Raw genomic sequence first — 122,162 nt, forward strand, 5'->3', positions numbered from 1 at the left:
TTCTTGCTAACAATCAAAAAACTGATTATGCCAAGCTGGCCTAGAAGAAGCTAGCTTCTTTTCTGTATTTTAACAGTTGTGCACAATACATATGGTCATCATGGATAACAGTTGAAAGATCTGCTCTTATATGGAAACTAACTGATGCTGGAGGATGATCCTGACCCACAATGAGGAGTGGGAACACCAGAGCCCTGTACGGATGCCTGGCAACCTAACACGTTGAGCACGCACGGCTCAGTAAGTTCCCTGTGAACACACATCTCCTGAGATCTCTCTATTTAATTGGAGGTGATCCTGTCCACCTAATACAGGACCTCATGTGGAATAACAGAAGCCACCTGCAGGAGCTGTGGTGATGACTCACAGGGTAGAGCATCTGCTGCTCTCTCAGAAGAACCACATGGACCCTAACAATTGGGTAAAGCATGTCAGTGATTACATCATAAAGTGTGTGCCGAGAAAAAGCCACATTATCCACACAAAAGACACTGTCACACTGAGTACCCCTTGGTGACTCTGAATTCACTTATTAGTCCAGGCTCCATGGAACATGCAGAGATCCATCTCTAGCTGTCAGTTCTAAGCCCTCAGGAGGGGACAGAACCCTTGAATAAGAATGATGGTCTTAAGAGTCAAGAGATAGAAATCAATATTTATTCATAATGAATACATTTTTACAACAAAACAGGATTAAAATGAATGAATAAAAATATTTAAAAATATTGGAAAGTGAAAAACAGTAACAAGAACATATTAATATGAAACAACAAAAAGAAAACTTCAATTAAAATCATAACAAAAATATTTCTAAACAGCATATTCTTAACGAACATTTAGAAGCACAGATGTATTGCTGTTTCTCCTCTAGCACACATAATGAAAGGTGGTCCCCCAAGTTGTCTCTCAAGTGGTGTTTTCTGAAGAAGAAAGTGAGTAAGACCTCAATCAGTCAGGCTGGCTTAGTGTTATATAAATTTAGGGTCTCTAAGAAGTGACAAATTAACTCTGAGGAAGAATACTCATCCAAAAAATGTTGTTACCGTTCAGGATGTTTGTCATCAGGGACTCCTGAGAAAGCAACTTATTCTTCAGGAAGCTCTCTTACTGCTGTGTGTCCAATTCCAGCTCTCTTGCACTTTCTGAGACCTGGGAGAGGAAGGCAGTTTTTCAGACACTGATTTGGTGGTGAAACACAAGCCAGCTGTCAGAATGCTGCCTTCTGCCACCTCAGTTCTATTGGACAGTCGACATGGACCTTTTAAGTGATATTACTGTTGCTAACTCTGTGGGCAGGGCAAAATCTCCAGCAAGCCTCACAGTAATGTGGGCTGCCAACATGGGACCCAGACTTATACCAGTGCAAACCAAGTACAGGGCAATGGAAGGGACCTCATTGGGTTGCAGGAAGAAAGGAGATGTCCATATGTCACCAAGGTTAAAGCCAATGAGAAGTACTAATTTGACATTTGCACTTGGTTCTTATCCCGGAAAGGTGCTTCCTACACAAGAAGTCACATGACCACTTGTCATTTGTCAAGAACCAAGAACTTGTTCAAAACTCTACATAGCATCCAATCTATCACGTGCATGTGCAATAATGTGATATGTTATTGATCTGTCACCATTTCTATAATGCAGCTTCAAAAAGAGCAGCAAAATATACTTGCAAAATAATTCAGTTTCTGAAAAGTGGTTGACTTCCCAGAATACTTGTGCATAGACAGAGCAATGAACAATTCCATTACATGAGGTGGTTGGCTGGTTGTGAGTGTAAATTAGAAAGGTGGTAGGAGAGAGCAAAGATGTATCAAATTGGCAAACTTTATCAGATATTGTTAAGCTAACACAGCTGCTTGTCCCTACCAGATGATGCTGGGTCTGGACGTTGCTGGTCTTTATCTTTCTTGTTGAAGTCAACCAAATATTTCTGGTTCAGTGCACACTCAAGATGTCCCTCCTTGCTCCCCTGCTTCCGTGGGACCAACTTCTTCCTGCATGTGTTCTCCATCAGGAGCTGGCTGAGCAGGTTTCTGGAAATACAGTCTGCATAGTAAGATCATGCTGCCCTTTTCTCCCATTCCTACTCCCAAGTACCACTAACTCTACCAGGTCCCAGATACCCATGAAGACTTAATAAAATGCATCTTGATACATATAATGCTGCTGCACAAACCACAAAGAGTTAATTCAGGGAAGAATAAATTGTTTGCTTGACTCAAGCACCAATTATTGTCCACATCTCTCAAAAAGAACACTTGAGTGATTGGAGACACTCAGATGTCCTACCCTGATACTCTAGGCCAACAACTTTGGATTTAAAACACATTTCCAGGAAGGACATGTTCAACAGACTTATCAATTCCCCTATTTGAAACACCAAATGCCCCAGAAGTTCCAATAGGTTACAGGCTGAATCTTGGTCCACATGTTCCAAACATTTTTGGTATTTTAGAAAAATGTGTGTAACACACAACCTCTAATATATAAAGCTAATGATGACCCTGCCAGTTAGAAGAAATCAGAGGAGGTCTAAGAACATAAGGTTATTGCCTGGAGCACAATTTTCTCCCTGTTCCTACTGTCAGATATCCACTGTATTTAAAGAAGCAATGAGAGTGAAATACATTGCTGCCCTGTCTAAACTCAGAAAAGGTGGACCCTCCATGACTCCTGATCGTGTTATTATATCAATGTAACCTAACAAATTCACTGTAAAAGTAAAGGCCAGAAATTCACAGGATAATAGCATTGGCCTTACCATATACTCCCTGTGGGGTTGGGGAAACTAAAGTTCTGAAATCCTGACTTTCAGGAATTGTGATATTCATGAAAATTCAATTCCTTTTCAGATGCTCCAGTTGTTGTGGCCCATTGCTAGAAAGGTCAGCTTAAGACTGCAGCCCCCCTGACAGGGAGCTCAAAATATACTGCCCAGAACTTACTAAATATTCCCCAGAAGTGCTGTCTCTGTCCATCATTACTTTGAGACGAAAGGCCAGATTCCTTCACTCTAGTCTGTCCACAATCGACGTTCCCCCTCCCAAAACGCTTGCGAAGACGGGAAAACATGTCTTAGCTTATAACTGCCAGACTCAGACTGAGAGAAACTAGGGCACTGGTTGTCACTGATGTCTGGTGACATCACAGAGGATGCCAGAACTCTCTAGGAGACAATAGAATGTCCAAGAAGGGACAGCAGATGTCATGGGGAGCAGACTTTGCCTCCCTGCTAATGTTCTCCCTGTACTGAGCATAAGCTGAGGTGCCCTTTCCAGGAGACTTTCCTGGGGCAGAGTCACTGAGCATCTCCTGCTTCCAAAGCCAAATTTTCTTCAAGGCTTGATTATAAAAAAACCTTAGTAATTCCTATGCATCTAAATGAATGTTTCCTTCCATATCTTGCCCCAAAATGTCTCATCCTAACTCAAATTGTCCTCATTCACCAATGTTAGCCATTAAAACTTCCTGAGATTTCATACTAGCTTGAATATGCAGTCAAAATTTCTCCTGTCTCATTATGTACAGGTGCTTTAAATCACATCAAGAAGTAGTCTGCATGGTAGGTTACAACATGGGTGTGTGTTAGGGGAACACTCATGAAGTCATGTGCTTAGCAATCGACACTTGCCAGAATATTCCTTAGGAGAAGAGTTGAAATCTTTACGGTGCTAGGAAAAGTGTGGAGACCAGTTGGCAGAGGAAAGTGCAATATTGGAGCCACCAGTGAAGGGAACCTCATGCTCGTGGTGGGGTTCTCCTCTGTGCACCAATGTCGCCAAAGGAGCACTGCTCACAGGCCTGAGTAAGATATACCATGAGCTTCTATCAGAAAAATAAAATAGTCAAGAGATATAGGGGGTGCACAGAAAGGTCTAAAATGAGGCTATAAACATCATTAAGTGGATAGAGCAAGGTCCCAGCACCTGTACACTGGGAAATGGCCACCAAACCAAACACAAAAGCATCTATCATAGTGAAAAATGAATACTTTATAGAATGCACACACTAACATTGATTGATCACATCCATAATTCAAATTTTGGGGGCAAATTCATTGCCCTAACTATCTTTCTCTCAACTTATATAGCAAAAAATAAGAAAGACAGAGAAAAGGAAAAGTGAAAACAAAATCCCAAGCTTCTCATATGAGGACTGCAGGAAGTGTTATCTGGTGGTCAGTTCTGATTAGACATTTTAGATAGAACAGTGCACAGTGACCCTTGATCTGATGGGCCCTATATAAAGCTTTTTGCAATATTGGAATTTTAACAAACCTCATCCAGAACGTACAGAAGAGGTAAGGATGTGATCACCATGTCCTTGCTCTCTATCAGGTTATTTTTCTGTGTCCTTGATTGTCAGGTATAGAACAGCAACAATCTGAAATAGCTGGTAGACATGGGAAAACGTGGCTAAAACTATAGTTGTGGTTACACACCTCAACTGTCAAAGGCTAATGCTGTCCTCACAGTTCTTGGAAGCCACTCTTGTAAGCCTATCTATTGGAAAGTGGAAGGAGTTTTATCTGAGCTCAAAGTGAACCTGGCCAGCCAGGGAGAGGGCAACATGGGATATTTGTGACCCTGTCTAAAACCAGTGCAGAAACCCACACTTCATTCAAAGCATCATCCACCAATTCTCGATTATCTACCATTCTCTCCCTACCAGTCGTTCAGTTTGGAATGGTAGAAAAAAATGGAACTGATCTTTCTATTGTGAGGACCTTGATCTCTCTTTCCTTAGGTCCACATTAAGAGTATATATAAATGGATATCACCATCTGAACATCTTAGTATTATCTACTCTGTATATGTAGCATAATACTGTGCCTATGACAATCTCAAGCTTCCTTGTGTGTTGTTGCCCCATCAAGAAGTGTGATGTACTGAGGCCAGTATCCAGGGATCCTTTCAAGGGGTTTGAAGTAAATCATCAGAGATACTGCACTTCTTTGTCCTTAGATTAAATTGAGTGACACAATGTGAACCTGGTGGGCTATTTAACCTTGCATCTTTCTCCCAACCCCACCTTTCTGAGTTCAGTCCATGGCAGAATTCATTCCCCACTATCGTAGATATTTCTTTGTATATTTCCACAAGAGCCAGGTTTCTTTTTTTTGAATAGAATTAGTTGTAGTCAATCAACTGCTGCCCTATGTAAGAAATGATTAGTATCTATTGTAATTTACCACACTGTATTTGTGTATAGGAGTACATTGTTGGAAATCCAGCATTACTGAGTAATTGGAAACCAGCGCTGTGGCCTTGCCTTTCTGTGCCTCTTCCTGGCTCACAGGCAGCAGGGGGCAGACCTTGAGTTCCTCTTCAGGGACAGAGTGGTGTTGAATGGGCACTGAGCAGGCAGAGAAACACAGCTGAGGCAGCTCCTTTCAGTTATCAAACACATCATCTCCTTCCCATCTTAAGGGCTACTGCTGAGGTCTTGCCCCCCTACATACCTTAATAGCAGCGAATTTGTTACACAGCAGCCAGCTCTTTCCTATTGTTCTGTAATACACCTCCACATCATGGATGCCAAGAAACAAACTAAGAAAAACAAAAAAACCTGATATTGAACTGTGAGGTGCTGGTCACATACCGTGTTATGTTCTGTATGTTATGAGGTTTCTTAATCTTAACAAGTTCCCCAACTATAAACTTCATGAACTTGATAAATGCACTAATTTCTGTTGATCCATTACCATCTGCTGTTGCTGTGTTTAGATGGCTCTAAGACCAAGATGGCTTATTGGAACAAAGATATATTTTGGGTACAAGAATCTTCTTTTGGGTCAGTACAACAAAATGAATTATTAGCGGTAATTAATGTATTCCAGGATTTTACTCATGATGTAAAAGTATTATAGCTGAGTCAGCTTATGTTGTAGGAGTAGTACAGAATATTGCGACTGCTGTTGTTTCTACATCTAAGCCGATATTAAATGTTATGCTCACATATTAAAGGACTATTGTTATTATGAAACTCTAGAATATTCATTGCACATATTAGATTACATTCAAAATTGCCACTTGGCAATTTAACACTTGGCAATCATATGGTAGATCAATTAGTGGAATTTGCTACCCCAGAAGAAAACAGGCATAATTATGCCAATATTGGATATTTCCATATTAAATGTAAGATTCCCTATTCTGAAGCCAAACAAATTATTGCTAATTGTGGTATTTGTGAGCCTTCACTTATAAAATGTATTGCATCTGAAATTAATCCCAGAAGAATGCAACCTAATACATCGTGGCAGATGGATGGAACCCATATTTCTGAGTTTGGTCGCCTTTCATATATACATGTAAGCATAGATAATGTTTCAAAATTTGTATTGGCTCCACCATTAATAGGAGTATACACTGCTCATGTTATACAGCATCTATTGGAAACTTCTGCTGTTATGGGACTGTCCTCTAAAATTAAAACTGATAATGGACCACCATATATTTCTTATCAATTTAAACAATTTTGTCAACGATATCATATTGTACATATTACTCATATAGAACACAATTCACCAGGACAAGCTTTTGTTGAAAGGGTTCACCATACCCTGAAATGACAAATTATAAAATCAAAAAGGAGGAAAAGAGATGACCTTATGCAGCCTGAATGGAGTTTGCAGACCAGTCCCAGAGTAATATTGGCACAAGCATTATATGTTATTAATTTTCTTAATTTACCACAAGGTGAAGTTATATCAAGAGCCGATAGACACTTTGTTGAACTTCCCCCAGAAGGCATGGAACAGACAGTATGGATAAAATTGTCGGAGATGCTGAATGGCAGGAAGGGACATCATTGTATATAGGGGAGAGGGTTTTGTCTCATTACAGGATGGGAGACAATTCTGGTTACCCGGGAGATGGATCCAAGCCCAGAATGATAAGAACCGCACCCTACCCTCAAAGGAATCCAGTTAAACCAGCTACATTTTCTCCTGATGGATATTCTCCCGAGACGAAGGAGGTGTCCTCCATTACTGAGGCCCTGGCTTCTCTTAATGTCAAGAAATGACAATGGATAAGGATCCTTGGAGTGACAACTCCATTACCTGTGTGGGGTCAGGTGAAGCGATTAAGCACTGAAAGGAAAAAATGTTGTCTCCTTCAGGAAAGCCCTTTACTGCTGAGCATTTATTCTTAGCAGTGTGTGCTTTACTCACGGTTTCTTCTGCTGCAGCCAATGCGAGTTATCAGGCTTATATTGATTATCCACCTTTATTTGAACCTGCTACTTGGCGGGGAAACAGATGTGGTTTTATACACCACCCCAAGTATTTTATCATCTCTTTGGAATAATTTGACTTTTTGAATAGATATGATGGAGCTCTGTATAATTTTCCTTATGCTGGTTTAAAGATGCCTTTGTGTTTAGGAAAGAGACCAGGCCTACAAATGGGTTATTAAAATTGGCGATTACCAGGAATAATTGTTACAAGCTCCAGGATTGACAGCTTTGTCTATAACCAAAATTGGAATAACATTACATTTGTTAGCCAGCCAGTATATCCTATTTGTGCTCGGTTTACTTATGTAGGCTTAAAATATCTCCCATGGATTTGGAAATATTGCCCTGGCATGTTTGGAAAAATTATTGAAGATAAATGAATAAATTGGGGTCCTTATGGCCAATCATTAATACATGTTCAGAATGGAATGTTACCACTTGTGATTTGTCAAATGTTACCAGGATGAACTGAGAGGAGAATGAAAGCCTTAATGGATGCTTGCTGATGGAATGTGGAGATGGAGGCATTGCTGATAACCGACTGGCCTCTGTGGAAGATCCTACTGAGTTCCAAGCTCATTTGTGGAAGACTGTCACTGCATTAAAAGAAGGTGTGCTTGCTAATGGAAGCTTTTCTTGGCCTGCTCAATCTGCCTCTCAGTATAATTTTACGATGTTTAAGAAAGAAAAGCTTAACACTATGCCATATTTATTTTTAATATGTATATTTAATTTTAATAATGGATTTGCTTATATTAGCTGTCATTTGTATTCATGTATTAATTCATCTGTTCAGTTTAGTATGAATCAAGATTCTATTATTATATGCAGCAAAAATATTTGTCTTGATACCTGTTAATTTGGGATGTCATTGGTCTCAAGATCCCCTTAATCATGTCATTATTGTTTTTTTTTAATACTCTGCTGAAGAGAAGTAAAAGAATTCTTGGAGTCATTGTTGCAACTATAGTTAGCCTTATTTCTGTTTCTACTTTTACAGCGGTTTCCAGCATAGCATTAAAAACACCTATTGAGATAAAGCATTTTGTTGAAGACTGGCATAAAGATTCGCATGAGTTATGGATAGTGCAAACTAAAATTGATATTAGACTTCAACATCAAGTAGGTATTTCAAAACAAACAGTAGAATGGTTGGGTCGAAAGATGTTATCTTTGGAAAAATATGAGGATTTAAGATATGATTGAAATCCTACTACTTTTGTGTTAATAAATATATGGATAATGATACAGAACATGATTGGAAGTTAATTCAAGCCTATTTAGAAGGTGATGAAAGTGCTACAAAAGTAATTAATGCCTTGAAATATGATGCTCGATGAAATAAGATACGATGCTGTCTTTTGGTAAACAGCTAGAAGATACTACCCCTATGGAAATATCTAAATTATTGGCTGATCAATTGACAGGATTAGATCCCAAGGCTTGGCTTCAAACGATTTTCCATAGCTTGGGAGGAGCTAGTTTTGGTATAATCTTATGTACATTGTATATTATGTTGCTTTATTTTTACATGACTAAACCCCTACCAGGACATGTAGCTATGTCATGGATAGTGTTTCTTTTAAAACAAAAGAAAAAAGAAGGAATTGTTAAGACATAGAGATGCAGCTCCCAGGCAGGGTCAAGAAAGGCCTGGTGACAGATTCAAGTAGGAGCTGGAATGCCAACCTGGAGAATAAAATGTTTCTGTCACTTGGCCTTAAACTATGTTCTGCTGTGTCCCGTTTCTGTGGAAGTGGTTCTAACGCTCTCTTGGTAATGGTGAGTATATTTTGATTATAATAAGAGAGATGATTTGTTATATGAATATTTTGAGAAGAAGCTTTTGTTTATTCATATTTCTTTGTTTAGTCTTCCCTTAGTTGTTCCTGGTATCCTGGGAATAATGATCTTATGGTATCTTGACAAAATGAAAATTGTATTACTGCATATTCCTAGCATTATAAGGACTAATAAAGCTTACAACTGCGTGCAGTTTCTTCTGCCTTTGCTCTGTGCCCCCTGTGTCCTGGTGATATGCGACCATACCCAGGGCCCTCAATTCACTAGACATTGACAGTGGGTCACCCCAGAAAACACAGAAGCATCTACCTTAGTCAAAAATGGACATTTTATTGAATGCATACACTAACACTGATTGATCACATCCATAGCTAAGATATTAGGGGCAGAACGGTTGCCCAAAATACATTCCTCTAAACTTATAAAGCGAAAGAAAGAAAGAAAGAAAGAAAGAAAGAAAGAAAGAAAGAAAGAAAGAAAGAAAAGAAAAGAAAAAGAGAAAAACACAAAAAACTTAAGCTTCTCATAGGAAGTTCGCAGGAAGTGTTGTCTGGTAGTCAGTTCTGATTAGGCCATTTTAGATAGAACAGTGCATAGTGACCCTTAATATGTTGGGTCCTATATAAAGCTTTCTGCAATATTGGAATTTTAACGAAACTCATCTAGAACATAGAAAACAGGAAAGGATGTGATCACCATGTCCTTGCTCTCTATCAGGTTATTTTTCTGTGTTCTTGATTGTCAGGCATAGAACAGCAACAATCTGAAATAGGTGGTGGACATGGAAAAACGTGGCGAAAACTATAGTTGTGGGTTACACACCTCAACTGTCAAAGGCTAATGCTGTCCTCAGAGATCTCAGAGGCCCCTCTTGTAAGACTATCTATTGGGATGTGGAAGCAGGTTTATCTGAGTTCAAAGTGAACCGGGCCAGCCAGGGAGAGGGCAACATGTGATACTTGAGACCCTCTCAAAAACCAGCACAAAAACCAACCCTTCATTCAAAGCATCATCTATTAATTCTTTATAATTTACCACTTTCTCCCTACCAGCCTTTCAGTCTGGCATGGTAGAAAAGGACTGGGAATGATTTTCAATTCTAATGACCTTGATCTCTCTTTCCTTAGGTCCACATTAAGAACACATGCAAACGGGTATCACCATCTGAACAACTTAGTATCATCTACTCAGTATATCTAGCCTAATACTGTGCTATGACAATCTCAAGCTTCCTTGAGTTTCGCCGACCTAGCAAGAATTATGAAGTACTGAGGCCACACCCAAGTGATCCTTACAAGGGATTAGAAGAAAGCCCTGAGAGATGCTCCACTTCTTTGTCCTTAGATTAAATCACATTGACACAATGTGAACCTGGTGGACTATTTAACCAGACATGTTTCTCCCAACCCCACCTTTCTGAGTTCATTCCATGGCAGAATTCATGCCCCACCATCCTAGATACAGAGTTTAGTGATATGTAATTATTATCTAAACCTGTGTATTAAATTTTGTCATTTTGTTAATTTTTCTGGTTTTCACAACCTTCTTTGATTAACTGTCCTACTTTTGTTAATTTATCTCCTGTGTTCTCTGGTATTTTATCCTTCCCTCAAACTAAAGTATTCCTTTTAGGATCCTCTAGAGAGCTGTCTTACTGGTTATATTTTGTTAAATTTATTTTTAGTGTGCATTAGTCAGTACAGTAGCTGGGCAGCTGCTGCCCTCCATGGTATCAGATCTACTTTCCAAACAATAACGCTCAACTCTTACTGACTGTGTCGCATCTTGGCTGCTCTTTGTTCCCCTTGGACAGCCCTCAGGACCAGGCTCTCCTCTCCCTTAACCATGGCTGCTGTCCTCTTCCTCTCCCCTCTCCATCACACAAGTTCTTCCTTTATTCTCTGGCAGCTTCTTCTTCCTTCTTCCCTCCTCATGATCCTCTCTAGCAAAGCCCTCAAAGCTCCCCTCCCCCATCTCTCTGCTGTGCAGCTGTTGGCTGGTGGCTTCTTTATAATCACAGTTAACTGGGAGCAGGGTCAGTTTTGGGGGGTTAGCCAGTCTTGAGTTCTCCAAATTAGAATTAAAATACAAGCAGAATTAGGCCAATACACTACAGGGGATTCTTTTGTTTTGTTATGGTTTAATTTTTGTTTTACCTTTTTACTATTTATTTTATTTTTGGCTATTTTATTAATTTGTTATTTTATTTGCTTATATTTTAACTGTGGCCCTCTTTCCAGTATCCCCTCATCAAGCCTCACTTCCCATTTCTGCTCAGCTTTGCCTAAATGACAGTGCTCCCTGGCCACACATACCCATTCCCACCTGACAACTCTAGGATCCCTATTTGGTGGGCAACAGGTCTCACCAGAGCCAAGGGCCTACCACTGCATTAATGCCAGGGAAGTCAATCAATCCTCTTCTACACAGTGACCTAGAACCATAGACCCATTCTTGTATACACTTTGGCTGGCAAAAGTGGTCCCTAGGAGCTGGGGGATTGGTGAGAGAGGGTCTGATTAAATATTAAAGACCAATGATTGCTGCTTTCTCTTCTTTTTCTGATTGTGGGTGAAATTATGTTTGTGTGCTTGTCTTTTTTTCTTTTTGAAATTATTTCGAGGTGATTAATTTCTTGCTTTTTGGGGGTATAGTTTAGCTCATTGTCTTTGAGTTTCCTCCTATTATCATCTGTTAGGGTGTCTTAGAGAAAAATATTGTTTAAATTTGGATTTCTCATGAAATATCTTGGTTTCTCCATTCATGATGATTGAGAATTATGCTGCGTATAGGATCCTGGGTCTGCATTACATCTGTCCAGGATTTCCTGGCTTTTGGAGTCTCTGTTGAGAAGTCTGGTGTAATTCAGATAGGTCTGAATTCATTTGTTACTGCATATTTATACCTTACCCCTTTTAATATTCTTTCTTTGATCTGTGCATTTAGGGTTTTAATTGTTATGTGAATGGAGGAATATTTTCTGGTCTGCTCCCATGTGTCAGCTTCTATGGCAGTGGTTCTCAACACTCCTAGTGCTGCACACCTGTAATACAGCGCTTCATGCTGTGATGACTCCCACCATGAAATTATTTCATTACTACTTCATAACTAATATTGCTACTCTTATAAGTCATAATATGCAAGGTATCTGATATACAATCTTTGTGAGTGGTCATGGCCCAGAGTTTGAGAAACATTGCATTATATACACTTTTATTTTTTTTTTTAAAGAGAGGCCTTCATCTAAGAAGATCCTGATGCAGGTGTGAGAGCAGAGACACCCTGACGTAGTGACAAGTTAGGAGGCCCAAGGCCACTTGCCTTAATGGCAACAGAGATTCCTGGCTAAAGGCACAATCTGAAATCACTGTCCCCAGGACATTTCTTACCTCAGTTTTCCCCTATTACACGGTGTGTCTGCTTGGCCATGTCTGTCCAGGAAGTCAGTCCCTGTCGTCTCTGATACAGACAGAATGCTAAAGGTGAGAATGTTTTCCTCTGTTGGCTCCCAGTCACTTCTATAGAAGTGAGTTCAAATCCCCCGTGGGTAAATGTGTGTCTCACATAGTGTGTGAGACTTGAAATGTCATCCTTTTTGTTGACAAAAACCAACTCTCATTCAGATTTACAGCTGACCAACACTTAGTTTCAGGAGAATGAAGAAGCTGGCCAGGCCTGCAGAGTCAGATCCCCTCCCTGCCTGGGACAATCCCACCCACTGCAGACTTCAGCTTCACCTAGCAGCTGTTATCAGAAAATCTGACCTTAAGGTTCTGAAGTCCACACATGCACAAAACCTAAGGTTGTTAGATGGTGGATATGGGGTTTTTCTCCAATTTAAAATCATTCAGGCCTCTTTTCTCCCCTGGGATGCACTTTGTTCTCTCAGGTCTGTTCTTCTCAGAAGTCAACTCTCAGAAGGGGCACTTTGCTCTAACTCCTCCATGGGACCCACCCAGCATTGTGACTGGAGGATCCTATGGAGTTGTAGCTCTGAGCTGGGAGGGGCTGACTCACCCTGACTTGAAGAAGCCTGTTTTCACAGCTGAGCTAGATCTGAGGAACAGGTGCTTTTAAAGAAGCATGTGAAAGTATCTCCTGCAGGAGAGCTCACTATGCAGGGAAAGTCACACAGGACAGGGAAAAGTGGCTTCCCAACTTCCCGAGGGCGCTCAAATCAGGGAAGGTACCTGATTTCAGAGAGTTTGAGAAAGGCCTCCATCTCCCTGAAAGACTTCCCTCAATCATAAGTCCCACCACTATCCCAGGCTCAGCAAAGCCCTGCACCTGCCAGTTTCCTGCAAAGAAACCCAGTGTGGAGAATTGAGGATAACACTTCTAGGAAAAGGAAGACACAAGTCTCTGGGGGTCCTGGCCTGGAGTCTGTCCCTTAGGCTCTCCTCACTTCCCCTAGGTGCCTAGGGCAGAGGCAGGGTCAGGAGTAAGGGGAGGGGCAAGTTCATGGTCAGGGGCAGGGGCAGGGGCAAGCAGTGACCTCCAGCCACAAGATAGGCTTTGGGTGCATGGAACACGCAGCAGCAGAGCTCGCCCTGCCCTCCTCCTCTCTGGAGTGGGAAAGCATGGAGACCTGAGAGGTTGGGAAGAGTTGGGGAATTCACAGCTGCTTTCCTCTGACTGCAACTGCAAGTGCAGAGCCAGAGAGGCTCAGGGGATTCCCCGATTTCCTGATGTCATTGTCCTTGTGGATGTCCAGGTTAAAGGCTGTGCTTGGCTGGGCCAGAAGACCCGCAGACAGGTAGAAGATGCACAACTGGCCTGTGACCTCCCTGGGCACCCACTGGGACGCAGCTCAAGTGGACACAGACACTCACCACGCACCCTGCCCCAGCCCTAAGCCTGTGCACACCAAGGCCACAGCACCTCTGCTAGTCTCTCCCACCATGAGCACTCACCCTGGCCCCCTGGCTGGCTTACACTCTCTGTAGGGAGCTCCTTGTGTGGTTTAGACACCAGGTTGATTATGGCCTCAGAGAAGGAGTTTCACATTGTTCCTTCTCTTTCAATATAGTGGAATAATTGAAGCACTATTGTTATTAGGTCTTCATTAAAAGTCTGATAGGATTCTGCGTTAAAGCCATATGGCCTGAGATTTCACTTTTTAATTTTTGGAGGGGCAAACTATACTGACTGTATCTATTTTCTTCTGAGAATTATCCATGTACCTTCCCAGATCTGTGTTTATGTTGGTAATTGTTATCTGTCTAGAAAATACCAATATCAAATAGATTTTCAGTTTTCTTGAGTAAAGGCCTCTGAGATAAGACCTAATGTTTGTTGAATTTGTTCATTGTCTATTGTTAGATCCCTCTTTCCATTTCTAATTGTGTCAACTTAAGTATTGTCTATGGTGTGCAGTTTGTTTGTGGAGGAGTTGACTATGTGGTGGATCTTCTCAACAAAAATACAAAAAAAGAAACAAACAACAAAACAAACAAAAACAAAAAAAACAAAAAAAACCCAAACCACAGGTCTTGGTTGCCTTGACTCTTTGTGTTTTTCACTTTGTTTGTAATTGCCAGATTTGATTTGAGCCCTAAATTAATTTCCTGCCATAAAATCCTACCTGACAGTCTATGGGATCTGGTTTGGCCTCATCTTGGTAAGAGCAACATATATCTACTGAAGCTTTTCCTGCTCTCTGTAGTGGTGATGACGTGAAACCCTTACTGAAAACAATGCATAGCATGTTTTAGGCTGTATTAAAGCAGGCCACCATTTCAGTGTTCCCTGCAAGGTGCCATGGGACAGTATTAGCATATGTCTGCATGTACCTTGACAGTTTTCGTTAGGGACTACACACACACACACACACACACACACACACACACACACACACACACACTTTACTGACTGGTGCACATTCTTTGCACACAAAGAAGAAAGTGAGTAGTAATGAAAACACACCAATAATGGAATTGATGGAGGGAGTTGTGGGGAAGCTGGGGCTTAGAGTTACTTAAAGGCCCTATGCAGGCTCTCCTTTTGTTGGAGGAGAAACTTCAAGTGCAATGTGGTTCTTTATTTTCTTTCTCTAAAGCACAGAGGGCTAGGGTGGAACACAGGGCTTTGAGCATGTTCGGCAAGTGCAGTCACACTGAATCAAATCCTAGGGCTGGAACCTATTAATCTTCTACAGAATTACAGAGCAGCCAGGATGAAGACTCTCAGCTGAAAAGGTGGACATCTCAAGACAGGCACTGGACAATGGCTGACAGACTTGACTGAAAACTGGAACTGTTTTGCTATCTAATAGGAGAAGAAGGCACCTCATAAAACACTGTACTCTTAGGACAGTTTATGCAGGTTAGGATGACATGAACTATTGTCTCAGGTCACAGATGTCAGCACAAAGTATCCAAATTGTATGCCAATGGTAGCATTAACAGAACAAAGCACACAGTGTCATGAAGACATAAATTATGAGTTTGTGTAGCAAGACCCAGGCCTCTTCCAGGTTCTTAGATAGTAACTGAGAACCTCAAATACGGTAGTGATGTGATAGTGTGGGGTGAATCTAGTTAGAACTAGTTTCTATTGTGACACAGATGACTCTTTTTTGTGTCATGTTCAGCTTATGATGAATGACTAGTCCTAAGCATGAGAATAACCAAATACTACATTGCTTCTCTAGCTGCTGAGCTTTTAAAAGCCCTGGTATGACAGCAAGCTTTTGTGGACATTCTGGATTATTCCTTCTGTACTTTAACTCTCTGACTCACCTCCACTCTCAGTAAGTTAGATCAATTCCATAAATTGGAATCAGTCACCTGGAAAAAATACATTCTCAATATGATCCCAGATTGGCCATGGAAAAAGGGTAGCTTGAACTGTCCCACCTAGGTTCTGGGCTTCACAGGCCTGCTCTCCAAAAGAAACCTGTGTTCACAGCTGTAGGCTGCATTCACTATGGATGCCCTTGAGGTTCCTCCCTAAACTGCTTAGATTAAAATAATTTTCAAAAAACTGATTATGCCAATCTGGCCTACAGGAAGCTAGTTTCTATTCTGTATTTTATCAGATGTGCATAATACATATGGTCATCACTGATAATAGGTGAAAGATCTGCTCTAATATGGACACTAAGTGATGCTGGAGGATGATCCTGACCCACAATGAGGAGTGGGAACACCAGAGCCCTGTAGGGATGCCTGGCAACCTAACACGTTGAGCACGCAGAGCTCAGTAAGTTTCCTGTGATCACACATCTCCTGAGATCTCTCTATTTAATTGGAGGTGATCCTATCCACCTAATACAGCACCTCCTGTGGAATAACAAAAGCCACCTGCAGGAGCTGTGGTGATAACTCACAGGGTAGAGCATCTGCTGCTCTCTCAGAAGAACCACATGGACCCTAACAATTGGGTAAAGCATGTCAGTGATTACATCATAAAGTGTGTGTCAGAGAAACAGCCACATTATCCACACAAAAGACACTGTCACACTGGGTACCCCTTGGTGAATTTGAATTCACTTATAAGCCCAGGATCCATGGAACATGCAGAGATCCATCTCTATCTGTCAGTTCTAAGTACACAGGAGGGGACAGAACCCTTGAGTAAGAATGATGGTCTTAAGAGTCAAGAGATAGACTTCAATTTTTATTCATAACAAATACATTTTATAACACAAAAGGATTAAAATGAATAAAAATATTTAAAAATATTTGAAAGTGAAAAATAGTAACAGGAACATATAAATATGAAACAACAAAAAGAAAATTTCAATTAAAATCATAACAAAAATATTTCTAAAAGCAGATTCTTAACGAACATGTAGAAGCACAGATGTATTGCTGTTTCTCCTCTAGCACAGAAATGAAAGGCGGTCCCCCAAGGTGTCTCTTAAGTGGTGATTTCTGAAGAAGAAAGTGAGTAAGATCTCAATCAGTCAGGCTGGCTTAGTGTTATATAAATTTAGGGTCTCTAAGAAATGACAAATTAACTCTGAGGAAGAATTCTCATCCAAAAAATGTTGTTACCATTCAGGATGTTTGTCATCAGGGACTCCTGAGAAAGCAACTTATTCTTCAGGAAGCTCTCTTACTGGTGTGTGTCCAATTCCAGCTCTCTTGCACTTTCTTAGACCTGGGAGAAGAAGGAAGTTTTTGAGATAGTGATTTGGTGAGGAAATGCAAGCCAGCTGTCAGAATGCTGCCTTCTACCACCTCAGTTCTATTGGACAGTCGACATGGACCTTTTAACTGAATCATTGTTGCTAACTGCAGGAAGGGCAAAATCTCCAGCAAGCCTCACAGTAATGTGGGCTGACAATATGGGACCCAGACTTATACCAGTGCAAACCAAGAACAGGGCAATGGGAAGAGACCTCATTGGGTTGTAGGAAGAAGGAGACGTCCATATGTCACCAAGGTTAAAACCAATGACAAGAACTAATTTGACATTTGCACTTGGTTCTTATCCCAGAAAGGTGCTTCCTACACAAGAAGTCACATGACCAGAGAGTGTCATTTGGCAAGGAAACAAGAACTTGTTCAAAACTCTGCATAGGATCCAATCTATCACATGGATATGCAATAATGAGGTATGTTATTCATCTGTCACCATTTCTATACTGCAGCTTCAAAAAGAGCAGCAATATATACTTGCAAAATAATTCAGTTTCTGAAAAGTGGTTGGCTTCCCAGAATACTTGTGCATAGGCAGAGCAATGAACAATGCCATTACATGAGGTGGTTGGCTGGTTGTGAGTGTAAATTAGAAAGGTGGTAAGAGAAGCAAAGATGTATCAAATTGGCAAATTTTATCAGATATTGTTAAGCTAACACAGCTGCTCGTCCCTACCAGATGATGCTGGGTCTGGAGGTTGCTGGTCTTTATCTTTCTTGTTGAAGTCAACCAAATATTTCTGGTTCAGTGCACACTCAAGATGTCCCTCCCTGCTCCCCTGCTTCCGTGGGACCAACTTCTTCCTACATGTGTTCTCCATCAGGAGCTGGCTGAGCAGGTTTCTGGAAATACAGTCTGCATAGTAAGATCATGCTGCCCCTTTCTCCCATTCCCACTCCCGAGTGCCACTAACTCTACCAGGTCCCAGATACCCATGCAGACTTAATAAAATACATCTTGATACATATAAGGCTGCTGCACAAACCACAAAGAGTTAATTCTGGGAAGAATAAATTGTTTGTTTGGCCCGAGCACCAATTAGTGTCCACATCTCTCAAAAAGAACACGGATCTACATCTATCCATGAAAGCCCAATGCATGGGGGCAACATCAATTAGTAGTGGGCCAACACCCTCAAAGGAGGTCAGTAGAACCAAGAGAAGGTCATGCTAACCATTTGGTCCACCCACTGAGTGTTGTAAAACCTGGTATGACCCCAGAGGTCCAGGTCAGCCTAATAACCTTCTGCTGACTTCAATCAGTACTGTTCTATCTGGAGCCTTCTGAATATTCGTAGACAATCCTGGGAGGAGTAACAGTCTTTTGTGGAACTGAAAACTGAGTCCTATTGACCCTGGCACACTGATGTGTAAACAGCACAAGAGATAGAACCAGAGCTGAAGACCGTCCAATCCAGAACAAAGAAATCAGAAATGGCCATTCCACAAGTGATAGCCTTTCTGACCAGGACTTACCTAGAGAAGGTCATCTCCTTCTTCAGCTTATGGTTGGTCTCATGGATCTCAGTGTTCTCCATCTCTAAGTTGTGCAGAATTGACATGACCTCCTCCTCTATTCTCTCCAGGTCTTCATAATATGGATTTGGCCTGAAGTGTGGCCTGGCCCCAAATGATAGAATACAACGAACATCAGAATTTAGGAATATATGAGCTCATTGTGTGTCCTGTATTACCCCAGTCCTGGAAGGACACCTTCTGAATTCTACATATTGGGATGTTCTTCAGCTTCAGAAACGTGTTTTTGTTTGTCCAGATGGAGGGTTCCCTGGCTCCCTTTGTTCAATCAAGAGGAAATCTGCAGTCAAGCCAGTTAAGCTATCAAGAGCCTAGGCCACACGTCTCCATGCTCCCCCACCCCAACACACCCAGAAACCTGTGATTTCTTTTATCCTGTTTTAATAAAAGACCATATATCAACGCAAAATTATAATCTGCACAACGAATACAAATAAACAGACAAACGTGGCCACATAGGCAAAGAACTGTGCCGTTGACAGTGGGGCTCCCAGCATTCACATCACCATGAAAGTGTTACAGGTAAATACTCAGGCCAAGACATAGACCACTAGATTCCAAGTTTGGAGGGAAATATAAACATATAAAAGTTGTCCATATGCATTTGGATGTTACAGACACAGAGTCACAAACTGAGACATACCCACAATATAGAGAATTTTAAACAGAGTCAGAGATAGAGAAAGAGAAAGAGAAATATGGAAACAGAGAGCACTGTGAGAACCAGGAGAAATGCATGCACCATTGCTGTCCAGAGTGCAAGACGCACAGACAATAACAAACAGGCCTGAGCCTGAGAACTTCTAGTCAAGCATTGAGATGAACAGTTTGGGACCAGGCCCCTCAGGCTGCTGCCTGGATCTTCCAGCACTCAGTCCCCTGCCTAGCAAGTACATAGACTCACCATAAACTCACTGCAAATACAATCTTGCACAGCCACCAGCTGTCAAGTGCTTTCCAAATGCACACTGGGCACTCACTCTCCCTGACTTTATCCCTGAATTCTTCATTCAGACCACAAGTTCTGCTTTTCAATAAATGGAAGCAGATGAGTCCATTGTCCATCTTGCTCCCCAGGAAGGGTCAAGTTCTGAATCTCCTCTATATGGGAGGTGAGGTTTAGCACAGGGTGGTTAGGGAGGCACAGCTTTCTAGAACCCAAAACCTTAATAGTAGAGGATGAAGGTGACCTTGCAGACCCAGGAATGAAACAAGAGCATTTGGAGCGGTTCATACCTATTTTTAGTGGATCTCTCTGTCAGAAACCTCAGGCGATCTCTCAGGTCATTTCTCTCCTCGGTAATGAGCTGCAGCTCTTTAATCAGCCTCTCCTTTTCCTTCTTCGCCTGATTCTTGCTTAGGGAAGTTCCAGGGAATGATGATTCTCTCCCAGCATCTGTAGGTAGAAGAACACAAGTGAACCTGCATGGGGAGAATGCATAGAGGGTACATAGACCACCGTGGGGCCAAACAGGAGAACAAGCCTGGAACCCAGTGTCACTGCTAGGCGATTGGTCTATGCTTAAGAGGCCTCCTCAGTGGTCTCAGTTCTCCCACTACTCTATAGAGACCAAGAGACATAAGCAGCCAGGTGTTCCCTATGCTGGATATCACGTGCTTACATGTACCACGGAGATGGTTTCTCCAGGATTATTATCAGCTGAACAGGGTCCAGCTTGGTTTCACGACCTTCACCCCTGTGGTTTCAGAACTCAGATGATAAATTCACCATCCACAAAACTTGAGTGATTGGAGACACTCAGATGTCCTACCCTGATACTCTAGGCCAACAACTTTGGATGTAAAATGCATTTCTGGGGAGGATATAGTCAACAGACTTATCTGTTCCCCTATTTGAAATAGCAAATGCCCCAGAAGTACCAATAGGTTAGAGGCTGAATCTTGGTCTACATGTTCCAAATAGTTTTGGTATTTTAGAAAAAAGTTTGTAACACACAACCTCTAATATACAAAGCTAACGATGACCCTGCCAGTTAGAAGAAATCAGAGGAGGTCTAAGGACATAAGGTTATTGCCTGCAGCACAATTCTCTCCCTGTTCCTACTGACAGATATCCACTGTATTTAAAGAAGCAGTGATAGTTAAATACATTACTGCCCTGTCTAAACTCAGAAAAGGTGGACCCTCCATGACTCCTGATGGTATTATCATATCAATGTAACATAACAAATGAACTCTAAAAGTAAAGGCCAGAAATTCACACTATACTAGCATTTGCCTTACCATATCCTCCCTGTGGGGATGGGGAAACTAAAGTTCTGAAATCCTTGACTTTAAGGAATTGTGATATTCATGAAAATTCAATTCCTTTTCAGATGCTCCAGTTGTCATGGCCCATTGCTAGAAAGGTCAGCTTAAGCCTGCAGCCACCCTGGCAGGAAGCTCAAAATACACTGCCCAGAACTTACTCCACATTCCCCAGAAGTGCTGTCTTTGTCCATCATTACTTTGAGACGAAAGGCTAGACTCCTTCACTCTTGTCTCTCCACAATCGACGTTCCCCCTCCCAAAACGCTTGCGAAGATGGGAAAACATGTCTTAGCTTGTAACTGCCAGACTCAGACTGAGAGAAACTAGGGCACTGGTTGTCACTACAACACTGGTGACATCACAGAGGATGCCAAGAACTCTCTAGGAGACAATAGAGTGTCATAGAAGGGACAGCTGATGTCATGGGGAGCAGACTTTGCCTCCCAGCTAATGTTCTCCCTGTACTGAGCATAAGCAGAGGTGCCCTTTCCAGGAGACTTTCCTGGGGCAGAGTCACTGAGCATCTCCTGCTTCCAAAGCCAAATTTTCCTCAAGGCTTGATTATAAAAACCTTAGTAATTCCTATGCATCTAAATGAATGTTTCCTTCCATATCTTGCCCCAAAATGTCTCATCCTAACTCAAATTGTCCACATTCACCAATGTTAGCCATTAAAACTTCCTGAGATTTCATACCAGCTTGAATATGCAGTCAAAAGTTCTCCTGTCTCATTATGTACAGGTGCTTTAAATCACATCAATAAATAGTCTGCATGGTAGGTTACAACATGGGTGTGTGTTAGGGGAACACTCATGAAGTCATGTGCTTAGCAATCGACAATTGCCAAGAAATTCCTTAGGAGAAAGAGTTGACGTCTTTAAGGTGCTAGGAACAGTGTGGAGACCAGTTGGCAGAGGAAAGTGCAATATTGGAGCCATCAGTGAAGGGAACCTCATGCTGCTTGTGGGGTTCTCCTCTCTGCACCAATGTCGCCAAAGGAGCACTGCTCACAGGCCTGAGTAAGATATACCATGAGCTTCTGTCAGAAAAATAAAATAGTCAAGAGATATAGGGGGTGCACATAAACGTCTAAAATGAAGCTATAAACATCATTAAGTGGATAGAGCAATGTCCCAGCACCTGTACACTGGGAAATGGCCACCCTACCAAACACAAAAGCATCTATCTTATTAAAAAATGAATACTGTATAGAATTCATACATTAACACTGATTGATCACATCCATAGTTCAAATTTTGGGTGCAAATTCATGGCCCTAACTATCTTTCTCTCAACTTCTATAGCAAAAAATAAGAAAGAAAAAGAAAAAGTCAAAACAAAAAGCTCAAGCTTCTCATATGAGGATTACAGGAAGTGTTATATGGTAGTCAGTTCTGATTAGGCCATTTTAGATAGAACAGTGCATAGTGACCCTTAATGTGATGGGCCCTATATAAAGCTTTTTGCAATATTGGAATTTTAACAAACCTCAACAGAACATACAGAAGAGGAAAGGATGTGATCACCATGTCCTTGCTCTCTATCAGGGTATTTTTCTGTGTCCTTGATTGTCAGGCATAGAACAGCAACAATCTGAAATAGCTGGTAGACATGGAAAAAGGTGGCTAAAACTATAGTTGTGGGTTACACACCTCAACTGTCAAAGGCTAATGCTGTCCTCACAGTCCTTGGAGGCTACTCTTGTAAGCCTATTTATTGGAAAGTGGAAGGAGGTTCATCTGAGCTCAAAGTGAACCTGGCCAGCCAGGGAGAGGGCAACCTGTGATAATTGAGACCCTCTCTAAAACCAGCATAGAAACCCACACTTCATTCAAAGCATCATCTGTGAATTCTTGATTATTTACCATTCTCTCCCTACCAGTCTTTCAGTCTGGAATGATAGAAAAGAACTGGAAATGATCTTCCTATTCTCAGGACATTAATCTCTCTTTCCTTAGGTGCACATTAAGAACCCATGCAAACAGGTTTGACCATATGAACAACTTAGTATCATCTACTCAGTATATCTAGCCTAATACTGTGCCTATGGAAATCTCAAGCTTCCCTGAGTGTTGCTGAACCAGCAAGAAGTATGAAGTACTGAGGTCAAACCCCAGTGATCCTTTCAAGGGTTTAGAAGTAAGCCATCAGAGAAACTCCACTTCTTTGTCCTTAGATTAAATCACATTGACACAATGTGAATCTGGTGGACTATTTAACCAGACATCTTTCTCCTAAACCCAGCTTTCTGAGTTCAGTCCATGGGAACCTGCATGGGGAGAATGCATTGAGTGTACATAGACCACAGTGAGGCCTAAACAGGAGAACAAGCCTGGAACCCAGTGTAACTGCAAGGAGTTTGGTCTTTGCTTAAGAGACCTCCTCAGGGGTTTGGGGATTTAGCACTTGCCTAGGAAGTGCAAGGCCCTGGGCAAGGCCCTGGGTTCGGTCCCCACCCCCAGAAAAAAAAAGAACCAAAAGAGAGAGAGAGAGAGAGAGAGAGAGAGAGAGAGAGACCTCCTCAGTGGGTCTCAGTTCTCCCACTACTCTATAGAGACCAAGAGATGTAAGCAGCCAGATGTTCCCTATGCCTGCCAACACAGGCAATAAATGCAGTAAATTTTAATTTCTGTTCAATTGTTCAGTAACTTACTTACACTTGCATATTGCTTTGGAAGTGGTGGGGTTTCATGATCAGCATTGCATTTAATAAAACATAACCAATCATCCCTCCTAGAATGACTCTGTATATAGAGAAAGAAAATTTATTAGAATGGCTTATAGGCTGTGGTACAGCTAATTCAACAAGGAATGGAAGGTCTAAAACGCAGTAGTTATCCCTGTTGAAGCCAATCCCCCTAGCATAGGTGTAGCCATTTTGTTCCATGCCTGCCAGATAGTTCATATTCTTGCTGTAATATGTCGCCTATCATTGTTGTCTGAAAATAATTTAACTCACAGCAGGGTCAGGCATGATCACATAACTTGTGTATGTTTTTCTTATTGGTTATTTTGTTTATTTATATTTCAAATGTTAACCCCCTTTCCAGTTTCCCCTCCAAAAACCCTGCATTCCACCCCTTTCCCCAGACCCCTCGAGGGTGCTCCCCCACCCACCCGTTCCCAAACCACTGGAAGGAAGTTCTTTATGTTGTGAGGTTTCTTAATCTTAAATTCCATAAGCATAAGCTTCATGTAGGACCAATAAAATTAAAGGTCAATATGAGGCCTGCAGAGATGGCTCCATGGTTAAGAGCACTGACTGCTCTTCCAGAGGTCCTGAGTTCAAATCCCAGCAACCACATGGTGGCTCACAACCATCTGTAATGAGACCTGATGCCCTCTTCTGGTGTGTCTGAAGACAGCTACAGTATACTTATATGTAAATAAATAAATCTTTAAACAGATAAAAAGTCAGTATGAACCTTTGTTGTCTAAAATGGCTTGAGTCAGGGCTGACAACCAGACAGCCCTTCCAGCACCTGCCTATGAGCTCACAGTTTAGTCTTTATAAACTGACATAGAAAAATGTCCAGGGTCCTAGCCTGACAAATTCTCAGCTAGGTCTCTGATGATCAGTCTTAGGGTGGGCATTCAAAAAACCATCCCTCTCTAAGTGAGGTCAGAGTTTGTGTGGTTTATGGGGCAACTCCTGAACCCCAACGGTTTTGTCCATAAGGCTGGATATTTCAGCTGCTCTTCAGTACATGCAGTAATCCTGAAGAAGTAGGCAAATTAATAAAGCAAACTTCCTTCTTCCATGTCCTTGATGTAAGCTGCCAGCAGAAGGTGTGGTCCAAACAACAACCAACAGATTGGGTAAAGATCTTTACCAATCCTACAACAGATAGAGGGCTTATATCCAAAATATACAAAGAAATCAAGAAGTTAGACCGCAGGGAGACAAATAACCCTATTAAAAAATGGGGTTCAGAGCTAAACAAAGAATTCACAGCTGAGGAATGCCGAATGGCTGAGAAACACCTAAAGAAACGTTCAACATCTTTAGTCATAAGGGAAATGCAAATCAAAACAACCTTTAGATTTCACCTCACACCAGTCAGAATGGCTAAGATCAAAAACTCAGGTGACAGCAAATGCTGGCGAGGATGTAGAGAAAGAGGAACACTCCTCCATTGTTGGTGGGATTGCAGACTGGTACAACCATTCTGGAAATCAGTCTAGAGATTCCTCAGAAAATTGGACATTGAACTGTCTGAGGACCCAGCTATACCTCTCTTGGGCATATACCCAAAAGATGCCCCAAAATATAACAAAGACACATGCTCCACTATGTTCATAGCAGCCTTATTTATAATAGCCAGAATCTGGAAAGAACCCAGATGCCCTTCAAAAGAGGAATGGACACAGAAAATGTGGTACATCTACACAATGGAATATTAGTTATCAAAAACAATGACTTTATGAAATTCATAGGCAAATGGATGGAACTGGAAAATATCATCCTGAGTGAGGTAACCCAATCACAGAAAAACACACATGGTATGCACTCACTGATAAGTGGATATTAGCCCAAATGCTCGATTTACCCTAGATGCACAGAACACATGAATCTCAAGAAAGATGACCAAAATGCGAATGCTTCACTCCTTCTTTAAAAGGGGAACAAGAATACCTTTGGCAGGGACTAGGGAGGCAAAGTTTAGAACAGAGGCAGAAGGAACACCCATTCGGAGCCTGCCCCACATGTGGCCCATACATATACAGCCACCAAACTAGATAAGATGGATGAAGCAAAGAAGTGCAGGCTGACAGGAACCAGATGTAGATCTCTCCTGAGAGACACAGCCAGAATACAGCAAATACAGAGGCGAATGTCATCATTAAACCACTGAACTGAGAACGGTACCCCTGTTGAAGGAATCTTAGAAAGGACTGAAAGAGCTCAAGGGGGTTAAGACCCCATATGAACAACAATTCCAACCAAGCAGAGCTTCCAGGGACTAAGCCACTACCCAAAGACTGACCCTGGGCTCCAACTGCATTCATAGCAATGAATAGCCTAGTAAGAACACCAGTGAAAGGGGAAGCCCTTGGTCCTGCCAAGACTGAACCCCTAGTGAATGTGATTGTTGTGGGGGAGGGTGGTAATGGCGGGAGGATGGGGAGGGGAACACCCATACAGAAGGAGAGGGAAAGGGGTTGGGGTATGTTGGCCTGGAAATCGGGAAGGGGAATAACAATCGAAATTTAAATAAGAAATACTCAAATTAATAAAGATGAAAAAAATAAAAAAAGGTGTGGCCCAGATTAGATGTGGGCCTTTCCATCTCAAAAGATCTGAATTAAAGATTTATCTCCTCACTCAAATATTTGGATTAGAAGTAGGTCTTCTTGCTTCAAATAATTTAATTAAGAAAAAAAATCCAATGGTGCTCATGCCTTTAGCCTCAGCATCCAGGAGGCAGAGGCAGGTGGATCTGTGAGTTCAAGGCCAGCCTGGACTACAAAATGAATTCCAGGACAGCCAGAGCTACACAGAGAAACCCTGTCTCAAAAAAAACAAAGAAGAGGAGGAGGACCAAGAGGAGGGGGTTGAAGAGAGGAAAACAGAAAGAAGGAAGGAGAGAGAGAGAGAGAGAGAGAGAGAGAGAGAGAGAGAGAGAGAGAGAGAGAGAGATCCCCCTCACAGGGCGTCAAGCCATTTGGCATTAGTTAATTCCAGGTACACTCAAGTTAACAACCAAGAACAGCAATCCCATTACCCGTGGTTGTGATCTCACCCTGGTAGGCTCCTGATTGGAGGCTGAAGCAGGAGAATTGCCATAAGTCTGATGCCAGCATGAACTACACACGTGTTCCAAGCCATGCCAATCTCAGCTACAGTTTGAGATTCTGTCTGAAAAATATGAAAGAGAAAGAAAACATAATTTCCTAGAGCAGTGTTTCTCAACCTTCCTATGGCCTCAACCCTTTAGAACAGTTCCTCATGCTGTGGGGATCCCAACTACAAAATTATTTTTTCGCTACTTCACAACTGTAAATTTGCTACTGTAATGAATCTTTATTGTAGTGTAAACTGTCTGATAGGAGACCCTGTGTGGGTCACGACCCACAGGCTGAGGGCCTTTGCCCTAGAGGCGGTCTTGGCCTAGATTATATAGTTCATATTATAATGGGCTCTCTCAGCGTTTGAAGGTTGAGTATATTCACTTGTAACATCACAACTTAGAAATTCAGCTGAGCAGGTGACTGGTACCGTGTGACATCCCCCAGAATAGCTTTGCCATTTTGTTCCATGCCTGCCAGCCATTTCATATTGTTGCTGTAACACGCCTGCCGTCACTGATGAGGAGAAGGGACTTGGCTCAAGGACATGCTGACCACACACCTTGTTTTGTTCTGAATGTTCTGTATGCGGTTTGCTAATCTAGAGAAATTCTACACCTGAAGGAGTGGTTCCCTGAAGTGGACACAGGTGAAAGGCTAAGGCAGATGTGTGAAGGAACGTTTCACTGAAGCAGACACAGGTAAAAGGATGTTCTGCTAAAGCACGCATGTGAAAGGACACGTGATGAAGGGTTCTGCACTAAGGACAAACATGCATTGGTCTGCCTTGCATTCTGTAGTTGAGCTGCATTTGTTGGGACTTCATAGAACCACAGCAAAAAACCTTCTGGTGGGCTGTGTGTTTCCTTGGGCTTGGGCTGATGGGCAGAGTGATGTCCGCTGAGACAGACACATGTGCTGACGCAGGACACACGCTGAGGCCAGGCCCATGAAGGACACGGGATATTGAGAGGGAGTTTGGGTGGAGGCTGAGCTTGGCTTGCGTAGCTTGTTGGTCTGGGGTCTCTGCTGATCTCTGCTCACCTGAGAGCTGCTCTTACTGACTGTGTAGCATCTTGGCTGCTCTTTGTTGCACTTGGACAGCCCTCAGGACCAGGCTCTCCTCTCTCTTAACCATGGCTGCTGTCCTCTTCCTCTCTCCTCTCTGTCACACACGTTCTTCCTTTATTCTCTGGCAGCTTCTTCCTCCTTCTCCCCTCCTCATGATCCTCTCTAGCAAAGCCCTCAAAGCTCACCTCCCCCATCTCTCTGCTGTGCAGCTGTTGGCTGTTGGCTTCTTTATAATCACAGTTAACTGGGAGCAGGGTCAGGTTTTTTTGGATTAACCAGTTTTGAGTTCTCCAAATTAGCAGTAAATACAAGCAGAAGTAGGCCAATCCACCACAGGGATTTCTTTTGCTTTGTTTTGTTTTAATTTTTCTTTTACCCTTTACTTTATTTTATTTTTGGCTATTTTTAATCATTTGTTATTTTATTTATGTATATTTCAAACGTTGTCCCACTTTCCACACTCACCTCATCATATCTTACATCCCATTTCTGCTCAGCTTTGCCTATGTGACAGTGCTCCCCCACCCACACATATCCATTCCCACCTCACACCTCTATGACCTCCTTTTGGTGGGCAACAGGCCTCAGGGTAGTCAATGGCCTCCCACCACATGATGCCACTTAAGTCAGTCCTCTTCTACACAGTTACCTAGAACCATAGAGCCATCCTTGCATATACTTTGGCTGGCAGTTTGATCCCTAGGAGCTGCGGGTCTGGTGACAGAGGATCTGGTTAGATATTAAAGACAAATGGTTGCTGCTTTCTCCTCTTTTTCTGGTTATAGGTGAAATCATGTTTGTTTGCTTCCCTTTTTTGAAATTATTGAGTTGATTAATTTCTTGGTTTTTCTTGTGTATAGTTTAGCTCATTTTCTTGGGGTTTTCCTCGTATTTTCCTCTGTTGTGCTCTCTTAAAGAAAAATGTTGTTTAAATTTGGTTTTGTTGTGAAATATCTTGGTTTCTCCATTTATGGTGACTGAGAATTATGCTGGGTATAGGACCCTGGGTCTGCATTCCATCTGCCCAAATTTATCTGGCTTTTGGAGTCTCTGTTGAGAAGTCTGGTGTATTTCAGATAGGTCTGAATTATTTATTACTGGTTATTTATACCTTACCCCTTTTAAAGTTCTTTCTTTGATCTGTGTTTTTAGTGTTTTAATTATTATGTGAATGGCAGAGTTTTTTCTGGTACAATTCATTTAGCCTTCTGTAGGCCTCTTGTACAGTTATGGCATTTTCTTCCTTACCTTATGGAAGTTTTCTGCTATAATTTGTTGAAGATGTTTACTGGACCTATGAACTGGAAATCTTAATTCTGTTCTATATCTATTATCCTTAGATTTGGACTTTTAATTGTGTCCTGAAATTCATGGATGTTTTGGATTCAATAAACCATACATGTTTATCTGAGATGGGTGTTTTGTGTTTTGTGGGGTGACCTCCTTGATGCCAACTCTTCCATTTAGTAGCAGGTTGGTTAATGAGACATGGTTAGGAATGGTGACTTATTGACATAAACTATATGAAAATAGGTAGGTTAATTTATGTGTGTTAAGTATCAGTAGTCTCCTGGGTGGTTTTGGTTCCCAGTTGGCCATGTGCAACCGTTTCAAAAGCCCCGGTTTGATGTTCCTTGGGTTTCCTATGATGATGCACTCAGATATGACAAATATCAACAGAATCCTCGTCAAAGAACTTAATTTATATAATAGACCGAAAATTACTAATTATGTTACAAAATATTTGATCACACTGTGATCTCCAAGAATGTATTATTTACTGATAAACTATTGTGTGGTATAGCATCGCCATGGCACAGGCATTTAACACAAGGGTTGTTTGTTTGATGTAAACATGGACTTTACTTTGGTAAGGCTAACCTACCACACACCTTTATTGCAAAGATAAAACTGCATTTAGGTTCAGAGATGGTCAAGGCACAACTTGAAAGGAAATGAAGATGACTAAACCAATGGAAAGTCTTTGAGTTGAAGGATTTTTAGAAAGTGTGCAGAGGGAAGAAGAATGCTCTTCTGGGAGGTCAGTGAATTAGGAAGGACAGTTGGGAGTTGACTTCTGTATCTGGCTCCTGAAACTTCATTGGTAAAAATTAATGTCTGGAATTTTGTGTTGTAAAACAACACATTGGCTCTGCAGCTTTTGGCAAGGGCCATGGACAGAGAGATCACACCAGCTGGGGACAATCTGAAAGGAAATCAGGTTTTCTTAAGTCACCTGAGAAGTCCTCAAGGAGAGAGGAATGAATGGGTAGCACCATAATAGAAGGCTTTAGGATCTCGTACTGAGCTACTCTAGATGCCTTGAAAATAGAAGCAGAGAATGAAAAACTAAATGACTTCACAGGAATTAGCTCAATTCTCACTATGATCATTTCATGTTGGTAATTTATACTTGATTCTTTTTTTAAAAAAAATTAAAAAAGAGTCTTCTGTTTTAATGTGAGGCTGTCTTAGAATCACAAAATGCTTACACCTGTATGGCGCCTGGCATCTAACACTATCGGGCTAGAGATTCTACTTTTAAATGCATCACCATCGACAGCTTCCATTTAACCTGCAGGTGTCCATGCCAGGCAGACACTGAGCAGGTTGTATGTTCTGTTAATCTCCACAACAACCCAATTCAGCAGAAACACGTCCATTTTACAGGTGAAGAAACCACAGCTCAAAGCAAATGAGTATCAGGGTCCCCTCAGTCTCACTGTCTGTCACTCAGACCCACATCCTTCTCTGTACAGGGAAGCCATGGGCCTGATGTGGCTGTGCAAGCTGATTCTGCTGAGATGATCAATGCTATTCTTGACCCTGGGAGAATTTAAGACAAGGTGACCCACAGACTCCTGGGATAGATTCTATCTCTGGGTTCTAGGGTGGGACACAGTATCACTTGCATGGGTCTCTACTCATCTGAGGAGTCTGCTCCCATGTGTCAACTTCTATGGCAGTGGTTCAAATCCCTCCTAATGATGTAACCCTTTAATACAGATCTTCATGCTGTGGTGACCCCCATCACAAAATTATTTCATTGCTACTTCATAACTAATATTGCTACTCTTTTATGTCATAGCATGCTAAGTATCTGATATGCAATGTATCTGACATACACTCTCCTAGAAGGGGTCACAACACACAGGTTGAGCAACATTACTCAATAAACTTTTTCTTTTTCTTTTTTAAAGAGAGGCCTTCGTCTCAGAAGGACCTGGAGCAGTTATAAGAGCAGAGATGCCCTGTGGTAGTGACAAGTTTTAGCAGGCTCAAGGCTGCTTGCCTTAATGACAACAGATATTCCTGGCTAAAGGCACCACCACAAATCACTCTCCCCAGGATATTTCTTACCTCAGTTTTCCTCCATTACAATGTCTATCTCCTTGGACGTGTCTGTCCAGGCAGCCAGTCCCTGTAGTGTCTGATACAGACAGAATGCTAAGGGCAAGAATGCTTTCCCTCTGTTGGCACAGTCACTTCTACAGTAGTAAGTTCAAATCCTGGAGTGTATATATGTGTCTCACATAGTGTGTGAGACTTGAAATGTCATCCGTTTGAGTTGACAAAAACCAACTCTCACTTCAGATTTACATCTGACCAACAATTATTTTCACGAGAACACAGAAGCTCGCCAGACCTACAGAGTCAGATCCCCTCCCTGCCTGGGATGATCCCACCCAGGTTAGACTTCAGCTTCACTTATCAGCTGTTATCAGAAAAGTGTTATCTTAAGATTCTGCAGTCCACGGTCTGGACAAAAGTTGTTAAATGGCTAGTATGGGAGTTTTCTCCAGTTTAAAATCATTCTGGTCTCTTCTCTCCCCTGGACTGCCCTCTGTTCTCTCAGGTCTGTTGGTCCTGGAAAGACCTGGGTTCACCTCAAGGCCTGGGTTGTGGAGGAAGACCTTTTGTTGTGGAAATGAGCATGGATCAAGGACGTAGCCCCACTCTGGACAATTAAGCTCCAGAAAATCTTCCCCAATCACAGAACTAGGTCATGTGGGAGCCTACACTGTTTCAAAGGGAGAGCTGGTTGCTTTCTCCTGGAAGAAGCACTTGGGGGTTGACTGTCACTTCTGAACCTTCTGTTCTAAGTCACTTCTCAGAAGGGGCACTTTGCTCTAACTCCTCCATGGGACTCACACAGCACTGGGGCCAGAGGATCCTCTGGTGTTGCAGCTCTGAGCTGGGAGGGGTAGCTCTCACCCTGACTTGAAGAAGCCTGTTTTCACAGCTGATCTAGATCTGAGGAACAGGTGCTTTTAAAGAAGCATGTGAAAGTATCTCCTGCAGGAGAGCTCACTATGCAGGGAAAGTCACACAGGACAGGGAAAAGTGGCTTCCCAACTTCCACGGGGCGAGCGAACCAGGGAGGGCACAGGATGGTTGTGGAGTTTATGAAAGGCCTGCATCTCCCTGAAAGTCTTCCAGCAACCCTACATCCCACCACTATCCCAGGCTCACAGGTGAGGATCAGCCAAGCCTGCCACCTACGGGGGTCCCTGCAAAGTAAACCTGGAGTGGTGAACTGGGGAAAACACTTCAGGGGAGGGGGAGACACCAGTCCCCAGGGCCAAGCCTGGCATCTGTTCATTTGGCTCTGGCTTCTAGGTGTTGCCTAGTGCAGGGCTTGGTGAGCCCAGATCTCAAAAGTCTTTGGCTAAAGAAGTGAGAGCCCACAGGGCAATGCAAACCACGGCAGGGCAGGGCAGAGCAAAGCCGCACTCCAGCAGACAGTGTATAAGCTATGGGCTCGAGGGACTGGCAGGAGCAGGGCTAACCCTTGCTCTTTGGGCAGGGCAGGGCGGGGCGGGGCAGGGCAGGGCAGGGCAGGGCAGGGCAGGGCAGGGCAGGGTGTTCCGCACTCCAGCAGACAGTGTATAAGCTATGGGCATGCGGGACTGGCTCATTATAAGGCAGGGGAGTAACACACTCCTTCTAAACAAAGAATGACTGTACTAATAATCTAACCTTAATATTTTGAATTTCTTGTCCCATATAAAGAACTGCCTCTTCTAGAGCATTCGCCCTGTCTTCAAACCCTCCATGTATCTTTCCTTGAATCAATAAAGCAATACTAACATTCTTAGATAACTTAGATGAGCAGTGTGGACCTCTCTAACCAAAGAAGTAGTAGATAAGGCAAAAGGAGACATTACACCAATCAGAGCAGTAAGACCCAGAATTAAGGCAACCACAAAACGCCTACCTCTACGAAGTACAGAGGAGGCATGATGAATGGCCTCTATGCCAGGATCAAAAAACCATGTCCCATTAACATAGACAGGCAAAAGTACATAAGGAGGTTGTCGTACTATGACAAAAACATTTTTCCTTGTAACAGTAAGACAATTAGATAATTGACAATTTATGCAAGTAACATGATAAACACCATGACCATCCTGACAAGGGAAAAATCGCCATGCTCTTCAGAGGAAAGAAAGGAGAAAGGAGCAGCCACACAGGCTAAAACTGAAGCAGAAACTCTCTTAACCTCAGAACGAGGTCTAATAAGGGTTACTTTATGAGGAGCAGCCAAAAGACGCTATAGATCAGGCTGAACAGGAAGCAAGTGGGAATTAAAAATTGGGGGAAAGGTAGGGGAAGCCCATCCAGGGGCAAACCAGGCATTAGCAGGGGAGGTCGGTAAGGAAGCATCTCCTTTGGTAAACCTATACTGTTTCAATTGCATAGATAATCATGTTCTGGACTACTAACAGACCAATCTAAAAGTTTAAAAGTTTGAGCTGTAGGGCTAAAGGGAGTAAAGTACGCAGCTTTGGAGAGAAAACCGCAAGACCACCATTGAGGGTAGCCATTAATAGCAATATTCTCCCAAACAGAGATCAGTTCCTCGCCATTCTGACAAGCAAACAAAAGGGAAGGCAAAGGACCTGAAGAAGATGGAGGAGAATAATGAAAGCCTCCTTTAAAAGGTAAAAATAATTTTAGAAACTGAATGTGTCGCTGACTGGTGGAATCGTCACTACAAGCATATTTTCGAGGAGTTGGAGACTCTGAAATTAACTCTCTCTCCTCTAAAGAGAAACACCCTTTAATGTCATTTTTAACAGTAAAGCATGTGGGAAGGGAGTCAGCGATTCCAGAATAGTTGTAGCAAGTCAAAGTTCGTTCTTTGAAATAAGAACTACTTTCTCCTCACCTTGACAAGGCCAAATTCCCAAGGGGCCACATGAAACAAGGGAGGATCAGGTAAATAAGCCCAGTAGGAGTCTTGGGCAGCAGCATAGAGAAAAATAATTACCTGGGTGAAGAGCAGTGAAAGCATAGCAGGAGAAGATTGGAGGGAGTAACTGGGAGTCGGAGAGGAAGCACGCTATCTCTTGCAGCAGAGACCAATTCTTGAAGCTGATCCCAAGTTGGCAACAGCGTGGTAGATGAGCGACCATGCAGCTGAAGCCTGGTGAAAGCAGAAGTGAGGCGCTGCTCAGAGCTGTCTGGCGTCATCAGGAATGAGGCAGGCTCCGCTCTCATCTTTCGCTGTCGGTTGTTGAGGGGAGACTTTCTGCTTTTCTGCCCTGGGATTGTATGATGTGATGAGGCGGTCCGGAATCCAGACTGGTGACTCGGCATCCTGTGGAAAGACACATGCATGCCCCCTTGCGGAGGAGAGAAGAACATCTGGTCCCTTCCACGTAGATGAAACAGCTTTCTGCAAATCTAAGGGACAGTGATGTTCCCTAGGATCGCAATGGCGCTGTTGCAGATCTACCTTGAGAATCTTTTTTTCCCTTTTCTTCTTTTTCTTCCATCTAAATTAAATTGGGTATTTCTCATTTACATTTCAAAGGTTATTCCCATTCTCATTTCCAGGCCAACATTCCCCTAACCCCTGCCCCTCCCCTTCTATATGGGTGTTCCCCTCCCCACCCTCCCCCCATTACCGCCCTCCCCCGAGGAATCCAGTTCACTGGCGCTCCAACCTTGACAGGACCAAGGGCTTCCCTTCCACTGGTGCTCTTACTAGGCTATTCATTGCTACCTATGCGGTTGGAGCCCAGGGTCAGTCCATGTATAGTCTTTGGGTAGTGGCTTAGTCCCTGGAAGCTCTGGTTGGTTGACACTGTTGTTCATATGGGGTCCCAAGCCCCTCCAGCTCTTTCGGTCCTTTCTCTGATTCCTTCAAACGGGGTCCCATTCTCAGGTCAGTGGTTTGCTGCTGGCATTCGCCTGTGTATTTGCTGTATTCTGGCTGTGTCTCTCAGGAGAGATGTACATCTGGTTATTCAAATAATTACTTACAAAAAGAGCATGATAATAAGTGAGTGGGGGAGACATATTTTAATTCTCCTCCCTGTACCTTAGCCATCTGTGTCTTTAATATTTGGTTAGATCTCTCAATAATTGCCTGCCCTTGAGGATCATATGGAATGCCTGTAGTGTGTCTAATAACAAATTTAATACAAAAGTTTGCAAAGGCTTTAGATTGATAAGCAGGACCATTATCAGTTTTCAGATGCAGCAGGATGGCAAGAAATGCAAAAGAAGTAAACAAATGCTGCTGTACATCCTTGAATGCTTCTCCCGTCCTGGCTGTGGCCAAAATAACTCCCGAAAGGTATCAACAGTAACTTGAACAAAGGAAAAATTTCCAAAACATGAAACATGAATTACATCCATCTGCCTTAGGATTCCAGGCTTGAGTCCTTGAGGGTTAACTCCAGGCAGAGAAGCTGGAAGTGTTGTAGGACAAGCAGAACAATGTTTTACAATGTGACGAGCTGCCTCTCTAGTCAAAGAAAATTGATATCTCAGTGCCTGAGCATTTTGGTGGTGAATACCATGGGAGGCGATTGCTCTACTAACATCATCTAAAAGCGAACCCTGAGTCAATAAATTTGCATATGAGTTTCCTGTGACTAAAGGTCCAGGAAGACTATTGTGAGCCCGAGTATGTCCCACAAAATAAGGAATCAAGCGTTGACGCACCAATTGTTATAATTTTTGTAATAAGGTATTAATTGTTGTTTTGTCTGTGTTGATCACAGCTATCTCAATAACAGGGAAGAGTCTATCACATTTTGAGAGTCAGGATAGAGGTTAAAATGAATCGAGGAATAATGAGAAAAAACTTCAATAACTGCATATAACTCTGTCTTTTGAGCTGAGGTAAAGGAGGTCCTGGTGTCAGTTTCAGAAACAATAACGAATGGCTTTTCCATTTGAAGAACCATTGGTAAAGAATATTTTTCCTTGATCTAACGGCTCCATAGAGAAGGCAGAAGGAAATATAACTTGTTGTCAATTCAGAAAATGTAACAGAGGATTTTTTGGAAGATGATATAACACTTGCCCCTTAAAGGAGACAAAAGCTAATGCAAAGGAACCAGAAAAATTTAGCAACCACTCAACCTGAGTGTTGGTGCAGGGTATTCTAATCAATTCAAAATCTTTACCCAATATCCCCTAATCCTTCTCTACCCTCCATAATGAGCTGAGCTACTAAATCATAATAAGGAATCAAAACGTGGGGAGGGAGCAGGCAAATGGATCCATTCTAAAGGTCCTTGTTCTTGCCAGATAACCCTGGTGGGTGTTAGGGAAGTATGCAGGATAACACATTCACAGGCCTCATATAAATCAATTCTGACAGTGAGTTGTGCCTGGATGGCCTCCTCAAACACCTGCAGAGCCTTTTGTCCCTCTTGAGTTAACACTCAGAGAGATTTGGGACAATGATCTCTCTTTAAAATATCAAAAAGTGGCTTTAATTGGCCAATGGAAAATTTTACATAAGGTCTAATCCAGTTGATTTCTCCTAGCAGTTTTTGGAAATCATTTAAGGTTTTCAACTTATCCATCCTAAATCTTAAGACTGCATGTGAAATAGGATCAGAATAAAGAATTCTCCCCAAATAACTGTATGGGGGATCCTTTTGAAATTTTCCAGGAGCCACTATTAAGCCATACTTACGCACACTTTGTATAAGGTTATCCAAAGCTTGATTCAGCAAAGTCAGGGAAGAATGAGCAATCAAAATATCATCCATAGAATGAAAAATCAACAACTCAGGAAACTGTTGACGAGTGGGAGACAAAGCCATATCCACAAATGTTTGACACAAAGTGGGACTGTTTTTCATTCCCTGTGGGAGCACTTTCCATTGAAACCTCTGGTAAGGCCTTTGTAAATTTGTTGAGGGTAAACTAAAGGCAAAGGCTTCCTGTCATCTGGATGCAAAGGGATAGTAAAGAAACATCTTGCAATCTATAACACACGCAGAGCATCCTTCGGGAATCTCTGTGGGAGAGGGCAGTCCTGGTTGCAGAGCCCCTTAGCCTCCATGGCTGCATTCCCCTTCCTTACATCCTGTAACAATCTCCATTTGCCAGATTTTTTCTTAATCACAAAGGTAGGTGTATTCCAAGGCCTGGTGGAGGGTTAAATATGACCGTTATCCAATTGTTCTTGTACAAGCTGAGTAGCTGCCTGAATCTTTTCTTGACAAAGGGACCACAGATCCACCTAGACACTTTGATCAGTGGCCCAGACTGTCTTATCCCCAGTTAAGTCAATTACCCCAGAGATACTTTTCCACCTAAAAGAAGTCTAACCTCATCCTCATAATTAGCTTTAAATAAGAGAAATTGTCCCTCTGTGAGACAGGACCTGGCCAGGATAAATCAGTCTGCAGGAGTGAGCCAAATAAATGCCTACCAGATTTTCCACAAGGGAGAGGACATAAGGTGAAGTAGGGCCATATTTAGAAGTATTTTCTTTTCATTCCTTAACAAGTTTAAAGGAGATGAGTTCCCATTTCTGGATCTCCATGCTTACTGTTAGAAATAGCATCAAATGTTCCCCTTGTTCCCTGGCCTTCTACACTGCTTGCAGAATACGGGACTGAGGGGGGCTTCTTTTCTTACTCCTTTTCTTAGGCGTAAGAGGGCCCAGTCAGGATTATGATATTTAGCTGCCTCATCCTCTCTCAGATTCATCTCCAGGATCTAAAGGCTCTCCCTCCTCGTCCTCCTCAGGGTCTGAGGAAGTCTCTACTAAATCTACAATACACTGTGAAGGCGGTGGTTTTGATGACTTAGCAGTTTGTTTCTTATCGGTTTGTTTGGACAGTAGAGGCACTCCTTCCTTCACAGCACTGTTTGTACTACAAACAGACCCTGCTGATGAGCTGGGCAGGTCTGTTATCTCAGCCTGGGAAAGTGCCTGTTTCACCACAAACCAGAACATAAGCGCTTTCTCTGGAACCTGTCCTTCGTCTTCCTCATCCTTATGTTCCAGAATCCAGGTTTTTATATCCTTTCCTATGCTTTCCCATGCTACCTCATCCAAGGTCCCTTTATCAGGTAACCAAAAGCTCACAGAACAAATGAAGAGGAGACAATCAGAGAGCTACTGTTTTTCAAAGTGAATTCTCTTTTTAAGCAATACCTTATGAAGAATCTTTTCATACATAGATCTCTCACTGGATTCAGTTTGCCCATAATAAAACTATAAAACTATCACAATATCACTTCATACCTATTCTTTCTCAGCACTCCTCTTTGTCTGAGGGGACCGTGGCTCTCACATATGGTCCTTTCCAGATCGAAAACATCAGGAAAGGGGTTTGGGGCTTACACAATTCTTCCAATTCTGAGTCCCACGAGTTGGGTGCAACTTACTGCCGGGGTCTAGCCTTGACACAGGATCCGGGTTCTCAACTGAAGGCAGGGATATCTGGAAGGTGCTTAATAAATATACAGACTACTCTTTGGGTACAAACTGACAGGCAATTTCAAGGCTTGAACTCTCTCTCTCTCTCTCTCTCTCTCTCTCTCTCTCTCTGTCTCTCTCTTTCTCTCTCTATCTCAGCTTGGGGCTGCACAGACTGCATTCTCTTGTGCACTCTGCTTTTTCTATTGTGGTTTTCTTTTCTCGAACTCCCACACTCATGTACACCTTTGTTTTATTACCCTTTCATTCTCACACACACTCTTCATACACACCTCACACATATCTCACACACACCACATGCACTCTCCTTTCACTCACACACACAATCTTCATACACTCCTCACATTCTCTCTTCTCATGCTCTCCAGCCTTTCTCTTGCTTCAGTCTTTTATTAATAATCCAAAAGTAGGTAGAAAAAAGACATTGTATAATCATTGCCAAATCAAATTCAAAAGAATAACCACATCCCACAAAGAACTAAGAATTACAATTGTTGCCCAAAGTTTCAAGCTTCCCCTATTCCCAGGCCTGTGGCCAAAATAATAATAATTGTAAACTTATTATTATTATTTAAACTTTAACTTTTAACTTATTATACTTCAGAGCTCAAAGCTCCGAAGTCAGCTACTTGCCTTTTCCTGGGAAGCTCTAATGATAAATGACATAAGCAAAGATGCCAGGCGGTGACCAGAAAGTATCAAGTTAACCCTTAACTCAGTGGTTCCGCTAGCTTTCTCTTCCTTGCACACAAAGACTCTTGTACGAGTCCCCGTATTTTGACTAGTATATAATTTTATATATTCTATACCTTTTTATGCAGGAACCACTCTCAAATGTTATATAAAACTTAATTCCTAATGCAATAACTTTTTCCTTTCTTAGGGTCCCAATGCTGACTCTAATTCATTTTTTAATAATTACTTTAAAGTTTCTTTGCAAGTCAAGCATTAATCTGGAATCTATTGTGCAGTTATTACATTGTTTCCAAAACAAGAACACATAGCATGCACCTGGGCCATCGGGGTGTGCTATGCTGTGCTCCTATGTCTCAATTTCCAATTGTTTAAGAATCATAACATCAAGCAACACCTATTTTCACAGAATTCACCAGAGCAGAAGGAGAAGGAAGTAGGAAAGTCAGATATAATAGAATAATTGTGCACACCAAGGCCATCTGAAAGGCAGCCACACAGAAATGAAATCTATACAGCCGTTGTCCAGGGCTAAGGTTAGGAGAAATGGGAACAACCAGTCTTTACAAAGAGCTGCTGTGGGCTACTGAGATGTCTCCATCCTGGCCTACTGCTGGGAGTCCCTGTCATCTATGTTGTCCCCAGCAATTATTGACCCTATGCACCACATATTGAGTAATATACAGAAAAATTGCCGCAGAAAATTGACAACATTCACAATGGAATACAGAAGTCATCCTAATGGAGAACCATGTGCTTCAGCTTTTCTTGCAATACAGCATCAATATTAACCCCAGAGATACTGACCTTCAAAGTCTTGTTGGGAAATAGGTTTTGACAGATGCTCTTGTCCTTGACCAGAAGTATGCTGTGTTTTTATTGATGTAGATTAGACTTAGTTTTATCATTTATGTCAGTGGGTCTTTTTTTCTACAGTCTGTCTGTGGCCTGTCCTGGGTGAATTTCCCTCATAGTCCAAAAGAAGGAATCCCATTCCCCGTTGTACATTATTGTTAGGGACCACGTGGTTCTTCTGAGAGAGCAGCAGATGCTGTAACCTGTGAGTCATCACCACAGCTCCTGCAGGTGGCTTTTGTTATTCCACATGAGGTGCTGTGTTAGGTGGACAGGATCACATACAATTAAATAGAGAGATCTCAGGAGATGTGTGTTCACAGGGAACTTACTGAGCCGTGCGTGCTCAATGTGTTAGGTTGTCAGGCATCCCTACAGGGCTCTGGTATCTCCACTGCTCATTGTGGGTCAGGATCATCCTCCGGCATCTTACTTATTTTTATAAGTCTTTCTAGTTTTCTTCTAAGGCTTTCATCTTATCAATACACTTTCCCAATGAGACTTCATAACTAGCCATTATGGTTAACAAGAATAAAGAGGGTCATTAAGTGGCTGCTAGCTGTGTTTGTGGGAAAGCTCCTGACAGAGAGTGCAAGCCTGCCAGGTGGTGTCGCTCATGGCAGGAGGGACTAGCAGAACTGCTGTGGCCTGGGTGCCCATGAGCTAGGGGCTGGAGCCAGGCTGCCTGGTGCCCCTCTGTGGCCACTTGACCTGGGTCCCAACATGTGTCCATGGAGGTCTTAGGCCAGTTGTGCTTGCTCTACTTGTCCAGTGGCCTTGTGGCAAGGCTGAGCACAGCCTTCAACCTGAATACCCGTGAGGAAAATGATATCCGGGAAATCAGGAGATCCCTGGAGTCTCTTTGGCTTCTTGCTAGCCAAGCACTGGCAGTTGCAGCTGGAGGACAAGCAGCTGTGAGTTCCCCAACTTTTCCCATCCCACCTTGGTTACTTGCCCCACCAGAGAGAACAAGGGCACTCTCTACCACAGCACTTCTTCATGCCCATAAGCCTATCAGCCTGCTGGCAGGGGCTTGAATTTGTTCTGCCTGACTCTGCCTGACTCTGCCTGACCCTGACCCTGACCTGTCCCCAGCCCTGGCCCCGGCCCCTGACCCTGACCCTGACCCTGACATCTCCTACTTCTTCAGCCCAAGACATTTGAGATCTGGAGTAGCCATTCCCTGTACCTGCCCTGCCATTGGAGTCTAAAGGCAGTGAGGACAGGCCCAGCTGACACTTGTGTCTCCCCATCCCCAGATGTGTTTTGCACAGTTCTACACTCACTGCTTAGTTTGAGGGACCCCAGCAGGTGGCAGGCTTTGCTGACCCTCAGGTGTGCACCTGGGGCAGTGGGGGGACTTATGATTGAGGGAGGACATTCAGAGAGATGCAGGCCTTTCTCAAACTCTCTGATCATCCATCCAATACCCTCCCTGGTTCTTGCCCAGTAGAAGTTAGGAAGCCACTTTTCACTGTCCTGTGTGATTTTCCCTGCATAGTGAGCCCTCCTGCAGGAGATGCTTTCACATCCTTCTTTAAAAGCACCTGTTCCTCAGATCTAGATCAGCTGTGAAAACAGGCTTCTCCATGTCAGTGTGCTAGCTCCTCCTCCCAGCTCAGAGCTGCAACACCAGAGGATCCTCTGGCCCCAGTGCTGTGTGAGTCCCATGGAGAAGTCAGAGCAAAGTGCCCCTTCTGCGAAGTGACTCAGAACAGAAGGCTCAGAAGTGACAGTCAACCCCCAAGTGCTTCTTCCAGGAGAAAGCAACCAGCTCTCCCTTTGAAACAGTGAAGGCTCCCACATGACCCAGGTCTGTGATTGGGGAAGATTTTCTGGAGCTTAATTGTCCAGAGTGGGGCTACATCCTTGATCCATGCTCATTTCCACAACAAAAGGTCCTCCTCCACAACCCAGGCCTTGAGTTGAACCCAGGTCTTTCCAGGACCAACAGACCTGAGAGAACCGAGGGCAGTCCAGGGGAGAGAAGAGACCAGAATGATTTTAAACTGGAGAAAACTCCCATACTAGCCATTTAACAACTTTTGTCCAGACCATGGACTGCAGAATCTTAAGGTAACACTTTTCTGATAACAGCTGATAAGTGAAGCTGAAGTCTAACCTGGGTGGGATCATCCCAGGCAGGGAGGGGATCTGACTCTGTAGGTCTGGCGAGCTTCTGTGTTCTCGTGAAAATAATTGTTGGTCAGATGTAAATCTGAAGTGAGAGTTGGTTTTTGTCAACTCAAACGGATGACATTTCAAGTCTCACACACTATGTGAGACACATATTTACACTCCAGGATTTGAACTTACTACTGTAGAAGTGACTGTGCCAACAGAGGGAAAGCATTCTTGCCCTTAGCATTCTGTCTGTATCAGACACTACAGGGACTGGCTGCCTGGACAGACACGTCCAAGGAGATAGACATTGTAATGGAGGAAAACTGAGGTAAGAAATATCCTGGGGGGCTGGAGAGATGGCTCAGCCGTTAAAGGCTAGGCTCACAACCAAAAATATAAGAAATATCCTGGGGCTAGTGATTTGTGGTGGTGCCTTTAGCCAGGAATATCTGTTGTCATTAAGGCAAGCAGCCTTGAGCCTGCTAAAACTTGTCACTACAACAGGGCATCTCTGCTCTTATAACTGCTCCAGGTCCTTCTGAGACGAAGGCCTCTCTTTAAAAAAGAAAAAGAAAAAGTTTAATGAGTAATGTTGCTCAACCTGTGTGTTGTGCCCCCTTCTAGGAGAGTGTATGTCAGATACATTGCATATCAGATACTTAGCATGCTATGACATAAAAGAGTAGCAATATTAGTTATGAAGTACCAATGAAATAATTTTGTGATGGGGGTCACCACAGCATGAAGATCTGTATTAAAGGGTTACATCATTAGGAGGGATTTGAACCACTGCCATAGAAGCTGACAGATGGGAACAGACTCCTCAGCTGAGTAGAGACCCATGCAAGTGATACTGTGTCCCACCCTAGAACCCAGAGATAGAATCTACCCCAGGAGTCTGTGGGTCACCTTGTCTTAAATTCTCCCAGGGTCAAGAATAGCATTGATCATCTCAGCAGAGTCAGCTTGCACAGCCACATCAGGCCCATGGCTTCCCTTTACAGAGAAGGATGTGGGTCTGAGTGACAGTCAGTGAGACTGAGGGGACCCTGATACTCATTTGCTTTGAGCTGTGGATTCTTCACCTGTAAAATGGGGGTGTTTCTGCTGAATTGGGTTGTTGTGGAGATTAACAGAACATACAACCTGCTCAGTGTCTGCCTGGCATGGACCCTGCTGGTTAAATGGAAGCTGTCGATGGTGACGCATTTAAAAGTAGAATCTCTAGCCCGATAGTGTTAGATTCCGGGCGCCATACAGGTGTAAGCATTTTGTGATTCTAAGACAGCCTCACATTGAAACAGAAGACTCTTTTTTAATTTTTTTAAAAAAGAATCAAGTATAAATCACAACATGAAATGATCACAGTGAGGATTGAGCTACTTCCTGTGACGTCATTTAGTTTTTCATTCTCGGCTTCTATTTTCAAGGCATCTAGAGTAGCTCAGTACGCGATCCTAAGGCCTTCTATTATGGTGCTGCCCATTCATTCCTCTCTCCGTGAGGACTTCTCAGGTGACTTAAGAAAACCTGATTTCCTTTCAGATTGTCCCCAGCTGGTGTGATCTCTCTGTCAATGGCCCTTGCCAAAAGCTGCAGAGCCAATGTGTTGTTTTACAACACAAAATTCCAGACATTAATTTTTACCAATGAAGTTTCAGGAGCCAGATACAGAAGTCAACTCCCAACTGTCCTTCCTAATTCACTGACCTCCCAGAAGAGCATTCTTCTTCCCTCTGCACACTTTCTAAAAATCCTTCAACTCAAAGACTTTCCATTGGTTTAGTCATCTTCATTTCCTTTCAAGTTGTGCCTTGACCATCTCTGAACCTAAATGCAGTTTTATCTTTGCAATAAAGGTGTGTGGTAGGTTAGCCTTACCAAAGTAAAGTCCATGTTTACATCAAACAAACAACCCTTGTGTTAAATGCCTGTGCCATGGCGATGCTATACCACACAATAGTTTATCAGTAAATAATACATTCTTGGAGATCACAGTGTGATCAAATATTTTGTAACATAATTAGTAATTTTCGGTCTATTATATAAATTAAGTTCTTTGATGAGGATTCTGTTGATATTTGTCATATCTGAGTGCATCATCATAGGAAACCCAAGGAACATCAAACCTGGGCTTTTGAAACGGTTGCACATGGCCAACTGGGAACCAAAACCACCCAGGAGACTACTGATACTTAACACACATAAAATTTTAACCTACCTATTTTCATATAGTTTATGTCAATAAGTCACCATTCCTGACCATGTCTCATTATCCAACGTTCTACTAAATGGAAGAATTGGCATCAAGGAGGTCACCAACAAAGCACAAAACACCCATCTCAGATAAACATGTATGGTTTATTGAATCCAAAACATCCATGAATTTCAGGACACCATTAAAAGTCCAAATCTAAGGATAATAGATATAGAACAGAATTAAGATTTCCAGTTCATAGGTCCAGTAAACATCTTCAACAAATCATAGCAGAAAACTTCCATAAGGTAAGGAAGAAAATGCCATAACTGTACAAGAGGCCTACAGAAGGCTAAATGAATTGTACCAGAAAAAACTCTGCCATTCACATAATAATTAAAACACTAAATACGCAGATCAAAGAAAGAACTTTAAAAGGGGTAAGGTATAAATAACCAGTAATAAATAATTCAGACCTATCTGAATTACACCAGACTTCTCAACAGAGACTCCAAAAGCCAGAAAAATTTGGGCAGATGGAATGCAGACCCAGGCTCCTATACCCAGCATAATTCTCAATCACCATAAATGGAGAAACCAAGATATTTCACAACAAAACCAAATTTAAACAATATTTTTCTTTAAGAGAGCACAACAGAGGAAAATACGAGGAAAACCCCAAGAAAATGAGCTAAACTATACACAAGAAAAACCAAGAAATTAATCAACTCAATAATTTCAAAAAAGGGAAGCAAACAAACATGATTTCACCTATAACCAGAAAAAGAGGAGAAAGCAGAAACCATTTGTCTTTAATATCTAACCAGATCCTCTGTCACCAGTCCCGCAGCTCCTAGGGACCAAACTGCCAGCCAAAGTATATGCAAGGATGGCTCTATGGTTCTAGGTAACTGTGTAGAAGAGGACTGACTTAAGTGGCATCATGTGGTGGGAGGCCATTGACTACCCTGAGGCCTGTTGCCCACCGAAGGGAGGTCCTAGAGGTGTGAGGTGGGAATGGATATGTGTGGGTGGGGGAGCACTGTCACATAGGCAAAGCTGAGCAGAAATGGGATGTAAGATATGATGAGGGGAGTGTGGAAAGTGGGACAACGTTTGAAATATACATAAATAAAATAACAAATGATTAAAAAATAGCCGAAAATAAAATAAAGTAAAGGGTAAAAGAAAAATTAAAACAAAACAAAGCAAAAGAAATCGATGTGGTGGATTGGCCTAATTCTGCTTGTATTTTAATGCTAATTTGTAGAACTCAAGACCGGTTAACCCCAAAAAACTGACCCTGCTCCCAGTTAACTGTGATTATAAAGAAGCCAACAGCCAACAGCTGCACCCCAGAGAGATGGGGGAGGTGAGCTTTGAGGGCTTTGCTAGAGAGGATCATGAGGAAGGAAGAAGGAGGAAGAAGCTGCCAGAGAATAAAGGAAGAACATGTGTGATGGAGAGGAGAGAGGAAGAGGACAGCAGCCATGGTTAAGGGAGAGGAGAGCCTGGTCCTGAGGGCTGTACAAGTGGAACAAAGAGAAGCCAAGATGCTACACAGTCAGTAAGAGCAGCTCTCAGGCGAGCAGAGATCAGCAGAGACCCCAGACCAACAAGCTACGCAAGCATAACTCCATCCAAACTCCCTCTCAATATCCCTTGTCCTCCATGGGTCTGGCCTCAGCCTGTGTCGTGCTTCAGCACATGTGTCTGTCTCAGCTGACATCACTCTGCCCATCAGCCCGAGGCCAAGGAAACAGCGAGAAACCACAGCAGCCCACCAGAAGGGTTTTTGCTGTGGTTCTATGAAGTCCCAACAAATGCAGCTCAACTACAGAATGCAAGGCAGACCAATGCATGTGTGTCCTTAGTGCAGAACCCTTCATCACGTGTCTTTTCACATGTGTGCTTTAGCAGAACATCCTTGTACCTGCGTCTGCCTCAGTGAAACATTCCTTCACACATCTGCCTTAGCCTATCACCTGTGTCCACTTCAGGGAACCACTCCTTAAGGTGCAAATTTCTCAAGATTAGCAAACGGCATACAGAACATTCAGAACAAAACAAGGTGTGTGGTCAGCATGTCCTTGAGCCATCTCCCTTCTCCTCCTCAGTGACGGCAGGCGTGTTACAGCAACAATATGAAATGGCTGGCAGACATGGAACAAAATGGCAAAGCTATTCTGGGGGATGTCAGACCGTACCAGCCAGCAGCTCAACTGAATTTTAAAGTTTTGATGTTACAAGTGAATATACTTGACCTTCAAACGCTGAGAGAGCCCATTATAATATGAACTATATAAACTAGGCCAAGACCGCCTCTAGGGCAAAGGCCCTCAGCCTGTGGGTCGTGACCCACACAGGGTCTCCTATCGGATAGTTTACACTACAATAAAGATTCATTACAGTAGCAAATTTACAGTTGTGAAGTAGCGACAAAATAATTTTGTAGTTGGGATCCGCACAGCATGAGGAACTGTTCTAAAGGGTTGAGGCCATAGGAAGGTTGAGAAACACTGCTCTAGGAAATTATGTTTTCTTTCTCTTTCATATTTTTCAGACAGAATCTCAAACTGTAGCTGAGATTGGCTTGGCTTGGAACATGTGTGTAGTTCATGCTGGCATCAGACTTATGGCAATTCTCCTGCTTCAGCCTCCTACTCAGGAGCCTACCAGGGTGAGATCACAACCACGGGTAATGTGATTGGTGTTCTTGGTTGTCAACTTGAGTGTACCTGGAATTAACTAATGCCAAATGGCTTGACGCCCTGTGAGGGGGAGATCTCTCTCTCTCTCTCTCTCTCTCTCTCTCTCCCTCCCTCTCTCTCTCTCTCTCTCTCTCTCTCTCTCTCTCTCTCTCCTTCCTTCTTTCTGTTTTCCTCTCTTCAACCCCCTCCTCTTGGTCCTCCTCCTCTTCTTTGGTTTTTTTGAGACAGGGTTTCCCTGTGTAGCTCTGGCTGTCCTGAATTCATTTTGTAGACCAGGCTGGCCTTGAACTCAGAGATCCACCTGCCTCTACCTCCTGGATGCTGAGGCTAAAGGCATAAGCACCATTGGATTTTTTTTCTTCATTAAATTTTCTGAAGCAAGAAGACCTACTTGTAATCCAAATCTTGGAGATCAGAAGATAAATCTTTATTTTTTTTTCTTTTTTAAAGCATTTTTATTGGATATTTTTTATTTACATTTCAAATGTTAACCCCTTTCCCAGTTTCCCATTCAAATACCCCTTATCCCATCCCCCTCCCACTTCTTGCACAAGGATGTTCCCCACACCAACTACACACTCCTTCCCACCTCCCCATCCTGACATTCCCCTACACTGGGGCGTTCAGCCTTGGCAGGACCAAGAGATTCTCTTCCCATTGGTGCCCAAAAAGGCCATCTTCTGCTACATATGCAGCTGGAGTCTTGGGTCTATCCATATGTACTCTTTGGGTAGTGGTTTAGTCTACCGAAAGCTCTGGTTGGTTGGCATTGTTGTTCTTTTTTTTTTTTTTTTATTAACTTGAGTATTTCTTATATACATTTCGAGTGTTATTCCCTTTCCAGGTTTCCGGGCAAACATCCCCCTCCCCCCTCCCCTTCCTTATGGGTGTTCCCCTCCCAACCCTCCCCCCATTGCCGCCCTCCCCCCCATAGACTAGTTCACTGGGGGTTCAGTCTAAGCAGGACCCAGGGCTTCCCCTTCCACTGGTGCTCTTACTAGGATATTCATTGCTACTTATGGGGTCAGAGTCCAGGGTCAGTCCATGTATAGTCTTTAGGTAGTGGCTTAGTCCCTGGAAGCTCTGGTTGCTTGGCATTGTTATACTTTTGGGGTCTCGAGCCCCTTCAAGCTCTTCCAGTTCTTTCTCTGATTCCTTCAATAGGGGACCTATTCTCAGTTCAGTGGTTTGCTGCTGGCATTCGCCTCTGTATTTGCTGTATTCTGGCTGTGTCTCTCAGGAGCAATCTACATCCGGCTCCTGTCGGTCTGCACTTCTTTGCTTCATCCATCTTGTCTAATTGGGTGGCTGTATATGTATGGGCCACATGTGGGGCAGGCTCTGAATGGGTGTTCCTTAAGTCTCTGTTTTAATCTTTGCCTCTCCCTTCCCTGCCAAGGGTATTCTTTTTCCTCATTTAAAGAAGGAGTGAAGCATTCACATTTTGATCATCTGTCTTGAGTTTCATTTGTTCTAGGGATCTAGGGTAATTCAAGCATTTGGGCTAATAGCCACTTATCAATGAGTGCATACCATGTATGTCTTTCTGTGATTGGGTTAGCTCACTCAGGATGATATTTTCCAGTTCCAACCATTTGCCTACGAATTTCATAAACTCGTTGTTTTTGATAGCTGAGTAATATTCCATTGTGTAGATGTACCACATTTTCTGTATCCATTCCTCTGTTGAAGGGCATCTGGGTTCTTTCCAGCTTCTGGCTATTATAAATAAGGCTGCAATGAACATAGTGGAGCATGTGTCTTTGTTATATGTTGGGGCATCTTTTGGGTATATGCCCAAGAGAGGTATAGCTGGATCCTCAGGCAGTTCAATGTCCAATTTTCTGAGGAACCTCCAGACTGATTTCCAGAATGGTTGTACCAGTCTGCAATCCCACCAACAATGGAGGAGTGTTCCTCTTTCTCCACATCCTCGCCAGCATCTGCTGTCACCTGAGTTTTTGATCTTAGCCAATCGCACTGGTGTGAGGTGAAGTCTCAGGGTTGTTTTGATTTGCATTTCCCTTATGACTAAAGATGTTGAACATTTCTTTAGGTGTTTCTCAGCCATTCAGCATTCCTCAGCTGTGAATTCTTTGTTTAGCTCTGAACCCCATTTTTTAATAGGGTTATTTGTTTCCCTGCGGTCTAACTTCTTGAGTTCTTTGTATATTTTGGATATAAGGCCTCTATCTGTTGTAGGATTGGTAAAGATCTTTTCCCAATCTGTTGGTTGCCGTTTTGTCCTAACCACAGTGTCCTTTGCCTTACAGAAGCTTTGCAGTTTTATGAGATCCCATTTGTCCATTCTTGATCTTAGAGCATAAGCCATTGGTGTTTTGTTCAGGAAATTTTTTCCAGTGCCCATGTGTTCCAGATGTTTCCCTAGTTTTTCTTCTATTAGTTTGAGTGTGTCTGGTTTGATGTGGAGGTCCTTGATCCACTTGGACTTAAGCTTTGTACAGGGTGATAAGCATGGATCGATCTGCATTCTTCTACATGTTGCCCTCCAGTTGAACCAGCACCATTTGCTGAAAATGCTATCTTTTTTCCATTGGATGGTTTTGGCTCCTTTGTCAAAAATCAAGTGACCATAGGTGTGTGGGTTCATTCAGAAGATAAATCTTTAATTCAGATCTTTTGAGATGGAAAGGCCCATCTCTAATCTGGACCACACCTTCTTTTTTCTTTTTATTTTTTTCATCTTTATTAACTTGAGTATTTCTTATTTACATTTTGATTGTTATTCCCCTTCCCGATTTCCAGGCCAACATCCCTCAACCCTCTCCCTCCCCTTCAATTTGGGTGTTCCCCTCCCCATCCTTCCCCCATTAGCGCCCTCCCCCCAACAATCATGTTCACTGGGGGTCCAGTCTTGGCAGGACCAAGGGTTTCCCCTTCCACTGGTGCTCTTACTAGGCTATTCATTGCTACGTATGCAGTTGGAGTCCAGCGTCAGTCCATGTATTGTCTTTGGGTAGTGGCTTAGTCCCTGGAAGCTCTGGTTGGTTGGAATTGTTGTTCATATGCGGTCTTAACCCCCTTCAAGCTCTTCCAGTCCTTTCTCTGATTACTTCAACGGAGGCCCCGTTCTCAGTTCAGTGGTTTAATGATGGCATTCGGCTACGTATTTGCCGTATTCTGGCTGTGTCTCTCAGGAGAGATCTACATCCAGTTCCTGTCGGCTTGCACTTCTTTGCTTCATCCATCTTATCTAATATCTGTATAGGTGTGGGCCACATGTGGGGCAGGCTCTGAATGGGTGTTCCTTCTGCCTCTGTTCTAAACTTTGCCTCCCTATTCCCTGCCAAGGGTATTCTTGTTCCCCTTTTAAAGAAGGAGTGAAGCATCTGCATTTTGGTCATTCTTCTTGATTTTCAGGTGTTCTGTGCATCTAGGGCAATTCGTGCATTTGGGCTAATATCCACTTATCAATGAGTGCATACCATGTGTGTTTTTCTGTGATTGGGTTATCTCACTCAGGATGATATTTTCCAGTTCCATCCATTTGCCTATGAATTTCATAAAGTCATTCGTTTTGATAGCTGAGTAATATTCCATTGTGTAGATGTACCACATTTTCTGTATCCATTCCTCTGTTGAAGGGCATCTGGGTTCTTTCCAGCTTCTGGCTATTATAAATAAGGCTGCTATGAACATAGTGGAGCATGTGTCTTTGTTATATGTTGGGGCATCTTTTGGGTATATGCCCAAGAGAGGTATAGCTGGATCCTCAGGTAGTTCAATGTCCAATTTTCTGAGGAACCTCCAGACTGATTTCCAGAATGGTTGTACCAGTCTGCAATCCCACCAACAATGGAGGAGTGTTCCTCTTTCTCTACATCCTCGCCAGCATTTGCTGTCACCTGAGTTTTTGATCTTAGCCATTCTCACTGGTGTGAGGTGAAATCTCAGGGTTGTTTTGATTTGCATTTCTCTTATGACTAAGGATGTTGAGCATTTCTTTCGGTGTTTCTCAGCCATTCGGCATTCCTCAGCTGTGAATTCTTTGTTTAGCTCTGATCCCCATTTTATAAATAGTGTTATTTGTCTCCCTGAGGTCTAACTTCTTGATTTCTTTGTATATTTTGGATATAAGCCCTCTATCTGTTGTAGGATTGGCAAAGATCTTTACCCAATCTGAAGGTTGTTGTTTGGACCACACCTTCTGCCGGCTCATATCAAGGACATGGAAGAAGGAAGTTTGCTTTATTAATTCGCCTACTTCTTCAGGAGTACTGCATATACTGAAGACCAGCTGAAATATCCAGCCTTATGGACAAAACTGTTGGGGTCCAGATGTTTCCCTATAAACCACACAAACTCTGACCTCACTTAGACAGGGATGGTTTATTGAATGCCCACCCTAAGACTGATCATCAGAGACGTAGCTGAGAATTTGTCAGGCTAGGACTCTGGACATTTTTCTATGTCAGTTTATAAAGAGTAAAATGTGAGCTCATAGGCAGGTGCTGGAAGGGCTGTCTGGTTGTCAGCCCGGACTCAAGCCATTTTAGACAACAAAGGTTCATACTGACTTTTTATCTGTTTAAAGATTTATTTATTTACATATAAGTACACTGTAGCTGTCTACAGACACACCAGAAGAGGGCATCAGGTCTCATTACAGATGGCTGTGAGCCACCACGTGGTTGCTGGGATTTGAACTCAGGACCTCTGGAAGAGCAGTCAGTGCTCTTAACCATGGATCCATCTCTGCAGCCCTCATATTGACCTTTAATTTTATTGGTCCTACATGAAGCTTATACTTATGAAATTTAAGATTAAGAAACCTCACAACATAAAGAACTTGCTCCCAGTGGTTCGGGAATGGGTGGGTGGGGGAGCACCCTCGAGGAGGCTGGGGAAGGGGGTGGAATGCAGGGTTATTGTAAGGGAAACTGGAAAGGGGTTAACATTTCAAATCCAAATAAACAAAATAACCAATTAAAAAAAACATACACAAGTTATGTGATCATTCCTGACCCTGCTCTGAGTTAAATTATTTTCAGACAACCATGACAGGCAGACATATTACAGCAAGAATATGAACTATCTGGCAGGCATGGAACAAAATGGCTACAGCTATGCTAGGGGGATTGGCTTCAACAGGGGCAACTACTGCATTTTGGACCTTCCATTCCTTGTTGAATTAGCTGTACCACAGCCTATACACCATTCTAATAAATTTTCTTTCTCTATATACAGTCATTGTAGGAGGGATGATTGGTTATGCATTGTTAAATGCAATGCTGATCACGAAATCCCATCACTTCCACAGCAATATGCAAGTGAAGTAAGTTACTGAACAATTGAACAGAAATTAAAATTTACTGCATTTATTGCGTGTGTCAGCAGGCATAGGGAACACCTGGCTGCTTACATCTCTTGGTCTCTATAGAGTAGTGGGAGAACTGAGACCCACTGAGGAGGTCTCTTAAGCGAAGACCAAACTCCTTGCAGTGACACTGGATTCCAGGCTTATTGTCCTGTTTAGGCCTCACTGTGGTCTATGTACACTCTATACATTCTCCCCATGCAGGTTCACATGGACTGAACTCAGAAAGCTGGGGTTGGCAGAAAGATGCATGGTTAAATAGCCCACCAGGTTCACATTGTATCAGCTTGATTTAATCTAAAGACAAAGAAGTGGAGTTTCTCTGATGGCTTTCTTCTAAACCCTTGAAAGGATCACTGGGGTGTGGCCTCAGTACTTCATACTTCTTGCTGTGTCAGCGAAACTCAAGGAAGCTTGAGATTGCCATAGGCACAGTATTATGCTAGATATACTGAGTAGATGATACTAAGATGTTCAGATGGTCATACCCATTTGCATGAGTTCTTAATGTGCACATAAGGAAAGAGAGATCAAGGTCTTCAGAATAGGAAGATCATTTCCAGTTCTTTTCTACAATTCCAGTCTGAAAGACTGGTAGGGAGAGAATGGTAGATAATCAAGAATTCATAGATGATGCTTTGAAGGAAGTGTGGGTTGCTGTGCTGGTTTAGACAGGGTCTCAAGTATCCCATGTTGCCCTCTTCCTAGCTGGCCAGGGTCACTTTGAGCTCAGATAAACCTGCTTCTACTTTCCAGTAGACAGTCTTACAAGAGTGGCCTCCAGGGACTGTGAGGACAGCATTAACCTTTGACAGTTGAGGTGTGTAACCCACAACTATAGTTTTAGCCACTTTGTTCCATGTCTACCAGCTATTTCAGATTGTTGCTGTCTATGCCTGACAATCACGGACACAGAAAAATAACCAGATAGAGAGCAAGGACATGGTGATCACATCCTTTCCTGTTCTGTATGTTCTGGATGAGGCTTGTTAAAATTCCAATATTGCAGAAAGCTTTATATAGGACCCATCACATTAAGCATCACTGTGCACTGTTCTATCTAAAATGGCCTAATCAGAACTGACCACCAGATCACACTTCCTGCAATCCTCATATGAGAAGCTTGAGCTTTTTGTTTTGACTTTTTTCTTTCTTTCTTATTTTTTGCTGTATAAGTTGAGAGGAAGATATTTGGGGCCATGGATCTGCCCCCAAAATCTGGGGTATGGATCTGATCAATCAGTGTTAGTGTGTGCACTCAATACAGTATCCATTTTTTACTGTGACAGATGCTTTTGTGTTTGTGGGGAAGCCCATGACCCAGAGCACAAGTGCTGGGTCCTTGCTCTATCCACGTAGTGATGTGTATAGCCTCGTCCTACACCTTTATCTGCACCCCCTATATCTCTTGACTATTTTATTTTTCTGATAGAAGCTCAGCTTCTGATAGAAGGCCTGTCAGCAGTGCTCCTTTGGCGACATTGGCGCAGAGATGAGAACCCCACAAGCAGCATGAGGTTCCCTTCATTGGTGGGTCCAATATTGCACTTTTGTCTGCCAACTGGTCTCCACACTGTTCCTAGCACCATAAAGACTTCAACTCTTTCAACTAAGGAATTTTCTGGCAATTGTCGATTGCTAAGCACATGACTTCATGAGTGTTCCCCTAACACACACCCATGTTGTAACCTACCATGCAGACTATTTCTTGATGTGATATAAAGGACCTGTACAGAATGAGACAAGAGAACTTTTGACTACATATTCAATCTGGTGTGAAATCTCAGGAAGGTTTAATGGCTAACATTGGTGAATGAGGACAATTTGAGTTAGGATGAGACATTTTGGGGCAAGATATGGAAGGAAACATTCATTTAGATGCATAGGAATTACTAAGGTTTTTATAATCAAGCCTTGAAGAAAGTTTGGCTTTGGAAGCAGGAGATGCTCAGTGGCTCTGCCCCAGGAAAGTCTCCTGGAAAGGGCACCTCTGCTTATGCTCAGTACAGGGAGAACATTAGCAGGGAGGCAAAGTCTGCTCCCCAGGACATCAGCTGTCCCTTCTTGGACATTCTATTGTCTCCTAGAGAGTTCTGGCATCCTCTGTGATGTCACCAGTGTTGTAGTGACAACCACTGCCCTAGTTTCTCTCAGTCTGAGTCTGGCGGTTACAAGCTAAGACATGTTTTCCCGTCTTCGCAAGCATTTTCGGAGGGGAAATGTCAATTCTGGAGAGACTAAAGTGAAGGAGTCTAGCCTTTCGCCTCAAAGTAATGATGGACAAAGACAGCACTTCTGGGGAATGATGAGTAAGTTCTGGGCAGTGTATTTTGAGCTTCCTGCCAAGGGGGCTGCAGGCTTACATTGACCTTTCTAGCAATGGGCCACAACAACTGGAGCATCTGAAAAGGAATTGAATTTCCATGAATATCACAATTCCTGAAAGTCAGGATTTCAGAACTTTAGTTTCCCCATCTCCACTGGGAGGATATGGTAAGGCCAATGCTATTATTCTGTGAACTTCTGGTCTTTAATTTTACAGTGCATTTGTTATGTTACATTGATATAATAACACCATCAGGAGTCATGGAGGGTCCACCTTTTCTGAGTTTAGACAGGGCAGCAATGTACTTCACTATCATTGCTTCTTTAAATACAGTGGATATCTGACAGTAGGAACAGGGGGAGAATTGTGCTCCAGGCAATAACCTTATGTTCTTAGACCTCCTCTGATTTCTTCTAACTGGCAGGGTCATCGTTAGCTTTGTATATTAGAGGTTGTGTGTTACAAACATGTTTCTAAAATACCAAAAGTATTTGGAACATGTGGACCAAGATTCAGCCTGTAACCTATTGGAACTTCTTGGGCATTTGGTATTTCAAATAGGGGAACTGATAAGTCTGTTGACAATGTCCTCCATGGAAATGTGTTTTTAATCCAAAGTTGTTGGCCTAGAGTATCAGGGTAGGACATCTGAGTGTCTCCAATCACTCAAGTCTTGTGGATGGTGAATTTATCATCTGAGTTCTGAACCCACAGGGGTGAGGGTCCTGAAACCAAGCTGTACCCCGTTCAGCTGATGATAATCCTGGAGAAGCCATCTCCGTGGTACATGTAGGCACTTGATGTCCGGAATAGGGAACACCTGGCTGCTTACATCTCTTGGTCTCTATAGAGTAGTGGGAGAACTGAGATCCACTGAGGAGGCCTCTTAAGCATAGACCAATCGCCTAGCAGTGACACTGGGTTCCAGGTTTGTTCTCCTGTTTAGGCCTCACTGTGGTGTATGTACACTCTATGCATTCTCCCCATGCAGGTTCCCTTGTGTTCTTCTACCTACAGACGCTGGGAGAGAAACATCTTCCCCTGAAATTGCCTTAAGCGAGAAGCAGGCCAAGAAGGAAAAGGAGAGGCTGATTAAAGAGCTGCAGCTCATTACCGAGGAGAGAAATGACCTGAGAGATCGCCTGAGGTTTCTGACAGAGAGATCCATGAAGAACAGGTATGAATCGCTCCAAATGCTCTGGTTTCATTCCTGGGACTGCAAGGTCACCTTCATCTTATCCTATTAAGGTTTTGGGTTCTAGAAAGCTGTGCCTCCCTAACCACCCTGTGCTAAACCTCACCTCCCATATAGAGGAGATTCAGAACCTTGACCCTTCCTGAGGAGCGAGATGGAAAATGGACTCATCTGCTTCAATTTATTGAAAAGCAGAACTTGTGGTCTGAATGAAGAATTCGGGGATAAAGTCAGGGAGAGTGAGTTCCCAGTGTGCATTTGCAAAGCCCTTGACAGCTGGTGGCTTTGCAAGATTGTAATTGCAGTGAGTTTATGGTGAGTCTCTGTACTTGCTAGGCAGGGGACTGAGTGCTGGAAGATCCAGGCAGCAGCCTGAGGGGCCTGGTCCCAAACTGTTCATCTCAATGCTTGACTAGAAGGTCTCAGGCTCAGGCATGTTTGTTATTGTCTGTGTGTCTTGCCCTCTGAGACAGCAATGGTGGATGCATTTCTCCTGGTTTTCACAGTACTCTCTGTTTCCATATTTCTCTTTCTCTTTCTCTGACTCTGTTTTTACATTTCTCTTTTTTGTGGGTATTTCTCAGTCTGTGAGTCTGTATGTGCATACATCCAAATGCATATGGACAACTTTTATATGTTTATATTTCCCTCCACATTGGAATCTAGGGGTCTATGTCTTGGCCTGAGTATTTACCTGTAACACATTCATGGTGATGTGAATGCTTTGTTAAGGGAGCCCCACTGTCAACAGCACAGTTCTTTGCCTATGTGGCCACGATTGTCTGTTTATTTGTATTCCTTGTGCAGATTATAATTTTGTGTTGATATAAGGTCCGTTATCAAAACAGGAGAAAAGTAATCACAGGTTTCTGGCTGTGTTGGGGGTGGGGGAGCATGGAGAGGTGTGGCCTAGGCTCTTGATAGCTTAACTGGCTTGACTGCAGATTTCCTCTTGATTGAACAAAGGGAGCCAGGGAGCCCTCCATCTGGATGCTGAGATTCTGGTGTCCTGGACGCAGAAAAACACGTTACTGAAGCTGAAGAAGATCCAATATGTAGAATTCAGAAGGTGTCCTTCCAGGACTGGGGTAGTACAGGACCCACCCTGAGTTCATATATTCCTAAATGCCGATGTTCATTGTATTCTATCATTTGGGGCCAGGCCACACTTCAGGCCAAATCCATATTATGGAGACCTGGAGAGAATGGAGGAGGCGGTCATGTCAATTCTGCACAACTTAGAGATGGAGAACACTGAAATCCATGAGAACAGCCATAAGCTGAAGAAGGAGATTACCTTCTCTAGGTAAGTCCTGGTCAGAAAGTCTATCACTTGTGGAATGGCCATTTCTGACTTTCTTTGTTCTGGATTGGACAGTCTTCAGCTCTGGTTCTATCTCTTGTGCTGTTTACACATCAGTGTGCCAGGGTCATTAGGACTCAGTTTTCAGTTCCATAAAAGACTGTTACTCATCCCAGGATTGTCTAGGCATCTTCAGAAGGCTCTAGATAGAACAGCACTGATTGAAGTCAGCAGAAGGTTATTAGGCTGACCTGGACCTATGGTGTCATACCAGGTTTCACAAAACTCAGTGTGTGGACCACATGGTTAGCATGAGCTTCTCTTAGTTCTACTGACCTCCTTTGAGGGTGTTGGCCCACTACTAATTGATGTTGCCCCCATGCATTGGGCTTTCATGGATAGTTGTAGATCCGTGTTCTTTTTGAGAGATGCGGACACTAATTGGTGCTCGGGCCAAACAAACAATTTATTCTTCCCGGAATTTACTCTTTGTGGTTTGTGCAGCAGGCTTATGTGTATCGAAATGAATTCTATTAAGTCTTCATGGGTATCTTGGTCCTGGTGGAGTTAGTGGCACTCGGGAGTGGGAATGGGAGAAAGGGGCAGCATGATCTTACTATGCAGACTGTATTTCCAGAAACCTGCTCAGCCAGCTCCTGATGGAGAACACATGTAGGAAGAAGTTGGTCCCACTGAAGCAGGAGAGCAAGGAGGTACATCTTGATTGTGCACTCAACCAGAAATATTTGGTTGACTTCAACAAGAAAGATAAAGACCAGCAACATCCAGACCCAGCGTCATCTGGTAGGGATGAGCAGCTGTGTTAGCTTTAAAATATCTGATAAATTTTGCCAATTTGATACATCTTTGCTCTCTCCTACCACCTTTCTAATTTACACTCACAACCAGCCAACCACCTCATGTAATGGAATTGTTCATTGCTCTGCCTATGCACAAGTATTCTGGGAAGCCAACCACTTTTCAGAAACTGAATTATTTTGCAAGTATATTTGTCTGCTCTTTTTGAAGCTGCAGTATAGAAATGGTGACAGATTAATAACATACCTCATTATTGCATATCCATATGATAGATTGGATGCTCTGTAGAGTTTTGAACAAGTTCTTGGTCCTTTGACAAATGACACTCTGTGGTCATGTGACTTCTTGTGTAGGAAGCACCTTTCTGGGATAAGAACCAAGTGCAAATGTCAAATTAGTACATGTCATTGGCTTTAACCTTGGTGACGTATGGACATCTCCTTTCTTCCTGCAACCCAATGAGGTTCCTTCCATTTCCCTGTTCTTGGTTTGCACTGGTATAAGTCTGGGTCCCATATTGGCAGCCCACATTACTTTGAGGCTCTCTGGAGATTTTGCCCTGCCCACAGAGTTAGAAACAATGATATCAGTTAAAAGGTCCATGCTGACTGTCCAATAGAACTGAGGTGGTAGAAGACAGCCTTCTGACAGCTGGCTAGCATTTCCCCACCAAATCAGTGTCTGAAAAACTGCCTTCCTCTCCCAGGTCTCAGAAAGTGCAAGAGAGCTGGAATTGGACACACCCCAGTAAGAGAGCTTCCTGAAGAATAAGTTGCTTTCTCAGGAGTCCCTGATGACAAACATCCTGAATGGTAACAAATTTTTTGGATGAGTATTCTTCCTCAGAGTTAATTTGTCATTGCTTAGAGACCCTAAATTTATATAACACTAAGCCAGCCTGACTGATTGAGGTCTTACTTTCTTCTCAGAATACAGCACCTGAGAGACAACTTGTGGGACCTCCTTTCATTATGTGTGCACGAGGAGAAACAGCAATACATCTGTGCTTCTAAATGTTCGTTAAGTGTGTGCTATTTAGAAATATTTTTGTTATGATTTTAATTGAAATTTTCTTTTTGTTGTTTCATATTTATATGTTCTTGTTACTGTTTTTATCTTTTCGCATACTTTTAAATATTTTAATTTATTTGTTTTAATCCTGTTTTGTTGTAAAAATGAATTCCTTATGAATAAAAATTGAATTCTATCTCTTGACTCTTAAGACCATCATTCTTATTCAAGGGTTCTGTCCCCTCCTGTGGACTTAGAACTGACAGGTGGAGATGGATCTCTGCATGTTCCATGGATCCTGGGCTAATAAGTGAATTCAAAGTCACCAAGGGGTACCCAGTGTGACAGTGTCTTTTGTGTGGATAATGTGGCTGTTTCTCGGACACACACTTTATGAAGTAATCACTGACATGCTTTACCCAATTGTTAGGGTCCATGTGGTTCTTCTGAGAGAGCAGCAGATGCTCTACCCTGTGAGTCATCACCACAGCTCCTGCAGGTGCTTTTGTCCTTCCACATCATGTACTGTATTAGGTGGATAGGATCACCTGCAATCAAATAGAGAGATCTCAGGAGATGTGTATTCACAGGAAATTTACTGAGCTGTGCATGCTCAATGAGTTAGCTTGCCAGGCATCCCTACAGGGCTCTGGTGTTCCCACTGCTCATTGTGGGTCAGGATCATCCTCCAGCATCTGTGTTTTGTGGGGTGACCCACTGTCAATGTCTAGTGAATTGGGGGCCTTGGGTTGGGTCGTATACCCCCAGGACACAGGGGGTGCACAGCAAAGGCAGGAACAACTGCACACAGTTGCAAGCTTTATTAATCCCTATATAGCTGGGAATATGAATAACAACAATTTTCATTTTGTCAAGATACCATAAGATCATTATTCCCAGGATACCAGGAACAACTGAGGGAAGACTAAACAAAGAAATACGAATAAACAAAGGCTTCTTCTCAAAATATTCATATAACAAATTACCTATCTTATTATAATCAAAATATACTCACCATTACCGAGAGAGCGTTAGAACCATTTCCACAGAAACAGGACACAGCAGAATATAGCTTAAGGCCAAGTGAGAAAAACATTTTCTTCTCCAGGGTGGAATTCCAGCCCCTACTTGTATCTGTCACCAGGCCTTTCTTGACCCTGCCTGGGAGCTGCATCTCTATGTCTTAACAATTCCTTCTTTTTTCTTTTGTTTTAAAAGAAACACTTTCCATAACATAGCAAAAGTCTTTGTAGGGGTTTAATCATGTAAAAATAAAGCAACATAATACATAATGTACATAAGATTATGGCAAAACTAGCTCCTCCCAAGCTATGGAATATCCTTTGAAGCCAAGCCTTGGGATCTAATCCTGTCAATTGATCAGCCAATAATTTAGCTATTTCCATAGGGGTAGTATCTTCTAGCTGTTTACCAAAAGACATTCGAGCATCGTATTTCAAGGCATTAATTACTTTTGTAGCACTTTCATTACCTTCCAAATAGGCTTGAATTAACTTCCAATCATGTTCCGTATCATTATCCATATATTTATTAACACAAAAGTAGTAAGATTTCAATCATATCTTAAATCCTCATATTTTTCAATAAATAACATCTTTCGACTCAACCATTCTACTGTTTGTTTTGAAACATCTACTTGATGTTGAAGTCTAGTATCAGTTTTAGTTTGCTCTATCCATAACTCATGTGAATCTTTATGCCCGTCTTCAACAAAATGCTCTGTGTCAATAGATGTTTTTAATGCTATGCTGGAAATGGCTGCCAAAGTAGCAACAGAAATAAGGCTTAACATAGTAGCTACAAACTCCAATAATTCTTTTACTGTTCCTCAGCAGATTATTAAAAAATTCAATAATCATATAATTAAGAGGATCTTGAGACCAATGATGTCTCAAATTAACAGGCATTCATACATATATTTTTTGCTGAATATCATAATAGAATATTGATTTATATTAAATGGAATAGATGAATTAATACATGAATACTAATGACAGTTAGTACAAGCAAATCCATTGGCAAAATTAAATCTACCTATTAAAAAGAAATATGGCATAGGAATACAAGTAGTAACCTTGTCTTTCTTAAATGTTGTAAAATTATACTGAGAGGCAGATTGAGTGTCCCAGAAAAGCTTCCATTAGCAAGCACATCTTCTTTTAATGCAGTGACAGTCTTCCACAAATGAGCTTGAAACGCAGTAGGATCTTCCACAGAGGCCAGTCGATTATCAGCAAGGCCTCCATCTCCACATTCCGTCAGCAAGCATCCATTAAGGCGTTCATTCTCCTCTCAGTTCATCCTGGTAACATTTGACAAATCACAAGTGGTAACATTCCATTCTGAACATGTATTAATAATTGGCCATAAGGACTCCAATTTATTCATTTATCTTCAATAATTTTTCCAAACATGCCAGGGCAGTATTTCCAATTGCATGGGAGATATTTTAAGCCTACATAAGTAAACCAAGCACAAATAGGATATACTGAAATGCTAACAAATGTAATGTTATTCCAATTTTGGTTATAGACCAAGCTGTCAATCCTGGAGCCTGTAACAATTATTCCTGGTAATCGCCAATTTTAATAACCCATTTGTAGGCCTGGTCTCTTTCCTAAACACAAAGGCATCTTTAATCCAGCATAAGGAAAATTATACAAAGCTCCATCACGTCTATTCAAAAGGTCAAATTATTCCAAAGAGATGATAAAATGCTTGGGGTGGTGTATAAAACCACATCTGTTTCCCCGCCAAGTAGCAGGTTCAAATAAAGGTGGACAAGGAATATAAGCCTGATAACTCGCATTGGCCGCAACAGAAGAAACCGTGAGTAAAGCACACACTGCTAACAATACGTGCTCAGCAGTAAAGGACTTTCCTGTAGGAGACAGCATAGTTTTCCTTTCAGGGCTTAATCGCTTCACCTAGGTAATGGGGTTGTCACTGCATCGATCCTTCTCCGTTGTCATTTGTCCACACTAAGAGAAGCCAGGGCCTCAGTAATGGAGGACACCTCTTCATCTCCGGAGAACATCCATCAGGAGAAAATGTAGCTGGTTTAACTGGATTCCTCTGAGGGTAGGGAGCAGTTCTTATCATTCTGTGCTTGAATCCGTCTCCCGGGTAACCAGAATTGTCCCCCATCCTGTAATGAGACAAAACACTCTCCCCTGCATACAGTAATGTCCCTTCCTGTCATTCAGCATCTCGGGCAATTTTTATCCATATTGTCTGTTCCATGCCTTCAGGGAGAAGTCCAATAAAGTGTCTATCTGCTCTTCATATAACTTCACTCTGTGGTAAATTAAGAAGAGTAATAAAAAATAATGCTTATGCCAATATTACTCTGGGACTGGTATGCCAACTCCATTCAGGCTGTGTAAGGTCATCTCTTTTCCTCCTTTTTAATTTTATAATTTGTCATTTCAGCGTATGGTGAACTCTTTCAACAAAAGCTTGTCCTTGTGGATGGTATTCTATACCAGTAATATGTACAATATGATATCATTGACAAAATGGTTTTTTTTTTTTTGCTCTGATTGGTATTTTATTTCTCCTTTACAAGTTCCACATAATAGACAAAGGCTTTTTGATAACGTTGTTATCTTTGCTGGAAATGATCATATAATCATTTTAAACAGCACAAATGTGCACATACAGGACTGAGGTTTCTGCAGCCTGTAAACACCTCTGTGGGTTTAACAAGGAAAAAAAGCAATATACTGACAATTCAACTGTAACTCTTAGAAAAACACCGGTTTCCTTACCAAGCACGAGTGTCCTGTACAGGGACCTATCATCCCAGATGGCAATGAGTTCAAGCCTAGGGCAGCCAGGAGCAGCTCCCCATACCGGGTCAGAAGACCCTCCCCACCCAGCACTTCTTCCAAGTGCTCCTTAACCTCATCACAGGTGACAGCAGTCGCCCCAAGAGAGGACAGAGCAGCAGACACAGTGGTGGTGGTTCCCGAGTGTTGTGTGCGGCATTTCATATCCAGCGTCTCAGGAACCTGTCCATGCAAGCATGCGTACCATTCTTTAGACTGCTCCCCTAATTTCTTGAGTGAGGGGACCAGGCCTTCCTAATTCACTTTAGGTGCCTGGAATAACAAAGTATTTCACCAGAAGGGGTGCAAGCAGTGCTATCTGATAAGAATACGAAGAAGGAAAAAGCAGATATCTTAAAGAAAACGTGTGTTCTACTCACACTAAAATATCAGACCAATGCACAATATACTGCAAAACTGTAACACAATACGGCCAAACACAATGTTCAAATATTGAACTGTTCAAGCATGTGAAGATCATCTTCTGAAAGACAAACTGGGTTCTTATTTTGTAGCTACCTTTGTGTAACTTAAACTGATGTCCCTCAACAAGGTCTGACACTGTCTTGGTACTTGTTAGGAAGTTGGATGAGACAATATAAGCTCAACAGTCAACTCCCAGGATCTCCCAGTGCTCATTTTCAGTCATTTTCAGCATTCGTCCGAGGACTGGGCATCATCTTCATCCCTCACTTCTCGGTATCTCCCTGAAGACTCCCCTTCTGGATTGTAGCTCTGCATTGTAATATTCAGTCTCTCAGCTAGTTTCTGTGCTGCGAGCTTTGCCCGCATCTCCTCATAATTCTGCTTGTGCTCTTTCTGCAGAGCCAGCGACTCTTCTATGGAGAGCAGCTGTGCAGGCAGGGGGTGGAGCAGAAGAAGGCGAGCTGCTGTGACATCATCAAGATGCTGCCCAGCCCTGCGTCGCTGCTCTTCTGAGGAAGCAGGAGACTGAGCCCTCTGACAATGATTTGGTGAGTCACTCTGTTGTGTGGGTAACACATTGGTCTTAAACTTATGAGGAGGGGGCACTGGGTTTCTAGCTCGCATTTCTAGCACTGTCATGTAATGAGGCTTCTTAGGAGTCTCACTCTGCAGTTCTGGAAAGTTCTCAGTGCTGGTGTTTTCTTCTGAGGGTTCAGTCTGGTCTGCAGTTGTGATCTTTTGCAATTTAGTGATAAACAGACTGTCGACGCTGCTGGAAACCTCTTCCGCTTGACTTGAATGCTGGGGGAGATGTTCATTAACTTCAGATGGGGGAGCCTGGGCTGTGATGCTGACAGACGGGCTGGTACTCACTGTGCAGCCAGTCTCCAAAGTCTCTTCATTGCCTTTGTGAGTGAGCTGTGTAGGTCCCTGAGTTTCTGAGGTTGTTTTAGATGATTCAATGTCTACTGACGAACATTCAGGAACTAATGATGAAGTATCAAGCATCAGGTCAGAATTCTGGGCCTTGTCTATGTCGGTATCAACTCTTGTGTTTGCTTTATGCCTTAGCTTACAGTCAACACTAACAGGATGAAGTAGTTCAGTTCTCCCTCTGACCTCTTCACTTTCTGAAATGGCAGCTTTCAGTTTGGCAGTGGTGTCTGAGATCTTTTTACCTTTGTCGGGCAATTTGCAAATGAATTTTTCTTTGCGCAAAAGTCTCTCCTGGCGCCTCAACCTCTCCCGCAGCTCTGCCAAACTCTGCTGCCCCATGTCCTCAGGAACTGGGGGCTCGAAGCCTCAGGGCAGGGAGCACATTGTGCATGGGCTGAGGCTGGCCCCGCAGGCAGGGTTCCCCAGCAGGGCCCATGGAGGTCGCAGGCTCCTTGGACAGCAGCAACTCTGGAGAACGTGCAGGAGTCGCCATTTTCCCGGAAGAGCCGACAAAATTGTTTAAATTGATAAGAAATATATGTTGGTCCATAATCAGTTTTAATTTTAGAAGGTGGTCCCATAACAGCAGAAGTTTCCAATAGATGCTGTATAACATGAGCAGTGTGTACTCCTGGCAATGGTGTAGCCCATACAAATATTGAAAAATTATCTATGCTTACATGTATATATGAAAGGCGACCAAACTCAGAAATATGGGTTCCATCCATCTGCCACGATGTATTAGGTTGCATTCTTCTGGGATTAATTTCAGATGGAATACATTTTATAAGTGAAGGCTCACAAATACCACAATTAGCAATAATTTGTTTGGCTTCAGAATAGGGAACCTTATATTTAATATGCAAATATCCTGTATTGGCATGATTATGACTGTTTTCTTCTGGGGTAGCAAATGCCACTAATTGATCTACCATATGATTGCCATGTGTTAAAGATGCTGGCAATCTTGAATGTGATCTAATATGTGTAATAAATATTCTAGAGTTTTAGAATAACAATAGTCCTTTAATATGTGAGAATAACATTTAATATAGGCTTAGATATAGAAACAACAGCAGTTACAATATTCTGTACTACTCCTACAACATAAGCTGACTCGGCCTTAATATTTTTACATCATGAGTAAAATCCAGCAATACATTAATTACTGCTAATACTTCATTTTGTTGTACTGACCCAAAAGAAGATTCTTGTCCCCAAATTTATCTTTGGTCCAATAAGCCATCTGTCTTAGTTCTTTGGTCTTAGAGCCATCTGTAAACACAGTAACGGCAGATGGTAAGGGATCAACAGAAATTAGTGTATTTATCACAATTTTTTTTTGTTTTCTTAAGCAATCCCAGAATTTACTATGGGGAAAATGAAATTCAGTATTTCTAGTGTAAGAAATCATGGCTAATTGAGAAACTTCAGACGTCTGCATTAAATATTCCACTTTATTTTTGCTTAATGAGAAAACAAAAGCAACACAATCATATCCCCAGAGTGTAACAGGTGTTTGTATGCCTTGCTGAATAATTAAAGAAATTTGTTCCTCATATGTTGTTAATGTTTTGTTAAAGTTAAATTTAATATATATCCATTCTAAAGGCAAGTCATCTTGAGCTAAAGTGCGTATAGGATATTCAAGAGTATTTCAATGTATAATTTAATAACTCTATCTGGATCAATACGTGCCAAAAATGCACCTTACCATTTTCAGAAAAGATATCCTCTTCCATGCCTTCATATAAGCATTAATATCCCCAGTTTCCTTTCTAGGTAATAATGCTCTCCTGTACTCTTCATTAGCATTTTCAAAAGCAAGCATTTTCAGCAGTTGTCCTCTAGCTTCCTCTCCTACCACTGTTGTTTCCATTGTTAATTTTAGTATACATAAAGACTTAATATATGGTTCATAGAAAGTTACTGCCTTTTTCAACCAACCACTATCATCCTTTATAATAATTTGGTTGGGCCACACCTTGAACCGATGATAGACATTGTCCCAGGATAAACATTCTTTATCAGCAGGTCTCAGGGTAGAACTGGATATGTGACCCTGTGCTATAGCACTGTCCAGAGTGGTAAATGCAGCTTCTGAAGAGGAATGCAGGCCTGGCCTCTAGACCTCCACCTTCCAGGCCTGTCTAGAGAGCCTGATGCCCTGGCAAAAGAGACTCCTTCTCTCCAGAGGAGCACTGCAGTCAAATGACATCTCAGTGATGAAAACTATCAGTCCCCAAAGGCATGCCACTGAGCAGAGATAGCCTCAGTCATGCACCTCTGCCCATCCCCAGTTCCTCGTGTCAATAACTCAACCCTTTCATGAACTATATGGCAATACTTGAGGCAGGATGATCAGTAGTTTACTGGCCAATCTGGGCTCTATGAGACGCTCTCCCTGAAATCAGAGCCAGCAGGAAATTCAGTATGAAAGCTCTTTGTAGCCAAGCTCAATAACCCGGTTCAGAGCCTGGGACCCCACACGGTAGGATAAAGTGACTCCCATGGCTTTTCCTCCACCTTCAACACTCATGCTTTGGAATGCACACCCCTACAAGGAGATCAATACACATGGAATAAAAATTAAACATAAAAATTAATGAAGACAATGCATACAATGTATTAAAGGATCCCGGGAACACTCACTTAGCACTTTCCTTTCCTTTGTCTTGGGAACAGCACCTGCACCAGAGACTGGAGACTTCCTGCAAGAGAGAGAGGACAGATGCACTGTTCATTCAGCTGGAGAGCTGTGCAAAGACCAGAGCCACCCGCCTTTTTCTGACAGTGGGAGCTGGGCCCAAGTGTGGGCTGCTCCTACTAGAGGCACCACAAGAAGAGAACCACCTTCCTCAAACCTTCCTGGAAGTCAGAGCACTGGCTATGGACGTCCCTCAATCCTCAGAGGACTCTCTTTCAGGGACGGCTCAGAGCCTCTTAGGACAGAGAGGGACCAGAGCTTCCCCCCAAAGCAAGACCCCTGTCTTATTTGACAGGTATGAGGGCTTAGGGATGGGACAGAGGATGTGACAAGGTTACATGTAGCACAGGGGCTAGGTTAATAAAGAAATCAAAGAGGAAAGAAACCTGGAAGATTCCTCATCTGTTCTTTTTTGCTCTATTCGTAGGGATGAGGTAGCATTGTCGGGTAGAGGACTAGGACACAGCACAGCCTTCTCTGCACATGGTGAGCTTTCTAGGCTGCCTGTTCACTGTGACCAGCAACTTTTCAACTGTGCCACTCTACTACCAAGGCTGACACAACTGGTGGACCATGTAGCAATAGGACTGTACTGACTTAGGGACATCTGGAATCACACAATGATCATGTGTCACAGAAGAGTTTCTTTTTTTAGAAAAGGATTAAAACAAAAACTATTTATTTTGTCCATAGGAGTGAGTACACTGTCCCTGTTTTCAGACACAACAGTAGAGGGTAGTAGATGAGATTAGAAATGGTTATAAGACACAGTGTTGTTGCTGGGAATTGAACTCAGATCCCCTGGAAGAGCAGTCAGTGGTCTTAACCACTGAGCCTTCCCTCCAGCCACAGTATATTGTATTTTCAATATTGTTTGTTTTTATTTCTTTTCTCACCTATGTCTGTATGGCGTTTCTGTGAGTACAGGTGCTCATGTGCCTGTGCAAAGGTCAGGGACAACCTGAGCACAGGTCCTCACCTTCTACCTCTCGTCCATGGCTGTGATTGCTAGGCTAGCCCTTCCCCCTAATCCTAGAGACTGTCCACTTTAGGCTCCTATCTCCCTGTGGGAAGGGCTGGATGACAGACACTACTGCATCCAGGTTTATGTGGCTTCTAGGGACCTAAACTGTTGTTGGGCTTGTTCCGCATGAAAATAAACACCATTTCACAGCCCTGGCTGGGCCAGGCAGTGCACGGGTCTTTGCTGCTCTTGCAGAAGACTTGAGTTCAGTCTCCAGCACCAGGGTCAGGTGGCTCACAACCACCTGAGACTCCAGGTCCAGGGACTTCCAAGCTCTTCTGGTTAAACCTACATGGCAAAAGCAGGGCTGGGAGCTGGAGGCTTCTGGTGTTGGCTTCTCCCTGCAGTAGGGGGCAAATCATGGGCATGTGAAACATGGATCCCTGTAATTCTACAAAGTGCAGAAGCTCCTGATGTCCCTCATGGTGCCCCTGACCCTGCCCACCACTCATTCAGGCTTCAGTAACATAACCTTGTCCTGACCTGTGTGCACTCTGCATCCTCACTCTCTACCCCCTGCTTTTCCGGGTTGGAAGTCTCAGGTGTAGGAGGTGCCTACCATAGGCCTCTTCTCTCAGCATTTCAGCATTTTACATTTTATGTAGTTTGTGGTGTTCCTGTGCCATGATATGCACATGGAGAGCAGAGGACACAATGTGGACTCAGTCCTCTACTTTCACCAGATGATCAAACTGAGGCCATGAGGCTGGGTGGCAGAGCCTTTACCTGCTGATCTGTACCCACTTGACCTTCACCAAGCATCCTTTGCTGTACACAGATATATCAGCCTGTGACCCTCATCCTCCAGACTCTTATAAAGCAAACCCCATAGGTGTGGAGCTCTCATGTTAGCCAGGCCTAAAGGGGAAGGCAGCAAGCCCTTCAGGAACTCTAGAAAAATGTCTATACTGGGACTAAACTCGTGCTGCCATGTAGGGCTACATTTTTCCTTTAAAACAGAAGGATGTGTGGTGGTGGTGGCACAGGCCTTTGATCCTAACACTTGGGAGGCAGAGGCAGACAGATCTCTGTGAATTCTAGGCCAGCTCCCTCTACAGAGCTAGTTCCAGGTCAGCTACACAAAAGAAACCCTGTTTCCAAGAGTAAAACAAAGAAAGATAAAGAAAGGAAGAAGGAAAGAAAGAAAGATTTTATATTTGTATACAATGAGATGCCTGCCTATCTATGCCTGAACCATCATGGTAACTATAACTCTTGTCACATCTTCATTAATTCAAATACTGAAGGCCAAATGGTTAAATCTTAATGACAATACAATGAGGGGGGTGCTGAAGAGATGGTTGGTTTAGTGGCTAAGAGCAGAAGACCAGGGTTCAGTTCCCAGTGCCCACATGGTGGCTCCTATTAGCCTGTAATTGCAGTTCAATGGAATCGTTCTGGACTTCATGGGCACCAGACATACCACATGGTGCACAAGCATTTATTAGGTGAAACACTCAGGCCCATAAAAATAAGTAAATAAAATATATGGTTAACAGACACTGTGATTCAGGAAGTTCTTAGTGGCTTTGGTTATCATTTCTCTCTCCTGGAGACCTGTCCTCATCATGGCTCAGCCTCCCTGGCTTCTAGGACATTCCCTAGCCCTGTGGAGCATGAAGTACTCAACACCATAAGCCAAGCATTGCAAAGCCATCTGCACCTTCATTGCTACACCTTCTCCATGGCTGTGTCTAAAGGGAGAGACTTGGAATCCCACAGATGCAAGGTCAAACCTGTTGGGCTATGTGAGCCCAGCCACCCAATAGTCAGATCTACTCCTGTCCTTGGCTATGGCATGAGGCTCTTAAGACAAATTAATCTGAAGGATCTCAACAGCTATGCTGTTAGACCTCTCATTGCTCTGCCCGACCTACAAGCTCCTTTACTGGCTCAAATTCACAACCGAACTCCTCTCCTGCCTCAGCCACCATCAGCTCTTCTACTCCTCTCCACCTGTGCTCTGAATAATCCACACTAAGGTGGACGTTAACCTCTTGTGGACCTCCAGACGTATGCTTGTGATTACTCTTCATTGGCTGTTTTATATGGGTAGGCGGGTTCTTCTAGTCTCATGCAGAACACTGCTCACACATTTTGGATTTTACAACACCCTCTTGATTGAGAATCCTGACTAATGACTGACTGAGCCTTCCATGCCTGAAGTCACCCTCTGTCTCCCAGTCCAAGATGAGAATCCCCATCCTAACCCCAGGGTGTCCAGTTTCATCCCAGAAGCTAGACTCTGCACTTCCCATTACCTTTTGGTTCCCTGCCTCTAATTCTGTTAAATAGTTCCTCTCTTCTTTAAAACAAATTCATTTTGTTGTTTGTTTTTTGAGACAGGGTTTCTCTGTTTGGCCCTGGCTATTCTGACAGGCTCTCTGTAGATCAGACTTGTCAGGAAGCCAGATATCTGCCTGCCTCGGCCTCTTAAGCACTGGGATTACTGGATTGTGCCAGCATGTTTAATTAAAAATTAATTAGTGGTAGTGCATGTTGGCACATGCCTTTAATTCCATCCGTTGGGAGGTAGAGGCATTGTGAGTTCCAGGACAGCCAGGGCTATAAATTAACACCTTGTCTCAAAGAAAACAAGCCAAAAATGAAACAAAAATGTTGCAATATGGTCTTAGGTATGTAACTGAGTCTGTTCTTGAACTCTGAATCCTCCCACTTTCACTCAGGTGCTAATCAGCAGGCTTCTGTCTTGACTTTCACTGAGCACTCAGGGCTGCCAGGACTGTTACCTCTCCCAGTGTAACTCCTGACTCTCTCATCAGCATCATCACAAAACTCCTGCTAAGAATTAAGGAAACCTGAATTCTAAGGAACAGTCGGAGCTCCAGTATTTCCAAAGCTCACTCTAATACAGATGGATCGTATGCTGCAGTAAAATGGTGACAGCTGGAGGTCTTAATTCCAGGACTTGGGACAGAGGGGTTGGAGGGTCTTGAATTCAGGGTTGCTTTTACCTTACAGTGTTGGTTAAAGCAGGTTTGTGCTGCTACAAGATACCCTGTCTAAAACTACACCAAACACACCTAAAATGAGACAGAGGAGTTTGAGTGGGCACAGATGGGAAAGCTCGGCACTTTATGGCTAAGCCACCTGCTGCCAGCACCAAAGTCCATGCACAACCCCGATTCTGAGCTGCGTCTGGGACCCTGCTCAGGAGAATGCAGCAAAGTAGCTCAGATCCAGGGCTTTTGGTCTAAGAGGAATTCAGGTAGTCACACTTTGGATGCCAGTTCTCCAGCTCAACTGCCTGTCAGCACAGGATCTGGTCTTAGTCATGGCTTGACACCCCTAAATTCCTCCCAGCTGTGCTCTGAACTCACCCTGTACCCCGTTCTGATGAATCTGCCGTTCTCCACGGGAGTAGCCTCAAGAAGTCCCTCACATCTGAAGCACCACTCTGAGTGCACTAAACACTGCTGGGGAGGGGCGTGGCCAGCAGAGCACCCACCCCTTTTAGCTGTAGAACATTTAGCTCTAGAGTGAGCACTGCTGTGCATTGTGGAACTTAAGCAGTATCCCAGTCTTGGCCTGGGAAGAGCCATTGACACCCACACTTTCTTGGGCGACATTGTCTCCTGAGGATAGAGTCAGGCCAGGAGCAGCAACTGATGTTCCCGAGAGACAAACTTTCTTCACCTCCTGCCCATGCTGGCCCTAGGATCTGGGCTTTTTTGGTGACATGAGTACTGAGCCTCCCAGGTAGATGGGTTTTCAGGGGTCAGGTGGTGATTGTCACCAAAGATATCCATAAGGATAAGTCATACTGTACTAATTCCCATATTAGATCCCTTCTCACAGGTCACAGAGGCCATAGTGGGTCCTAAATGTGGAGTCAGGTTCCTGTGCACTTTTGAGGAGACTGGTCAGACGTTTAGGCTTCGTGATTTTTTGTTGGCATTATTTTGGGGGGATTTTATTTTTACTGTTGGGGCCAAACCTGGGGCTGCCATGTGGAGGGAAAAGGCTTTGCCATAGCTGTAGATCATCCCTAATTATAAACTCCTGAATTCTCCCAATCCTGGAACTATCTAGGTCCCTCACATGATGCAACCTTTGGGGCATTCCTCACATAGAATCATGGGGTGGACTGCATCCCAAGGAGAGACAGTGGGAAATGTTCCCCAGTGTCTCCCTGTGGCTGTGAGGATGGGAGTGCTGACCAGTGGATGGCAGGCCCCATGTGAAAGCCTTTTGGTTTCTACTTGAGTGGAATCTTCACCATGCCTTTTTTTTTTTTCTTGAAACACAGGTTGCCCTGGAACTTACAGTCTTCCATCACCCTGACTCAGTTTCCCATGACTGGGATCATAGGCTTAAATTACTATGCCCATTTTTCTTTTTTGTATTTATAAATCTGCTAAAAAGCCAAAAGGATCCAGAATGTAAAATGGTGCGGTCCAAGGCATTTCCAACAGGGGTTTCTTGACCTAGGAGTATCCAGACCAGTGTTTACTGTGTGGCTACTTCATTCCCATAACAGCTTATATTTGACAAAGACTTGCAAGTTGTGATATCACTGGGCAGCAGGCGATATCCCACACAGCAGGACTGACTCAGGTTGTAATTAAGGCTGGAGAAACTTACTAGGACCCTGGTAATCCTACCACCCTGGGGCATTTAGATAGACTTAATCTGATCTTCCCCCCTGTGCTATGAATCAATTGCTCTTGAAGGTAGATTTGAATTTACAGTCACTGTGAGGCAGGAGAATTAGGACCCTATGGTCACTCTGGGCTCCATAGGAAGAGCCTGTTTCAATAGTAAAAGAGGTCACCTGTGAGTTCTTACTGTCTTCCCTGAGGCCTTACTGCTGGAGTTAGACTAGCTGTCTCATCAAGTTGAAGTAGAGGGCAGAATGCTGGTGTCTTCTATAGTGAGGACTAGTGACAGATGGTCTATGGAAATTCTAGAAAGGTCTACAAGTATTTATGTCCTGTGCATGGGAACTGCTGGCTTCCCTGTGTCCTTTCCCTTTATTTTGCAGTCCATGGGGCACCTGGAAATGTCCCCAAACCAGGCTGTACACAGGGCCTGTCCCGTGACTCTCACTTGCACTCAGAGCCTGCCTGATAGTCATAGGTCTGACAGAGTCCTGACACCTGCAGAGACCACTATAAGGGACCCTGCAATCCCCACACTGCCCATCAGTGTCTATAATGTCCCTATACGACACTGAGATGGTCTAAGCTCCTTCCCATCTTTATGCTGCATCAGAATCTGACCATTGCTACATTTGCTCCTCTCTCACCCACACTAGAAGCCCTGTACCCACACTAGTCCCAGCTGGCCTGTTGCCTACTGACATCTCATGGACTCTGCCCCAATATTCCCTCTTTGCCTGGGTCCCTGCAACTGTGTCCAGTTCTGGCTGCTTCCCTGCCTCCCCACTTCCATTTTCCAAATGGCCACATTGACACATGGGTTTCTGGGTCTCCCACTCCTCGGATGCTGGGAACAGGTTCATTCTTTGCTGTTTGAATGGTTGTCCTAACACTGGAGGACCTTGCTTCAAGTAGTGGCAGTCAAACCTGGTGCTGATCGTGTCAGATCTGTCCAGGCTGTCTGTGTGACTGTGGCAATGCGCCTCTGTTTTGGCTGAGTGTTATTTACCTCCCTCATGGCCATGTGATAATCAGACCATGAGCATGTTCATTGTTTGGAAAGAAGGGTGTGGAGGACATATGCTCCTCACCCTAGCATTAGTGGAAAAAAGACATAGGTAGATGATACATTCTAGACCATCCTGGGCTATAGAAACTCTGCCTCGAAGAATGCAGGGGGAGCAGGGCTGGGGTTCAGTTGGTTGCCTAGCAGCCTACCACATTGAGCAGGCACCGCTCAACCACCTATACATACACATCTCCTGAGATCACTCTCCTTAATTGAAGGTGATCATGTCCACCTAGTACACCACATGCCCTGGAAGGACAAAAGCTTCCTACAGGGGCTGTGGTGATGGCTCACAGGTTAGAGCATCTGCTGCTCTCTCAGAAGAGCCACATGGTCCCTAACAATCATCTACAATGGGGAATGCTATTCCCTCTTTTGGATCATGAGGGAAATGCACTGAGGAGTGCATACATACATCCATACATTTGAAAAAAAAAGATCCATTGAGTTAAATGATAAAAATAAATATAATCAGCAACAATAAAAAACACAGCATATGAATGATCAAGTGAAACAGCACCTATAAAAACCTATTTCCCAAAATGACGTTGATGGTCATTATCTTTGTGGTTTAATAATAATGCTGTATTGTAAGAAAAACTGAGGCACATGGTTCTCGATTAGGATTATTCTATATTCCTTTGTGAAAGTTGTCATTTTTTCTGCAGCTCTACAGGCATGAGTGTGTGTTACTCAATATCTGGTGCACACAGTCAATAAGGAATGTGTGTTGTAGACTGATATAGACTAGGATGAGCAGAACACATGACAGCATGGATACAGTATGGCAGTGATTACATCATAAAGTGTATGTCCATAAAATAAGTCACATTATCCACACAAAAGACACTATCACCCTGTGTACCCCTTGGTGGCTTTCAATTCACTGGATCATGCAGAGATCCATATCCAGCTGTCAGTTCTAAGTCTACAGGAGGGGAAAGGACCCTTGAATAAGATGGTCTTAAGAGTCAAGAGTTACAAATCAATTTTTATTCATAAGGAATACAATTTACAAAAAACAGGCATAAAATGAACAACTAAAATGGTATAAAAAATGAAAAACAGTAACAAGAATATATAACTATGAAATAACAAAAAGAAAACTTCAATGAAAATCATAACCAAAAACATTTCTTAACAGCATTTTCTAAATGAACATTTAGAAACACAGTTGTAGTGCTGTTTCTCCTCTAGGACGTGAGATGTCAAGGCAGTCCCCTCAGTTGTCTCTCAAATGGTGTTGTCGGTATGAGAAAGGAGAAATACCTCAATGAGAGAGGCTGGCATACGGATACATAAATTTAGGGTCTCTATACATTGAGGAAATTATCGGAGAAGAAGAATATTCCCCCAAAAAGTTTTGACTGTGAGGATTGTCGTCACAGGGAACTCCTGAGAGAGAAACTCATTCCTCAGGGGGCTGTCTTCCTGGGATCCGTCCTATGCCATGTCTCCTGCAGTTTCTGAGACCTGGGAGGAGAAGGCAGCTATTAAGACACTGATTTGGTGGGGACACGCATACCAGCTGTCAAGTTGCTGCCTTCTGTCCCCACAGCTTCATTGGACAGACAGCACTGATCTTTTCACTGAAATCATTGCTGATATCTCTGCAGGCTGGGAACATCACCAGCAACCCTCACAGTACTGTGGGAGAACAAGCTGCTCCTCAGACTCTACCAGTGCAAACCAAGAATGGGGAAATGGGGAGAGACCTAATTGGGGTGCAGGAAGAAAGGAGAAGGCCACATGATACTGAGATCAAAGCCAATGACCAGGACTCATTCGCCATTTGCACTTGGTTCTTATCCCTACAAGGTGCTTCCAAACATCACATGACCCCTGTATGACCTTTGTCACACGACCAAGAACTCGTTCAAAACTCTTCATAGCATCCAATCTGTGATAGGGAGATGCAGTCATGTGATATGTTATTCCTCTGTCACCATTTCTGGACTGCAGTTTCAAAAAGGGCAGAGAAGTATAATTGCCCATAATTCAGTTTCTGAAGAGTGGTTAACATCCCAGAATACTTGTGCATAGACAGAGCAATGAATAACTCTATCACATGAGGTGGGTGACTGACTGGGTGTGGGGAGATTAGAAAGGTGATAGGGGAAGCAAAGATGTATCCAATAGGCAAATGGTATCAGACATTGTTAATCTGACTCAGCTGCTTGTTCCTACCACATTTTGCTGGGTCTGGAGGTTGCTGGCCTTCTCCTGTTCGTCTTCATCATTCGGGTTCAACTCAAACAAGTATCGCTGTAACTCCTTGCTCTCCTGCTTCAATGTGACCAACTTCTTCTTCATACATGCCTGGTCCATCAGGAGCCGGCTCTGCAGGTTGCTGGAAACACACTCTGCATAGTAAGATCCTGAAGCCTCTTCCTCCCATTCCAACTGCCAAATCCCACAAAGTCCACCAGGACCCAGATACCCATAAAGACTTCATAGAATACATCTCCATACATGTAAGGCTGCTGCACAAACAGCAAACGGCCAATCCAGGGAAGAATAAATTGTTTCTGTGACCCAAGCACCAATAAGAGTCCATGTCTGTCCAAAAGAACAAGGGATCTACAACTACCCATGAAAGCCCAATGCATCAGGGCAACATCAATTAGTAGGCAGTAAACAACCACAAGAGGACAGTAGAACCAAGGGAGGTCATGCTAACCATGTGGTCCACACATTGAGCTTTGTTAAACCTGGTATGACCCCAGAGCCACAGGTTGGCCTAATAACACTCTGATGCCTGAATCAGTGTAGTTCTATCCAGAGCCTTCTAAAGATGCATAGACACTGTGGTGATGAGTCACAGTCTCTTATGGAACTGAAACTGAGTCCAAAAGACCCACGGCACAGTGATATTTAAACAGCAGAAGAGATGGGCCCAGAGCTGCAGACCCTCCGGTCCAGAACAAAGAGAGGCAGCAATGGCCATTCCACAAGTGAGGGGCCCTCCTGACCAGTACTTACCGATAGAAGTTAATCTCCTTCTTGAGCTCCTGAAATTTCTCACGATGTTCAATGTTCTTTGTGTCTAAGTTGTGCAGTAATGACATGACCTCTTTCTCCTTTATCTTCAAGTTTTCATAAAATGGATTTGGCCTGAAGTAGGGGCTGGCCCCAGGAAGATAGAACCCAATGAACATCGAGGTCTAGGATTATATGAACTCAGGCTGTGTCCTGTACTACCCCAGCCCTGGAAGGACACTTTCTGAATTCTACATATTTGGATCTTCTTCAGCTTCAGAAACTTGGAATTGTGTGCCCAGGACAACAGAATCTAAGCACCCAGATAAAGGGTTCCCTGGCTCACTTTTTTCAATCAGGAGGGCTGGATCTGCATTCAAACCTGTTATGCTGTCAAGAGCCTAGGCCACAGAGCTTACCCAACCACACACACACACACACACACACACACACACACACACACACACACAAACACACACACACACACACACACACACACACACACACACACACACACACAAACACCCAGAAACCTCTGATTTCATTTTTCCTGTTTTGACAAGTGGAATGCTACAAGCCGAATAACTAATATTCTAGAGGCAGACAGTACACATAATTCTGGAGATGAGACCAGATATTGCCACAAACTTATAATCTCCCCAAGGCATACAAATGTATAGACAAATGTGACCATACAGGCAAAGAACTGTATTGTTGAAAGTGGGGCTTCCAAAATAAAGCACTTACACCTCCATGAAACTATTATACAGGTATATCCTGAGGTCAAAAAACAGACCCCTAAATTCCAAGTGTGCAGGGACATAGAAACATATAAAAGTTGTGCATATGCATGCAGACCTGTGCACACACAGACACACAAACTGGGACACACCCACAAGAAAAGAAAAGTAAACAGACTCAGAGAATGAGAAAGAGAGACAAATATGGAAAGAGCACAATGAGAATCAGTAGAAATGTATGCACCATTACTGTCTCAGTGTTTAAGGCACACAGACAAGAAGGAACAGGCCTGAGCCTCAGGCCTTCTAGTTAAGCATGGAGATCAACAATGTGGGACCTGTTACCTAAGGGTGCTGCCATGAGATGATAGCGTTCAGTCACCTTCCTAGCAAGTACAAACACTCTCCACAAACTCACAGCACCTAGAACCTTGCAAAGCTGCCACCTGTCAAGGGATTTCCAATTGTACACTGGGAACTCATGCTCCAGTGACTTTATCCCTGAATTCTTCACTCAGATCACAAGTTCAGATTTTCAACAGGCAGAATCAGAGAGTCCATTTCCAAACTCACTCCTCAGTAAGGGTCAGGTTCTGAATCTCCTCTCTATGGGAGATGAGGTTTAGAACAAGGTCGTTTGTTTGGAGCAATGCATACCTCTTGCTCATGGATCCACCTGTCACATAAAGGAGGCGTTCTGTCAGCTCATTTCTCTCCTTGGTAGTTAGCTCCAGTTCTCTTTTCAGCCTCTCCTCTTCCTCGTTGGCCTGCACCTTGTTTAGGATATTTTCAGGGGATGACGTCTGTCTGCAGGCCTCTGTAGGTAGAAGAACAAAAGTGAACCCGCATGGGGCAAATGCATAGAGCATACACAGACCACAGTGAGGTCCAAACAGGAGAACATTCTTGGAAGCCAGTGTCACTGCAAGGAGTTTGGTCTGCGTAAGAGGCGTCCTAAGTGGATCACAGTTCCCCCACTACTATATAGAGACCAAGAGATATAAGCAGCCAGGTGTTCCCTATGCCCGCCCACACAGGCTTACAAGTACCAGAGAGATGCCTTCTCCAGGATTATTATCAGGTACGCAGGCTACAACCTGGTTTCAGGACCCTCACCCCTCTGGTTTCAGAAGTCAGATCATCAATTCAGCATCCACAATGACTTGATTGATCAGGGATACTCAGATATCCTACACTGTTACTCTCGTCCAATAACTTTGCATTAAAAAGTCATGTAGGGGGAGGACATGGTCAACAGACTTATTAATTCCCCCTACTGAAATGACAAATGCCCCAGAAGTGCCAGTAGGTTACAGGCTTTCTCTCTACCTGCCCCATATAGTTTGGCTACTGTAGAAAAATATCTGCCACACAGAACCTCTTGTATGTAGGTAAGATTGGCCCCGTCAGCCAGAGGTAGTCAGAGGAGTTCTAAGAATATAAGGTCATGGCCAGGAGCACAATTCTCTCCCTCTGACTACTGTCAGATAGTCACTGAATTTAAAGAAGCAATGAAAGTGAAGTACATTGATGCCCTGTTTAATTCAGAAAAGTTATACCCTCCATGACTACTTATGGTGTTATTATATCAATTTAACATACCGAATGCACTGTAAAAGTAAAGACTAGAAGTTCACCCAATAATAGCATAGGCATTGCCATATCCTCCATGTGGTTATGGAGAAACTAATGATGTGAAAACCTTGACTTTCAGGAATTGTGATAATCATGGAATTCAATATCTGTGGAGATGTTCCAGTGGTTGTGGCCCATTACTAAAAAGGTCAGCGGAAGACCCCCACACACACCCCTGACAGGAAGCTCAACATACACTGCCCAGAACTTACTCCACATTCCCCATGTCCTGTGTCCATCATTACCTTTAGGTTTCGTTTGCTTCACTCTAGACTCTTCTCTATCAATATCAACTCTCCCAAAGCACCTACAGAGACGGGCAAACATGTCTGTGGATATATCCTTTGGACACTAAGAGAAAAAGTAGGGAATTGGTTGTCACAACGATACTGGTGACATCACAGGGATTCCAAGGTCTCTCTCTCTAGGAGACAATAGAATGTCCATTAAGGGACGGCTGATGTCATGGATAACAGACTTTGCCTCCCTGCTAATGTTCTCCCTGTACTGAGCAAAAGCTGATGGACCCTTTTCAGGGGACTTCCCTGTGGCATAGCCACTGAGCACCACATGCTTCCAAAGCCAAATTTGGCTCTAGGCTTGATTGGAAAAACCTAAGTCATTGCTATGTATCTAAGTGAGTGCTTCCTCCCCAATCCCTGCACAGAAATGTTTCATCCTACCTCAAATTCTCCTCAGTCAGCAATATTACCCATTAAAGATTACTGAGAAATCACACCAGTTCCTATAAGTAGCCAAAGAGGTGGCCTGTGTCATCATGTGCAGGTGCATGAAATCACACCCAAAAATAGCCTGTCGGGTAGGTTGCGATGTGGGTGTGTGTTATAGGTACAACCTGAAGCTTTGTGCTTAACATTTGACAGTTGCCACCAGATTCCTTAGGAGAAAGAATTGCATTCATTATGGTCCTGGCAACAATAGGGTTATCTGTTAGGAGAGGAAACTGAAATATTGGATCCACCAGTGAATGCACCCTCAGGCTGAGTGTGGGGCTCTCCTCTTTGCACTTAAGTTACCAAAGCAGGATTGCTTACAGGCCTCTCTAAGCTATAACGTGTTATTTCATCTGAAAAATAAAATAGTCAGCAGATGTTGGGGTGATGCAGCCAAAGGAGTAGGACAAGCCTAGAGACATAACTCAGTGGACAGAGTAAGAAACAAGCATCTTCACTCCTGTTTCATGGATCACCCCACAAAACACAAAAGCATCTATCGTATTAAAAAAAAAACAGTTATTTTATTGAATGCATACACTAATACTGTTTACAGTATTAGTGGCAAAGCTCAGATTTTGGGGGCAGATCCATGACTTGAACTATCTTCCTGACAACATATAAAGCAATAAATAAATAAATAAATAAATAAATAAATAAATAAGAAAAAAACCACAAAAATAAAAAACACAAAAAGCACAAGCCTCTGATGTGAAGTTACAGAAGAGTGATCCAGTGGTCACTTCTGACTAGGCCATTTTAGCTATGACAGTGCATAGTGACCCTTAATTTGATGGGTCCTATATAAAGCTTTGTGAAATATTGTCATTTTAACCAACCTCATCCAGAACATACATAACGACACAGGATATGATTGCCATATCCTTGCTGTGTATCAAGTTATTTTTCTGTGTCCTTGATTGTCAGGCATATTACAGCAACAATCTGAGATGGCTGGTAGACTTGGAAGAAAGTGGATATGAAAGATCCCCGTTTGATATCAGTACAGCCATTTCTTAAGAATGAGAATCTTTTAAGCTGGCCCTCGCTTAGCCCCTAGACGTTAGACAATAGACCAGAAAGTACAGAAAGCACATTCCCACCCACTCTCTATGAAGCTGCCCGACCATAAGAACGGAGGGTATAGAACATATTTACTGCAGGGCAATTACAAGACAGGAAACATCTCTGGGAAGCTGACTGACCACTATAGAAGTGAGATATCCTTGGTACTGAATGCAGCTGTGCTATAGGCCGACATAGCTATACCTTTTCCTGGGTACTCTAGAAGAGAAACACCTGCCAAGACAGATATCCTTGGTCCTTGTCCTGGGAACCCCAGGATAAGAAAACATATATCAAGTCAGATGTCCTTCCTACTGAAATAGCTACATTGATGTGGTTACGGCCTTATCCCAGGACGAGAAACATCTGCCTAGTTATCCTTGGCACCGAAATAGCTGAGCTAATGAAACTGTGTGATCGTAAATGACTGTTTAAGCTGTACATTTCTGTTGTTCGAGGCTCCTCACATCCCTCCTGCGTGAGGACCGTGTCGAGCCCCAGTGCATGGTATCCCAAAGTAAACCTCTTGTTTTTACATCAAGACTGAGTCCTGTGTGTTCATGGGGTGGTGATTGTCCTAAGGACTGGTGTGAGAGTCTCCTCTGTCTGAGGGTCTTTCAGATAAAGCTATAGTTGTGGGTTACACACCTCAATTCTCATTGGCTAATGCTGTCCTCACAGTCCTTGGAGGCCCCTTTGTAAGACTACCTGTTGGAAAGTGGAAGCAGCTTTATTTGAGCTCAAAGTGAACCTGACGAGCAACTTAGAGAACAAGATGGGGTAATTGAGAACCTGTCTAAAACCAGCACAGAAACCCACCCTTCATTCAAAGCATCATCTACCAATTCTTGAATTTTTACCATTCTTTGCCAACCAGTCTTTCATTCAGGAAAGGTAGAAAAAAACTGGAAATGATCTTTGTATTCTAAGGACCTTGATCTGTCTTTCCTTAGGTTCACGTTAAGAACAAATGAAATGGGTATCACCATCTGAACAACTTAGTATCACCTACTCAGCATTTCTAGCCTAATACTGTGCCTATGGCAATCTCAAGCTTCCCTGAGTGTTGCTGTCCCAGCAAGAAGTATGAAGAACTGAGGTCAAACCCCAGTGAACCTTTCAAGGGGTTAGAAGAAAGCCATCAGAGATACTGCACTTCTTTGTCCTTAGATTAAATCAAGATGATACGACATGAATCTATTGGGCTATTCAACCATCCATCTTCCTCACAACCCCACCTATCTGAGTTCATTGCTTGGCAGAATTCATGCCCCACCATCCTAGATATTTCTTGATTCATTGCTGCCAAGGGCCTTGTTTCCTGAGTTTTGTTTTTTATAGAATTGGGTGTAGTCAATCATAGTTGCCCTCTGTAAGAAATGACAAATATCTATAATAACTGACCACACTGTACTTGTGTATACAGGTACAGTAGTGGAAATTTCAGCATAACTGAGTAGTGGAAAACCAGCACTGTGTCCTGGCCTTTCTCTGCCCATATCACAGCTCACAGGCGGCTGGGGCAAACCTTGAGTTCCTCTGTAGAAACAGAGTGAGGTTGAATGGACACTGAGCAGGCAGAGCAACACAGCTGAGGCAACTCAATTCCAGCAACAAACGCATTATTTGTTTCCGATCTTAACAGCTCCTTTTGAGGACTTGTCCCCACACCTAGCTTAAACACAGCAATTTTCATACATGCTAGCCTGCTATTTCATATTGTTGCTGTAATACGCCTCCACATCATAGATTTCAAAAAAATATATACCTAACACTGAAAAGGGTGATGCTTGTCAATATCTAGTGCGTTGGGGGCCCAGGTACGGTCACAAATAACCAGGACACAGGGGATGCAGAGCAAAGGCAGATGCAACTGCATGCAGCTGCAAGTTTATTAACCCTTATATAGGCATGAATATGCATTACCTCACTTTCCCTTTTGGCAAGATATAATAAGAGCGTTATTCCCATGATACCAGGAACGACTGAGGCAAGACTAGGCAAAGAAGTAAGACTAAGCAAAGGCTTCTTCTTAAAATATCTGTATAGCAAACCACCCTTCTTCCTAGTATCACAATATACTTGTCATATGCCAGAGAGCATGAGAGCCGCATCCACAAACATAGGACACAGTACAACATAGTGTGAGGTAAAGTGAGAAAATATTTTCTTCTCAAGGGCAGCATTCCAGCCCCTGCTTGCATCTCTCAGCCGTCTTTCCTTGATCCTGTCTGGGAAGTGTATCTCAGTGACTCCACAATTTCTTTCTTTGTTCTTTTGTTTTAAAAGTAACACTTTCTATAACATACCTAAATGTCCTCAAAGGGGTTTAATCGTGCAAAAAGAAAGCAATATAATATATAATGTATGTAACCTTTAATGAGTGTATCTATTTTCTTAGGGGTATTATTCAAATACCTTCCCAGATCTGGATTTAACTTTGGTAATTGTTATCTGTCTACAAAATCAACAATATCGAAGAAATATTCCAGTTTTCTGGCGTAAAGTCCTCGGGAGTAAGAACTAATGATTTTGGAATTTGCTCGGTGTCTATTGTTATGTCCCTCATTTCATTTCTGATTTTTAATTTATGTATTGTCTCTCTTCTGCATTGTTAGTTAGAGGAAGGGGTTGTCTCTCTTGTGGATCTTCTCAAAAAAAAAAAAAGAGGAAGAAAACACAGCTCTTGCTTTCCTTGACTTTGTATTTTTCTCTTTGTTTCTAAAGGCTTGATTTCAACCCTGAGTTTATTGCCCTTGATCAGATCCTACAGACTCTCTATGGGATGAAGCTTTGCCTCACTTGGTAACAGCAGCATGGAATAAATGAAGCTTCTGCTGATCTCTGTTGTGGTGTTGCACATCACAATCTCACAGAAAACCATGCATAGCCTGGTTTTAGGCTCTATTAAAGCAGCCCACTATTTCAGTGTTCCCTGCAAGATTCCATGGAACAGTAGTAACATAATTCTGCATGCACATCGACAGGTTTCTCCACGGTCTTCTGGGTCATTTGATAAAAGTTTATAGTGAATTCATGGATGAACACACACACACACACACACACACACTTTACTGACATGGTGCATATTCTTTGCACACCAAAAATAAAGTGAGCATTACTGAAAATGCACCAATAGTGCAATCGACGGAGGGAGCTGTGGGGAACCTGGGGCTTAGAGTTACTTAAAAGACCCGATGCAGATTCTCCTTCTATTGGAGGAGAAACTTGGTAGACAATGTGGTTCTTTATTTTCTTTCTCTAGAGCACACAGGACTAGGGTGGCAGCTAGGGCTTTGAGCATGTTTGGCAAGTACTGTAGCACTGAATTAAATCCTAGGGCTGGAACCCTATTAATCGTCTACAACAATTACAGGGCAGGCTGGATGACGACACTCAGCTGACAATGTGGACATCTCAAGACAGTCACTGGACAATGGCTGACACACTTGTCTGAAGACTGGAAATGTTTCTCGATCTTGGAGAGGAAAGAAGGACCCTCCAACTACACTGTCCTCTAAGGAAGTTTATTCAGGTGAGGGATGACAGGGACTGTTTTGTCTCACGTCACACATGTCAGTAGAAAATATCCTAGGTATTGGATGCCGCTGTTAGCATTAACAGAACAAAGCACATAGTGTTGGGAAGGATAATAAATTATGAGTAGGATTAGAAAACCCCAAGCCTCTTCCAGGTTCTAGGAGAGCAAAAAAAAAATACCATGAAATACAGCATTAATGGGATAGTTTGGTTAAATCTAGTTACTAGTTTCTATTGTGATACATATTGTCAGTGCCTGCGCCAACAGTGTGTGAATATCGGGTGTAGGTTTGTGGGGTTGAAAGAAAACACGTACACGGGTCACCCCTTTTTAGCGAGTGCCACCAAGGCTTTACTGAGATCTCTTATGTACCAGAGGCAAAAGCCGTGGAAAATCAACAAGGCAGGTGAAAATCCCCAACCAGGAAAATAGGACAAGTCTGTGTGGTGAAAGTTCCAGCCCAATCAGGGGCATAAATAGCTTCTTAAAAACAAGAAGCAGGAAAGCTCAGTGGGGAGGAAGGGTGCCATGGAAAATCCCACCCCAAATCAGGGGCTAAGAGCAGCTGTCAAAGGTGTAAACAATTTCTTGCTATAGCAGGCTGAAAGGCTCAGCGAGGGGGGAGGGAAACACCAAGGTAGGGCCCAACAGGAGCCTTCTCTGGTGGCTCTAATGTTTCACTTTCCTCTGCCAACTGGCCTCCACACTGTTTCTAGCACCATAATGATTTCAAGTCTTCCTCCTAAGGAATTTTGTGGCAACCGTTGAATGCTAAGCACAAGGCTTCATGAGTGTTCCCCTAACACACACCCATGTTGCAACCTTCCATGCAGGCTATTTCTTGATGTGATTTCAAGCACCTGTACATAATAAGACAGGAGAACATTTTGAGTGCATATTCAAACTGGTATTATTTCTCAGGAATTTTTAATGGCTAATATTGGTGAAGGAGGATAATTTGAGTTAGGATGAGACATTTTTGGGCAGGATTTGGAAGGAAGCATTCATTTAGATGCATAGGAATTACTAAGGTTTTTATAATCAACCCTTGAGGAAAATTTGGCTTTGGAAGCAGGAGATGCTCAGTGGCTCTGCCCCGGGAAAGTCTCCTGGAAAGGACACCTCTGCTTATGCTCAGTACAGGGAGAACATTAGCAGGGAGGCAAAGTCTGCTCCCCATGACATCAGCTGTCCCTTCTTGGACAATCTATTGTCTCCTGGAGAGTTCTTGGCGTCCTCTGCTATGTCACCAATGTTGTAGTGACAACCAGTGCCCTAGTTTGTCTCAGTCCGAGTCTGGCAGATACATCCTAAGACATGTTTTCCAGTCTTAGAAGTGTTTTGGGAGGGGGGATGTCCATTGTGGAGAGACTAGGGTGAAGGAGTCTGACTTTTCGTCTCACAGAAATGATGGACAAAGAAAGTGGTTCTGGGGAATGTGGAGTAAGTTCTGGGCAGTGTCTTTTGAGCTTTCTGTGGAGGCGGGGGGAGGGATGGTGGGGGTCCTGCAAGCTTAAGCTGACCTTTCTAGCAATTGGCCACAACAACTGGAGCATCTGCAAAGGAATTGAATTTCCATGAATATCACAATTCCTGAAAGTCATGGATTTCAGAACATTAATTTTCCCATCCCCAAAGAAAGGATATGGTAAGGCCAATGCTACTATTCTGTGAACTTCTGGCCTTTACTTTTAAAGTTGATTGGTGGCTTGTTTTTTGTTTGTTTATTTATTTATTTAGTTGGTAATATTATTTATTGCCAAAGTCAAACATCTGGGTTACATCCTGGGACCCACATGACAGAAGGAGAGAAATGGCTCCTGAAAGTTGTTTGGTCATGTGCTGCACACACACACACACACACACACACACACACACACACACACTCAAAAAAACACACTCACACACACAGAGACACTCACACTCATACACACACAAACTTTTAAGCAAAAGTAATTTTTCTTAGAGTCTGATATAATTGGTTCTAATACAAAGACAGCCTGAGTGTAGTTACTATATAATTAAATAGTACTCATGCTCTCAGGCAAAGAGTTTAAAGTTTATAGGTACCTAATAAACTCGCATTGGGACATATAAAGAACATTTAAATGTTCAGCAGACAAAGAAAAACTAATTTAATTTGTTAAAAGTGAAAGCTTATACAATTCTCAAGGTTTTTATGCTGGTTTTATTATACATGTAATTATGAAAAGAAAACATACATACTTGATCAATGAAATGAGGAAGATTGATTTAATGAACAGAAAAATGGATGGTACTTCAAAATTTCCATGATTACATATTAACTATTTAATTCCCTCCACAATAGCAAGAAACGGACATTATTATTTATGCGACATTACAGATACATAAACCGAGAAAATATTGTTTGGCCTGATTTTCTGAGCTTCCTTAAAGATATAGTTAATTGACAGAGCTGTGGTTTAAAATTAGGGTCCATATTCTTCTGTTTTAAATGTGTGACACTTTTCTCTTTTTTTCTCCATCTTTATTAAATGGATATTTCTTATTTACATTTCAATTGTTATTATCTTTCTGGGTTTCCAGGCAAACATCCCCCTAGCCCCTCCCTCTCCCCTTCTCTATTGGTGTCCCCTCCCCATCCTCCTCCCATTACCGTCCTCCCCCCCCAACAATCCCTTTCACTGGGGGTTCACTTTTGGCAGGACCAAGGGCTTCCCTTTTATTTCTAGTGGGTGCTGCTCTCCCTGCTCCATGGGAAGTGGATGGGGGGAAGGCCCGGGCCTGAGGTGAGTTGGAACTGGGGTAGAAAGGCATAGGGCCTCCTAGGTGAGAATGCCAAACCACCACTGCTGCTGCAGCCACCATGGAGAAGCCCTTGTTCCTGCTGCAGGGAGGAGAGTCTGGTGGCCACAAGATGGCTGAAGGGGAGCTGAGAGTGGACAGCTTCATCACCCACCTGCTGGAGGTATGAGGATATGGTCCGGGAAAAACTGTGCAGATGACTGAAGCAGAAGTCCGAGGGCTGTGTATCACGTCTCGTGAAATCTTTCTTAGCCAGCCAACAGCTGTGAACACAGGTTTCTTTTGGAGAGCAGGCCTGTGCAGGCCCAGAACCTAGGTGGGACAGTTCAAGCTACCCTTTTTCCATGGCCAATCTCAGATCATATTCAGAAAGTATTTCTTGGGCTAAAGAGATGGCTTAGTGGTTAAGAGCACTGACAGCTCTTCCAGAGGTCCTGACTTCAAATCCCAGCAACCACATGGTGGCTCACAACCATCTGTAATGAGATATGATGCCCTCTTCTGGTGTGTCTGAAGACAGTCACGGTGTACTTGTATATAATAAATAAATAAATAAATAAATAAATAAATAAATAAATAAATCTTTAAAAAAAAGAGTATTTCTTCCAGGTGATGGATTTCCAATTTATGGAATTGAACTAACTTACTGATGGTGGAAGTGACACAGAGAGTTAAAGTACAGAAGGAATAATCCAGAATGTCCACCAAAATTTGCTGTCACACCAGGACTTTCAAAAGCTCAGCTGCTAGAGAAGCAAGGTAGTCTTTGGTTATTCTCAAGCTTAGGTCTTCTAGTCATTATAAGCTGACCATGACACAAAAAGAGTCATCTATATCAAAATAGAGAATAGTAACTAGATTCACACCACACTATCACATTACTACTGTATTTGAGGTTCTCAGTTACTATCTAAGAACCTGGAAGAGGCCTGGGTCTTGCTACACATACTCATAATTTATGTCCCCATTGTCAGCTGAGAGTCTTCATGCAGCCTGGGGTCAAGGAGGTAGGTCATCCCACAAAGCACAAAACACCCATCTCAGATAAACATGTATGGTTTATTGAATCCAAAACATCCATGAATTTCAGGACACAATTAAATGTTGAAACCTAAGGATAATAGATAGAGAAGAGAATTAAGATTTCTAGTTCATAGATCCAGTAAACACCTTCAACAAATCATAGCAGCAAACTTCCATAAGGTAAAGAAAGAAAAGGCCATAAAGGTACAACAAGCCTACAGAACATCAAACTAATTGTACCAGAAAAATTCCTCCATTCACATAATTATTAAAACGCTAAATGCACAGATCAAGAAAGAACATTAAAAGGGGTAAGGTATAAATATCTAGTAACAAATAAATTCAGACGTATCTGAATTACACCAGACTTCTCAACAGAGATTCTAAAAGTCAGAAAATCTTGGGCAGATGTAATGCAGACACAGGCTCCTATATCCAGCATAATCCTCAATCACCATAAAAGGAGGAACCAGGATATTTCATGACAAAACCAAACTTAAACAATTCTTTTCTGTAAGAAAGCACAACAGAGGCTAATAGGAGGAAAACTCCAAGACAATGAACTAAACTATACCCAAGAAAAACCAAGAAATTAATCTTCTCTCAATAATTTAAAAAAAGAGAAGCACACAAACATAATTTCACCTATAACCAGAAAAAGAAGAGAATGCAGCAATCATTGGCTTTAATATCTGAACAGATCTTCTTTCCCTAATCCCCAAGCTCCCAGGGGCCAAACTGCCAGCCAAAGTGTATGCAAGGATGCTCTATGGTTCAAGGTGAGGCCTGTAGCCCCACCAAATGCAGATCCTAGAGGTGTGAGGTGGGGATGGATATGTGTGGGTGGGGGAGCACTGTCACATAGGCAAAGCTGAGCAGAAATGGGATGTAAATTTGATGAGGGGAGTCTGGAAAGCCGAACAACAGTTGAAATGTAAATAAATAAAATAACCAATTAATAAAAAATAGCCAAAAATAAAATAACAAGTAAGAAGGTAAATGAAAATTAAACCAAGCCAAACAAACAAACAAACAAAAATCCCTGTGGTGGATTGGCCTAATGCTGCTTGTATTTTAATGCTAATTTGTAGAACTCAAGACTGGTTAACCCCAAATAACTGACCTTGCTCCCAGTTAACTGTGATTATAAAGAAGCCAACAGCCAACAGCTGCACAGCAGAGAGATGGGGGAGGTGAGCTTTGAGGGCTTTGCTAGAGAGGATCATGAGGAGGGAAGAAGGAGGAAGAAGCTGCCAGAGAATAAAGGAAGAACTTGTGTGATGGAGAGGAGAGAGGAAGAGGAAAGCAGCCATGGTTAAGGGAGAGGAGGGCCTGGTCCTGAGGGCTGTCCAAGGGAACAAAGAGCAGCCAAGGTGCTACACAGCCTGTAAGAGTTAGCGTTATTGTTTGGAAAGTAGATCTGGTACCATGGAGGACAGGCAGCTGCCCAGCTACTGTGCTGACTAATGCACACTAAAAATAAATTTAACAAAATACGTATAACCAGTAAGACAGCTCTGTAGAGGATCCTAAAAGAAATACTTTAGTTTGAAGGGAAGGACAAAATACCAGAGAACACAGGGGATAAATTAATAAAACTAGGAAAGTTAATCAAAGAAGACTGTGAAAACCACAAAAATTAACAAAATGACAAAATTTAATGCATAGGTTTAAATAATAATTACATATCACTAAACTCAATATCTAGGGTGGTGGGGCATGAATTCTGCTATGGTCTGAACTCAGAAAGGTGGGGTTGTGAGAAACAGGTCTGGTTAAACAGTCCACCCACATTGTGTCAATGTAAGTTAATCTAAGGAAAAAGAAGTGGAGCATCTCTCACAGCTTTCTTCTAACCCCTTGAAAGGATCACTGGGGTGTCCTCAGTACTTCATACTTCTTGCTAGGTCAGCAAAACTCAAGGAAGCTTGAGATTGTCATAGCACAGTATTAGGCTAGATATACTGAGTAGATGATACTAAGTTGTTCAGATGGTGATATCCATTTGCATGTGTTCTTAATGTGGACCTAAGGAAAGAGAGATCAAGGTCCTTAGAATAGAAGGAACATTCCCAGTCCTTTTCTACCATTCCAGACTGAAAGGCTGGTAGGGAGAAAGTGGTAAATAATAAAGAATTAATAGATGATGCTTTGAATGAAGGGTTGGTTTTTGTGCTGGTTTTAGACAGGGTCTCAAGTATCCCATGTTGCCCTCTCCCTGGCTGGCCCGGTTCACTTTGAACTCAGATAAACCTGCTTCCACTTTCCAATAGATAGTCTTACAAGAGGGGCCTCCGAGGTCTCTGAGGACAGCATTAGCCATTGACAGTTGAGGTGTGCAACCCACAACTATAGTTTTAGCCACTTTGTTCCATGTCTACCAGCTATTTCAGATTGTTGCTGTTCTATGCCTGACAATCAAGGACACAGAAAAATAACCTGATAGAGAGCAAAGACATCCTTGACTCTTCTGTATGTTCTGGATGAGGTTTGTTAAAATTCCAATATTGCAAAAAGCTTTATATAGGGCCCATCACATTAAGGGTCACTATGCACTGTTCTATCTAAAATGGCCTTATCAGAAATGACCACCAGACAACACTTCTTGCGAAGTTCCTATGAGAAGCTTAAGTTTTTTGTGTTTTTTCTTCTTCTTTCCTTCCTTCCTTCCTTCCTTCCTTTCTTTTTTTCTTTCTTTCTTTCTTTCTTTCTTTCTTTCTTTCTTTCTTTCTTTCTTTCTTTCGCTTTATAGGTTTAGAGGAATGTATTTTGGGCCACGGATCTGCCCCTAGTATATTAGCTATGGATGTGATCAATCAGTGTTAGTGTATGCATTCAATAAAATGTCCATTTTTGACTAAGGTAGATGCTTCTGTGTTTTGTGGGGTGACCCATTGTCAATGTGTAGTGAGTTGGGGGCCCTGGGTATGGTCGCATACCCCCAGGACACAGGGGGTGCACAGCAAAGGCAGAAGCAACTGCACACAGTTGCAAGCTTTATTAATCCTTATATAGCTAGGAATATGCATTACTACAATTTTCATTTTGTCAAGATACCATAAGATCATTATTCCCAGGATACCAGGAACAATGAGGGAAGATTAAACAAAGAAAGATGAATAAACAAAAGCTTCTTCTAAAAATATTCATATAACAAATAACCTCTCTTATTATAATCAAAATATACTCACCATTACCAAGAGAGCGTAAGAACCACTTCCACAGAAACGGGACACAGCAGAACATAATTTAAGGCCAAGTGAGAAAAACATTTTCTTCTCCAGGGCGGCATTCCAGCCCCTACTTGAATCTGTCACCAGGCCTTTCTTGACCCTGCCTGGCAGCTGCATCTCTATGTCTTAACAATTCCTTCTTTTTTCTTTTGTTTTAAAGTAACACTTTACATAACATAGCTAAAGGTCCTTGTAGGGGTTTAGTCATGTAAAAATAAAGCAACATAATACATAATGTACATAAGATTATGGCAAAACTAGCTCCTCCAATGCTATGGAAAATCCTTTGAAGTCAAGCCTTGGGATCTAATCCTGTCAATTGATCAGCCAATAATTTCGCTATTTCCATAGGGGTAGTATCTTCTAGCTGTTTACCAAAAGACATTCGAACATCATATTTCAAGGCATTAATTACTTTTGAAGCACTTTCATTACCCTCTAAATAGGCTTGAATTAACTTCCAATCATGTTCTGTTTCATTATCCATATATTTACTAACAGAAAAGTAGTAGGATTTCATCATGATAAGCAATATAAGCCCGATAACTGGCATTGGGTGCAGCAGAAGAAACCATGAGTAAAACACACATTGCTAAGAATAAGTGCTCAGCAGTAAAGGACTTTCCTGAAGGGGACAAATTATTCCTTTCAGTGCTTAATCGCTTCACCTGACCCCACATAGGTAATAGGGTTGTCACTGCACAGATCCTTATCCATGGTTGTTTGTGGACACTAAGAGAAGCCAGGGCCTCAGTAATGGAGGACACCTCCTCATCTCCTGAGAACATCCATCAGGAGAGAATGTAGCTGGTTTAACTGGATTCCTTTGAGGGTAGGGAGCAGTTCTTATTATTCTGTGCTTGGATCCATCTCCCGGGTAATCAGAATAGTCTCCCATCCTGTAATGAGACAAAACCCTCTCCCCTATATACAATGATGTCCCTTCCTGCCATTCAGCATCCCGGGCAATTTTTATCCATACTGTCTGTTCCATGCCTTCTGGGGGAAGTTCAACAAAGTGTCTATCTGCTCTTGATATAACTTCACCTTGTGGTAAATTAAGAAAATTAATAACGTATAATGCTTGTGCCATATAGCTCTGGGACTGGTCTGCAAACTCCATTCAGGTTGCATAAGGCCATCTCTTTTCCCCCTTTTTAATTTTATAATTTGTCTTTTCAGGGTATGGTGAATTCTTTCAACAAAAGCTTGTCCTTGTGTATTGTGTTCTGTACCAGTAATATGTACAATATGATATCGTTGACAAAATTGTTTATATTGATAAGAAATATATGTTGGTCCATTATCAATTTTAATTTTAGAAGGCAGTCCCATAACAGCAAAATTTTCCAATAGATGCTGTATAACATGAGCAGTGCGTACTCCTGGCAATGGTGTAGCCCACACAAATTTTGAAAAATTGTCTATGCTTACATCTATATGTGAAAGGCGACCAAACTCAGAAATATGGGTTATATCGATCTGACACGATGTATTAAGTTGCATCCTTCTGGGATTAATTTGAGATGGAACACATTTTATACGTGAAGACTGACACATAGGACAATTAGCAATAATTTGTTTGGCTTGAGAATAGGGAAGCTTATATTTAATATGTAAATATACTGTATTGGCATGATTATGACTGTGTTCTTCTGGGGTAGCAAATGCCACTAATTGATCTACCATATGATTGCCAAGTGTTAAAGATTCTGGAAATTTTGAATGTGATCTAGTATGTGTAATGCATATTCTAGAGTTTCATAATAACAATAGTCCTTTAATATGTGAGAATAACATTTAATATAGGCTTAGATGTAGAAACAACAGCAGTCGCAGTATTCTGTACTACTCCTACAACTCCTATAGCTGACTCAGCTATAATATTTTTCATCATGAGTAAAATCCTGGAATACATTAATTACCGCTAATAATTCATTTTGTTGTACTGACCCAAAAGAAGATTCTTGTCCCCAAAATTAATCTTTGGTCCAATAAGCCATCTTGGTCTTAGAGCCATCTGTAAACACAGTAAAGGCTGATGGTAATGGATCAACAGAAATTAGTGTATTTATCAAATTTTTTTTGTTGTTTTTTAAAGCAATCCCACAATTTACTATGGGGAGGATGAAATTCAATATTTCCAGTGTAAGAAATCATGGCTAATTGAAAAACCTCAGACTTCTGCATTAAATATTCCACTTTATCTTTGCTTAATGGGAAAACAATAGCAGCACAATCATATCCCCACAGAGTAACAGGTCTTTGTATGCCTTGCTGAACAATTAAAGAAATTTGTTCCTCATATTTGTTAATGTTTGGTTAAAGTTGTATTTAATATAAACCTACTCTAAAGGCAACTCATCCTGAGCGAAAGTGCCTGTAGGATATTCAAGAGTATTTAAACATATAATTTAATAACTCTATCTGGATCAATACATGCCAAATATGCATCTTTCCATTTTCAGAAAAGATACCCTTGCATGCCTTCATATAAGCATTAATATCCCCAGCCTCCTTTATAGGTAATAATGCTCTCCTGTACTCTTCATTAGCATTTTCAAAAGCAAGCATTTGCAGCAGTTGTCCTCCAGCTTCCTCTCCTACCATTGTTCTTTCCAATGTTAATTTTAATATACATAAAAACTTAATACATGGTTCATAGAAAGCTACTACCTTTTTCAACCAACCAGTATCATCCTTTATAATAAGTCGGTTGGGCCAAACCTTGAATCGATGCTGGCCTAATTATAGGAAAAGAAAAAGCAGGTGAATTCGTCATTATCATCGTGTGAATCTAATGGTCAACATGCCATCCTCGGGAAACGACTTAGAAAAACCTGCTTCAGGCAGTGGTGCAGAGGGCAAAACTTTTACTTTCGTTTTGTCTTAATGAAGCTCTAGCTTCTTGTTCTGTATTCGTTATTACCCTGTCTGCATTCATGGCCTTGAACACAGTAAAAATTACAGCCCAAAGAGCCCAGAAATTGGAATCTTTTTGCCCTGCCTGACAGCCTTTTTCACCTTAACTTTCACTTTGACCCAGATATCAGAATCCCTGGAACCCTCGTCAGGGAACCATGGAGTTTACTCTTGCTGTCTCTAAACACTTTTCTAAACCAGACTGATAGACATGAATTCCCTGCACTCTTAAAGATGCTTAAGCATAGCGAGATGAAGAGAAGATTTATCTTGTCCCATTTCCTTGTAATAAAATGTACTTACCTTATCTGACTGTCCAGACTTACCTTCAGGGACCCTGTTCCAGTGCCATAGGTCGACGTCTAGGGTGTTGGGAGCCCTGCGTCCGGTCGCATTCCTTTCTGTGTTTCCGGATGCTCAGTGGCCATGCCACTCCAGCATGCTTTGAAATGAACCAGTCCGCAACCACCACCACCACCACCACCACCACCACCACCACCACCACCACCACCACCACCACCACCACTACCACCACCACCACCACCACCACCAGCACCACCACCAATTTGGTTTTGTAAATAAAGTTTTATTGACATCGCCATCCTCAGCATTTACATCCTGTTCAGTGCTGCTTCTGGCTACAGCTGCAGGGCTTAGGAGCCACAGAGCCCTTTAGGCTCCCAGAGCTGAGAGCATTGACCTTTTGCCTTGTTTGTGAAAGAGGTGACTGACCCCTGTGCTCGAGGTGGCCTTTCCGTGCCCCTTAACCCATAGCATAGGTCTCTGTGCCATCCTCTCCCTTTGCTGTGGTGTGCACTTCCTGGTACATTTCCGTTAGCTCTTGACATTTCCAGAGCATTGGGTCTTGCAAATTGAATTTGCATGGCACCAGGAATAGACCTGATAGCAGGGTGTGGGACACTCCCAATGGGGACCCTGCCCAGGATCCCCTTACTTTTCCAGTCAACTACCTGAACAGTGAGCCTTTGTGGGACAAGGTACTTCACGACATGACTTGACCTCTCTGCAGTGCACCCAATCCCTGTTTGGCTCAGATGTCCCCCAGAGAGGTTGTGTGAGTGTCCCCAGTAGAGGCAGCACTCTGTGTGGTGGCATTGACATGGCATCCAGGAAAGTCAAAACCAGAGAGACATGTCGGGCAGTTGGAAGCAGATGTCTGTGTCCATGGGGAGAAGGATGGACTAGACACTCCTGCAGGGGGTGAGCTGAGAAGCACTTCCTTGGCTTTTTCACAACCATACATCCTGCATGCCATGCTGTGTACCCATGCTGAGCTGAAGCCCCAGGCTTTGAGTCTCCCACAGCTGCTGTGTCCTGGGGCCAGAGTAGGATTAAGCAGACTTCAGTAGGAGAAAGGTGAAAACCCTGGTTGCGGGGTGGGGATGGCACAGTCATAACACTCCTGCACATGAGGCCCCTGACTTAGAGCCGTATAGCAGCTGTGACAAGCCAGCTCTGGTGACACTCATCTGCAATCTCAGCCCATGGGGGGTAGAGGCAGTAGGATCAGTTGTTTAATTATCCTTGGCTACACGGCAAGTTCGAGGCCAGCCTGGGCAACTTTGTCTATGAAAATAAGACAAAATGAGGTCTTGACTCTGAGCATCACAGTCTGTACCTGGCACAGTTGCCCCACCCAGGTAAGAAACCCCTCTGTCCAGAGGCCATAACTGCAGGAGACCCCTGGCCAAGTGTCTATACAGAGCCCTGTTTGACTGGACTGTGCTGAGGACCAACCACGCTCTCCTCAACAGGAAGGACAAGGGAGAGGCTGTTTCTGTGAGATTCCGGGCCCTGAGACGGCCATTATAAACCCTGTCCTTGGGAAAAGCCATGGAGACTGGGAACCCACGGGATCTCTGCAAACACCAGGGCTGGCAGAGGACTCTGATCCTCTACAGCAGCTGCTCTCAATCTGTGGGTTCTACATCAGCACTCCTGCACACCAGACATTTACATTACAGTTCCTCACAGTAACAAAGTTACACTCATGAAGTAGCTCTCCAATAAGTTTATGTTGGGATCACAACATGAGGAACTGAAATAAAGTGTCACAGTGTTAGGAAGGGTAAGAACCACCATTCTATAGGAACCCAGGCATCTGCACTCGGTGTCTGGAATTGTGATAGGCTAGACTTCACACTCAACGATGCCAGCATGTGGGCACCAAGCCTAGGTTCCACCCCAATGCTTACTGGATATGTGCAGGCCTGGTTCCATCAAGAAGTAATAAAGGAACCCTTGGCAAAAAAACACTGGGTACCAAACTGGTCAGGAAAACACACCCCCTCTGCTGCAACTCCTCTCAGGAGGGCTAGTCCTTCCAGGAGACCCCGACTATAACCATACCTTGTCTCCCAGTGCTTGCCCATTGGTGTCTTGGCCATATTCAGATTTGAGGACTTTGAACAGAATAGCTTCCAGCTGATTTGCATCAATGAATCCAACAAGTAGTTGCAGTTCTACTTCATCCAGAGCACCTTCAAGCTGGAGCAGGTGAGAGTGGACACCTATTCCCCAGCCCAGCCCAGCCATCACCCTGAATGTCAGCTGTGTCCCTCAGTATCAGCAGGATGGGGCCTGGGCACCGTAGGTTCCCCAGGACCTAAAGCTATGTCCTTGAACTCAGTGCCATGCTCAGCCCTTCCAGCCTCTTTCAACCCTTCTGGATGCTCAACTGCTCCTGCAGCAAGGCAGCAGTGTGCATATTCTGTCACGTCATTTGTGTGTGTCTACAGGAGGTCAGAGCCTGTCCCCTCTGTTCATTTCTTTTGCTGTATTTGCCTTTCTGAGGAGGCAGCACCCACAGGTATGGGAGGCAGCCACATGCATATTCTGCAGCCATGTCTGATTCCTCTGAGCCTCAGTCCCACTTACACACCTACCCTCCAACCTCCCCACTCCATGTCACCCCTGGGGCTCTGTAAACCTTCCTGCTTTCTGTCTTTATATAACTGGTGACACTCCCGCCCTCAGTGGTGTCATACAGAGTTAGTTTGTCTTTGCACTGCCTGGAGGTCTGACTTAGGAGAATGGCTACCATTCTCATTCCTGTTCAAGGGTCAGAATCTGAATTCTATGTAAGGCTGAATAATATTCCAGCACATGGCTGGACCATGTTGAATTTACACAGTCACCTATGGATCTTATATTTTGGCTTGTAAACACACACATATAAGACTCAAGTGACACCCAAGTGGAGAATTGCAGGAGTCCTCCATGGCTTTCTGAACCGTCTGAGAGACCATCCTGTCCACAGTGTATAGGGCACCATCTACTCATAGCTCACACAGCATGAGAAGATTAGGGAGGGTTAACCTGGCTTCTCTGTCTCCTACTTTCTGCCACACTAGCCCTAGCATCTTTCTGTATTGCAGTGAATGTTTAGAACCCAGGAGGATTCCAGCTTCCTTGCTCAAATATAGCAAGTTCCTTCTTGCCTGCTTTGAGACTGAGTCTCATGCAGCCCAGGCTGTCTCTGATCTCACCATTAGTTAAGATGGCCATAAACTCCTGGTTCTCATGCCTCAGACGTCTCTGAGTGCTGGGTGACAGGTATGCACCACTCTTAAGTCCTGCCACTGGGACAAGAATGAGCAGAGCCTGCTCTGAAGCACACACTTTGCTGGTGTCAGTGATGACTGACTTATGATCCTTTCTTCCTTGCCCATGGCCCTTCTCCTTGGTGCATGCCATCCTTCCTCCCTGTGACTCATGGGGGACACCAAGCCTGAGGATGTCAGGAAGAAGTTTACTTACTTCACTGGGTTGGAGGCTGTTAGGTTCCTGCGTCAGTAGGTGAGATTCAAGCTAGAAGGTTTGTGGCATGAGAAACTGGAACAGAACTGGCATGGCAGGAACAATCGTCGCCTGGCTCTGAGAAGACCAGGTGGGCAGAAACTCATCGTTGGGCAGGTAGTGAGCTCAAGACCAGGCTGGGCATTGCTCAGTGCATGTGAACAGGTGTGCTTACATGGACATGTGTTTCCCCCACATGGTCACCACTTATCCAGGCATTATGAATACTCCAAGGAGCTTTTTATGTTTTAACATTGTGTGTGTTTGTGTGTCCATACATACATATACACACATACATTCGTACATATACACGAATACACGTACCTGAAAACACATGCATATACATGACTATATACATTCATGCTCACACACACATATATACACACCTACATGCATACACACATACACACACACATACACACATACACACAAATACAATACATATACACACATACAAATACACCTATACACACATATAGACAGACATATACACACATATACATATACACGTATACACATACATGCATACACACATTCATATCCACACGTACATACAGACATATACATATATACTCACATACATGTAAGCACATGAGTGGAAGCCAGAGGACAGCTTGGCCCTTGGTTCTCTCCTTTTTACCACGTGGGTCCTGGGGATTGAGTCAAGCTCATCAGACTTGACAGCAAGCCCCTTTAACTGTAGAGCCCTCTTGTTGGCTGCCAGTCACCTCTTTCCACAAATTCTATCCATGGTGGAATGTTTACAGTTGTTATTCTCATGATTCCTTCAGCAATAGCGCAGACATCATTTACACTGCATTAGGAGTTATAATTCATGTAGATGTCAGGAGAGCTGGAGGCGTGGATCAAGAAGAGAGCCCACTTTCAATGTCATTATGTGGTATTGCCTTAGGCCCTTTTATACACTCCCCTGGCTTTGTCTGAGTATATGTTTGATCTCTCTATGACTGTGCAAAGAAGTAAGAGCTAGGGCTGGGCCACAAAATAGGAAAGTACTTGTTCATCCAAAAACAAAAACAAAAAACAAACAAACAAACAAAAATAGCTCTAGGGTTAAATATTGGTGCTAGTACTGAAGTACACAGTCAGAAGGTATTTTTCTAAGTAAATAACACAATATTGGGGATGACAATATGATCAAATATCCTACAACATAAGTTTGCAATGTTACCTACATTTTATAAATCAAGTCTGACCACCGTTTTGGTTGTTTCCAATCCTGTCTGAGTGCATCATCACGGGAATCCCAAGGAAAACCAGAACTGGGTTCTTGAAGCTGTTGCACAGGGTCAGTATAGACCTAAATACCACAGAGGAAACCTTGATTCTTATCACAAGGTACCATTCACCATCCCTCTTGTCACATAACTTATGGCAAGATGTCACCCCTCCTGACCCTAGCTGCTTCTCCTAAATGCTGCTGAAGGGAAGATTTGGTGTCAAGGGGTCTGGATTCAAACCACAGGACACTGAATTCATTTAAATGGGTGTAGTTTATTAATGCACACACCAATACAGTTCAACCAGAGCAACAGCTCACAACTGTGTACTGGACAATGCTAGGCCCCGCTCATTGCAAAATCCACATGGGCTCATGCACAAGTGCTGGAAATGCTTCGGTCTATGGGCCCTGACTCAGGCCATTTTACACATAATTGTTCCTATTTCCCTTGAATCTATTGGATCCTATGTGAAGAATACACTTGGGGAACTTGTTAAGATTAACAAACCTCATAACATACAGAACATAACAGGGTATGTGACCAGCACCACACAGTTCAACGTCAGAGTTTTTTGTTCTTTGTTAGTGTTTTTCTTGGCATCCATGATGTGGAGGCATATTACAGAACAATAGGAAAGAGCTGGCTGCTGTGTAACAAATTCGCTGCTATTAAGGTAGGTATGGGGGCAAGACCTCAGCAGTAGCCCTTAAGATGGGAAGGAGATGATGTGTTTGATAACTGAAAGGAGCTGCCTCAGCTGCGTTTCTCTGCCTGCTCAGTGCCCATTCAACATCACTCTGTCCCTGAAGAGGAACTCAAGGTCTGCCCCCTGCTGCCTGTGAGCCAGGAAGAGGCACAGAAAGGCAAGGCCACAGCACTGGTTTCCAATCCCTCAGTAATGCTGGATTTCCAATAATGTACTTGTATACACAAATACACTGTGGTAAGTTGCAATAGATACTAATCATTTCTCACATAGGGCAGCAGTTGATTGACTACAACTAATTCTATTAAAAAAAAAGAAACCTGGCTCTTATAGAAATATACACAGAAATATCTAGGATGGTGGGGGATGAATTCTGCCCTGGACTGAACTCGTGGAAGTGGGGTTGGGAGAAAGATGCTGGTTAAATAGCCCACCAGGTTCACATTGTGTCAACTTGATTTAATCTAAGGACAAAGAAGTGGAGTATCTCTGATCGCTTTCTTCTAGTCCCTTTAAAGCATCACTGGGGTTTGAACTCAGAACTTCACACTTCTTGATGGGGCAACTACACTCAAGGAAGCTTAAGATTTTCATAGGCACAGTATTATGCTATATATACAGAGTAGATAATACTAAGATGTTCAGAGGGTGATGTCCATTTGTATGCACTCTTAATGTGGACCTAAAAAAAGAGAGATCATGGTCCTTAAAATAGAAAGATCAGTTCCAGTTGTTTTCTACCATTCCAAACAGAACGACTGGTAGGGAGAGAATGGTAAATAATCGAGAATTCGTAGATGATGCTTTGAATGAAGGGTGGATTTCTGTGCTGGTTTAAAACAGGGTCTCAAGTATCACATGTTGCCCTCTACCTGGCTGGCCAGGATCACTTTGAGCTCAGATAAACCTCCTTTCACTTTGCAATAAATAGGCTTATAAGAGTGGCCTCCAAGGACTGTGCAGACAGCATTAGCCTTTCACAGTTGAGGTGTGTAACCCACAACTATAGTTTTAGCCATGTTTTTCCATGTCTATCAGCTATTTCAGATTGTTGCTGTTATATGCCTGACAATCAAGGATGCAGAAAAATAACCTGATACAAAGTAAGGACATGGAGATCACATGGTGATCACATGGTGCCTCTTCCGTACGTTCTGGAAGAGGTTTGTTAAAATTCCAATATTGCAAAAAGCTTTATATAGGGCCCATCACATTAAGGGTCACTATGCACTGTTCTATCTAAAATGGCCTAATCAGAACTGACTCCCATATAACACTTCCTGCAATCCTCATATGAGAAGCTTGAGCTTTTAGTTTTGACTTTTTCTTTTCTCGTTCTTTCTTATTTTTTGCTATATAAGTTGATACAAAGATAGTTAAGGCCATGAATTTGCCCCCAAAATTTGAACTACGGATGTGATCAATCAGTGTTAGTGGGTGCATTCTATAAAGTATTCATTTTTTACTATGATAAATGTGTTTTACTATGATAAATGTGTTACTACTTTTGTGTTTGGTGGGGTGGCCATTTCCCAGTGTACAGGTGCAGGGACCTTGCTCTATCCACTTAATGATGTTTATAGCCTCATATTAGACGTTTCTGTGCACCCTCTATATCTCTTGTGTATTTTATTTTTCTAATAGAAGCTCATGGTACATCTTACTCAGGCCTGTGAGCAGTGCTCCTTTAGCAACATTGGTGCAGAGAGCAGAACCCCACAAGCAGCATGAGGTTCCCTTCACTGGTGGCTCTAATATTGCATTTTCCTCTGCCAACTGGTCTCCACACTTTTCCTAGCACCTTAAAGACTTGAACTCTTTCTCCTAAGGAATTTTCTGGCAATTGTCGATTGCTAAGCACATGACTTCATGAGTGTTCCCCTAATACACACCATGTTGTAACCTACCATGCAGACTACTTCTTGATGTGATATAAAGCACCTGTACATAATGAGACAGGAGAACTTTTGACTGCATATTCAAGCTGGTGTGAAATCTCAGGAAGCTTTAATGGCTAACATTGGTGAATGAGGACAATTTGAGTTAGGATGAGACATTTTGGGGCAAGATATGGAAGGAAACATTCATTTAGATGCATAGGAATTACTAAGGTTTTTAATAATCAAGCCTTGAGGAAAATTTGGCTTTGGAAGCAGGAGATGCTCAGTGGCTCTGCCCCAGGAAAGTCTCCTGGAAAGGGCACCTCTGCTTATGCTCAGTACAGGGAGAACATTAGCAGGGATGCAAAGTCTGCTCCCCATGACATCAGCCGTCCCTTCTATGACACTCTGTTGTCTCCTAGAGAGTTCTGGCATCCTCTGTGATGTCACCAGTGTTGTAGTGACAACCAGTGCCCTAGTTTCTCTCAGTCTGAGTCTGGCGGTTACAAGCTAAGACATGTTTTCCCGTCTTCGCAAGCGTTTTGGGAGGGGGAACGTCGATTGTGGAGAGACTAGAGTGAAGGAGTCTGGCCTTTCGTCTCAAAGTAATGATGGAGAAAGACAGCACTTCTGGGGAATGTGGAGTAAGTTCTGGGCAGTGTATTTTGAGCTTCCTGCCAGGGTGGCTGCAGGCTTAAGCTGACCTTTCTAGCAATGGGCCACAACAACTGGAGCATCTGAAAAGGAATTGAATTTCCATGAATATCACAATTCCTTAAAGCCAAGGATTTCAGAACTTTAGTTTCCCCATCCCCACTGGGAGGATATGGTAAGGCCAATGCTATTATACTGTGAACTTCTGGTCTTTACTTTTCAGTTCATTTGTTCTGTTACATTGATATAATAACACCATCAGTAGTCATGGAGGGTCCACCTTTTCTGAGTTTAAACAGGGCAGCAATGTATTTCACTATCATTGCTTCTTTAAATACAGTGTGTATCTGACAGTAGTAATAGGGAGAGATTGTGCTCCAGGCAATAACCTTATGTTCTTAGACCTTCTCTGATTTCTTCTAACTGGCAGGGTCATTGTTTGCTTTATATATTAGAGGTTGTATGTTACAAAAATTTTTCTACAATACCAAAACTGTTTGGAACGTGTAGACCAAGATTCAGCCTGTAACCTATTCGCACTTCTGGGGCATTTGGTATTTCACATAGGGACACTGATAAGTCTGTTGAACATATCCTCCCTGGAAATGTGTTTTAAATCCAAAGTTGTTGGCTTAGAGTATCAGGGTAGGACATCTGAGTGTCTCCAATCACTCAAGTTTTGTGGATGGTGAATTTATCATCTGAGGTCTGAAGCCACAGGGGTGAGGGTCCTGAAACCAAGCTGTACCCTGTTCAGCTGATAATAATCCTGGAGAAGCCATCTCCGTGGTACATGTAAGCACGTGATGTCCGGCATAGGGAACACCTGGCTGCTTACGTCTCTTGGTCTCTATAAAGTAGTGGGAGAACTGCGATCCACTGAGGAGGTCTCTTAAGCATAGACCAATCGCCTAGCAGTGACACTGGGTTCCTGACTTGTTCTCCTGTTTAGGCCTCACTGAGGTCTATGAACACTCTATGCATTCTCCCCATGCAGGTTCACTTGTGTTCTTCTACCTACAGACGCTGGGAGAGAAACATCATCCCCTGGCACTGACCTAAGCAAGAATCAGGCCATGAAGGAAAAGGAGAGGCTGATTAAAGAGCTGCAGCTCATTACCGAGGAGAGAAATGACCTGAGAGATCGCCTGAGGTTTCTGACAGAGAGATCCATGAAGAACAGGTATGAATCGCTCAAAATGCTCTTGTTTCATTCCTGGGTCTGCAAGGTCACCTTCTTATCCTATTAAGGTTTTGGGTTCTAGAAAGCTGTGCCTCCCTAACCACCCTGTGCTAAACCTCACCTCCCATATAGTGGAGATTCAGAACCTGACCCTTCCTGAGGAGTGAGATTGAAAATGGACTCATCTGCTTCCATTTATTTAAAAGCAGAACTTGTGGTCTGAATGAAGAATTCAGGGATAAAGTCAGGGAGAGTGAGTTCCCAGTGTGCATTTGCAAAGCCCTTGACAGCTGGTGGCTTTGCAAGATTGTAATTGCAGTGAGTTTCTGGTGAGTCTCTGTACTTGCTAGGCAGGGGACTGAGTGCTGGAAGATCCAGGCAGCAGCCTGGGGTAATATAGGACCCACCCTGAGTTCATATATTCCTAAATGCCGATGTTCAGTGTATTCTATCATTTGGGGCCAGGCCACACTTCAGGCCAAATCCATATTATGAAGACCTGGAGAGAATGGAGGAGGTGGTCATGTCAATTCTGCACAACTTAGAGATGGAGAACACTGAGGTCCATGAGAACAACCATAAGCTGAAGAAGGAGATTACCTTCTCTAGGTAAGTCCTGGTCAGATAGGCTATCACTTGTGGAATGGCCATTTCTGACTTTCTTTGTTCTGGATTGGATGGTCTTCAGCTCTGGTTCTATCTCTTGTGCTATTTACACATCAGTGTTCCAGGGTCATTAGGACTCAGTTTTCAGTTCCATAAAAGACTGTTCCTCATCCCAGGATTGTCTAGGCATCTTCAGAAGGCTCTAGATAGAACAGAACTGATTGAAGTCAACAGAAGGTTATTAGGCTGACCTGGGCCTCTGGTGTCACACCAGGTTTTACAAAACTGAGTGGGTGGACCACATGGTTAGCATGACCTTCTCTTGGTTCTACTGACCTCTTTTGAGGGTGTTGGCCCACTACTAATTGATGTTGGCCCCATGCATTGGGCTTTCATGGATTGTTGTAGATCCATGTTCTTTCTCAGAGGTGTGGACACTAATTGGTGTCAGGCCAAGCAAACAATTTATTCTTCCCTGAATTAACGCTTTATGGTGTGTGCAGCAGCCTTATATGTATGAAGATGCATTTTATTAAGTCTTCCTGGGTATCTGGGACCTGGTAGAGTTAGTGGGACTTGGTAGTAGGAATGGGAGAAAGGAGCAGCATGATCTTACTATGCAGACTGTATTTCCAGAAACCTGCTCAGCCAGCTCCTGATGGAGAACACATGTAGGAAGAAGTTGGTCCCACTGAAGCAGGAGAGCAAGGAGGTACATCTTGATTGTGCACTGAACCAGAAATATTTGGTTGACTTCAACAAGAAAGATAAAGACCATCAAGGGCCAGACCCAGCATCATCTGGTATGGACAAACAGCTGTGTTAGCTTAACAATATCTGATAAAATTTGCCAATTTGATACATCTTTGCTTCTCTTACCACCTTTCTAATTTACACTCACAACCAGCCAACCACCTCATGTAATGGAATTGTTCATTGCTCTGCCTATGCACAAGTATTCTGGGAAGTTAACCACTTTTCAGAAACTGAATTATTGTGCAAGCATATTTTGCTGCTCTTTTTGAAGCTGCAGTCTAGAAATGGTGACAGATGAATAACATACCTCATTATTGCATATCCATGTGATATATTGGATCCTATGTAGAGTTTTGAACAATTTCTTGGTTCTTTGACAAATGACACTCTGTGGTCATGTGACCTCTTGTGTAGGAAGCACCTTTGGGATAAGAACCAAGTGCAAATGTCAAATTAGTACTTGTCATTGGCATTATCCTTGGTGACATATGGACATCTCCTTTCTTCCTGCAACCCGATGAGGTCTCTTGCCATTGCCCTGTTCTTGGTTTGCACTGGTATAAGTCTGGGTCCCATATTGGTAGCCCACATTACTGTGATGCTCTCTGGAGATTTTGCCCTGCCCACAGAATTAGCAACAATGATATCAGTTAAAAGGTCCATCTCGACTGTCCAATAGAACTGAGGTGGTAGAAGGCAGCATTCTGACAGGTGGCTTGCATTTCCCCACCAAATCAGTGTCTGAAAAACTGCCTTCCTCTCCCAGGTCTCAGAAAGTGCAAGAGAGCTGGAATTGGACACATCCCAGTAAGAGAGCTTCCTGAAGAATAAGTTGCTTTCTCAGGAGTCCCTGATGACAAACATCCTGAATGGTAACAACATTTTTTGGATGAGTATTCTTCCTCAGAGTTAATTTGTCATTTCTTAGAGACCCTAAGTTTATATACCACTAAGCCAGCCTGACTGATTGAGGTCTTACTTTCTTCTCAGAAAACAGCACTTGAGAGACAACTTGGGGGACCGCCTTTCATTATGTGTGCTAGAGGAGGAACAGCAATACGTCTGTGCTTCTAAATGTTCATTAAGAATATGCTTTTAGAAATATTTTTGTTATGATTTTAATTGAAGTTTTCTTTTTGTTGTTTCATTCTTATATGTTCTTGTTACTATTTTTACTTTCAAATATTTTTAAATATTTTTATTCATTTTAATCCTGTTGTGTTGTAAAAATGTATTTGTTATGAATAAAAATTGAATTCTATCTCTTGACTCTTAAGACCATCATTCTTACTCAAGGGTTCTGTCCCCTCCTGTGGACCTAGAACTGACAGCAACAGATGGATCTCTGCATGTTCCATGGATACTGGGCTAATAAGTGAATTCAAAGTCACCAAGGGTACCCAGTGTGATAGTATCTTTTGTGAGGATAATGTGGCTGTGTCTCCGACACACACTTTGTGATGTAATCACTGACATGCTTTACCCAATTGTTAGGGTCCATGTGGTTCTTCTGAGAGAGAAGAAGATGCTCTAACCTGTGAGTCATCACCACAGCTCCTGCAGGTGGCTTTTGTTATTCCACATGAGGTGCTGTATTAGGTGGACAGGATCACCTCCAATTAAATAGAGAGATCTCAGGAGATGTGTGTTCACAGGGAACTTACTGAGCCGTGCGTGCTCACCGTGTTAGCTTGCCAGGCATCCCTACAGGGTCTGGTGTCCCAACTGCTCATTGTGGGTCAGGATCATCCTCCAGCATCACTTAGTTTCCATATTAGAGCATAACTTTCACCTATTATCAGTGATGACTACATGTATTGTGCAGATCTGATAAAATACAGAATAGAAACTAGCTTCTTGTAGGCAAGATTGGCATAATCAGTTTTTTGACTGTTAGCAAGAAAATTATTTTAATCTAAGCATTTTAGGAAGGAACCTCCAGAGCATCCATAGTGAATGTAGCCTGCAGCTGTGAACACAGGTTTCTTTTGGAGAGCAGGCCTGTGCAAGCCCAGAACCTAGGTGGGACAGTTCAAGCTACCCTTTTTCCATGGCCAATCTGGGATCATATTGAGAATGTATTTTTTCCAGGTGACTGATTTCCAATTAGTGGAATTGATCTAACTTGCTGAGAGTGGAGGTGACTCAGAGAGTTAAAGTACAGAGGAACCAATCCAGTATGTCCACAAAAGCTTGCTGTCACGCCAGGGCTTTTAAAAGCTCAGCAGCTAGAGAAGCAATGTAGTATTTGGTTACTCTCATGCTTAGGTCTAGTCATTCATTATAAGCTGACCATGACACAAAAAGAGTCATCTGTGTCACAATAGAAACTAGTTGTCACTAGATTCACCGCACACTATCACATCACTACCGTATTTGAGGTTCTCCATTACTATCTAAGAACCTGGAAGAGGTCTTGATACACAAACTCATGATTTATGTCTACATGACACTGTGTGCTTTGTCCAATACCTTGGATACTTTGTGCTGACATCTGTCACATGAGACAATAGTTCATGTCATCCTAACCTGAATAAACTGTCCTTAGAGTACAGTATAGTGGGAGGGGCCTTCTTTTCCTGTGAGATAGCAAAACATTTCCAGTCTTCAGTCAAGTCTGACAGCCATTGTCCAGTACCTGTCTTGAGATGTCCACATTTTCAGCTGAGAATCTTCATCCAGGCTGCTCTAAAATTCTGTAGAAGATTAATAGGGTTCCTGTCCTAGGATTTAATTCTGCATGACTGTACTTGCTGAACATACTCAAAGCCCTGTGATCCACCCTAGCCCTCTGTGCTTTAGAGAAAGAAAATAAAGAACCACATTGCACTTGAAGTTTCTCCTCCAACAAAAGGAGAGCCTGCATAGGGCCTTTAAGTAACTCTAAACCCCTGCTTCCCCACAGCTCCCTCCATCAATTCCATGATTGGTGTGTTTTCACTACTACTCACTTTCTTCTGTGTGCAAAGAATGTGCACCATGTCAGTAAAGTGTGTGTGTGTGTGTGTGTGTGTGTGTGTGTGTGTGTGTGTGTGTGTGTGTAGTCCCTAGTGAAATGTGTCGAGGTGCATGCAGACTCATGCTACTACTGTCCCATGGTACCTTGCAGGGAACCCTGAAATGGTGGCTACTTTAATACAGTCTAACCCGGGTGTGCATGGTTTCTGTAAGGTCACCACTACAGATAGCAGGAAAAGCTTCAGTAGTCACATGGATGTGATCAATCAGTGTTAGTCATGCCCTTCCAGCATGGTAGACTGCAGGTTGTCTGTCCCCATCACTTTGCTCTCTTGTGCCCAAACAATGCCAAGGTCAGGGCCATTGAGCCGTGAGGCAGAGGCTCACCACCCTCAGTGCTGCCTAAGACCCCTAAGACTGTCTCTTTCGGGTGTGTGCGTGCTGGACACTCATGGATCCTGAGATCTCCGCAGCTGAGGTGAAACAGTACCGGAGCCATTGCAATGTGGGCACACATTTGGTTGTGGAGCTGGGCCACTCTTTGACTTTTGGTAAGTGGAGAGACAACTGTTGGCTGAGCCTTGGTGAACCGGATGGCCCCTGGCCACGTCAGCAGTCAGCAGTATCAAAGCTGAGCAACCAGTGTTTTATGTTCCATTTTGTCATCGCTGGTCAGTGTTCTGATGCCACAGCACATGGCTGGCCTCAATCTCCCCATGTGGCCACAATCCCTAATTGATATGGCCTCCACTTCCCAAGTGCCACTGGGATTTCTGTAGAACCCCTAAGGCAGCAGCAAGCAGGAGCTCCTGGCTATTCCCTCCCTGCTCTCTGGATCTGCAATTCGTTCTGTGTACATATGGCTATGTCCTCATATACCCTTGATGCCATGATACCTTAATAAACACTTGAATCATGTCCTGATGGCCAGTTTTCAACTGCTACCTGACACAATCTATAATCGCCTGGGAAATGAGGGACAGTCTGGATCAGACTGGCCTTTGAGCATGACTATGCGTGACTGTCTTCATTGCTGTGGGAGATGCCAGGCAACCTCTTTTCTGATCCTAGAGTCCCTATACCCAGCCACTTGTCCCCTCTACAGCCAGACCCTACTTCTGCTCCTAGGCACTGTCTTGGACTTCCTTCCCTCAGGTGGCTTCTCTCCTTTGGTTGCTACAGAAACCTGTTATGAGGACAGGAACAGGGAGTTAAGAGTTCAAAGCCATCTTCCCATTGATGTTCTTTCTCAGAGGTCAGTGGGACACTTAAAGAGTTTTGTGTATACATTTTATTAAGCAAGGGACAATCATGCATCAGACACAGGAAACTAACAGCACATCTACCGGACCTCCTTCAACACCTGGGCATCTCTTCTGGCCTGTGCTTCTGTGTGCTGAAACCTGGGGACCAACTTCCTGTGGGGTTTCCCAGGATGACTATGCACATTACTACACTGGTGTAAATCCTCAAAACTCACAAACAGCAACTGGACTGACCGCCACAGGAACGGTTCTCCATCAACAGATACCACAGACCAGCAAGCAGAAGCATGGGAGGGTGGGGCTGTGGTTCACACACTTCTCTTTCCTCACTAGGGCAGGTGACCCGCTGGAGAAAACAAGGAGGCAGCAGGATGGAAGAGGAAAACTACAACCCAGTCCTTGCATTAAACACCCAAGCACATTTAGACTAGAAGAGAGAAGTTTGCCAAGAATGAGGGCCACTTTGGACATCCATCATCAATAGCCCTGGCTGTCTAGGCCAGCATCAGATCCAGCAGGCTCCAGGCAGGTGTCAGCCAGGCCCTCAAGGGCACTAAGAGCATTAACCATGAAAAATAGAACAAGATCTCTGCCTCTTGCCTGCCTGACAGCCAAGCATGCGTATGCCCTGGCTATGCTCACGCTGGGACCCCTGCTAGATATTAAGATATAGAGACCTGATAGTTCATTAGGACCCTGTTCGAAAGGAAGACACCAGATATTTCCCTCTGGCATCCATATGTGCATGCGTGGTTGTACAAGCTGGTAGAATCTCTCTCTCTCTCTCTCTCTCTCTCTCTCTCTCTCTCAAAGTTTTGAAGCACAGCAGAAGAATCTCTGGGACTCTAAGCCTGAGCAACCTCATCTGTGAGCCACAGCTTCTGTGTGAGAGCTCCTTTGTGTGAGAGGCATAGGGTGACTGAGGAAGGTTGCTGGTGTCCATCCCTGGCCTGCATGTGCATGCATACAGACACATGGACACATGCACATGCTGAGTTCCCCTCATCCAATCCTGAAATCTGAAAACACTGAATTTCAAATCCAGGCGTTCTCCTAACCTACACCTTCCCTCAGGAATTGGAGATGAGGCCTTGCAAGAATCCTCAACCAGTGAGACTGGCCCAGACCTTCTGAGATCTATTCTGCCCCAGGAGGAAACAGCAGGTGTTATCAGGACAACACAGAAACTCAAAACTCCAGCCTGATGCAGGGACCACCTGCTGGGTTAGGAGAAGACTCTGCATCAGGGTTCCTGAATGAAAACATCACCCCTTAACACACAGGGTCGCTGTGGCTATGCCTTCAAGGCACTTTCAGCAGCAGCTTAAATGGACTAGGGATGACTATGGGAATCTGCCTGCAGGGTGATGTGAGAATCCTTCTGCTAAGGCTTGGTCGCTAGATGTTGCCACAGAAACCCTTGAACTCTTCTTGGAGTACAGTCCAGGCAGAGGCTGAACACAAAACATTCTGATTATGAACTGAGTTTAACAGATAATCCGGAACCTGAAGGCCACAGGCCCAAAGGTCTGCACTGCAGGGGTGAGGCATCACTGCAGGGATGACCACACAGTGCAGGGGTGAGGCATCACTCAGGGGATGACCATACACTGCAGGGGTGAGATGTCACTGCAGAGGTGACCACACACTGCAGGGGTGAGGTGTCCCTGCAGGGATGACCCTGAAGCTGACTGAGCTCCTCAGGGCTCTCCCTGTCCTGTATGTGCTTCCCTTCTAGGTGAGCACTGCAGCTTTCAGGGTGCTGGAGGCCTGTGTGGGCAGCAGTAGGAACTGCTAGCCTTGTTATTCACAGCTGAAAACATCACACAGGATATTCCAGAAGTGAACACCACCAAAGTAGGGCCTTTCACAGCATTCTGGGTAGTTTGGCACAAAGCCACATGACAATTTCACCTGTGATCCATACCAAATGTCTGCTGTCAGTGCCTGTCTCTTAGGAGCCACCTGGATGATCCAGGGGATGGTCCTGAAGAAAAGGCTTGGCAAAATTGAGGTCTCCAAAGCCAGAGGAGCAGTGAGGAGGTGCAGGGGCCGTAGACCATGGAGACTGACATATGCTGATGTTAGATACCCAGACTCATCCCTGTGTCCAAGCCTGGATGTCACAGAGTCACCTGGCAAAGGTCCCAACAGTGTCCTTCAGGATTCAGCTGTCTCCCTACTTGCCCTCCACCTCACCCACTTCCTGTGGTTCTGGGAGTCAAGGACTTCATCACCTTTTTCGTTTTCTTGTCATATTGCAGGTACTGTGACTCGACCACTCTTCCTCCTGCAGGAGACACATCATTTGTCACAGAGCAGGACTGCTGCACCAGGAAGACCCAGAGCATAACCAGGACGCTACAATGAAAACATGACTGGCCCTTCATGCTGAATGACCGGAAAAGCACCCAGCCTTCTCTTTGTTGCAGACTGGATTCCTCAGCCTTCCTGTTATGAACAGGGCACTAGTACCCTTCACAGGATACTTAGTGTTTATAAGACATTTATAGAATTCTTCTTGTATATAGGCCATTGAGCTAGGAGCCAGCAACAAGGCATAAAGTAGGAGGAAATACAGAAACATTCTAGGAAGGGAAAGCCAGGGGCCAGTGGGATGGCTCAGTGATTGAGGACCAGAGTTCAGATCCCAGCACATTGATGTTCACAGTCATCTGCAGAATCAGATCTAGGGGGTCCTATGACCTCCCCAGCTCCCAAGCAGCTACATGTGTGCTTCTTAGACACTTCTCACTCACCGTGAAACAACCTAAGCCACAAAACATCCCACACCTTCTTGGATGGGCCCATCCCTGGGGGAGTCTTGTGTGTTCTGGGCTTCAACTCTAGGAAAGCTTGGCCTTGTTTTATAGGATGTCTTATTCCTTATATCAGCAGAGAAAGAAAAAAAAAGATCCAGTCCTGGAACCCTAGAGGACACTGCCATGATGTCACTGCTGTGCTGGCATAGGCTTAGAGAGATCTCCATGATCCATCCAAGTCACCTAGAGCTCAGGGAATGATGGAAAAATTTATGTGAGTTCGCCCAGCGCTTGCAACCATGAGAAAGCTTGGAAAACACAGGGCACATGTGGTGTTTGATCCTGGGTCAATTCAACCCTCTTGAGCCTGCAGCTAAGACAAACAGATACACTGGCCTGAGTGCACAGGCCAGACCTCAGAACCTGTTTGCCAACCATGGAACACTCTGGATTCCTCCTCTTAGCTGGACCTTGTTCCTCTACACCTCATCCACCCAAGCTTCTCAAGAAATGAAGCTACCAGGTTAATACAACAACTAACTGAAGGCAACAAGAGCCTTCAGCCGCCCTGTGGCAGTAAGGTCAGTCCATAGGTCTCATGTCCCTGCACTGTCAGTACCTGTGAAAGCCATGGCCACTTATTCCCTTCCGAGGTGAGAACAATTATACCCACAACCTTGCTTTCAACAAATCCTGCCTTGGCCATTGGTGGGACCCTCATGAGACTCAATCTGATGCAGGCCTCCTCAGACACTTTGGCTTCCTTTCTGGCTGCTGGAGTTGGGCCCTCTGGCCTGGCCTAATGTAGGATCAGCAACATCCAACTCTGTCGGGCCTCAACCATCCCACATTGGGGGCCCTGCTTCACTACTAGGTGCATTCTTTTCCCACATCTCTCCAGTCTCTCCCTCATCCCTAATTCCCCTCACCTCTCAGGCCCAGCCCTTCAGTCTCTGATGGAGACTGTCCTGGAGGGACAGGAGCCCCTCCCCTGAGATACTCTCCCACCCCATGCTGCTGGGCTCTGACAACTCTGCCCTTGGGCTGACTCATCTCTACAGGCACAGCCTGCTGCTCCCCTGCCACTGCAACCCACTTCCTAGCTCTGCTTCACACAAACACTCTGAGATCTCTATACTGGTTTCCCATTCTATTTTGCTCCCTCTCTGTCCTCCAGAAGTTCTGCTGCTCTCTCTCACCACAGCAGGACCCACCAAGACACTGCTCCTGACCCCAGCAGCCACCAGCAGCCCAGGTCATGGGGCTACTAACAGCTTTGGCCCAGGACTCAGGGCTCCTTCCTTCTTCAGTATCGAGTCCAGGCTGAGACCATCTGGCCTGCTGCTGGGTCCTTGAAACCCTCAGTCTCACAGCCTCTGGGCACTCTGAGCCCTAGTCCTTATGGCTAACAAGTAGCTGCCCAGTCAAGCAACATGGGCCTCACTGGCTTCCTGGTGTGCCATGATGCTTTCCCTGCATGGCTGGGGATGACTGCATGCTAGGATTATGTCTGGAACTAGACCTGCAGGTAACACCTGATGGGTTGGCCAGGCTGTCCTCCTACTCCTGTTCTCAGGAGATTCTCCTGACTAAGTGTCCCAAGTGCTGGGATGAGAAGTATGTGCCACCATGCCAGCTAGGAGTCTTCAAGTGTGATGAAAGACTGGGATCTGTGGTCCTGGTTACTTCCAACAGTGGGGACACCAGTGTTCTGAGCATTCTGTCATCTAGGACTTATATTCCATGTACTTCACACGAACACTGTGAGACTTCTGCATTGGTTACCTGTTCTCTTTGAAACCTGTCTTCAGGTATCTGACAGTGGGAGTCTCCATGAAGTTTTTGTCACCCTGAGGATGTGGCTATATTAATAAGCTCAGGCAGCATGCAAACACAGCAGAGGTTACAAACAAGACTACCAGGCTGGGGCCACTAATTGATAGAGTGCTCCTTTGGCATGGTGAGGGCCCAAGTTCTCTTGCAACCAACATCTGCTGGGGATGTAGCTCAGTGATTAGGCACTTGCCTAGGGTATGTGAGGTCCTGGGCTCCATCCCTAGGACTAAACCCTCATCCCCTACCCTGAACGCACCAGGTCCAGGCATCACTGTCAATCCTGAGGGCTTGAGTTTGATCCTCAGGCCCTCTCTGATACAAAAAGAGAAAAAACTCCCTTGATTTGGGTTTGACCCCTACATATGTCATGCCCACCCCACTTTGAGTGTACAATTAAGGAAAGCATGAGTAAGTGGTTGAGAGGCACTCACTGCCCTTGCAGGAGACCCCAGTTTGCTTCCCAGCACAAACTGCATGTGACTCAGCAGGTCTCAGGGTAGAACTGGATATGTGACCCTGTGCTAAAGCACTGTCCTGAGTGGGGACTGCAGCTTCTGAAGAGGAATGCAGGCCTGGCCTCCAGAACTCCACCTTCAGGTCCTGTCTTGATGCCCTGGCAAAAGAAACTCCTTCTCTCCAGAGGAGCACTGCACTCAAATGACACCTCAGTGATGAAAACTATCTGTCCCCAAAGGCATGTCACTGAGCAGAGATAGCTTCCGTCATGCACCTCTGCCCATCCCCAGTTCCTCATGTCAATAACTCAACCTTTCATGAAGTAGATGGCAATGCATGAGGTAGGATGATCAGTAGTTTACTGGCCAGTCTGGGCTCTATGAGATGCTCTCCCTGAAATCAGAGCCAGCAAGAAATTCAGCATGAAAGCTCTTTGTAAAGAAGCTCAATGACGCAGAGCAGAGCCTGGGACCCCGCACGGTAGGAAAGTGACTCCCATGGATTTTCCTCTACCTTCAACACTCATGCTTTGGCATGCACACCCCTACAAGGAGATCAATACACATGGAATAAAAAATTAAACAGAAACATTAATGAAGACAATGCATACAATGTATTAAAGGATCCCGGGAACACTCACTTAGCACTTTCCTTTCCTTTGTCTTGGGAACAGCACCTGCACCAGAGACTGGAGACTTCCTGCAAGAGAGAGAGGACAGATGCACTGTTCATTCAGCTGGAGAGCTGTGCAAAGACCAGAGCCACCCGCCTTTTTCTGACAGTGGGAGCTGGGCCCAAGTGTGGGCTGTTCCTACTAGAGGCACCACAAGAAGAGGACCACCTTCCTCAAACCTTCCTGGAAGTCAGAGCACTGGCTATGGACGTCCCTCAATCCTCAGATGACTCTCTTTCAGCGGTGGCTCAGAGCCTCTTAGGACAGAGAGGGACCAGAGCTTCCCCCCAAAGCAAGATCCCTATCTTATCTGACAGTTATGAGGGCTTAGGGATGGGACAGATGATGTGACAAGGTTACATGTAGCACAGGGCTAGGTTAGTAAGGCAATCAAAGAGGAAAGAGACCTGGAACATTCCTCATCTGTTCTTTTTGCTCTGTACGTAGGGATGAGGGGCAGTGTGTGGTAGAGGACTAGGACACAGCACAGCCTTCTCTGCACATGGTTAGCTTTCTAGGCTGCCTGGTCACTGTGACCAGCAACTTTTCAACTGTGCCACTCTACTACCAAGGCTGACACAACTGGTGACCATGTAGCAATAGGACTTTACTGACTTAGCAACATTTGGAATCACACAATGAGCATGTGTCACAGAAGAGTTTTTTTTTTTTTTAAGAAAAGGATTTTAAAAAACTATTTATTTTGTCCATCTGAGTACGCTGTCCCTGTTTTCAGACACAACAGTAAAGGGTAGTATATGAGAGTAGAAATGGTTATGAGACACAATGTTTGGTTGCTGGGGATTGAACTCAGATCCTCTGGAAGAGCTGTCAGTGGTCTTAACCACTGAGCCTTCCCTCCAGCCCCAGTATATTGTATTTTCAATGTTGTATGTTTTTATTTCCTTTTTCACGTATGTATGTATAGCGTTTCTGTGAGTACAGGTGTGTGTGTGCCTGTGTAAAGGTCAGGGACAACCTGAGCACAGGTCCTCACCTTCTACCTCTCCTCCATGGCTGTGTATGCTAGGCTAGCCCTTCCCCCTAATCCTAGAGACTGTCCACTTTAGGCTCCTATCTCCCTGTGGGAAGGGCTGGATGACAGACACTACTGCATCCAGGTTTATGTGGCTTCTAGGGACCTAAACTGTTGTTGGGCTTGTTCAGCATGAAAATAAACACCATTTCACAGCCCTGGCTGGGCCAGGCAGTGCACAGGTCTTTGCTGCTCTTGCAGAAGACTTGGGTTCAGTCTCCAGCACCAGGGTCAGGTGGCTCACAACCACCTGAGACTCCAGGTCCAGGGACTTCCAAGCTCTTCTGGATAAACCTACATGGCAAAAGCAGGGCTGGGAGCTGGAAGACTCTGGTGTTGGCTTCTCCCTGTAGCAGGGGGCAAAACGTGGGCATGTGAGGTAACATGGAACCCTGTTATTCTACAAAGTGCAGAAGCTCCTGATGTCCCTCATGGTGCCCCAGAGCCTGTCCACCACTCATGGAGGCTTCAGGAACATGGCCTTTTCCTGACCTGTGTGCACTCTGCATCCTCACTCTCTACCCCCTGCTTTTCTGGGTTGGAAGTCTCAGGTGTAGGAAGCGCCAACCATAGGCCTCTTCCCTTAGCATTTCAGCATTTTACCCACTTGACCTTCACCAGGCATCCTTTGCTCTACACAGTTACCTCAGCCTGTGACCCTCATCCTCCAGACTCTAATGAAGCAAACACCCATGTGTGTGGAGCTCTCATAGTTAGCCAGGGCTAAAGGGGAAGGCAGCAAATCCTTCATGAACTCTAGAGCTCCTGAGGCCTAGGAAAATGTCTATACCGGTGCTAAACTCATGCTGACCTGTAAGACTACATTTTTCCTTTAAACAGAAGGATGTGTGGTGGTGGTGGCACAGGCCTTTGATCCTAACACTTGGGAGGCAGAGGCAGACAGATTTCTGAATTCTAGGCCAGCTTCCTCTACAGAGCTAATTCCAGGTCAGCTACACAAAAAACAACACTGTCTCCAAGAGTAAAACAAAAAGAGAAAGAAAGAAAGAAAGAAAGAAAGAAAGAGAGAAAGAAAGAAAGAAAGAAAGGAAAGAAAGGAAGAAAGAAGTGAAAGAAAGAAAGGAAGGAAGGAAGGAAGGATTCATATTTTGTATACAATGAGATGCCTGCCTGTCTATACCTGAACCACCATGTTAACTATAACTCTTGTCACATCTGTATTAATTCAAATACTGAAGGCCAAATGGTTAAATCTTAATGACTATACAATTGGGGGGTGGTGCTGAAGAGATGGTTGGTTTAGTGGCTAAGAGCAGAAGACCAAGGTTCAGTTCCCAGTGTCCACATGGTTGCTCCTATTAACCTGTAATTGCAATTCTAGGGAATCAGTCTGGACTTCACGGGCACCACACATACCACATGGTGCACAAGCATTTATTAGGTGAAACAGTCAGGCACATAAAATAAGTAAATAAAATATATGGTTAACAGACACTGTGATTCAGGAAGTTCTTAGTGACTTTGGTTATCATTTCTCTCTCCGAGAGACCTGTCTTCCTCATGGCTCAGCCTCCCTGGCTTCTAGGACATTCCCTAGCTCTGTGGAGCATGAAGTACTCAACACCATAAGCCAAGCATTGCAAAGCCATCTGCACCTTCATTGCTACACCTTCACCATGGCTGTGTCTAAAGGGAGAGACTTGGAATCCCACAGAGGCAAGGCCAAATCTGTTGGGCTATGTGAGCCCAGCCACTCAATAGTCAGATCTATTCCTGTCCTTGGCTATGGCATGAGGCTCTTAAGACAAATTAATCTGAAGGATATCAACAGCTATACTGTTAGACCTCTCATTGCTCTGCCCGACCCCCAAGCTCCGTTTTACTGGCTCAAATTCACACCTGAACTCCTCTCCTGCCTCAGCCACCATCAGCTCTTCTACTCCTCTCCACCTGTGCTCTGACTAATCCACACTAAGGTGGACATTAACCTCTTGTGGACCTCCAGACGTATGCTTGTGATTACTCTTCATTGGCTGTTTTGTATGGGTAGGCGGGTTCTTCTAGTCTCATGCAGAACACTGCTCACACATTTTGGATCTTACAACATCCTCTTGATTGAGAATCCTGACTAATGACTGACTGAGCCTTCCATCCCTGAAGCCACCCTCTGTCTCCCAGTCCAAGATGAGAATCCTCACCCTAACCCCATGGTGTCCAGTTTCATCTCAGAAGCTAGACTCTGAACTGCCCAATATCTTTTGGATCTCTTCCTCTAATTCTCTGACAATTCGTTCCTATTTTTTTTTTTTTTCCGGAGCTGGGGACCGAACCCAGGGCCTTGTGCTTCCTAGGCAAGCGCTCTACCACTGAGCTAAATCCCCAACCCCCACACCCCCGTCCTCTTTTCTTTAAAAAAAAAACACATTTTGTTGTTTATTTTTTGAGACAGGGTTTCTCTGTTCGGCCCTGGCAGTTCTGATATGCTCTCTGTAGACCAGACTTGTCAGGAAACCAGATGTCTCCCTGCCTTGGCCTCTTAAGCACTGGGATTACTGGATTTTGCCCGAAAGTTTAATTAAAAATTATTTAGTGGCAGTGCATGTTGGCACATGCCTTTAATTCAATCCATTGGGAGGTAGAGGCATTGTGAGTTCCAGGACAGCCAGGGCTATATATTAACACCTTGTCTCAAAGAAAACAAGCCAAACATGAAACAAATTGTTGCAATATGGTCTTAGGTATGTAACTGAGTCTGTTCTTGAACTCTGAATCCTCCCACTTTCACTCAGGTGCTAATCAGCAGGCTTCTGTCTTGACTTTCACTGCGCACTCAGGGCTGCCATGACTGTTACCTCTCCCAGTGTTAACTCATGACTCTCTCATCAGCATCATCACAAAACTCCTGTCAAGAATTAAGGAAACCTGAATTCTAAGGAACTCCAGTATTTCCAAAGCTCACTCTAACACAGATGTATCCTATGCTGAAGTAAAATGGTGACAGCTGGAGGTCTTAATTGCAGGACTTGGGACAGAGGGGTTGGAGGATCTTGAATTCAGGGTTGCTTTTACCTTACAGTGTTGGTTAAAGCAGGTTTGTGCTGCTACAATATACCCTGTCTAAAACTATACCAAACACACCTAAAATGAGACAGAGGAGTTTGAGTGGGCACAGATGGGAAAGCTGGGCACTTTGTGGCTAAGCCACGTGCTGCCTGCACCAAAGTCCATGCACAACCCCGATTCTGAGCTGCGTCTGGGACCCTGCTCAGGAGAATGCAGCAAAGTAGTTCAGATCCAGGGCTTTTGGTCTAAGAGGAATTCAGGCAGTCACTCTTTGGATGCCAGTTCTCCAGCTCAACTGCCTGTCAGCCCAGGATCTGGTCTTAGTCATGGCTTGACACCCCTAAATTCCTCCCAGGTGTGCTCTGAACTCACCCTGTTCCGTGTTCTGATGAATCTGCCATTCTCCACGGGAGTAGCCTCAAGAAGTCCCTCTCATTTGAAGCTCCACTCAGAGTGCACTAAACACTGCTGGGGAGGGGCGTGGCCAACAGAGCACCCACCCCTTTCAGCTGTAGAACATTTAGCTCTAGAGTGAGCACTGCTGTGCATTGCGGAACTTAAGCAGTATCCCAGTCTTGGCCTGGGAAGAGCCATTGACACCCACACTTTCTGGGGTGACATTGTCTCCTGAGGATAGAGTCAGGCCAGGAGCAGCAACTGATGTTCCCGAGAGACAAACTTTCTTCACCTCCAGCCCATGCTGGCCCTAGGATCTGGGCTTTTTTGGTGACATGAGTGCTGAGCCTCCCAGGTAGATGGGTTTTCAGGGGTCAGGTGGTGATTGTCACCAAAGATATCCATAAGGATAAGTCATACTGTACTAATTCCCATATTAGATTCCTTCTCACAGGTCACAGAGGCCATAGTGGGTCCTAAATGTGGAGTCAGGTTCCTGTGCACTTTTGAGGAGACTGGTCAGACGTTTAGGCTTCGTGATATTTTGTTGGCATTATTTTGGGGGGATTTTATTTTTACAATTGGGGCCAAACCTGGGGCTGCCATGTGGAGGGAAAAGGCTTTGCCATAGCTGTAGATCATCCCTAATTATAAACTCCTGAATTCTCCCAATCCTGGAACTATCTAGGTCCCTCACATGATGCAACCTTTGGGGCATTCCTCACATAGAATCATGGGGTGGACTGCATCCCAAAGAGAGACAGTGGGAAAAATTCCCCAGTGTCTCCCTGTGGCTGTGAGGATGGGAGTGCTGACCAGTGGATGGCAGGCTCCATGTGAAAGCCTTTTGGTTTCTACTTGAGTGGAATCTTCACCATGCCTTTTTTTTTTTTCCTTGAAACACAGGTTGCCCTGGAACTTACAGTCTTCCATCACCCTGACTCAGTTTCCCATGACTGGGATCATAGGCTTAAACTACTATGCCCATTTTTCTTTTTTGTATTTATAAATCTGCTAAAAAGCCAGAATGATCCGGAATGTAAAATGGTGCGGTCCAAGGCATTTCCAACAGGGGATTCTTGACCTAGGAGTATCCAGACCAGTGTTTATTGTGTGGCTACTTCATTCCCATAACAGCTTATATTTGACAAAGAATTCCAAGTTGTGATATCACTGGGCATCAGGCGATATCCCACACAGCAGGACTGACACAGGTTGTAATTAAGGCTGGAGAAACTTACTAGGACCCTGGTAATCCTACCACCCTGGGGCCTTTAGATAGCCTTAATCTGATCTTCCCCCTGTGCTATGAATCAATTGCTCTTGAAGGTATTTTTGAATTTACAGTCACTGTGAGGCAGGAGAATTAGGACCCTATGATCTCTCTGGGCTCCATAGGAAGAGCCTGTTTCAATAGTAAAAGAGGTCACCTGTGAGTTCTTACTGTCTTCCCTGAGGCCTTCCTGCTGGAGTTAGACTAGCTGTCTCACCAATTGAAGTAGAGGGCAGAATGCTGGTGCCTTCTATAGTGAGGACTAGTGACAGATGGTCTATGGAAATTCTAGAAAGGTCTACTAGTATATGTCCTGTGCATGGGAACTGCTGGCTTCCCTGTGTCCTTTGCCTTTATTTTGCAGTCCATGGGGCACCTGGAAATGTCCCCAAACCAGGCTGTACACAGGGCCTGTCCCGTGACTCTCACTTGCACTCAGAGCCTGCCTGATAGTCATAGGTCTGACAGAGTCCTGACACCTGCAGAGACCACTATAAGGGACCCTGCAATCCCCACACTGCCCATCAGTGTCTATAATGTCCCTATACGACACTGAGACGATCTAAGCTCCTTCCAATCTTTATGCTGCATCAGAATCTGATCATTGCTACTTTTGCTCCTCTCATACCCACACTAGAAGCCCTGTACCCACACTAGTCCCAGCTGGCCTGTTGCCTACTGACATCTCATGGACTCTGCCCCAATATTCCCTCTTTGCCTGGGTCCCTGCAACTGTGTCCAGTTCTGCCTGCTTCCCTGCCTCCCCTCTTCCATTTTCCAAATGGCCACATTGACACATGGGTTTCTGGGTCTCCCACTCCTCGGATGCTGGGAACAGGTTCATTCTTTGCTGTTTGAATGGTTGTCCTAACACTGGAGGACCTTGCTTCAAGTAGTGGCAGTCAAACCTGGTGCTGATCGTGTCAGATCTGTCCAGGCTGTCTGTGTGACTGTGGCAATGCGCCTCTGTTTTGGCTGAGTGTTATTTACCTCCCTCATGGCCATGTGATAACCAGACCATGAGAATGTTCATTGTTTGGAAAGAAGGGTGTGGAGGACATATGCTCCTCATCCTAGCATTAGTGGAAAAAAGACATAGGTAGATGATGCATTCTAGACCATCCTGGGCTATAGAAACTCTGCCTCGAAGAATGCAGGTGGAGCAGGGCTGGGGTTCAGTTGGTTGCCTAGCAGCCTACCACAT

At 43.5% G+C, this 122,162-nt stretch overlaps 4 protein-coding genes and 1 pseudogene across 13 annotated transcripts; 2 read left to right on the forward strand and 3 right to left on the reverse strand.

Annotated features, from left to right (window-relative positions):
- Window positions 1-16,649: 16,649 nt before the first annotated feature.
- Window positions 16,650-34,458, reverse strand: LOC147999149 (disks large homolog 5-like). Of its 3 annotated transcripts, XM_087596230.1 has the most exons (7): window positions 34,135-34,458; window positions 26,744-26,859; window positions 19,965-20,124; window positions 18,669-18,812; window positions 17,869-18,035; window positions 17,046-17,151; window positions 16,650-16,922 (listed from the first exon to the last, which is right to left on the reverse strand). In XM_087596230.1, exons 2-6 carry the CDS (start codon window positions 26,802-26,804, stop codon window positions 17,087-17,089), a joined length of 597 nt encoding a protein of 198 aa, XP_087452356.1. In that variant the 5' UTR covers window positions 26,805-26,859; window positions 34,135-34,458; the 3' UTR covers window positions 16,650-16,922; window positions 17,046-17,086. The 3 variants fall into 3 exon arrangements, with proteins under 3 accessions (XP_087452356.1, XP_087452354.1, XP_087452355.1); XM_087596228.1 differs by lacking the exon at window positions 26,744-26,859; XM_087596229.1 differs by lacking the exons at window positions 26,744-26,859; window positions 34,135-34,458 and adding an exon at window positions 21,158-21,314.
- A 20,140-nt stretch (window positions 34,459-54,598) lies between these two features.
- LOC147999150 (disks large homolog 5-like) lies at window positions 54,599-59,333 on the forward strand. Of its 2 annotated transcripts, XM_087596714.1 has the most exons (6): window positions 54,599-54,792; window positions 55,827-55,986; window positions 57,167-57,310; window positions 57,945-58,111; window positions 58,833-58,938; window positions 59,056-59,333. In XM_087596714.1, the coding sequence occupies exons 1-5, from the start codon at window positions 54,666-54,668 to the stop codon at window positions 58,895-58,897; spliced, it is 663 nt and encodes a 220-aa protein (XP_087452840.1). In that variant the 5' UTR covers window positions 54,599-54,665; the 3' UTR covers window positions 58,898-58,938; window positions 59,056-59,333. The 2 variants fall into 2 exon arrangements, with proteins under 2 accessions (XP_087452840.1, XP_087452841.1); XM_087596715.1 differs by lacking the exon at window positions 57,945-58,111 and having other exon boundaries at window positions 54,647-54,792.
- Window positions 59,334-59,943: 610 nt separating this feature from the next.
- LOC147999151 (DNA-directed RNA polymerase II subunit GRINL1A pseudogene) lies at window positions 59,944-64,656 on the reverse strand (annotated as a pseudogene). The gene is made up of 2 exons (XR_015643889.1): window positions 62,929-64,656; window positions 59,944-61,460 (listed from the first exon to the last, which is right to left on the reverse strand). The product of XR_015643889.1 is annotated as a DNA-directed RNA polymerase II subunit GRINL1A pseudogene (transcript).
- On the forward strand, window positions 63,918-106,540 carry LOC134483495 (uncharacterized). 6 transcript variants are annotated; one of them, XM_087596452.1, is made up of 9 exons: window positions 63,918-63,962; window positions 84,302-84,460; window positions 100,080-100,167; window positions 100,274-100,437; window positions 103,758-103,917; window positions 104,383-104,526; window positions 105,160-105,326; window positions 106,046-106,151; window positions 106,270-106,540. In XM_087596452.1, exons 4-8 carry the CDS (start codon window positions 100,410-100,412, stop codon window positions 106,108-106,110), a joined length of 564 nt encoding a protein of 187 aa, XP_087452578.1. In that variant the 5' UTR covers window positions 63,918-63,962; window positions 84,302-84,460; window positions 100,080-100,167; window positions 100,274-100,409; the 3' UTR covers window positions 106,111-106,151; window positions 106,270-106,540. The 6 variants fall into 6 exon arrangements, 5 of the variants coding, with proteins under 5 accessions (XP_087452578.1, XP_087452580.1, XP_087452577.1 ...); XM_087596454.1 differs by having other exon boundaries at window positions 100,274-100,357; XM_087596451.1 differs by lacking the exon at window positions 100,080-100,167.
- Window positions 74,743-78,477, reverse strand: LOC147999152 (disks large homolog 5-like). The gene is made up of 4 exons (XM_087596464.1): window positions 78,149-78,477; window positions 76,755-76,898; window positions 75,960-76,122; window positions 74,743-75,245 (listed from the first exon to the last, which is right to left on the reverse strand). Exons 1-4 carry the CDS (start codon window positions 78,358-78,360, stop codon window positions 75,216-75,218), a joined length of 549 nt encoding a protein of 182 aa, XP_087452590.1. The 5' UTR covers window positions 78,361-78,477; the 3' UTR covers window positions 74,743-75,215.
- Window positions 106,541-122,162: the final 15,622 nt, after the last annotated feature.

Source organism: Rattus norvegicus, chromosome 19 (assembly GCF_021556685.1).
Source record: "Rattus norvegicus strain SHRSP/BbbUtx chromosome 19, alternate assembly SHRSP_T2T, whole genome shotgun sequence".
In the NCBI taxonomy this organism is placed as follows: Eukaryota; Metazoa; Chordata; class Mammalia; order Rodentia; family Muridae; genus Rattus; species Rattus norvegicus.

Excerpts from the sequence above, each read along its gene's own strand:
- LOC147999149 (XM_087596228.1), bottom strand. The coding sequence starts at position 34,279 with ATGGTCGCTCATCTACCACGCTGTTGCCAACTTGGGATCAGCTTCAAG. Across the intron at positions 20,125-34,134 it reads TTTCACTGCTCTTCACCCAG|ATGCTGGGAGAGAATCATCA; the intron begins GTAATTATTTTT and ends TTCTACCTACAG. Across the intron at positions 18,036-18,668 it reads AAGGAGATGACCTTCTCTAG|AAACCTGCTCAGCCAGCTCC; the intron begins GTAAGTCCTGGT and ends CTGTATTTCCAG.
- LOC147999150 (XM_087596714.1), top strand. The coding sequence starts at position 54,666 with ATGTTTTCCCGTCTTCGCAAGCATTTTCGGAGGGGAAATGTCAATTCT. Across the intron at positions 54,793-55,826 it reads GCACTTCTGGGGAATGATGA|ACGCTGGGAGAGAAACATCT; the intron begins GTAAGTTCTGGG and ends TTCTACCTACAG. Across the intron at positions 55,987-57,166 it reads GAGAGATCCATGAAGAACAG|GCCACACTTCAGGCCAAATC; the intron begins GTATGAATCGCT and ends ATTTGGGGCCAG.
- LOC147999152 (XM_087596464.1), bottom strand. The coding sequence starts at position 78,360 with ATGCTCTATGCATTTGCCCCATGCGGGTTCACTTTTGTTCTTCTACCT. Across the intron at positions 76,123-76,754 it reads AAGGAGATTAACTTCTATCG|CAACCTGCAGAGCCGGCTCC; the intron begins GTAAGTACTGGT and ends GTGTGTTTCCAG. Across the intron at positions 75,246-75,959 it reads TCCAGACCCAGCAAAATGTG|GTCTCAGAAACTGCAGGAGA; the intron begins GTAGGAACAAGC and ends TTCTCCTCCCAG.
- LOC134483495 (XM_087596452.1), top strand. The coding sequence starts at position 100,410 with ATGTACTTGTATACACAAATACACTGTG. Across the intron at positions 103,918-104,382 it reads GAGAGATCCATGAAGAACAG|GCCACACTTCAGGCCAAATC; the intron begins GTATGAATCGCT and ends ATTTGGGGCCAG. Across the intron at positions 104,527-105,159 it reads AAGGAGATTACCTTCTCTAG|AAACCTGCTCAGCCAGCTCC; the intron begins GTAAGTCCTGGT and ends CTGTATTTCCAG.